At 44.1% G+C, this 144,179-nt stretch overlaps 1 protein-coding gene and 1 pseudogene across 2 annotated transcripts; both read left to right on the top strand.

Annotated features, from left to right (window-relative positions):
* Nucleotides 1–33,561: 33,561 nt before the first annotated feature.
* PLPP3 (phospholipid phosphatase 3) lies at nt 33,562–121,781 on the top strand. 2 transcript variants are annotated; one of them, XM_073593893.1, is made up of 6 exons: nt 33,562–34,307; nt 77,793–77,950; nt 84,526–84,806; nt 88,757–88,814; nt 105,996–106,172; nt 119,797–121,781. In XM_073593893.1, exons 1-6 carry the CDS (start codon nt 34,169–34,171, stop codon nt 119,905–119,907), a joined length of 924 nt encoding a protein of 307 aa, XP_073449994.1. In that variant the 5' UTR covers nt 33,562–34,168; the 3' UTR covers nt 119,908–121,781. The 2 variants fall into 2 exon arrangements, with proteins under 2 accessions (XP_073449994.1, XP_073449993.1); XM_073593892.1 differs by lacking the exon at nt 77,793–77,950 and adding an exon at nt 80,286–80,443 and having other exon boundaries at nt 33,568–34,307.
* On the top strand, nt 48,152–58,630 carry LOC141102418 (histone H2A type 2-B-like; annotated as a pseudogene).
* Nucleotides 121,782–144,179: the final 22,398 nt, after the last annotated feature.

Here is a 144,179-nt window from a genome sequence, read left to right as displayed (position 1 = left end):
TTTGATGCGGAATTCATTATTTCATATAATTCATAACTTTGGACAAATTCGTATGCGTTACTTTCACTAACAGCCAAATTTGAAAGGAAATTTCAATACCTATAATTTAATAGTTAGTAATAGTTATTATTAGTTAGTTATTCTTTAGAGTTTTCAGATTTTCTTTCTTAATTTCGGATTTTCAAATTTTCTAATTTACGAATTGCGATCATAACGATTGACCCGGAAAAAAAAAAATGAATGAAACGAAAACGAACACATTTTTCGGCAGTGCACATGTCTATTATTCGCTGTTGTCTTCCTGCTTCTCCTCCCGGCCAATCAGGAAGCAGGTCCTGAGGCCCAATTGGCCAGGGATTCCTAAGACTCCCAGCCAATCCAGTCTCAGGACCCACTTCCTGTTCAGCCAGGAGGAGAAGCAACGACCCCCGGCTCTTCTCAAGCTTCACAAGCCGGAGCGAGGAGCAGCAGCCCTACCCCAGATACTCGTCATCTGCCTCCTAAGGTAAGGAGGCCTCTGATCGCCACCTTCCTGTCCGTCTCCCACGGGGGATCGCCACCTTCCTGTCCGTCTCCCAAGGGGAGATCGCCGCCTTCCTGTCCGTCGCCCACGGAGGGATCACCACCTTCCTGTCCGTCGCCCACGGAGGGATCACCACCTTCCTGTCCGTCGCCCACGGAGGGATCACCACCTTCCTGTCCGTCTCCCACGGGGGGATCGCCACCTTCCTGTCCGTCTCCCATGGGGGGATTACCGCCTTCCTGTCCGTCTCCCACGGGGGGATTGCCGACTTCCTGTCCGTCTCACATGGGGGGATTGCCGCCTTCCTGTCCATCTCCCACGGAGGGATCACAACCTTCCTGTCCGTCTCCCACGGGGGATCGCCACCTTCCTGTCCGTCTCCCACGGGGGGATTGCCGACTTCCTGTCCGTCTCCTACGGAGGGATTGCCACCTTCCTGTCCGTCTCCCATGGGGGGATTACCACCTTCCTGTCCGTCTCCCATGGGGGGATTGCCGCCTTCCTGTCCATCTCCCACAGGGGGGGGGGATTGCCGCCTTCCTGTCCGTCTCCCATGGGGGGATTGCCGCCTTCCTGTCCGTCTCCCACGGGGGGATTGCCACCTTCCTGTCCGTATCCCATGGGGGGATTGCCGCCTTCCTGTCCGTCTCCCACGGGGGGATTGCCACCTTCCTGTCCGTCTCTAATGGGGAGATCGCCACCTTCCTGTCTGTCTCCCACGGGGGGATTGCCACCTTCCTGTCTGTATCCCATGGGGGGATTGCCGCCTTCCTGTCCGTCTCCCATGGGGGGATTGCCGCCTTCCTGTCCATCTCCCAGAGGGGGATTGCTACCTTCCTGTCCTTCTCCCACAGGGGGGATTGCTACCTTCCTGTCCGTCTCCCACGGGGGGATTGCCGCCTTCCTGTCCATCTCCCACGGAGGGATCGCCACCTTCCTGTCCGTCTCCCATGGGGGTTTGCTGCCTTCCTGTCCAGTGCATTGGGGCATTTTAGTACCCAGGGGTGCCTTAGTGCTTTGGGATGCTTTAGAGCTTTGGAGTGCTTTAATGCATTGGGGTGTCTTAGTGACCTGGGGTGCCCTAGTACATTGGGGTGCTTTAGTGCATTGGGGTGTTTTTGTTTCCTGGGTTGTCTTAATGCATTGGGGTGCCTTAGTGCTTTGGGGTGCTTTAGTGCGCTGGGGTGCCTTAGAGTTTTGGGGTGCTTCAAAGCACTGGGGTGCCTTAGTGCATTGGGGTGTTTTAGTACCCGGGGTGCCTTAGTGCTTTGGGATGCCTTAGAGCTTTGGAGTGCTTTAATGCATTGGGGTGTCTTTGTGGCCTGGGCTGCCTTAGTACATTGGGGTGCTTTAGTGCACTGGGATGCTTTAGTGCATTGGGGTGTTTTTGTTCCCTGGGTTTCCTTAATGCATTGGGGTGCCTTAGCATTTTGCGGTGCTTTAGTGCGCTGGGGTGTCTTAGTGCATTGGGATATTTTAGTTCTCTGGGGTGCTTTAATGCATTGGGGTACATTAGTGCCTTGGGCGCCTTAGTGTGCTGGGGTGCCTTGGTGCATTGGGGTTTCTTAGTGTCCTGAGGTGCCTTTGCCTTAGTGCATTGGGGTGCCTTAGAGTATTGGGGTGCCATAGTGCCATGGGGTGTCTTTGTGTGTAGAAGTGCATTAGTGTCCTGGGGTGCCTACATGCATTGTAGTACCTTATTGACCTGGGTTGCTTTAATGGGATATTTTAGTTCTCTGGGGTGCTTTAATGCATTGGGGTGCATTAGTGCCTTGGGCGCCTTAGTGTGCTGGGGTGCCATGGTGCATTGGGGTTTCTTAGTGTCCTGAGGTGCCTTTGCCTTAGTGCATTGGGGTGCCTTAGAGTATTGGGGTGCCATAGTGCCATGGGGTGTCTTTGTGTGTAGAAGTGCCTTAGTGTCCTGGGGTGCCTACATGCATTGTAGTACCTTATTGACCTGGGTTGCTTTAATTCATTGGGGTTCCTTAGTGTATGGGGGTACCTTATCGCATTGGCATGCCTTAGCTTCTAGGGGGTGCCTCAGTGAACTGGGTTCCCCACTGCACTGGAGTGCCTTAGTGCATTGGGATGTCTTAGTGCCCTGGGGTAAATTAGTATGTGTTGAGAAGCACACCACAACACTAAAGTGTGTTTCAGCCCTCAAGGTTCCCTTTAAAAGCAAAAATAGTTCTATAAAAAGTGCACAAAATCTGCAGTAGAAAAGTTCTGCTGATGCATGAAGTCCATCTCATCTGCATGATATTCACTTTCTTGATGTTTTGAACACATTAAGAGGATTCCACCCAGGACAAAAACAACACATTACACCTCTGTGAACAGGCCGCTAATTGCTCCTAAAGTACCCATGGAGAATTTCCATTCTTCACGGTGAAACTGGGAATTCTCTGTCATCAGGCAGTCCAGTCCTTTCCTCCTCTTCCACATAAAGGCTCATTGTGCCTCCCGAAACTGGCTTTGTGTTGGTGCAACTTCTTTGCCCATTCTGATGGAAATTTCCCAACGTGGACAGCTAAATGCTACAAAATTGTTTTTTTTTTTGTTGGTTATTTTTAAAAAGCTCGTTTTGTACTTTTGTTTTTACTTTTTCTGCTGGGTGTAGAATATGTAAATTTGTAGACTTGGCCAGAGTTTTATACTACCAGTGCAATTTATTATACTACTACCACTGGCTGTTATGCTGGCTAATTTGTAACAATATAAAATATATTTTAGATGAAAGAATTGCATCTTCCTGGAATAATTGCTTTGATCCAAGAAAAAAGAATTTCAACAAAAATACCATCAGATCCATTCATCCTAGTAAAATAATCGAATAAAAATCAACAGGATTTGCTTTTTTCATGTTTGTGTTTATTTTTATTGTGTTTTAGAGATCATTTGAAACAATCAAATTTATAATCAATTGTTTGTCATTTCATATTTGGTCAGCATAACTCATTTGCATTTCAAAATTCTGTTACATTCTTTCATTTTACACAGTTTGGAAGCCATGGTTAAGTCAGTTTAATAAATAGTTAATTTAATAAATAAATGCCATAAATATTAAATTGAATAAATATGAATTAATATATAATAATGTACAGTATAAATAAGCGTAAATATATATATATAAACTCACATTTATTTATACTGTATATTATTATATATTAATTAATATTTTTCAACTTAATATTTATGGCATTTATTTATTAAACAAACTATTTATTAAACTGACGTATCCATTTAATATTTATTACACACACACACACACATATATAAATAAAGACTTTTACATAGAAACATAAATGAGCAACAGTAGAAAAAGACCAAGTGGTCCCTCAGGTGTACTTTTTGTATATACAGTGTCTCACAAAAGTGAGTACACCCCTCACATTTCTGTAAATATTTTATTCTTTCTTTTCATGTGACAACACTGAAGAAATGACAACTTTGCTACAATGTAAAGTAGTGAGTGTACAGCTTGTATAACAGTGTCAATTTGCTGTCCCCTCAAAATAACTCAACACACAGCCATTAATGTCTAAACCGCTGGCAACAAAAGTGAGTACACCCCTAAGTGAAAATGTCCAAGTTGGGCCCAATTAGCCATTTTCCCTCCCCGATGTCATGTGACTCGTTAGTGTTACAAGGTCTCAGGTGTGAATGGGGAGCAGGTGTGTTAAATTTGGTGTTATCGCTCTCACTCTCTCATACTTGTCACTGGAAGTTCAACATGGCACCTCATGGCAAAGAACTCTCTGAACATCTGAAAAAAAGAATTGTTGCTCTACATTAAGGATGAGCTCCGGCGTGTTTGCAAGCTGCACGTGCCGAGCCCGCCAGGAAGTCGGCACTGCACAACGCTAATCACAGGCAGTGAGACATTTCCCAATGTGCGGCTGCAGAGATCGGGAAATGTCTCACTGCCTGTGATTAGCGCAGCGCAGTGCCGACTTCCTGGCGGGCTCGGCACGTGCAGCTTGCGAACACGCCGGAGCTCATCCTTACTCTAAATAAAGATGGCCTAGGCTATAAGAAGATTGCCCAGGCCCTGAAACTGAGCTGCAGACCTGTTATACCATACAGCGGTATAACAGGACAAGTTCCACTCAGAACAGGCCTCGCCATGGTCAACCAAAGAAGTTGAGGTCATGTGCTCAGAGTCATATCCAGAGGTTGTCTTTAGGAAATAGACGTATGAGTGCTGCCAGTATTGCTGCAGAGGTTGAAGGGGTGGGGGGTCAGCCTGTCAGTGCTCAGACCATACGCTGCACACTGCATCAAATTGGTCTGCATGGCCGTCGTCCCAGAAGGAAGCCTCTTCTAAAGATGATGCCCAAGAAAGCCCGTAAACAGTTTGCTGAAGACAAGAAGACTAAGGACACGGATTACTGGAACCATGTCCTGTGGTTTGATGAGACCAAGATAAACTTATTTGGTTCAGATGGTGACAAGCGTGTGTGGCGGCAACCAGGTGAGGAGTACAAAGACAAGTGTGTCTTGTCTACAGTCAAGCATGGTGGTGGGAGTGTCATGGTCTGGGGCTGCATGAGTGCTGCCGGCACTGGGGAGCTACAGTTCATTGAGGGAACCATGAATGCCAACATGTACTGTGACCTACTGAAGAAGAGCATGATCCCCTCCCTTCAGAGACTGGGCCGCAGGGCAGTATTCCAAGATAACGACCCCAAACACACCTCCAAGACAACCACTACCTTGCTAAAGAAGCTGAGGGTAAAGGTGATGGACTGACCAAGCATGTCTCCAGACCTAAACCCTATTGAGCATCTGTGGGGCATCCTCAAATGGAAGGTGGAGGAGCGCAAGGTCTCTAACATCCACCAGCTCTGTGATGTCATCATGGAGGAGGGGAAGAGGACTCCAGTGACAACCTGTGAAGCTCTGGTGACCTCCATGCCCAAGTGGGTTAAAGCAGTGCTGGAAAATAATGGTGGCCACACAAAATATTGACACTTTGGGCCCAATCTGGACATTTTCACTTAGGGGTGTACTCACTTTTGTTGCCAGCGGTTTAGACATTAATGGCTGTGTGTTGAGTTATTTTGAGGGGACAGCAAATTTACACTGTTATACAAGCTGTACACTCACTACTTTACATTGTAGACAAGTGTCATTTCTTCAGTGTTGTCACATGAAAAGATAGAAGAAAAGATTTACAAAAATTTGAGGGGTGTACTCACTTTTGTGAGATACTGTATATGTGTTTTTGGTTGTCTGTGTCCCATTAGAGAGATTTTTCTTCACTTCCAATCTCAAGACAGAATGGGAAGCGAGAGGAGATCTCTCCAAAGTTAGGGAAATCTTCTCTTGTCTCCAGAACAAGTTTTCCTATGGCAAGCTTTTCCCTCTTCTCCTGACCCAGGGACAATTCAAAATTTAAAGTACTCTCTTACATTTAGTGCCAGTGGTAGACGGCACTAATAGGTGGCACTGATGAGGAGGCACTGATGGGCACTGATTGACATCCCTCATGGGCACTGATTGGCATCACTGGTGGGCACTGGCAGGCATTACCAATGGGGCGATCTCCCCTGTGAGGAAAGCCGCTTATCGGCTCTCCTCTCCTTATGCGCTATCACTGTGATCAGATGTGATTGGACACAGCTGATCATATGGTAAAGGGTCTAGGTCACAGGCTCTTTACTGAGATCGGTGATGTCTGAGGGACACACCGAACCACGGATCGCCGTTATGCACGCCCTCCGGGATATTAGCAGATTTAGATGCACTAACAAATTTAAGCCAAGCTCCAGGTAACACTTTATAATCAGTTACAACAAACAGTTATTTTTTCAGTGGTAAATGGTTTGTCTCAAACCTCTGACTGGTACATCTGCAGGGCTGGCTTTTTGTGTTGAAAAATAATAGACTTACTGGCACCAGGTGAAATTTAAAGAAAGCCTAACAAAAAAAAGAAAAAACGTGCAGCCATGACGTCTAAGAATTGGTAATATGCAATATAATAAATGTTTGCTTTTGGGTTTAATACCGCTTTAACTACTTCAGCCCCGGAAGTATTTGCCCCCTTAATGACCAGGCCATTTTTTGGAATACGGCACTGCTTTACTTTAGCTGACAAGTGCGCGGTCGTGCGACGCTGTACCTAAATAAAATTGATGTCCTTTTTCTCCCACAAATAGAGCTTTTTTTTTTGGTGGTTATTGATCACCGGTTTTTATTTTTTGCGCTTTAAACAAAAAAAAAAAAGACCAACATTTTTGAAAAAAAAAAACCAAACCAATTTTTTATTTTCTGCTATAACACACACCCAATAAAAAAATTGAAAAAATCTAATTTCTTTTTCAATTTAGGCCAATTTCTATTCTTCTACATATTTTTGGTAAAAAAAATCCCAATAACTGTATATTGATTGGTTTGTGCAAAAGTTATAGCATCTACAAAATAGGGGATAGATTTATGGCATTTTTTATTATTTTTTAATTTTTTTTTTTTTTACTAGTAATGGCGGTGATCAGCGATTTGTAGCGGGACTGCGACATTGCAGCGGAACAGATTGGACACCTAACTGACATTTTTGACACTTTTTGTTGGGAACCAGTGACATTATTACAGTGATCGGTGCTAAACATAGGCACTGACATTGTACTAATGACACTGGCATGGAAGGGGTTAACATCAGGGGCGATCAAAGGGTTAAATGTGTTCACTCACTGTGTGTTCTAACTGTATGGGGGATGGGCTACCTGGGGCAACACACAGATCCGTCCTCCTGCATAGCAGAAATACAGGATCTGTGTGATCTCCCCTGACAGAACGGAGATCTGCCTTGTTTACTATGGCAGATCCCCGTTCTGCATACCTCCCAACTTTTTGAGATGGGAATGAGGGACACTTATCAGCAAAAGTATGTAGGGGCATAGGACACACCCCCTGCCACGCCCACTTAAAGGACAAGTGTACAAAAAAAAACCAAGATTGATTAAACCCACAAGTTCTTTTTTTTACCACTACTATTCCTTTATATTGGCTTTTGGAATTTACAAATGCAGCAATTTAGAAATCAGATTTAGCGCTGGGAAACACTTTTTTAAAGATAAAAAGTGCATTTTATATACATCTATATAGATCAGACCAAAATGAGGGACAAATGAGGAGAAATGAGGGACAGAGGGACATTGCTCCAAATCAGGGACAGTCCCTCGAAATCAGTGACATTTGGGAGCTGTGCCTTTCTGTCTCTGTGGGGAACGATCCGCCGGACCCGCTGATTGGCTCCCCTGCTGGCCAATGCGTGCCCACAGATCGCCGTGTACGAGCCGACGTACAGCTGCGGTGATTCGCGCAGCCGAGCCAACCTGATGCAGTATAACTGCGGGCGGCTGGTCGGCGAGCTGTTAATGATGACAGTAAAGTGTAAAATATTTGATAATATTTACTGATGTTGTGCGAAGAGTCCCAGACAATCTACAAAGTCAATTACAGGCTGTTTGCAGTGACAATTGTTATAATTTGAACGTAGGTGCAATGTTAGGAAATCTTCTAAATGAGAATTTCCACAGCAAGTCTGCAGATAAAGTGAGGCGTGCCTGTTCCTTTTTGGACACTAGATGGCAGCGTTGAGCCTTGCTAGAAACTCGAATTATAATTTTGCTACAATGTGATTTCTCTTGCAGATGGGAATTGTACAATCTAGTTTATTGAACTCTATATATATTATGCAGTCTTATAAATACTAAGTTTACTGTGTACTTCCTACGTACGTCGGCACCTTTCTTACATAAGGGGAAAATATTTCTGCAAGTGATTATGACTTATTTTATAATGTAATCACTTAGAAATCAATGTCATTCATTATTTTACAAGCTGTTTGCTATTAAACTGTTTTTTTTTTAAATATTTTTTTTACTACCTTCCTTCTATAACTCTGTTTCCCTTGTATTTCTATGTTGTGTCTGTGCCCAGGTTTCATAGCCTGGACTCCTGGTAAGCAGGTAAGTGACAGCGCCCTCTGCATACATACAACATTATATATACACATTATATATACACATTATATATACAGCACCTATATGATTACTAGGTGACCTTTCCATCCCAGGAAACACCCCACCCCTTTCTTAATGTGTAGTGTTGTATAATTAGTAGAATACGTACTTTAGTTGTTTTATTGCACTTGTATTTTTTTTTTTTTTGTTATTAACCGGTTTCCATGTACTGTAATTACGGTGGTTGACATCTGCTCTGCAAACACATCCAACCTGCTATAGGTCGGCCTGCCCCCACCTGCTCTGGTGAACTTCCAGAAATAACTTTACTTGTGTTTATTTATTTTACTAATTTATTATTTTTTAATTTTTTTAATTTCTTTTTATTTTCTCTGTATCGTTCCAGTTTTAGTATATGTCCTGCTGAAGCGAGGACTTACTCATTTATTAAAGCTCAACTCCCGGGGCACAAAAACTTTCAATTAAATATATCCTTTAATAGGCACAAAAGATATAAATCCACTTTGTGTGGGCCAAAAGCCTTTGCAAACCCAGGTATTGCTGTGTAAAAGTAGCAATGACGCAAAGATACAACAAAAAAAGAATTGCTGCCTGTGTGCGTCGAGGAGAAATGTAGGCAGAATGCATAAAAATGATGGGCACTGATAGGCGACATTGATATGTGGCAATGATGGGCACTGATTATCGGCACTGATATGCAGCAATGATGCGCACTGATAGGCGGCACTGATATGCGGCAATGATGGGCACTGATAGGCAGCACTGATATGCGGCAATGATGGGCACTGATAGACGGCACTGATATGCGGCAATGATGGGCACTGATAGACGGCACTGATATGCGGCAATGATGGGCACTGATAGGCGACACTGATATGTAGCACTGATGGGCACTGATAGGCGGCACTGATAGGTGGCAATGATGGGCACTGATAGGCGGCAATGATGGGCACTGATAGACGACACAGATATGTGGCAATGATGGGCACTGATAGGCGGCACTGATGGGCACTGATAGGTGGCACTGATAGGTGGCAATGATGGGCACTGATAGGCGGCATTGATGGGCACTGATAGACGACACTGATATGTGGCAATGATGGGCACTGATAGGCGGCACCGATTGGCACTTATAGGCGGCACTGATATGTGGCAATGATGGACACTGATATGCGGCACTGATGGGCACTGGTAGGCGGGAATGATGGACACTAATTGGCGGCAATGATGGGCATTGATAGGCGCCAATGCTGGGCACTGATATGCGGCAATGATGGGCACTGATAGGTGGCAATGATGGGCCCTGATAAGGCTGCACTGATAGTGGGCACTGATAGGCGGTAATGATAGGCACTGATAGGCGGCAATGATGGGCATTAATAGGTGGCACTGACAGGCATTACTGATAAGGGGGGGGGGGGCACTGATATAAGGGGAACTGTGAACTCATGGGGGTCTCTAAGGGGGGGGGGGTGCTTCTGATCTAATGGTTGATCACCAACCATTCGATCAGTAGTCAGTACCCCCTCTTAGAGACCCCCATGAGCTCACAGTTCCCCTTATATCAGTGCCCCGCCACCTTCCTTAGAGACCTCCAGAGATCAGAGAGACCCCCTCCCCCCTCTTATATCAGCACCCACTGCCCTCTTTAACGGATCCATTCAGATTGCCTTACCAGTGGGACCCGGGAGCTACTGCAACCAAGGAGCTGGGGGGCGGAGCTGGGAGGTGGAGCCACTCTAGGGCTATTTACCTCCCACTACGCAGTGTGAATGGCAAAAAAGCATGTCATTGGTTGCCAGAGCAACCAATGACTGCAAAGGAGATCATGGAGGCGGCGGCAGTGGCAGCGGGGTTGAGAGAGGCACCGGGCGGGGGAGGCAGAGAGGCACAGCCTGGACTGTCCGGGGCGCTACCAGATAGGTGGCAACCCTATCAAAACCGGGGACAGACATGGTCCGGGGACAGTGTCCTTAGTCCAGGGACTGTCCCCGGAAACCGGAGAATCTGGTCACCCTAGTCTACAAGACCCCAAATCTCTCCTTTACCTTTAAAAGCAAAAGATTTTTAAAAAATGGATCTTTTGCTTTTAAAAAAAAAATTGATTGCTTCTGCCCTAGACTGGAAGTGACATCAGGACATTGCTTCGATCCTCCAAGATCATAGAGATGATCTGGTCTCTCTTCACCTCTATGGCCAGCCGCACAAACCATTGAATTGTTTTCTTGGCTCGCTGGTTAAAACGGTAAACCCAAGAAGCACTAGTGACCGGTGGGGGTGGGGGGTGGTGCGGAAGGACACCTCCCACTGCTTCTGAAAGCGATCCAGCGGCTTAGCTGCTCTGACCGCTTTTATGACAAACAAAATTGCAGGCTGAAAAAAAATACTAGAGTTATGGCTCATAGCTATAGCCATAAGCCTGGTAAACCACTTGCAACCTGCAACGTATACAGAAGCAGCCGCTCATTGTGGGCGCACGGGCGCCGCCTCCCCTATCCGGCGCCGGCGCCCTCCCTATCCATTTTTTTCAGGACACCGGGCGCATGAATTCCTATGGCCGGGGTGGGCGGGGGGTGTGTTTTTTTGAAGCACCTGATTAGAGCCAGAGGCTCTAATAGGCTTCAAAATAGGGTGGGCACGGGGCGCAGAGCATTGCGTCTGGAACCCACCCAGGTGTGTTGCAACAGCGAATGAATATTTGCCGTATCCTCCTTCCCGGCCAATCGGGAAGCGGGTCTTATACCTGTCAGCCGACTGGCTGAAAGGACAGGGGATCCTATTGGACGCCTAGGAGGAGGGGAGGAGACGCACGGCGGAAGCGAGGAGGACAAGACATAGGAGCTCGCCGCAGCCTGATGTCCGCCAATGCCCTGATCCCCGATGTGCCCGCCGATTCACCGCCTACCAGATGGGAAAAGTGCAGGTGGACCGTTGGACAGGGGGGGGAGTTTGAGGTGTGACAGGGAGGCGGGGGGTTGTTTGCCGTACCCCCCACCAGCCACCACAGCATGTAAATATATACGTCAGCAAGTGATTATGATACATTGTAGCAATGCATGCATTCTGCACACCATATGGCACATGGCTTGTAATTGTCCTGTTGTATTCACTTTGTGAATTAAGCTTTGCGGTTCTTTGTTGGAGAACGGCATAAAAATAAATACATAAATAAATAAAAATAAAAACTCGCCCCTCCGAACAGTTCGATGATCGCACCAACCCGCAGGTGATGGGCCCCTGACACTCCCAGCTGTACCAATCAGATTCGTCTCCACACCCCCCAACTGCCGCAGCTCATTAATCTACAACTCCCTGTTTTACCTAATCGCTCTTCTAGGTGACGGCCTTTAATTGCCCGGGAAAACAGCCCATCAAAACCTATTTAAGTGCAGAGCAGAGGGAAGTGTTGAGTGATCTCTGAGGCCCGTAATGCTGGGGAACCGCCGCTGTCATGGAAGTCTCACGCTAACTCTGTGAGGCGACGAGCGCCTGTGATAAGGGCGGGTTCCATATATTTGTTTTTTTTTTTCTTATTTTTATAGCTGGAGTACAAATTGCCGGAACCGGGGTGCTCTACTTTTTATGTTTTTTTTTTTTCCCTCCGGGATTTTGTTCCTTTTAAAAAAATCTTATTTTTTATTGTTGTTGCTCTTGCGAGATCCAGACATAAAACCTCTGAAAATTGCAGTTAAAAAATGAGTTTTTCCAGCAATTTTAGTCTGCAATACACAAGTTTGACAAAGCACCGTAGCTGCTGCATGTGTACAGCCCTTGTAATGGTAGAATTGAAGTGGGCAGCCGGGGAGTGGTAAAGGTATGGCTCAGCTGCCTGCTTTTACTGCACCCACCCCCAGCCACCTGTGTCTACCATTCGTTCTCCTGCGTTGTCCTCCTGCCACATGTTGTCTAAGGCTCCATTCACACTAGCGCGTTTTTTGATGCATTTTGCATTTTGCAGAAATGCACGGGAATTTTTTAACATGGGTTCCTATGGAACATGTTCACATCAATGCCTTTTTGTTTCTCTGCATTTTTGGAAAGGGTCGGGGACTTTTTTTCATGCAAAATGCAGCGTTTTGCATGTAATAGAATTCAATGGACAAGCATCAAAAACGCAAGTGCACCGTTTTTGCAGCGTTTTTGCAGCGTTTTTTATGCGTTTTTGCCGTTTTTTTTTTAGACTGTAAAAAAAAAAAAAAAAAAACGCAAAACGCGGCAAAAACGCAGCAAAAACGCTACAAAAACGCTGCTCAAAAACGTGGCAAGCATGAAAAAAAAAACTCCAAAAACGCTCAAAAGCAACATGCATAGGTGTGAATCGAGCCTAAGAGCCCTTGCACACTGGGGCGGTTTGCAGGCGCTATTGCGCTAATAATAGCGCCTGCAAACCGCCCCGAAAGTGCCGCTGCTGTCATCCCAGTGTGCAAGCCCCGAGGGCTTGCACACTGGAGCGATGCGCTGGCAGGACGGTAAAAAAAGTCCTGCCAGCAGCATCTTCGGAGCGGTGAAGGAGCGGTGTGTATACCGCTCCTTTACCGCTCCTGCCCATTGAAATCAATGGGACGGCGCGGCTATACCGCCGGCAATGTGCCTCTGCAGAGGCGCTTTGCGGTGGTATTTAACCCTTTCTCGGCCGCTAGCGGGGGGTAAAACCGCCCCCCCCCGCTAGCGGCCGCATAACGACGGTAAAACGCCGCTAATAATAGCGGCGTTTTACCGCCGACGCCGCCCCCGGCCCCAGTGTGCAAGGGCTCTAAGGCCTGGTTGCAGTTTGCATACTCCAGTTGCATTTTGCGTTTTTCAATACACGTTTTTGATCCATTAAAGTCTATGGAACCAAAAACCAGAAAAAAAAAGCCCCTGGCCCTTTCCATAAAATGCACAGATGTGAACTACATCCATAGGAAACCATAGTAAATGGGCTGTAGTGTGTTTCTGCAAAACTAAAAACGTGCTAAAAAATGCATAGGTGTGAACCAAGACCAGAAGCATCTTTCCAGCACACCTTACTCAGGCATGGTCCATTGTGGACACCTCCCTGGGAAACGCCATGTAGCCTTCACTGGAGTTCCTACAGTATATAGACCAGTGATGGCAAACTTTGGCACCCCAGATGTTTTGGAACTACATTTCCCATGATGCTCCACTACACTGCAGAGTGCATGAGCATCATGGGAAACATGGTTCCAAAACATCTGGGGTGCCAAGGTTCGCCATCACTGCTATAGACAATGGCTGCAAAGAGGCTGCACTGAGATGCAACAAAGGAAGAAAAAAGGTTAAAAACAGCATTTTTAAGAACTTTAATGGCATCCCAGTCTTATGCCCCGTACACACGGTCGGATTTTCCGATGGAAAATGTCCGATCGGAGCGTGTTGTCGGAAATTCCGACCGTGTGTGGGCTCCATCGGACATTTTCCATCGGATTTTCCGACACACAAAGTTGGAGAGCAGGAGATAAAATTTTCCGACAACAAAATCCGTTGTCGGAAATTCCGATCGTGTGTACACAAATCCGACGGACAAAGTGCCACGCATGCTCAGAATAAATAAAGAGATGAAAGCTATTGGCCACTGCCCCGTTTATAGTCCCGACGTACGTGTTTTACGTCACCGCGTTTAGAACGGTCGGATTTTCCGACAACTTTGTGTGACCGTGTGTATGCAAGACAAGTTTGAGCCAACATCCGTCGGAAAAAATCCTAGGATTTTGTTGTCGGAATGTCCGAACAAAGTCCGACCGTGTGTACGCCCTATTAGTCCGTAGGGTTCAATATTGAGTTGGCCCACCCTTTGCAGTTATAACAGCTTCAACTCTTCTGGGAAGGCCGTCCACAAGGTTTAGGAGTGTGTCTATGGGAATGTTTGATCATTCTTCCAGAAGAGCATTTGTGAGGTCAGGCACTGATGTTGGGTGAGAAGGCCTGGCTCGCAGTCTCCGCTCTAATTCATCCCAAAGGTGTTCTATCGGGTTGAGGTCAGGACTCTGTGCAGGCCAGTCAAGTTCCTCCACCCCAAACTCGCTCATCCATGTCTTTATGGACCTTGCTTTGTGCACTGGTGTGCAGTAATATTGGAACAGGAAGGGGCCATCCCCAAACTGCTCCCACAAAGTTGGGGGCATGAAATTGTCCAAAATGTCTTGGTATGCTGACGCCTTAGGAGTTCCCTTCACTGGAACTAAGGGGCCAAGCCCAACACCTGAAAAACAACCCCCACACCATAATCCCCCCTCCACCAAATGATTTGGACCAGTGCACAAAGCAAGGTTCATAAAGACATGGATGAGCAAGTTTGGGGTGGAGGAACTTGACTGGCCTGCACAGAGTCCTGACCTCAACCCGATAGAACACCTTTGGAATGAATTAGATTGCAGACTGTGAGCCAGGCCTTCTCATACAACATCAGTGCCTGACCACACAAATGCTCTTCTGGTAGAACGGTCAAACATTCCCATAGACACACTCCTAAACCTTGTGGACGGCCTTCCCAGAAGAGTTGAAGCTGTTATAGCTGCAAAGGGTGGGCCAACTCAATACTGAACCCTACGGACTAAGGCCGGGTTTTCACTGGTGCGACACGACAGTCATACCACTGTGGATCCGACTTTGCCCTGTGACTTGAAGTCGGACATCCATCTGACGTCAATACCAGGCACTGTGTCTGGTATGAATCTTTAGGGTGAACTCCACGCAAAATTAAAAAAGAAAAACGGCATGGGTTCTCCCTCCAAGAGCATACCAGATCCGGTCAGGTATGGATTTTAAAAGGAACCCCCACGCTGAAAAAACAGCATGGGGTTTCCCCCCCAAATCCATACCAGACCCTTATCCGAGCACGCAGCCCGGCAGGTCAGGAAAGGGGGTGGGGACGAGCGAGCGCTCCCCCCCCCTCCTGAACCGTACCAGGCCGCATGCCCTCCACATGGGGGTGAGTGCTTTGGGGCAGGCGGGGGCCACCCATCTCAAAGCACCTTGTCCCCATGTTGATGAGGACAAGGGACTCTTCCTGACAACCCTGGCCATTGGTTTTTAGGGTCTGCGGGCGTGGAGGCTCATCAGAATCTGGAAGCCCAGCTCCCAAATCCCGGTCCCTTACCCTATGTGAATGAGTATCGGGTACATTGTACCCCTACCCATTCACCTAAAAAAAAGTGTCAAAAATAAAACACAGTACACGGGTTTTTAAAGTAATTTATTAAGGCAGCTCCGGCGTCGCTTCCGATTACTTCTCCCCTCTCCGGCTCTTCTGCCTCCTCCGCTGATGTCTTCTGCCTCTGCCAGTTCTTCTCCCCTCTCAGGGTCTTCTCCGCTCTCTGCTGATGTCTTCTAGCTCTCTCCGGTTCTCCTCCGCTGATGTCTTCTAGCCCTCTCCGGTTCTCCTCCGCTGATGTCTTCTAGCCCTCTCCGGTTCTCCTCCGCTGATGTCTTCTAGCCCTCTCCGGGTTCTTCTCCGCTAATGACTTTTAGCCCTCTCCGGGTTTTTCTCCGCTGATGTTTTCTAGCCCTCCCCGTTTCTTCTCTGCTGATGTCTTTTAGCCCTCTCCAGTTCTTCTCCCTCTGTCCGCTGTCTTCTCCCTCTGTTCTTTTTCCGATGTTGACTCGATGCTCTCTCCCGCTCACTCGCTCGTCCCCACCCCCTTTCCTGACTTGCCGGGCTGTGTGCTCGGATAAGGGTCCGGTATGGATTTTGCAGGGGACCCCACGCCATTTGTTGGCGTGGGGGTTCCCCTCAAATCCATGGCAGACTGAAGGGCCTGGTATAGTCTTGAAGGGGGAACCCATGCCGGTTTTTTTTTTTACATTTGGCGGGGAGTTACCCTTTAAGATCATCAGAGCACAAGCCGCATGCCAAAGTTGGATCACTTAAGACAGTGATCCGACTTCAATGATATTCAATGGGCTGAAGTAGGATCAAAGTCGGACCCAATTAGTGCAGGGAGCATTTTCTCTCCGGTTCTCCTCTGCTGATGTCTTCTAGCCCTCTCTGGTTCTTCTCCGCTGATGTCTTCTAGCTCTCTCCGGTTCTTCTCCCCTGGTGTCTTCTAGCCCTCTCCGGTTCTCCTCCGCTGATGTCTTCTAGCCCTCTCCGGGTTCTTCTCCGCTAATGACTTTTTGCCCTCTCCGGGTTTTTCTCTGCTGATGTTTTCTAGCCCTCTCCGGTTCTTCTCTGCTGATGTCTTCTAGCCCTCCCCGGTTCTTCTCTGCTGATGTCTTTTAGCCCTCTCCAGTTCTTCTCCCTCTGTCCGCTGTCTTCTCCCTCTGTTCTTCTTCCGATGTTGACTCGATGCTCTCTCCCGCTCACTCGCTAGTCCCCACCCCCTTTCCTGACTTGCCGGGCTGTGTGCTCGGATAAGCGTCTGGTATGGATTTTGCAGGGGACCCCACGCCATTTGTTGGTGTGGGGGGTTCCCCTCAAATCCATGGCAGACTGAAGGGCCTGGTATAGTCTTGAAGGGGGAACCCATGCAATTTTTTTTTTTACATTTGGCGGGGAGTTACCCTTCAAGATCATCAGAGCACAAGCCGCATGCCAAAGTTGGATCACTTAAGACAGCGATCCGACTTCAGTGATATTCAATGGGCTGAAGTAGGATCAAAGTCGGACCCAATTAGTGCAGGGAGCATTTTCAAAGTCGGACCGACTGGTGTCGGACCAGTTAAGACGGCTTTCATAGGGAAACATTGATTTTCACACGTCATGTGACATGAGCTCCCAATGTCGGAACGTATGTCGTACCAGTAAAGTTCATGTGCGTGTAAAGGCAGGTGTCCCAATACTTTTGGTAATAGAGTGTGTATTTAAATTGTAGACAATACACAGTGCTTTAGCTCCATAAAATTCACTCTACTTCAGTATAGGAATAAAAGAGACAAAATACACGTGTTCATTGGCTTATATACGTATTACATTCGATATACTGAGAAGGGCTTGATGGTTGATCCCGGCACTTTGAAATTAATACGGGCTGGTTTGGAAGAGGCACCGGGCTGCCCCAGTCCCTTTTTTGGGTGATATTTTTTTTCCCCATGGAAGGTTCAGCGTGTAAAAATAGAATGTGAGTAATCTGATCATCATGGCACTATATCCACAGAACGCTAATCCCGGGAGACGCACATATCCCCGGCCTGGATATAGAGTCATGGCAGAGCACAGAGAGGGGTCATCTACTGGAGAGAACAATTTTACTTCATACCAATTATACAGGTGTGTGTCCTGAGTGCAGAGCTGTACACTGACTAGTGCTTTGGCCATTTCTACCACCTCACTCATCCGTTTAAAATAAGTGAATACAACCTTTTGTCTATATAAGAGTCTAGGCCAATGCTGTTGTGGCCATTACCAATAAAATCAATAACAAATGTTAACTGTGCTAAAAAATAAAGATCGAATTTATATTTTACAGAAAAGAAACGTTTGATTAATATAATGTAGATGGTAAAACCTTAAAAGTAGTGATGTTACAAATACAGTGTTGCCAATGGACAAAGATAATAACAGAAAGAGGAAGTTACACACAAAGAACTAGTGAAATTATTAATAAAGATTATCATTAATGTAAACTGAAGGTATAAACATTGCAGACCTCAAATTTCCATTACACTAGGTAGGCCGGATGGTAGGTGTCCCGGAATAACCTCATATGTGACAGTGTGACACTTTCATGTTCACAGAATTCAGAGTCACTCATACTACAGGAGATGGACAGAGACTACAGACATGGTACAGGAGATGGTCAGAGACTACAGACATAGTACAGGAGATGGTCAGAGACTACAGACATGATACAGGAGATGGTCAGAGACTGCAGACATGATACAGGAGATGGTCAGAGACTACAGACATAGTACAGGAGATGGTCAGAGACTACAGACATGATACAGGAGATGGTCAGAGACTGCAGACATGATACAGGAGATGGTCAGAGACTGCAGACACGATACAGGAGATGGTCAGAGACTGCAGACATACTACAGGAGATGGTCAGAGACTGCAGACATGATACAAGAGATGGTCAGAGACTGCAGACATAGTACAGGAGATGGTCAGAGACTGCAGACATAGTACAGGAGATGGTCAGAGACTGCAGACATTATATAGGAGATGGTCAGAGACTGCAGACATGATACAGGAGATGGTCAGAGACTGCAGACATGATACAGGAGATGGTCAGAGACTGCAGACATGATACAAGAGATGGTCAGAGACTGCAGACATGATACAAGAGATGGTCAGAGACTGCAGACATAATACAGGAGATGGTCAGAGACTGCAGACATAATACAGGAGGTGGTCATAGGCTACAGACATGATACAGGAGATGATCAGACATATGCTTCAGGAGACATTCATAGACTGGAAATACATTACTTTATACTGGTAGACATAACTGCTATTACAGTCCTTCACAGATTGATGTTCTCACATTTGTGCTCCCCACAGACCTCTCCCCACATTGCAGATTTATTTCAACAACATTAATTTTAAAAACAGGAGTAAAGAAAATAGCTTCATTCCCCCATCATAGTCATTGTTGATGGGGTAACGCGTCCTGCAGACAGTAACGGGACAGAGTCGTGCAGTGCCCAGGGCAAGGAACCAGAATTGCACCTCCCACCTCCACTGTTAATACATGCCTTAGAATGGGTGTACCACTCTGCATTTGTTCTTTGCCCACTTGCTGGTCTGCACCCAGGGCAGCCCCTACTGTCCCGCAAAGCTATTGTGTTCTCCCGGGAGGGGTTATCCCTGCCGCCTAGAGAACACAGTAAATTATTGCTAGGGGCTATAGCCACTGGCAATAATCGCATGGAAAATCATCAGACATGCTGGTTGCACCCAAGTTGATCGATCAATCAACTTGAGTTCAATCAGCGTGCCCATTCGTGGTTCAAATCTCAGCCAGTCCTGCTGAACTGGCCAGGGTAAGAACCGTCTATGGCCGGCTTTAATGACACTTATGCCCTGTGCACACGGTCCGATTTTCCTACGGAGAAAGTGCAATTGGATTGTATTGTCGGAAATTCCGATCATGTGTGGGCTCCATCGGACTTTTTCTGTCGGAATTTCGGACACACAATGTTTGAGAGCAGAATGTAGGAGATGCGTACTAGAACTATATCTTGAAGTGTTTAGTAAAGCAGTGCATAGAACAGTGTTGGCCACGTGCACTAAGGCCAGTAGCCAGACGTAAAGGCTTGATCTGACTGATCCAGACCAAAGAAGCAACATTGATGGAGAAGGGAAGAACCAAAAGGAAGAAGGAGGACCTGCTGGAGCCATTCTGTCACTGGGAACAGTCATGATTAGAACAGCCTTTCTTACCTCTATGATAAAGTGGTATCATATTAGAACCTCTGTCAGGGCTTACCTCCCTGTTATGCCGCATACACACGAGCGGAATTTCCATCGGAAAAATCTTGGATGGTTTTTCCGACGGAATTCCGCTCAAGCTTGGCTTGCATACACACGGCCCCACAAAAGTTCGCTGAACTTTCGACCGTCAAGAACCCGGTGACGTACAACACTACGACGAGCCGAGAAAATGAAGTTCAATGCTTCCGAGCATGCCTCAAATTGTTTCCGAGCATGCGTTGAAATTTTGCGCGTCGGAATTGGTACAGACGATCGGAATTTCAGATCGGAACTTTTTCCGACCGAAAAATTGAGAACATGCTCCCAGTCTTTTGCTGGCTGGAATTCCGCCAGCAAAAGTCCAATGGAGCGTACACACGGTCGCATTTTCGGACCAAAAGCTCACATTAGACTTTTGCTGGCGGAATTCCCGCTCATGTGTACGGGGCATTAGGGAGCTTCCCCTTACTTCCTGTGTAGTCACCTGGGCAGGACGTAAAGGAATGTGTCCAATGTGATCAAAAAAGCAAAGAAAAAGCATGCCTACTCTTTAAAAAATAAAAAGTTTGCGCCAGAGGTTCACCCAAGTTGACCTAAGTGGACCTGCATGGGCTTACTGGACGTATCTGCTTGGTGGCCATAGCTACACTTTGCATTCCGAATGTGCTTATTCTAGTTTCTCCAGAAAAAGGGTTAAGATTGCATGATACGGGATGTGATACCTGAGATCGGTGTCTGTAATCGGTGTCTGTATCTTAGTGGGCGTCACAACCGCAAGAATCCAGTGCCATGACAGCTCTGAAGCTCTTCTTCCTCCCAAGCATCATATAATTGTCTTGTTGTTATTGATAGTGGACAGAGATATGGGGGAAGACTTGGCATGTCGTGGAATTCCGCTTACATTTCAGACACGTTTCTACAGGTTGTCTCCGCTCTTCACATTTCTAGGACTGGGGAGAAGACTGGACTGAATGGCGGAATCTATTCAATGACTATTTGTCATAGGGACAAGATGAGTCTTCATTCCAACATAGTAAACGTTCTTTGTTTTCCCATTAATAATGAAAAACATGACGGATCATAACAGTTTCCAGACACAAGGCAGCATCTGGATGTTACGAAACAATGCATTCTGGAGAAAAATGTATTTTCTTCACCCTTTACTCCTAAATATGGACATTTGTGGGGTTTAGCTAATGAACCTCAAATATGCCACCGTTTACCTTCTTCAAGAAGTTGGGGGGCTGGTTTGTCTCTTTCTGCAACTCCCGGGGGGGTTCATCTTGCGCTCACCTGTACATCTCCATAGATTTAGTGGATTGGAGCAAGGCCTGGTCCTCCATAGCCAAATGTTCTTTCAACATGGTCACCATGGAAGTGGCCTATAAGGTTCTCCTCTACTGGGTCCTGGCCTGTATAGCTCATTCAAACCCCTCATATAGTAATTAAATAATTCAGGGGCTGCAACCAATGCGGAGATGAGATCCATATTTGGTGGTCCTGCCCCCATTTGGTGGGCTTCTGGTCAAAAGTCCACAGCCTCCTCTCAATACTATTCTATGTACTCTTCCACAAGGACGCCCGGCATGCACTTCTCCACTGCCCTCTCTCAGGCCTCCTCTCTTACCAGCAGAAGCTGGCCACTTATCGTTTCATTGCCACAATGTGCCATTGCTAGGGCTTGGGTTTACAGAGGTGAAGAGCATTCTGACTGCCCTCATGCTTCATGAGAAAATGACCAGTATACTTCATGACTCCCACGACAAGTTCCTCAAAAAGTGGAACTTATGGCGGACTTATGCTCTCCCCACTCTGCCCCAGGCTAGTTTGGGTTTTCTGGAACACCATCCTGCAGGTTCCGCCTTCTTTCTATGCTTACTTCTGCATTTCTTTTCTTATCCTGTCTGTTTCCTGCCTTCTCCCCCTGTTTAGTTCTGCACCTCTCTTCTTCCTTTCTTATCCTGTCTGTCTCCTGCTTTTTCCCTCCTCACTTCTTCCTCCTGCCTCTCCACCCCTCCCTATCCCCCACTTCCCCTTGGTTTTTGTGGTCCCCCCTTTTTATTTTATTTCTTTACTTCCCTTCCCCTCCACCATGGGATGACAATCCCACCACCTTTGCCTCACTATGTCCTGGACCTCCTTGCCCAGTTACTCATTGTCACTTCTGACACTAGATGCCAGATGTGCTTCTTCTGTATTTACATGTATTTTACTGTTTTGCTCCCCTGAGTGGGACCCTTTTCTTTTTTTGCTCAAGCCTGTATCTTGGTATTGTTTTTCTCAATAAAAATGATTGTACCAGAAAAAGTGAGGACCTGCCATCCTATAGGGAACAATCCTATAGAAGTGTCTATTGTGCCTGAGCAGAGGCGGCTCTCTAATTAGGCAAATTAGGCGGTCGCCTAAGGCCTCGCACTCACAGGGGCCTCGCGGCCGCCTAATTTACCTGTTCTCAATCACTGAAGTTGACGCCGGCGGCTCCGCCTACCCCCACTGGGATTCCGTGGCCCAGGAGCTGACGGGCAAACCGGATACTGCCCGCAGCCCGAGGAATAGCGGCCTCATCACAGAGCGTCCCAGTCCGTGGGGCCTCATTTGTAAGTTTTGCCTAAGGCCTCACAAAGCCTAGAGCCACCTCTGTGCCTGAGCATTACCCCCAAAAAATATTTGCACTTCCTGTACCTAGGTACACCTGTTCTGTAGCCTCTTAGTTGCATATCTGCAGTGTGAAATCATCTAAGGCACTGCTGCCTCGGACTGCTAGTCTCAGGAGGTTTGAAGTAAGATTTGGTGATGTCACTACTGTGCTGTTCTCTGTTCTCCTTGCTGGAGAGGAAACTGTACCTGAGGACCTACAGTGCAAGGATCTCCCTGCTTCTTCTTCTTTCATTATAAGAATCTGTCCAAGCCAAGCAATAAGGGAGGGTTTAGTAAGTAAAGATCTATTGACCTACCTTTCAAAAAACAGAATGGATGTATGCATACGTGGTAGACATAATGCCTGGTGCGTTTCTGGACAGCTTGTAACTCCACAACCCCTACAGCCAACAAAGATTCAGGTGATGGTCATTTTAAATTGGATCCCTAGGGAAGATCCCCTACAGTATAACATGAGTAGAAGATCTGAACACCTCCTACAGGACAGGTAATGGTAATTTTATGTTTGCACCCTAGGGAAGATCACCTACAGTACAAAATGAGGAGAAGATGTGAAGAAATCCTATAGGACAGGTGATGGTCATTTCATGTTTTCAACCCCAGGGAACATCACCTACAGTACAACATGAGTAGAAAATCTGATGACCTCCTACAGGCCAGGTGATGGTCATTTTATGTTTGCACCCTAGGGAAGATCAACTACAGTATGACATGAGTAGAAGATCTGTAGACCTCCTACAGGCCAGGTGATGCCCATTTTTTGTTTGCACCCTAGGAAAGATCACACCTACAACATACCATGAGTAGAAGGTCTGAAGTCCTCCTACTGGACAGGTAATGTCCATTTTATGTTTGCACCATAGAGAAGATCACCTTGAGTATAACATGAGTAGAAGATTTGAAGTCCTCCTACAAGACAGGTGGTGGTTATTTTATGTTGGTACCCTAGAGACAATCACCAGCAGTATAACATAAGTAGAAGATTTGAAGACCTGAGTTTATACATTCTTTCATTCCAGAAATACACATCAATCACAAATACTTGTTGTATTGTTAAGAAATCATTTTAATCCGCTGTGGCTTGTCCTGGCAGCGAGGGCTCTCATTGTTCCCTCACTTTTACTTTTCATATGAGTAAAGCAGAAGTAGGTGAGTCATTTACTCCCGAACAAAACTTGTTTCTACTTCCCAACCTGGCAAGATGGAGGAACCAGAAACACTTAGTAGTGAGCTTCAAATTAAACTCTTCTATCGTACAGGGCTGAGGCACTGCAGCGGCAGTGTGGTACTAAAGGAGTTGATGCAGGACTCTTTATAATGATTAACATGTAATCTACCTCTAGCACTGACCCCTAACCTAATCCTGAACCATTAACCATTGACAGCCATTCTAGTCCCAAAAAAGCCACCAGCCTAACCTTTAGGCTTGGTTCACACATACGGGGGTGGCCAAGCGCGGAGCGCATTCCCGTACATTTTTCACGTGTTCCTCTGTGTTGCGTGTAGGGCAGCCCACTCGTTTCAATGGGCTGCCCAATGCAAGAGAAACATGAAGAAGAAGCCCCTGACTCTGCTGCAACACCATGCAGTTTGATTCATGCCAAAATGTATGCGTTTGCAGATGAGTGGGGTTGCCATTAAGAATCGCACGTTCATGCGTTTGCTAAGTGGCAGCTTTCCCGACGGACTTTTCGACCGGACCGGTCCGACGGACCGAGTCCGGTGGACAATCCGACCGTGTGTGGGCTTCATCGGACCTGCAGCTGACTTTTTCGGTCGAAAATCTGACAGACTTTAGATTTGGAACATGTTTCAAATCTTTCCGACGGACTGGAGTCCGGTAGAAAAGTCCGCTCGTCTGTATGCTAGTCCGACGGACGAAAACCGACGCTAGGGCAGCTATTGGCTACTGGCTATCAATTTCCTTATTTTAGTCCGGTCGTACATCATCACGTACGAATCCGTCGGACTTTGGTGTGATCGTTTGTAGGCAAGTCCGTTCGTTGGGAAAGTCCGTCGGAAGTCCGCCGAAAGTCCGTCGGACCAGTCCGGTCGAAAAGTCCGCTTGTGTGTACGCGGCACAACACAACCTAACAAGCATAACATAACACAACCTATACAGCCCTAAGTTAACATGGGAAATTAACCCTTTACACTTAGCCTAATGCTAACACTTATCCATATCCTTCAATATATTAAAGTATATCTAAAGCCAAGATCCTTTTTTTAAAAAAATTCTGTACAGTGTGGGGAAGGACTCATGGAGACACAACAGGAAGTGAGGGGAAATCTTCTCTCAATTGTTTGCTGGAGCGAGTGGAAGATTTCCTTCACTTTCAGTCCGGGTACAATGCCTGAAGCTGTCACTGTGCCCAGAAGCTGGCCATACACTAGTAGATTTTAATTTAAAAATGTAAGTGTTTGGAATGTTCGTTGGATTTTCTAATGGTTAGAGGGGGTCTAGTCAACGTTCGATATCCACCATAGTGTTAGGACATTTGGAAGGAGCAGCATGGAAACTTTTTCCCAAACTAATTGATTTCCAGCATTCTATGTCATTTTTGTTTGGGGAATTCCATTCATAGCCAAATTGAATGTTAAAAGGAAAGCAAAATTTTGAAGGACTTTCAAACAACGTTCATCAAGTCTCTGATGGCAAAATGGAATGTGCTGATGAGATTTTTTTTTTATACAAACATACAGCTAAATTCCAGGTACGGATTTTATTGCATAGTTTTGTTGGTCCAGCTTGGATCAATGTAAGTGTGCAGTACAGATGGGGCCATCTTTAACGCAGGGCAAAAGGGGCAGCTGCCCCAGGCCCAGTCATTGTTGTGGGACCCAAAGCAGCTTCCCCTTGAGCCTGCACTGCCCACAAATAGTTGATAAGTGGCCCTAGAAAATGTTTGCCCAAGGTCCAATCAATATTAACCACTTCCCTACCTGCCCATAGTAATATGACGTCCGCAGGAGGGATCTCCCATCCTGGGTGGGCGTCATATGACGTCCTGAGCTTCCCGGCTGTCTAGGGGGCGCGCGTGCGCTCCGCCCGTGTCACTCGGGAGCCGGTGTGTGTGCCCGGCGCCCGCGATGTCCGCCGGGCACCCGCGATTTCCCAGTTAACAGAGCAGGACCGTGGATCTGTGAGTGTAAACACACAGATCCACGTCCTGTCAGGGGAGAGGAGACCGATCGTGTGTTCCTAGTACAGAGGGACACCGATTGGTCTCCTCCCCTTGTGAGTCCCCTCCCCCTACATTTAGAATCACTCCCTAGCTAACACATTTAACCCCTTGATCGCCCCCTAGTGTTAACTCCTTCCCTGCCAGTGACATTTGTACAGTAATCAGTGCATTTTCACAGCACTGATCGCTGTATAAATGTGAATGGTCCCAAAATAGTGTCAAAAGTGTCCGATGTATCCGCCGCAATGTCGTAGTCACGATAAAAATTGCAGATCGCCGCCATTACTAGTAAAAAAAAAAAAAAAATGCCATAAAACTATCCCCTATTTTGTCGACAATATAAATTTTGCGCAAACCAATCAATATACGCTTATTGCGATTTTTTTTACCAAAATATGTAGAAGAATACATATCGGCCTAAACTGAGAACTTTTTTTTTTTTTTTTAAATTGGGATATTTATTATAGCAAAAAGTTAAAAATGATTGTGTTTTTTTCAAACTTGACACTCTTCTTTTGTTTATAGCGCAAAAAAACCCCAAAAAAACGCAGAGATGATCAAATACCACCAAAAGAAAGCTCTACTTGTGGGGAAAAAAAAAGATAAAATGTCATTTGAGTACAGTGTTGCATGACCGCGCAATTGTCATTCAAAATGCAACAGCGCTGAAAACTGAAAATTGGCCTGGGCAGGAAGGGGGGTGAAAATGCCCTGTTATTGAAGTGGTTAAAGATGGCCCTGAGTACATATACCATACCCGGCTGATTCCTGTAGAAGCGCTCAATCACTGTACTAGCCACTGCTATTACAATGCTACTACAGTGACCCTTAGGGTTGATTTACTAAAACTAAAGAGTGCAAAATCTGATGCAGCTCTGCATAGAAACCAATCAGCTTCCAAAGCTTTATTGAACAAGCTAAAGTTAGAAGCTGATTGGCTACCATGCAGACCTGCACCAGATTTCGCACTCTTCAGTTTGAGTAAATCAACCCCCATCTGTCTTCCGGGTCCTGTGGTTAGAGGCTACCCTGCTGCATAGCATCCACAGGGGGTCCTTTGCTTGGCACGGGCGCTATTCAGAGAATACCTTGTATTTTTCTCAATGACTTCAAAGCGTTCTCTGATTAGACGAGGTGGAGGGGTGGGTGGCGACATCACAATCCCTACCCTGTTCAATCAGAGAACGTCCATTCCTTTAATGGCGCCTCAGAGGCAAGCCTTTTCTTGTATTCACCATGCAGCAGGGCATCTGCTCAGCACGTGACTTGAAAAAGAATAGGGGTTTACCGTAGTAGCAGCAGCTACTACAGCGATTCCTTGCTTCCATAGGGATCAGCCAGGTATGGAACATGTGTACTTTTACTGGTCAAAGCTGTACCAACGTGGCTATGCAAAAATCCATACCTGGAAATCGTCTTAAAATGATTTATGTAGACTAATTAGTCAAAGAGTTTTCGAAACTGGTGCCTGGCAGGGCTGCTAAATTTTGTCTGGGCTTTATGGGTGGGTTAAACATTTTCAGTAAGAGGAAACTTTAAAATTTCTGCAGATCTGAAGTAAACATTTTGTAGCCAAAAGCAGTGGAGGAATTTGGGTCCTAAGAGGGACACTCTTAACTGTAGGCTCTCCAGGTTGGACCCTGGTTTGTACTGCCCAGGGCAAGCTGACCTTTGTATCTTCTTCACGGCTGGAGGGCTAAGCTCTCCCACCACTGCATTTGATCCTGACCCTATCAGGGCTTGCCATCAGTTTTTTTGGGAAAACAAGTTGGAAGATGATTCTGTGTTTTGCTGAACCACCATATTGGCCCTTCAGGTCAGGTGTAGGGTTACATTGCCGTCAGCAGGACACAGATAGACAGATACAGTCTGATGTCTATCACTCTTCGATCAGCGGCCATCCCAGTCTAGACGGGCCTGGTAAGAGAGGGCGGCCACTGGCTCCGGTGTGATGGAAGTGTGAAAACACTTTAGTCTCAGCCATCTTGACTCTGATGTCACTTAATGGTCCCTCTGCACCAGGATCGGTAAGGCCTATGACGCACTTCCAATGGTAACTCAATCACTAGAGAAGGGGGAACATAAAAGCCATTCACCTCTTTTCATGGCATTGCTTCCTTGTTAGCTGGACCAGTGAGATGTCACTCCCTTGCTGTCAATGGAGAACAACTCTTTTGGAAACAATAGATTTTATTACACCAATGTGGTGTTCCTGGGATGGAATTCAAATGAATGAAATAGGGTCCAAATCTAATGTCATCTCATTTTTGGATAAACTCTAGTGGTCAAATTGTCATTTGTTCCTACCGTCCTCTAGAGCAGGGGTCCCCAAACTTTCCAAAGGGTCAGTTTATTGTTTTTTTATGCTTTAATCTAAGGAGACAATGTATCAGGCTTGGTCGTCAGTGGGAGCAAATAAATTACATAGCACTCATGGTCAGTAGGAGGAGGAATAGTGCCCCATTGTTGGCATCAGTGGGAGGAATGGTTCCCTGTAACAGGTGTTAGTGGAAGAATCAGTTCCACATCTCTGGTGTCAGTGGGAGGTCCAGTACCCCATCATTGGTGTTAGTGGGAGGAATACTGCCCCATCATTGGTGTCTTTGGGAGGAAACATGCCCCATAATTGGTGTCTGTGGGGGAATCAGTTCCCCATCTCTGGTGTCAGTGGAAGGAACAGTACCCCTTCACTGGAGTCAGTGGGGGGAATAGTGTTTCCTATCAGTGGAAGGAATAGTGCCCCAAGGGCCAGAAAAAGGCAAGCAAAGGGTCACATCTGGGCCACGGGCCACAGTTTGGAGACCCCTGCTTTAGAGTAGCGGTCTCCCAACTTTCTAAACAAAGGGCCAGTTTATCGTTCTATATACTTTAGGGGGGCTGGACTGTAGCCAGTGGAAAAGAAAATGCCCCCAGCATCACTGGAAATAGGCAATGTTTCAGCCTTGGTGGTTAGGGGTAATAAATAAATTACATAGCACCTGTGGTCAGTAGGAGGAGGAATAGTACCCCATCATTGGTGTCAGTGAGAGGAATTGTTCCCCATTGTTGGTGTCATTGGGGGGAATAGTGCCCCACCATTGGTGTCAGCGGGAGGAGTAGTGTCCCATCATTGATGTCTGGAATAGTGCCCCATCATTGGTGTTAGTAGGAGGAATTATGCACCACTGTTGGTGTCAATGGAAGGAATGGTCCCTCATCATTGGTGTTGGTTGAAAGAATAGTGCCCAAAGGGCAAGCAAAGGGCCACATGCAGCCTGTGAAGCACACTGCCTGATTCAAATCTAGCCAATCCTTTTTTGCGTTCAACGTCACAGCCACATGCAAGTAAATGTAGCGAGGTTCAACGAGTGCTGTCCTCATTATGCTTCTAGGGAGGTGTGCATTTAGCTTCCCAGCCTCAGAACCAGCATTTGCAAAGGGTGCAAAAGAGGAAAAAGTAATGTGCATCATTTCACTCTGCTCATTCTAGTGTAGAGATCTTATGCCCATGGAGCTCTTCCATAAACTACAATCTCCTAAAATGAAACAAAAGACTCTTCTTTAATAGCCATTGGCTTCCTAGGATGGATTTTTGAGTTCCTTTGCAAAGCACCTGTACCCTAAGACTTTTAAGGAACGTTGCCCAAGCCATAGGTGCTCTCTTATTAAATGGTCAGACTACCTAAAATATTTAAGAAGAAAATGGAGCCTGGTGGGTTGGGTAAGACCCTGTTATTTTCTATTGCTAGGCCACTCCAAATGGGAACTGGTAAGTGCAGGGATAGTGGGAGTCCCTCATAATGGGCACAGTAGGTGTGTAGGCCCAGGAACTCAGCACAGTGGTGGTGGGAGCCCCTCATAATGGGTACAACAGGTGTGCAGATCTGGGAACTCAGCATAAGGATGATGGGAACCTCACACAATGGGCACAACAGGTGTATAGGCACAGAAACTCAATGCAAGGATGGTAGGAAACCCTCACTATGGGCACAGCAGGTGTGCAGAGCCGGGAACTCAGGATGGTGGGAAACTGTCTTAATGGGTGCAAAAGATGTGCAGACCCAGAGACTCAGCACAGGAATGGTGGTGGTGGTGGTGGTTGTGGGGGGGGGGGGGGGGCATCATCATCATCAGCACAGTAGTTGTATAGACCCAGGAACTCAGTAAAGGAATAGTGAGAAACTCATCATAATGGCCACAGATGGTGTTATGGTGGGAAGTTGGAACCCTCCCCCATAATAGTCAGAGCAGGTGTACAGCGCTGAGAACTCCGCAGTGCACAAGTATGGTGGGAACCCCTCATAATGGGCACAGGGGTTGTACAAACCCAGGAACTCAGCACATGGATGGTAGGAACCCCTCATAATGGGGCACAGCAGATGTACAGACCCAGGAACTCAGCACAGGGATGGTAGGAACCCCTCATAATGGGGCACAGCAGATGTACAAACCCAGGAACTCAGCACAGGGATGGTGGGAACCCCTCATAATGGGCACAGCAGGTGTACAGACCTGGGAACTCAGCAGAGGGATGGTGGGAACCCCTCAAATAGGGCACAGCAGGTGTACAGACCCGGGAACTCAGCACAGGGATGGTGGGAACCCCTCATAATGGGCACAGCAGGTGTACAGACCTGGGAACTTAATGCAGAGATCTCTGAGAAATAGAGGACATTTCCAGGTGGTTTAACTCTCCATCATCCACCACACAGCCAAACATCAGTCCTGCCAACCTGTAAGCATTATTGTACAACCTGTATATTCAGTTACTCTCCTGAGTGCAGAAGGAAACAAGAGAACAAAATAAACACCTTCAGTAAGCAGTAAACCTTCTCTATTGTAAGTACCATCACCTGAGGCTGTGGGGCGGGATGTAACTCCTTCCCAACCGACAGGAGCCTTTAGGCCAGGCCCAAGTACAACCTGTGTGTCGCCAGCCAAAGATGCAGCTTCAATTCTGCTGCCCTGACAAATTTCAGCAGATTATGAAATGATGTCTTTGTAGAACAACAAGCACCATCATGCCAACCGAAGATTTATTTTTATTAGTTATAAGATGTTAACATATACGGTACCATTGTACAGGGAACACTGGACCCTTCACATCTTGTTCTCCAGCAGATGCAGAACTACAAGTCCCATGAATGTGTGCTCATCCAGCTACTAGGCTCCTCTGGGTGTACCCTGCACTTCTCTAAAATGGGTCCGGCTTTGAGAAGTATTCAGGTAGCTTATGGGAAGTGAAAACCCATCAAAGCCTGAGAAAGGCCATTGAGAGAAGTACTTTGAAGGCCTGTGGTTTTACACATCAGTGTGATGGCTGCAGCTCACCTCTACGGTGAAGTTAGGTCATCTTCTACACACATCTCAGGTCATTGCTGCAATTTGCTGGGCAGACAATTGCCCCCCGTGTTCGGGGAAGTTTTTTTTTTTTCTTTGTGTGCCCACTAACGAATAACAAAGGCCAGGCAGCGTCAGATGTGAAACTGGGGGTCCCGGTTTCAGTTTGCTACCACTATCTGCATAGAGCCCCTCCCTTTTAGATTGTAAGTTTTCAGGAGCAGGGCCTTCCCAAACCTCTTGTATTGAATTGTATTGTAACTGTACTCTCCCTTTATATTGTAAAGTGCTCTGCAAACTGTTGTTGCTATATAATTACTATTATAATATTTATAATTTCCCTGGGCTGGCACAGGTTTCCTTCTGCAGTCTAGCAGTTGAGGATTGTACCATATTTTAGCCATTGGTTACTGCAGAACGTTTGGAATTTAAGAGGTCTATGCCTAAAAATTTTGCAGTGCACAGACATATTGTTTGCAGTCTGAGTATCTCCTATGAATGTCAGCGCCATCTAATTGCCACTATGCAGCATTTTTCTGAAATACCTCAATAAAAAAAAATTTAAAAATTACGGCCATTAGATGGAGCTGATAATCATAGGAGACAACAGTACAAACAATACAGGGATAATTCATTGTGTCTGCGTGAATATTTAAAGTGGATCTTCACCCTAAAGGTCATATTGAGCTGCCCTGCCACCTTGCTCCTCCCTCTCTTAAAATTTTTTTTTTTTAAAGCGCATGTGCCATAGGGCTCAGGTATCAAAGGAGTCCTGTGGCACTTTTGCACGCACAGAGTCTTTCGGGCATTCGCGCATGCATGGGTGTTTCCCGTGCACGCGCAAAGACTATGACCCAGGGAGGCTGAAAACCTCCCTGTCTTTGTCAGTGCATGGTAAATCATCTGCATGTGCACAGATGTGCTGACAGGCTCTGCACTCATGTTTGGGGGGACTCGGATATGATGGGGGGCCTCTGACATGAAGGGGGTAATCCGATGTGATTGGTGGACCTCTGTTTTGATGGGTAGCCTCTGAGGTGATGGGGGGGGGGCTCTGATGTGATGGGGAGCTTCTGATGTGAAGGGGGACCTCTGATGTGATGGAGGAACCTATGATGTGAAGGGGGACCTCTGATGTGATAAGGGGACCTATGATGCGACGGAAAGCCTCTGATGTGATGGGGGAACTGCTAATGTATTGAGGGACCTCTGATGCGATGGGCGGGGGGGGGGGGACCTATGATGTGATAGGGACCCTCTGATGTGAAGGGATACCTCTGATGTGAAGAGATACCTTTGATGTGAAGGGGTACCTCTGATGTGATGGGGGAACTTCTAATGTAATGAGGGACCTCCGATGTGATGGGGGACCTCTGATGTGATGGGGAGCCTCTGATGTGAAGGGGGACCTCTGATGTGATGTGGGGACTTCTAATGTAATGAGGGACCTCTGATGTGATGGGGGGGACCTCTGATGTTATGGGGGAACTTCTAATGTAATGAGGGACCTCTGATGTGATGGGGGAGATTCTAATGTAATGAGGGACCTCTGATGTGATGGGGGTACCGCTGATGTGATGGAGGAACCTATGATGTGAAGGGGGATCTCTGATGTGATAGGGGGACCTATGATGCGACGGAGAGTCTCTGATGTGATGGGGATCTCTGATGTGATGAGGGAACTGCTAATGTAATGAGGGACCTCCGATGTGATGGGGGACCTCTGATGTGATAGGGAGCCTCTGATGTGAAGGGGGATCTCTGATGTGATGGGGAACTTCGAATAAACCGAGGCACCTCTGATGTGATGGGGGGACCTCTGATGTGATGGGGAGACTGATGTGAAGGGGAGATCTCTGATGTGATGAGGGAACTCCAATTTGATTTGGGGACCTCTGATATGAAGGGGGTCTTCTGATATGAAGTAAATTTTATCAAGGCAGTTGTGTGCATCGTCCCAGGCTCAGGTTTCTCATTGGTAAGTAACATTTAGGTTTTTTTTTACATTTCAGACTGGGGTGCCTCAAGATTTTGCATGTGCTTAAAGGGTGCCGTGACTGAAAAAAAGGTTGAAAAATGCTGCAATAATGCATTGCAATTGTGGGAAAATGAGCCCCTACGAAAAGGTCCTCTCTCAGTAGACCGTCGTTGAACTCAGTCAAGCCCTAAAGCTCCAAATCCATACCTCCCACCTGATCTTTTGCTCTAAGCAGCTGCTAACAAAGCGTTAAAAAACACATTACATGACCCAACCCCAGGCATGCCAGCAAAACATAGTGACAGCTCAGGGACAAGTTTTCACACGCATGGCATCATGTGAATGAGCAGACAAAAACACATTTGCCTTTCTACATCTCCAACATAAGCTTTATTCAGCCTTAAAAAAAACTCCTCCCAGGCCATTCTTCGAGACCTCCTACCTTCTACCTGCAGCCTAGAGGAGGAAAAGGTAAAAGTAAGCCACTCTGGGGGGAAGAGGCGGAGGAGGAGGAGGAGGTGGGGGGGACTATGGTGCCTCTTTAAACTTTTGCAACTTCTTGGAAAAAATTCTGGAGCACTTTTCGAACACTAGAGGCTCCCTCATACTGTTTAGGGTCAGCTTTCTCTCTCTGGAAACAAATGTGCAGTTAATTATCATATGTATAAGTAAGTTTCAGGAAGGGGGCTGTGCTAGCCAAATCCCATCAGAGCCAAGAGCAAGGCAGTTTCTTATAGGGGGTGGAAAGCGGACCCTGAAAATAAAAGTGCAGAAGGAGAGCAGGCAGAGCAGGAGTGCAGACTGAGCTCTCAGCACTTTTATCAGCAGGACTGAGTGAGCCTTTTGTGAACAGAGGCTGGGATCTCTGGGAATAATATCCCCCCCCCTCCTTTCTCTCTCTTTCTCTCTCTGTGCATTCACCAAAAGCCCAGGCAGAAGTGAAATCCCATCCCCAAAGCCGGGATCCTACACCGAAAAAACTTGGATCCACCTCTGGAGCAGGCTCTGTGACTTTATCCAAGACTTGAAATAAGGACTTTGTACCTGGGGAGGAGGGGGGGGGCAAAGTCACAAGCTCCCTGGTCTGCTTGCTGTCATTGACTGTGTGCAAAGCTGGGCAGCCTGGATCTAAAGAAATTTGTCTCCAACTGCAACACCAGCATGCAGAACTACAAATATGACAAGGCGATGCCCCCCGAAAGCAGGAACGGGGGCAGCACCACTTTAAACAACAATAATGGCACTGGGAGCTGCAAGAGGATTTTGCTTATTTTTCTGGATCTGTTCTGCCTTGTTGTAGGTAAGTTAAAAAAAAAAAATTGACAAAAACTTTCTTGGCTTTACAGGAGCCTCCTGGCATTGAGTGGGGTGCAGAGCCCTCATGCACCCTTTTCCTTTGGCATGCTCCTCTTGACAGTCCATAGCTGTTGAGTTTCCCTGCATGCAGAATGACTTAATTCTACAATAACTTTTCCCCTGCACTGTCCCTGGCTGGCTGCAATAAAACAGGGGCTAATGTTACAGTAACTACAAACTTCCCGCAGCAGGCTCTGCTTGAGAAAAGTGATTAGAAAAGTGTTAAAAAGTTTTCTAAAGTTTTGTTACTTTTTTTTTTTTTTTTTTACAAGCATGTCCCTTGCCTAACAGATTGGTGCATAATACATTTGTATATTTAATTTATTTATCTGCTTGAGAAAAACCTATTAGAAAGCGTTAAAAAGTTTTCTAAAGTTTTGTTACTTTTTTTTTTCTTTACAAACATGTCCCAAGAGCCTGGTGCTTGATACACTTGTATATTTAATTCATTTATTCATTTTTTAAGTTTAAAATATAATTACGCGTATAAAAAAAATGATTGAAAAAGTGTTTCAAAGTTTTTACAAGCAAGTGCCTTGCCTAAGAGCCTGGTGCTAGATACATTTGTATATCAAGTGTATTTATTTACATTATGTTCAAAATAAAAGAAAAAGTTATTAGTATGAAAAAGTTTTCTAAAGTTTATTTAGTTTTTGTACACCCATGTGCCTTGCCTAAGAGCTTGGTGCTTCATACATTTGTACTTCTGATTTATTTATTTACTTTATGAGTTCAAAATATAATTATGAGTGTAGATCAGCTTGTCTCAACCAGGGTTCCGTTGAACTTTAGGGTTCCTGCAGAGGTTGCTATGGGTACTTTGAGCTGTGGCTGGTTGACCTCCCATCTGATGGTGCCTCCAAAGTTTCGGGTCCAATGCCACTCTGCAGAGCCAGCAGCATGTCACCAATAGTCTGTTTAGCAGTTTGTAACAATTTCCCTTTGGGATTATTAAAGTATTTCCACTGACCATCAATGTAAGGAGCATTAGGAAATAATCTTAGCAAGGGTTCCCTGAGACCTGAAATCAATTTCATGGGTTCATCCAGAGCAGCAGTTCTTACCAGGGTTCTGTAGAACCTTAGGGTTCCTCCAGAGGTTGCAAGGGGCTACTTGAGCTGTGGCTGGTTGATCTCCCATCTGATGGTGCCTCAAAAGTTTTGGGTCCAGTGACACTCGGCGGAGCCAGCAGCATGGCACCATTAGTCTTTTTAGCTGTTTGTAATGTTGACATTCTTGACCATGAATGTAAGGAGCATTGGGAACTATTCTTAGCAGGTTCCATGAGACCCAAAAATTATCTCATGGGTTCCTTCAGAGCAGCAGTTCTCCCCAGGATTCTGTAGAATCTTAAGGTTCCGCCAGAGGTTGCTAGGGGTTCTTTAAGCTGTGGTGGATTGAACTCCCAGCTAATGATGCCTCCAATGATGACCACCAATGTGAGAATTAATTTTAACAAGGTTTCCCTGAAAATTATTTCAAGGGTTTCTCCAGAGCAGCAGTTCTCAACCAGGGTTCTGCAGAACCTTAAGGTTCCTCCAGAGGTTGCATGGAGTTCCTTAAGCTGTGGCCAATTGACCTTCCAGCTGCCTCCAAAGTTTTGGGTCCACTCGGCAGAGCCAGAAGCAAGACAACATAGATCTTTTTAGTTGTTTGTAAGCTTGACATTCTTTCCACTGGCTGTCAATGTTAGGAGGATTAGGAATCAATCTTAGCAGGGGTTCCCTAAGAGCTGAAATTTATTTCATGGGTTTTTCTGGGGCAAAAAGTTTGAAAAAGGCTGCTGTAAAGACTCTGTTTATTGAAGGCTTCTCTAATGTTGGTGATGACTGATGCAAGTTTTGACTTTTCGCATGTGTCTTTAATTGCTTGAAAAGGGAAAGTTATTAGTGGAAAGTACCTAGCGAGCCCTGATATGGCAGGAAATTATAAAATTTTCCTTGCTGATTGCCAGTTTATGGGATTGTATATGTTATCTGCTCCTGATGCTGTTTACCCTTACCCTGCAGGCACAAATCAGGCTTGAAAGTTTGTGTATGCATCTTTGTATGTTTATATACATATAGAAAGAAGGAAATGCAGAGAGAGCTTTACAGTTGTAACTTTTTTTACATTTGTTATTCATTAATTTTTTGTGTGCAGATTTTTTTTCGATGTACATAAACATCCCAAATACCATTTTTTTCCCTGCCATGTGTTAAGAGCTTTCTGTGGGCAAACCTTAGAAAATTAAGTTGTACAGGCTGTGTGGTCCTAGGGCAGAAGGGGGGGAATTTTGCATGGCTGAGAGGTTCTTAATCCCCTATAGGTTACAGGCTACTCTGCTGAAGCAATGGAAGGAGCTGACAGTTGGATCAATAGTTGCAGGCTTTGGTTTCAGTTGAGAAGCTGCAGTGAACCTCTGTTAGGGTTGTTGGTCTCTTATCAGATCTCTGTGGCTTCAAAGCAAAACTTTGCACTTTTTCACTCTTGTATAGATCTCCCCACATTGTGCAAGGCAGTACCTCCTCCACATGCAGGCAGAATTTTTGTAAAAATAGTCATTGACCCATGTTTTTGAATAACCGACTTGCACCTGCAGCTGTTTCAACTTGACTAAACCCAACCGGGTTGTCAATGTCAGTCTGCACATTGCAAGTCTGCCATACTGTCCATTTCTTTTATGGCCAAATGCCTTATGCGTTATTCATAGCTTTAAAACACTCTGTCACAGCCATCCTACTCCAAAGGTCACGCTTGCAATGTTTATATGAAACACTAGTATGAATTGCTAGATTTTATTGCTAAGCTACAAGGCATTGTGGCAGCGAGAAGCCGAGGGTGATGTGGAGTATTTGGAGTTTGCTTAGGTAACTGAGCAGGTCTCCAAGAAAGAACTGAACTCATAAATCATTACATAATTGACATCTGGTTCGTATTGTTTCGTGCAACTGAGAGTTCTGGGGATTGAGTGGAATTAGGCTCTTTAAACTTAGTTAAGGGTCCGCCTGACGTGCAGTCGAATTTTGGCTCGTGGCCATCCCGTATAGGGCGAGGAAGTCTTGCCTCTGCCAGCACTGGACCATAGGTTGCTGAAATCAATTTTTCAACTTAGAAAGTTTGCAAAAAGTTTGTGTCAAAAAGATCAACTGTGCTGAAAAACAAAAGTCTTGGCATTTGCACAAACGTTGGTTTTGCTGGCCTCGCTGTCAGCTGTTTGGTTTGGCCATGGTGTGTTCACAATCAGATTAGTGTACATCTAGATTAAAGGTGCTGAGTCTGGATAATGCTATCATGTTCTTAAATTCTACAGATAAGATTGTGCTCTTCACTTGGGAGTTGTACACTGTATACTTTCCAAATATAGGATTTAATCCAAAACCGTCCACTAAAACTGCTAGGTAATCTTTAAATGATAATCCAAAGCTTGTTATCAAGCTGGGTATAATGGTTTAAGTTTGATGGGTGGACAATTTTTTTTGCAGCAAATTGATGTTCAGTCTACTAGGGTGTAGAAGAGGGTTGTACCATAGTAGCCATCCATTAATGGAGAAAGTAATGATGCTCTTCATTAGTTAATAAGGGGTTTTACTTGATTACCAAAGGCTTTCTGCAGTCTACTAGGGAGCAATTTGTGCTTATCAATGGTGACAGTTGTCTTAATGTCCCTATGACCAGTTTATCGTTATCCGGTTCCCTCGAAGATGGTTTTACTGTCACTGGATTTTCCCAATGCTCATTTACTGCTGGTAGCTATGAAATAAGATGTTCACATTCTCAACGTGCAAGAGGTATCGAGTGACACCATGCAGGCGCTGTTGGACAATGCCAATGATGTGTTGACTAGTAATGCGTATCCTTAGAAGATATAAAGATCCTGATATCTATTTTCACCTAAGCAGTAACTGCAAAACAGTTATTCATAGCGCCAACATTAAAACTTTATGGGGAAGATTTACTAAAATTGGAGCACTCAGAATCTGGTGAAGCCAAGCAGCTTCTAACTTCAGCTTTTTCAATTAAACTTTGACAATAAAACCTGGAAAATGAATGGCTTCTATGCAGAGCTGCACCAGGTTTTGCATGCTCCAGTTTTAGTAAATCCCCCTCGCTGTGACTAGAGATTATGAAACTTGGCTGTCTCTACCTTTTAACTTCAAACCATAATATTTGGTGTCAAAATGACCCCATTCTAAACTTTAAAGAAAGAGGTGTCAGACTTAATAAGTCTCTTTACGATTCCTTAAGTTGACGTCTGAATTTGCCAACTGGATTTTGGTCTTGGCCAACCCATGCTGGCTCGAAGTCTAGTTCTGACACTTGAGTGTTGTTGAAGCTCCATGGGGTAGTCTTGCTACAGATCACTGGAAAACATTTGGATAGACAACCTTTTGTACTTCTGGTGCCCAGCTGAAATTTTGGAGACTCCTGGGCTTCCTAGGTCAAACTTTTATCACTGTAGTAGACGTGATAGGCTGGATCCGTAAATCAAGATGGGGAGAAACTGGCTGTCATCAAGATGTTTGCTTTGTCAGGGGGTGGTAAGCATTTAATTAGCAAATTCAGCTCTTCATTACTGACAAATTCCTAAGCCTGAAATGGTAGGAGATAATTTTCTTGTCTACAAACTTTGCATTCAGTGCAAAACTCACCCTGTCCACAGACAGCTCATTGACTCAGTCCACTAGGGTGCATAGTCATCATTTGGTTTAACAGTTACCACATACCTTGTATGATACCGGGAAAAAAATGAGCTTATTTACCGGTTATTTAAGGTCACACTGAAGAGCATCATCTGCTCGTCACTTGTCATGTACATAATGATAATTAGTGACATAATTATGATTAGCCTACTTAACTGTCAAGTTTGAATTGATGCAGCTTCAATGGATCGCCTTGACAAAGGATTAATTAGTGAATGTGGTGCATCTTAAAGAGTTTCTACAAGGCAAGACAACATTCGCATTTGCATAACAAGCTGGACATGGAGACAGCTTGGGGTGTCAATTACAAAGAACAGGTATCCTGGTGCAGCGAGACGACCATAGCAGACCAAACAAACATGTCTTCCAAAAAAAAAAAAAAAAAAACATGTTCTATACAGCTGCTTTTCTACGGTGACTTTTTTTCTTATAGAATTGATACACAAATTTAGAAATGATCTTAAAATTGGTGAACAACAGAAAATTGCCTACTCAACGAGTGGACATGGTAATGATTGTGATGTTTGGTTTAAGACTTCTACCAGCTATTTTGTAGCCTGGTAGATAAGAAGGCCCTAAAATACTCAAAAAGTGTGTTCGGTTTTGAGCCGCCTTCAAAGAAAACCTTTTATGATAAGTCTGGCTATACATTATACAATCTTCTTGTACAATGTTCCTTTCGATTTACCAAAACCATATAATATGAGGTCAAACCTAAACACTTTCAATTGTATGCAATCAGGCAGGCCCTTGCACTGTTACTTGTTTTTGAAGGTGCAAAATCCAGGGCCATCTTCCCTTTTCTTAAAGTGTTGGCACGTGCAGCACCACCGGTTTCCATATAATATCTAAACATGTTCTTCCTAAACTCTCATGTGTATTCATAGTACACAGTCCTCCAGAATTGTATAGAATAGTTCTTCCTTTAGCTATGCACTCTCTTTGGATTGGTGAGGACTGTAGCTAAAAGCCCAAAGAGACATTCAGGTGACAATGAGGACTTGATCCCTAAAGCAAAAGTTAATAAGAAACTTTGGGTCGGTTTTGTTTATTTTTTTAAAGTTCTGAATAGTTTAGTGTCTATCTTTGTTTATAACTTTAAGTGGAACTAAACCTGCTGATTGAATGGTTTAAAAAAACAGTTACATTTAAGGCATCCCAGGATCGCTAACTGTCACATTTGCTTGTGCTCTCAACCAAACTGTCAAATCAACCAATGGCTGGTGATCATTGGTGGTCACATGTGCAGAAACATGGCAGTTGCAGATCAAACAGAGACTAAGATGGCATTTAACTTGGCTGAAAAGGATAGGAGAATTTGGTTCCGCGTTAATATTTAATACATGAACAAGGAATCCCAGAGCATTATGGGCTAGCTTAAAGTTCAACTCTGGGAAACTTGAAAATTATCCAATTGTAGTGGGGCTGTGCCCACACTGCAAAGGTTAATTGCTCATTTAGTCTAGGGCAGTGATGGCGAACCTTGGCACCACAGATGTTTTGGAACTACATTTCTCATGATGCTCATGCACTCTGCAATGTAGTTGAGCATCATGGGAAATGTAGTTCCAAAACATTTGGGGTTCTCCATTACTGGTCTAGGGTGTAGGACAGGGGTCTTCAAACTATGGTCCTCCAGTTGTTCAGGAACTACAATCCCCATCATGCTTGTGAATCTCAGAGTTTTACAATGCCTCATGGGATGTGTAGTTCCGCAACAGCTGGAGGGCCGTAGTTTGAAGATCCCTGGTATAGGAGAAGCACTTTTACTTACCTGATTGTCAGTTCCTCCAGCAGATGGCGCTCACATTCCAGCAGTGAACTGTTCCTTGGCATCATTACATCCAATGCAGGCTTATGGACTCTGCATTGCTGTTGATGAAGTCAAGACCTTAGACAGCTATAGAGTAGGGGCGAAGATGGGTAAATGAATCTTCTTTAATAAGTCCACTAGACCGAATTCTAGAGTTTTAGCTACTGAGCACTGTGAACAACAGGTAGCAAGGTGACAGAGGAGAACATTGCAAGTAAGTTTTATTTAACAAGTTTCCTAGAACTAAATGAGTAATTAGCTATTGCAGTGTGGGCACAGCCCCACTACAAGGGTTAATTTTTTTAGCTTCCCAAGGTTGAGCTTTAAGAAAAATCACACCAGAAGTAGCTCACTTTTAGGCACAATGTCCACCATTGAATCCTCTGATAAGGATCTTGTGTGTGAAAATGTCAGCTTTAGCTACTGAGCACTGTAAACAACAGGCAGTATGGAGACAGAGGACAACATGGTAATTACGTGTAAGGGAGAAGATGGGTAGGTAAATCTTCTTTAACAAGTCCCCTAGACCTAAATGAGCACAGGCCTACTGCAAGGATTAATTTTACCAGGGTTCCGCTTTAAGAGAAATCATACCAGAATGATGCCCCCTGTTGAATCCTCTGATAAGGATCTTGTGTGTGTGAATTTCAGCTTTAGCTACTGAGCACTGTAAACAACAGTTAGTAAGAAATCGGAGGATAAAATAGCAAGTATATTTATTTAACAAGTCTCCTAGAACTTAATGAGCAATTAACCCTTGCATTGTAGGCGCAGCACCAGATGCAAGGGATACATTTGCAATTTCCCGGGGTTGAGCTTTAAGAGAACTCACACCAGAAGTAACTTGCTTTCAGGCACAATGTCCTTCACTGAATCCTCTGATGAGGATCTTGTGTGCGCAAATTTCAGCTTTAGCTACCGAGCACTGTGGACAACAGTTAGTAAGAAGACAGAAGATAAAATGGCAAGTACGCTTTATTTAACAAGTCTCCTAGAACTAAATGAGCAATTAACCCTTGCATTGTAGGCGCAGCACCACACGCAAGGGATACATTTCGAATTTCCCGGGGGTTGAGCCTTAAGAGGAATCACACCAGAAGTACCTCCCTTTCAGGCTTAGTCTCTCTCGCTGAGTCTTTGGATGAGCAAATTTCAGCTTTAGCTACTGAGCACAGTTACGAATTTCCCGGGGTTGAGTTTAGGGAGAACTCACACCAGAAGTAACTTGATTTTAGGCACAGTGTCCTTCACTGAATCCTCTGATGAGGATCTTGTGTGTGCAAATTTCAGCTTTAGCTACCGAGCACTGTAGACAACAGTTAGTAAGAAGACAGAGGATAAAATGGCAAGTACGCTTTATTTAACACGTCTCCTAGAACGAAATGAGCAATTAACCCTTGCATTGTAGGCGCAGCACCACATGCAAGGGATACATTTAGAATTTCCCGGGGTTGAGCTTTAAGAGAAATCACACCAGAAGTACCTCCCTTTCAGGCTTTGTGTCTCTCGCTGTGTCCTTGGATGAGGATCTTGGGTGTGCAAATTTTCAGCTTTAGCTACTGAGCACTGTAAACAACAGGTAGTAAGGAGACAGAGATAACATGTGAAAAGGAGCCTAGCTCTGAAGATGCTACCCAAATTAAAACTGCATCATTTTTTCATATATTATTTCATTAAAAATATATATAACAAAACCTTATATAATTCATAAAAAAAAAAAAAAAAAAATAGAAAAAATCAAAAAAATGTATAAAAAAAGCAAAAAAATATTTATTTCTTGGCTATAATCATTTTTAAAAAATGCACAAAACCACTTAACTTTCTCATTGACCACCCTGGAAAATGTCCTGAAAATGCTCTGAAAATGCATCTGAAGCATTTTTGGTCAGTATGGGGTGAGCTTGAGGTTGCGCAGCCTGGTACAGCTATGCACAACCAAGGAGAGGTGGATATAATGGACTCTGGCACCCCGCTCCCCCCCCAGGAACCCCCGTTTGCTCAGCTCTGTGTGTAGGTCCAGGACTTTAGTTGAGGCGGTGAAAGATTGACAGGTGCAAACACTTGTGAGCCATCCAGCGCTGTGCACGCAGCCATGATTAGAGGACTTTCAGAAATGACATTTTCCAGCTAAACATTTTCTTAGATGGTATCACGAAATTAAAGTTGGTCGGAAAATCCTAGGCATTTCACCAATGCGGAGCGGCAGACTGAACTAATTTCACCCACCCAGTTAATAATATTTACAGAAATGTTTCTCTTTTCCTGTCTTAGTGCCGTGGAAGAGGTTTGAGGACCATCTGGAAGAATTTTAGCCTAGCAATGTAGGGCAGTAAGTGCTTAATCCTTTGCGGGGCTGGGAGGAGCCAACATTTTGGAAAGTAGAACTTCAAGTAAAAAAAAACAAAAACTATAACTCTATATTTACTAAGGAAAAAGCTACTTTTTAACCACTACAGCTCTGAAAGATTTACCCCCCATTCATGACCAGGCCAAGCTTTATTCAACCACAAGCAACATACAGGGCCTGCTGATAAGGCAGTACAACTGGTCCTGTTGTACTGGGCCCAGGCCTCATCTGCTAAACGGGGGGGGGGGGGGTCCAGGGTAGCTTTATTGTTCATTTCTGCCTAAAAGAATAAACGGAGATTTGCTAGACCACACCCCCGCTCCTACTTGCTAATCAAGACTTAAATTACATTTCCCTGGGCCCTTATCATGTCAACAGAGGGGCCCAGGAGGTGGGAGCAGAGGAGGGATTTTTTTTTAAATTTGCGGGGCACAGGCGGATAAAGCCAGTAGAGCTCTTCCGCTGCACCCCGGGAGGGGGGGGGGCGTGTCAGGAAGGCTGTACGGGGCAGCATGGTTTCTAACAGCAGCTCTGGCAGCATACAGCACGTCTGCACCTAGGAACGACGCGTTTCACCCTGATGGGCTCAATTCGACGGATCAGGGGTCTTCAAACTATGGCCCTCCAGCTGTTCAGGAACTACAATTCCCATCATGCCTAGTCATGTCTGTGAATGTCATAGTTTCACAATGCCTCATGGGATGTGTAGTTCTGCAACACCTAGAGGGCCCTAGTTTGAAGATCCCTGGTACAGATCATCACGGTGAAACGCGTCACCGGGGGCCAATAACAAGACAGGGGCATGCTATTTGCTGCTACTGGTTAAAGATTTTACAAAGTAGTGACGTCTTCAGAGTGTGTCTTGCAGTCGGTTATAATCTTGTTATTAGGAGCGTGGATGGGCTCCCTTGCCAACACCCGACACAGCCACAGCGGCCACAGCAGCACACGGATGGCTTGGCTCAGATCATCTGAAAATGATGAGCAGCTGGCGGAGTGATTATTACAGTGGAACCTCGGTTTAAGAGTAACTTGGTTTGAGAGCGTTTTGATTTGCGAGCAACTTTTTTCAAAAAAATTCTGACTCGGTTTGTGAGTGTTGTCTCGCAAGACGAGCAGAATTCAACCTAATAGGGCCTGCAGTACTGCATTTGGCCTGACGTGCGGGGGCGTCGGAGCCGAGCAGGAAATACACAGAAATACTCAGTTTCAGAGCCTTTCCGACGTTTGCCGAGGTCAGTTGAAGTGTCCTCGGGCCTTTCCGGCCGTTTCCGAGGCTCTCCGGCGCCCCCCCCACCTCTGGCCGCATGCGGTATTGCATCCCATTGAAGTCAATGCGGAACAAATTATTTTCGTTTCCATTGACTTCAATGGGAAAACTCGCTTTGATATGCGAGTACTTTGGATTCCATACTCCTGGAACTCCTGGAATGGATTATGCTCGTAATCCGAGGTTCAACTGTATTATTATTATTATAATACAGGATTTATATAGCGCCAACAGTTTGCGCATCGCTTTACAACATGAGGGCAGACAGTACAATTACAATACAAAACAATACAGGAGGGATCAGAGGGTCCTGCTCGTTAGAGCTTACAATCTAGAAGGTTGCATACAGACAAGGAGTTGCTGAAATAGACTGGAGGAGATTAGCAGCAAAAAAGGATAAAAAAAAGTAAAAAAAAAAAAAAATAGCCATTATTTTACAATACACAGAGCTTTAGCGAACTAAATGTCATCTAATCAGGGCTCAGATGTTCTGCACCTCGCTGTGGCCATCTGGGTACTCACCATCTGTAAACACAATAAACCAGAGTCAATATATAAGCCGAAGCCAGACCAAAAAAAGGCAGACGGGGGGGCCATTACGGGAGCCTAATGAGCCTAATATGCCGCGCTTTTCTTGTGGTCTGACATCGAAGAGAAATTCAGCCCTTCTTTCCTTCATTTTATAATTTTTTTTTTTGGCTCTTAATTACTTCTTCTTTCTGTGGGGGGAAATCGGATCTTCCTGCTGGTCTGCGGAGGGGGGGTTACGGCCACTGCGCAGACACGCTTGACATGGTCTGGAAACTGACGGTAGTGTGATATATAGAGGGGTTTTTTTTCCATTTTTCCAGAGCTCTGCCACTTGATTCCCTGGAAAAAAAATATAAATGTGCATTAAGAAAAAAAAAAATTCAGGGCGTTCGGCTGACTGCGCAGCTTTGATGTGAACGGCGAAACACGACGCTCTGTACTCGGCCCAAGCGAAAGCTGATTTTTTTTTTTTTATTTTGTGCATATTTCTTAAAATTACCTTCTGGGTGTAACATCTGGGTGTGGCATCTGTAAAATATATTATAATTACACAGTTTGTACATTGTACACTTTTTTTTTTCATTTTAGCTTATCTGAAGCTAACTTAGGATGATGTGGGAAGGGTTGGACCCTCCTGTTTGGTTTTTATTGCTCAGAGGCGTACCAAATTTTATAAAGGAGACCAAAACTGCTTTAATGTTTTGCAAAACAGCCAACACGTTTCAGGGGCAAAACTCAGCGGCGGCCCGTCCATAGAGGGCGCACGGGAGCCGCCTCCCCTATCCATGCGTCTGGCCCCCTGATCTACATATCGGTGTCGCCGGACTATGGATTCCAATTCGGGGGGGGGGGGGGATTTGAAGCACCTGATTAGATAGGCTTCAAAAAAAGGGTGAGCTTCGAGCGCAGAGCATTGCAGTTGTGTGCCCATAGCGAATGATTTTTAGCTACTTTTACACTAAAATTCCTCCCCGCCAATCAGGAGGCGGGTCTGTGAGACCTGTTTACAGACTGGACGAAGCGCCAGGCGATCCTATTGGATGTCCAGCGCTTAGGCAGAAGACACGCGGCGGAGGAAGCTGGAGGAGCGGACACTGGAGCCGCAGCGGACCGCCCGCACTCCAGGACCACAACCCCGCCACACTACCGCACTAGCGGGTAAGTGCCGACGCTGCCCGGGGGCGGGGGGGGTGTTGTTTGTTTGCCGCCACCCCAAAGAAGAACCCACCAGCCATCACTGGCAAAACTCCTCCTTCAGAGCTACAAGATAATTCAAAATATAAAAAATTATAAATAAAAGAAAATCAGGGAATGGATCTTCACAGCGGCAAACTGAGCCTGCAGTGGGAGCGGGTACCTGTTAAAAGCAGGTACCCGCTACCAGAAGGTGGGTGCCAAATGCGGCAGCAGGGGGGGTGGGGGTGGTGGACAAGCTGAGCTTCCCCTTTTGGGTGGAGCTCTACTTTAATAAGCTGAATACATAAAAATATTTTATATATATATATATATAGATATATCTATAGATATAGATATATCTATAGATATATCTATATCTATAGATATATAGATATATATATCTATATATATAGATATATATCTATCTATATATATATATTTTTTTAATTTAATTTTTTTTTTTTACTCTATATTTTGCTAAGTGCTGAAGATTTCCTGTAATGCATAGTTGCATTGAACCTATTTAGTAATTATGTAACATACAATATTTCTTCCTATACTTATTGGCCTTTGAAAGCTGCATTTACGATAAATCTCAGACATCATATTCGTTTAATACAGGAGGGATCAGTAGCTCTCACATCCTATTAATGTAACATTGTGAAAGTGACACCTTTCTCAGAGCATAATGTGCCTCCAGCACAACAATCAATTCAAGTGGATCTATCATCAGATATATTCTTTCATGAGCTTTAACCAGTTAAATAAAGAGAATTATGGTGAAGGTAAAGTGTATCTAAAGTCAGTACTTTTTTAGATACACACACACACACACACACACATATATATATATATATATATATATATATATATATATATATATATACAGTATATGCAGATTAATACACACTATACATTCTATAAATGTAACTATTTTATATATACGGTGTGTGTGTGTGTATCTAAAAAAGTACTGACTTTAGATACACTTTACCTTCACCATAATTCTCTTTATTTAACTGGTTAAAGCTCATGAAAGAATATATCTGATGATAGATCCACTTGAATTGACTGTTGTACTGGAGGAACATATATTTATATTATGTAATGCTGTCATTTCGTATACAAATTATACAAATGAGAGCTTCCGTAAAATAAGCAAATATATATATATGAATCCATTCATCATAGGTATTCTTCTTGAATCTCGGTGATCTTTGTGTATTTCTTCCAGATCTGTGCAGTAATCCAGTGTGAGACTTCCTGTAATAAAGACCGCTCACTGCTGATCTCTCTGCTTGTACAGGGTGACTGGTCTTGTCTCCGCCCCCCTCCTGTAGTTTTTCTGCAGGCAGCCTGTAGTGAGTGGTGCCTGCTGGGGCCCCTCCCACAGCTCCGCTCTCTCTCTCCTTGTGCAGGGTGACTGGTCTGGTCTCCGCCCGCACCTGAAGTTTTCTGCAGGCAGCCTGTAGTGGGTGGTGCCTACTGGGGCCCCTCCCACAGCTCCGCTCTCTCTCCTTGTGCAGGGTGACTGGTCTTGTCTCCGCCCCCTCCTGTAGTTTTCTGCAGGCAGCCTGTAGTGGGTGGAGCCTACTGGGGCCCCTCCCACAGCTCTGCTCTCTCTCTCTCCTTGTGCAGGGTGACTGGTCTGGTCTCCGCCCCCTCCTGTAGTTTTCTGCAGGCAGCCTGTAGTGGGTGGAGCCTACTGGGGCCCCTCCCACAGCTTTGCTCTCTCTCTCCTTGTGCAGGGGGTCTGGTCTTGTCTCCGCCTCCCTACTGAAGTTTTCTGCAGGCAGCCTGTAGTGGGTGGAGCCTGCTGGGGCCCCTCCCACAGCTCTGCTCTCTCTCTCCTTGTGCAGGGGGACTGGTCTTGTCTCCGCCTCCCTACTGAAGTTTTCTGCAGGTAGCCTGTAGTGGGTGGAGCCTGCTGGGGCACAACTCTGCACAGGCTATGCACAGCACAGCGATGATGTCGTTTCTATTTGGCAAAGTCATATCTGGGTTTGCAAAGGTATTTTGTGCACACAAAGGAAATTTACTTTTTGGGTATTGAGGAATTTATTGAACTGAAGGTTTTTGTGTCCGGTGTTCAGCTTTAAAGAAATTATCTCCTGGGCTCTTTGAATACAGCTTGACATTTAGCTGTTTTTTTTTTTTTTTTTTTTTTTTTACTATTGAGGGGAGTATTGGCTTCCTGTCCTCTTTGTATTGTACAGGACTGGAGCTGTTTTTGCTCTCTATTCAATGGCTTTGCTGGCTCTGGTCCAGGAGCGGTGAGGATGCTGCAGGTTTTGTTGTAACAGCTGACAGGAAGTCACAGGAGGACTGCGGCTAAAGCCATTTTCTCCCCAAGTGTTCTCATTTCCCACTTTAAATTCTCATCTTCATTGAAAAATGCAGCTTGTCCACCCCGTTACTTTAAATTTGAAACACTTAAAAGCAGATGTACACCCTAACTGATTGGACATTAGGTTTGCTAAAGCTCTGTGTATCCTAAACAATGGTCATGCCGTACAGTAAAAAGTTTTTCATTACATTTTTAGTGCTGCTGATCTCCTGCAGCCTCTTTACAGCCAGTTCCTGCCTGCATGCACTCCACTAATGGCTGCATGGTATTTCTCGTGATGGGTTTCTTGATGGTGACAACCATGCCTGCGTAATGTGTGTATTCTCTACAGGAAGACCATGTCACCAAGTGACAACGCAGGACCACAACTGGGAGGCAAGGACAAAACCGCGTTACCCTCTAACAGGAAGCGCCTGGACAAAGACCTTCATGGCAGGATCTCCAGGGATTATTTTAATGAAAACTGCTAATTTATTATTGAAAATTACTTTTGAAATAACTTTAAGTGATTGAGACTGGATACACTTAAAGGAACACTTTTTTACATAGTAAGGTGCAGTTAGCTAATCTGCCAGTAAGTGTTTCTGTTCCAGAATAGTGTCTGGTTACAGAAGATAGTGTCATCAGGTGCTAGGACCCCTTTTAGTTAAAGCCCTCCTGTAGTGATATCATGGATGAGTCAGGGCCCAGTTATAAGCCAGGGAGGAGCCCTAGATCAGTTGGGGCATGGAAGCTAAATACCCCATATCTAAGCAGATTAAGCCAGCAATTGTAGGCCCTGGACAGGGCTGGAGGCCGGTTAGAGCTTGCTGTGGACTTTCTGAGCCTTATGGAGGTGGGGACAAGGACGGGTTGCGAAAGGCCTATCAGGCTTGGCTAAGAGTTCCCTAAGTGAGGCTATCCCCCTGAAGAGGTTTACCTATATAGGAGGTGACTGCAGAGATCCCATCCCAGTGAGCACCCCCGGCACAGTGAATGAGCCACTGGTGGCAGCTCCTGGTCACTTTTCAATGATCATGTGATCACTTTAACAGCCAATCACAGTGATCACATGATCAGGAGCCTGCCTACCAGCCTCTGGCATAAAGAACCCCTTAAAGGGATTGGCAGGAGTCAATGTCAAGAGGTCAAAGTGTAATAAAAAGTTGCACAAGCAATCAAGTCCTAATGCTCTAAGTGTGATGCAAAGCCAACACCAAACCATACAATCATGCAGTATAGGGACGCCGCACACTGCCAGCTCAGGATGTACTGATGCATGGAAACAACCTAATCCTCAGCTCTTCCTTGGCCAAGGTCCCTGACATGTTTAGCCCCACCCCAGGGGCTTAATCATAGAGACCCTTTACGATTAAGCCCCACCGGGGGGGGTGAAACACGTTGGGCGTTGCCAAGGAGGTGCCGAGGCTGAGGCCATTTCAATACACCACTAAACCCTAAGCTGGCGGTGTGCGGCGTTCCTATACTGCATGCTTACACTGCTCTCTGGATGGAGCATTTTGGATGCCTGGGCCCCTCTTATACGATGGCTCACCGAACTGGTAACTTAGACACTTAGCGCAGGCGCTGTAAGAGGTTTGAACGAGTCACTGTGAGACCACACCATACAATGTTTCCTGGCGGCCATTCATCAGGTACATTATGTGGCGATGGTCGTGCCATTCACGGCTGATAATAAACAGTTTGGTCTTCTATACTGGAAATCGCCTGAGGGCCGATTGCTCAATCAGTTATCGACAATAAATTGGGGCAGTCATGTCATGTGTCCTCAACGTCGATGACAGCTTTGCCTATAAATACCCAGCTCTAGGGAAGTACAGCCTTTCCAACGTTCCATCCGTCGTCAGACCCTTTGATTGGCCAATCAACAGCCACAGAAGGAGCTTTTTAAAAAAAAAAAAAAAAAAAAAAATCAGAACAATGCTCCTTTTAGCTGTCTGATCTAATTTAGTATCTCTGAAAAGGCAATGCCATATTATGCTATGGCCATTGAAAAGTCCCCGTCAGTGCCAATTCATCCCGCACATCACTCCGCCAGAAGCCGAATGCCAGTCGCTTTTTTCCCACCAATACTCATGAAAAGCCCCCACAATGGACATTGTTGAAAAGGACGTCTCCTTGGCAACGGCAAGTCGTTCGTAAATCTCGGAGCATAATCCACGTGTTTATGTCATAATCCAACTCGCAAACAAGCAACATCTTCATTTGCAGGAGTTAAGTCATTCCAAAAAAAAAAAAAAAAGCTCAAAAAACGTTGAACTTTTTGGAACTACGGAAATCTTGAGTATTTTGAATAAACTCAAATAAAGAAAAAGTAAAAAGTTGATCACTAAAAGGTTACTTTTGGCAAATTAAGTTGCAGTTTTTTTGGTCTACAGGACGTTACCTGAGCCTTTTTTTAGTGAGTTAGTAGCTTAGTGTTCCTCCTTGTAGAGAGCGAGGCAGAAAACGAGACTTGTTTTGTCCCCAAAAATTACAGAGCATCGTTTTATGAGCTCTCGCTAATGGGAGCGTGGAAAAAGCACTTTGCAAGTGAAAGAACAAGTGCATTGTGGGGCAGGCTCAGTATGCCCCTGGCCCATTGTCAAAGCTCTCTATTCAGTTGGAGGCAGCGTTGAATGGGGCTGTGATTAGCATGGGAGACAGTATGTGGGGAGGCTGTGTTCATGAAACTCCTCTATGACAGAAAGACAAAAATCTGTCCTGTATTGTTCTCCACTGCCAAGAGTAGACAAGAAGTGGAACGCTGAAGATATTTATAAAGACCTGCAATGTGGCTCAACAGAGGAGTCCAGCTCAAGTGCTGTTAAAAGGGGATAACATAGCTGTGCTGGAATCACATTGTCTGCTTTGCTCTTGTGTGGTTTTGTTATGTTCCTTTCCAGTTGTATCAAACTTGTCCAGTTGTATCAAAAGTTTTTCAAAAGTAAAACCAACAGTGTTGGGCCATGTATTATGATCGTGTCCAGTGGTCGGCCATGTTAGAGGTGTAGTATTCTATGTATAGAATGTAAATTAACTGTATTATGATGATGTCCAGTGGTGGGTCATGGTGGGGGTGTAGTGTTCTATATATTGAATGTAATAGGACTGTATTATGGTCAATGCCCAGTTTTTGGTCATGTTGGGGCTGTTGCGTTTTGTATTATGATCATGTTCAGTGGTCGGTCATGTTGGAAATGTAGTGTTCCATGTATAGAGTGTAATAGAATTGTATTATGATCTTGTCCAGTGGTGGGTCATGTTGGGTCATGTGGGTCATGTCATGAGGTGTAGTGTTCTATGTATAGATTGTAAACGAATTGAATTATGATCATGTCCAGTGGTGGGTCATGTTGGAGGTGTAGTGTTCTATGTATAGAGTGCCATAGAATTGTATGATGATCATGTCCAGTGATCGGTCGTGTTGGAGGTGTAGTGTTCTATGTATAGAGTGTAATAAAATTATATTATGATCGTGTCCAGTGGTGGGTTGTGTTGTAGATGTAGTGTTCTATGTATAGAGTGTAAAAGAATTGTTTTATGATCATGTCCAGTGGTTGGCCATATTGGAGCTGTAGAGTCCTCCTTCTTTGGATGTTGTTTATTATGTCCTTGTTGAAAGCAACTACTGCTGTTGATTGGTGTGCTATCTGTATAGAGTGTAAGAGGGTTGTATTAGGATAATATCCCATGGTCAGTCATGTTGGAAGTTTAGTGTTCCATGTAATAGAGTGTAATAGAATCGTATTATGATAATTTCCAGTAGTTGGACATGTTGGAGGTGTAATATTCTATGTATAGAGTGTAATATAATTGTATGTTGATCATGTCCAGTGGTTGGTCATGTTGGAGGTGTATTGTTCTACGTAATAGAATTGTATTATGCTCATGTCCAGTGGTTGGACATGTTGGAGGTGTTGTGTTCTATGTATAGAGTATAAAAGAATTGTATTATGATCGTGTCCAGTGGTGGGTCATGTTGTGGAGGTAGTGTTCTATGTATAGAGTGTAATAGAATTGTTTTATGATCATGTCCAGTGGTCGGCCATATTGGAGCTGTAGAGTCCTCCTTCTTTGGATGTTGTTTATTATGTCCTTGTTGAAAGCAACTACTGCTGTTAATTGGTGTGCTATCTGTATAGAGTGTAGTAGGGTTGTATTAGGATCATATCCCATGGTTGGTCATGTTGGAGGTGTAGTGTTCCGTGTAATAGAGTGTAATAGATTCGTATTATGATCATTTCCAGTGGTTGGACATGTTGGAGGTGTAATGTTCTATGTATAGAGTATAATATAATCGTATGTTGATCATGTCCAGTGGTGGGTCATGTTGGAGGTGTAGTGTTCTATATATCAAGTGTAATAAGACTGTACTATGGTCAGTGTCCAGTGGTTGGCCATATTGGAGCTGTAGAGTCCTCCTATTTTGGACGTTGTTTATTATGTCCTTATTGTACTGCTGCTGATTGGTCTACCATTTGTATAGAGTTTAATAGGGTTGTATTAGGATCATATCCCATGGTCAGTCATATTGGAGGTGTAGTGTTCTATGTATAGGTACAGGCTTCTACTCTGATGGTAACACCCTTGACCTTGTATTCTCCTACCTATGCACTCCATGCAACCTCTCCAACAATCCTTTTCCTCTCTCTGATTACCACCTTATTAGTTTCTCTCTCTCCCTGACTAACTTTGTAACATGTCAGGGTGCTAGGTGTTATCCTGGATTCTGAACTCTCCTTTCGGCCCCACATCCAATCCCTTTGCAAAGCTTGCTGCCTCAACCTCTGCAACATCTCCAAACCACATCCTTTTCTAACCAATGAAACTACAAAGCTCCTGATTCACTCCCTGGTTATCTCTTGCCTCGACTACTGCAACTCCCTCCTCATTGGCTTACCTTTAAATAGACTATCCCCCTTTCAGTCCATCATGAATACTGCTGCCAGACTCATCCACCTTACAAACAGTGAGGGGTAGTGTCTGCTACCCCTCTCTGCCGATCCCTCCATTTGACTGCCAATCACCCAACAAATTAAATTCAAAATACTAACAATAACTTACAAAGCCATCCACAACTCTGCCCCCAGCTACATCACTAACCTAGTCTCAAAATACCAACCAAATCGTCCTCTTCATTCCTCCCAAGACCTCCTGCTCTCTAGCTCCCTCATCACCTCCTCCCATATCCGCCTCCAGGACTTCTCCCGAGCCTCGCCCATCCTCTGGTATTCCCTACCCCAATCTGTCAGACTATCTCCAAATCTATCCACTTTTAGGCGATCCCTGAAAGCTTTTCTCTTTAGAGAAACCTATCCTGCCCCCACCTAACAACTGTACTTTAATTTTCTTCATTAGATCATCCCCCACAGTTTTTTTTACCTTTTTGTATCACTTGACCCTCCCTCCTAGGTTGTAAGCTCTAACGAGCAGGGCCCTCTGATTCCTCCTGTATTGAATTGTATTGTAATTGTACTGTCTGTCCTAACATTGTAAAGCGCTGCACAAACTGTTGGCGCTATATAAATCCTGTATGATAATAATGTATAGAGTGTAATAGAATTGTGGTTATGATCATGTCCAGTGGTCAGTCATGTTGAAGGTGTAGTTTTCTATATATTTAGTGTTATAAGACTGTACTATGGTCAATGTCCAGTGGTTGGCCATGTTGGAGCTGTAGCGTCCCTCTCCTTCAGGCATTGTTTATTATGTCCTTGTTGAAGGCAACTACTTGGTCTACAATCTGTCCATTTCAGATGTTCTTCAAAGTTTAATACCTTATAACTCCAGCACTGTTCCTGATTTGAAGCCAAAGGAAAATCTTTTTTTTTTTCTTCAGTGACTAGATTAATCTTCAGTTTGAACTCTAAACCAAACAACCATTTGAAAGTGCAAGAAGTGACTTTATCCTCCAAAGCAGTTGGAGAACTTTCTTTGAACCTGCCGTGGGTTGTTAATCCTTCTTTGTTTATCTTGAAAGTTTTTTTTCTCTTTTATTTCCGTCCAATGGAACGGGTGCCTTGAAACGCTCCAACTTCCAAGATTTCGAAGCCCATTATGAACCGCAAAACTGCTGGCACAGCCCAGAGCAGTTCAAACTTTTCACCAGCAGAAAACTTTGGGGTTCAAGTTCAGGATACGGAGAGTTGAAAGCCCTCTGGGCACAAACAATGAGGCTTTTCAGGAGGACGGGAGCAGGGAGCTGGCTGGAAGTCAAAGTGATTTCTTAGAGGAGTATCCTCAGAAGGTGCAGAAACCCGGCAGTGTACAGTTTCTTCATGCAGAGACAAGATTTTTTGGGGGGGATCTCGAGTGTGTGTGTCTTTGGTTTGACCTTCTTTCGGTGGAAAATCTTCAAATGTTTCTTTGTGTTTTTGTTTTTTTGGGTTTAAATAGTTGGGCTTGGGTTTTGCCAAATTTTTTCCTGAATTGATCATAAAGTACTACTACAGGGCTTGTGTATAAATCATTAAAATCCACTTATACAAGGTGAAAACATGAGTTTTCTGCAAAATATGAGCGGAAAATAAATTTAGTTTTTTTTTTTTTTACTCAATATTTTATTGCAGTTTCCAAGTCTTTTTCAGCCATGACTTCTGTTTCAAGCTGAACTCCAGCCTTACCTTAAGCCACAGTGTAGATTTGGAGACAAACTCGCTTCCTGGCTAGAAGACGTCCATCATCATCTAGCCCTTTACTCCCCAGCTGTACTGTTCCTGGTCCACCCCATTCATTCATTGGATTTCAGTTCTTTCATTTATAGTGGATATGCTTCATGTGTGCGCATTGCCTAAGGTGGTCTACAAAAATGGAAAAAAAAAAGTTTCTTATCTTAAATGCTCACAGGAAAGCCTTACGTTGAGCCTATTTAAAGTTCATTGTTGTTCTTGGGTTTTGATACGCTTTAATTTAGGATGCAATTCGGAATTTTGCCAACAGTTGGGAAACCCCGGTAACCTGCCAACAGGATATCTAAAGCAAGAAGGTCAATTCTCAGAGATAATGGCCATAGTCAACCAATGGTCAGAGTCAACTGAGCCACCTTGTTTAATCTCCCATTGGGCAAGAACACATCTCTAGACTGTTTCAATGTATTACATTGTTGTTCTTGGGTTTGGATACACTTCAATTTAGAAAGCAGCCTCGAGTTTTTCCAACAGTTTGAAAACCCCCGGTGATATGGCAAAGCCCCATAATTGATTTGCTAAACAGGATATCTAAGCATATAGAAAAGTTCTCCGAGATAATGTGAGTCACCTATTTCCAGTTGGCCAAAATCACATCTCTAGACTGTTGCAATGTATTACTTGTTACATTGTTGTTCTTGGGTTTAGATACACTTCAATTTAGGATGCAGTCTGGAGTTTTGCCAACAGTTGGGAAAACCTGGAGAGCTGGTGACACCCCCACATTTAAAGAGGATATGTACAGCAAGTAGGTAAATGCTCCGAGATAATGGTCGTAGTCGAGTCACCTAAGCCACCTTATTTAATTTCCAGTTGGCCAAGAACACATCTATAGGCAGTTGCAATGTATTACACTGTTGTTTTTGGGTTTAGATACACTTCAATCTAGGATGCACTCGGCAGTTTTGCCAACAGTTGGGAAACCCCGGCGACAAGGCAAAGCCCCGTAATTGATTTTCTAAACAGGATATCTAGGCCTATAGCTAGGTTCTCCGAGATAATGGTCGTGCTTGAGTCACCTGAGCCACTTTATTTATTTTACAATTGGCTAAGTACACATCTCTAGACCGTTAAGTCACAATGTGTTACATTGTTGTGCTTGGGTTTAGACACACTTTTAATTAGGATGCAGTCTGATATTTTGCAAACAGTTGGGAAACCCCGGTGAAAGGGCAAAGCCCCATGAATTATTTTCTAAACGGGATATCTTAGGCAAGTAGGTACGTTCTCCAAGATAATGGCTGTCCTTAAGTCACCTTGTTTAATTTCCCATTGACCAAGAACACATCTCTAGGCTGGTGAGCTACAATGTTAATCTTGGGTTTAGATACACTTCGATTTAGGATGCATGCTGGAGTTTTGTCAACAGTTTGGAAACCCTGTAACACGGCAAACCCTCATTGATTTTCTAAACAGGATATCTAGGCATCCAGATAAGTTCTTTGAGATAATGGTCATGCTTTAGTCACCTGAGTCACCTTGTTTCATTTCCCATTGGCTGAGAACCAGGTGTGTCCTCATATTAATAAATTGTAGCTGGAAGTTAATGAAAATGAGATCCATACATAACAATGAGGAGCCCGTAAACATGGAAATACTATGTAAATACAGCGTTCTAGCTTGTTAATAATCCAGTTAATGAGTGATGGAATTGGTTGCTCTTGCAGCATGAAATCACGTATTTTTTAAATATATGATTCTAGCTCCCGAGCATTGGCGGGGGCAGGGTATAATACAACCTATATTAAATACATAGCAATGAACAAAGATTTTCCCAACCGTTTTAACTGCTATCCGTGTTTTTTTCCCCCTTGGACTTCCAGATCTCTGCTGTGTTTTGGGTACTATTCTATAAAAATAATCCTTAATGTGTTAATGATATAACTTATACAAAGGCTATAAAAGCAGTTTTGCAATATAAAGTCCATCTAAATCCATTTTTTTTGCTTAGTTTTGGATAGTGTAGGAAATTATTAAGGTTGAACTCCAGTCTTCCTTTCAGTCTTGCACAGTAGTACAGGCTCCTTTCCTGTATTAAAAAGGCTTACTCTGCTTTCACTGCACACTGTGGGATTATCACAATGTGCATTAGAAGCTGCCGCAAGTCAGATTAATTTTCTAGGCTGAGGGCACCCAGTATCATCTAGCACTTTTCTGTTTTATGATTGTTTGCAAACAGTAGTTAAAGGAAATCACGTTGGGAACTGGTAGACAAGGAGGCAAAGCTCTAGCTAAGGCCAAGACCCAATTGCCCCAGACTGGTCTGCAGTTCCCAGTCGGTCATGCTCACCATCTGCTCAGGAAGGGTAACTATGGAGAGTAGGTCGGTGCCGGAACTCTCATCTATCTGGCCTCCGTCTTCAAGTATCTCAAAGATGAAATCTTCAAACTGACCAGCAATGCCGGCAACGGGACCCGCATCATCACCCAACACTTCCAACTGGCTGTACGCAACAACGAGAAGCTAAACAAGCTGCTCAGTGGTGTCACTATCGCCTAGGGAGGAATCCTGCCCAACATCCAGGCCATGCTGCTGCCCAAGAAGGCCAAGAGCCACAAGCCTATCAAGGCCAAGTAAACCAGATCCATTTATTTCTTCCCTTCCATTCTTTGCTTTTTAGTTCCTTCAATCATGGATACCCAGCATCATATCTGGCTGTTACCTTTCTCTTACATCATGGCAAAGCCTGGTAAATGTGGCTGCATCAAATTATTAAAGATCAATTTATTGGCCTTTCCGACCATAGGGGAGAGTCAATGTCTCCTTGATAGAAATAGCAGCTCTGATTTGAGTTTTGGCCTGGAGTTACTGTTTAATCTCTTGGTCTGTGTACTTTGCATTTGGTAACATCTTCCGGGCTGTATTGTGGCTATGGTGATCTCTGGTGATATTATGTCTATACTGCTGCATTTTTCTCACCAGAATCTACTCAGAAGACAATGGAGGAGCAATCTGTCAGCACAGGGCTATCAGTGGCTGCGGCTTTCCACCCAGATAGCGGTTCCAACTCTCGTGCAGCTCTCAGGCGTTTAATGATTAGCTGGTGCCGGCTAAAGACGGTGAGATGATAAACATGAAGAGGCTGGAAAGGGTTCACTTGGAGAGGAAAACAACTCATTATAAATTGTGGGCTGTATTCACACATCACCAAGAATACTCCACAGTCTGTAAATGAAGGGATTATCTGGATGGAAAGTAAAGCAAAGCACACTTGTAAGCCATTTATAAATGATATATAGCGTGGCTGCTGCTAGCCTTTGGTACTGGATAGGCTACATTCTCAGTGATGTCACCGGTCTCTAGTGAATGGATATTCTTCATTCTCAGTGATGTCACCGGTCTCTAGTAAATGGATAGGCTGCATTCTCAGTGATGTCACCGGTCTCTAGTAAATGGATAGGCTGCATTCTTAGTGATGTCACCGGTCTCTAGTGAATGGATAGGCTACATTCTCAGTGATGTCACCGGTCTCTAGTGAATGGATTGGCTGCATTCTTTGTGATGTCACCGGTCTCTAGTGAATGGATAGGCTGGTTTCTCAGTGATGTCACCAGTCTCTAGTAAATTAATAGGCTGCATTCTCAGTGATGTCACCTGTCTCCAGTGAACAGATAGGCTGCATTCTCGGTGATGTCACCAGTCTCTAGTGAATGGATAGGCTGCATTCTCAGTGATGTCACTGGTCTCTAGTGAATGGATAGGCTGCATTCTCAGTGATGTCACCGGTCTCTAGTGAATGGATAGGCTGCATTCTCAGTGATGTCACCGGTCTCTAGTGAATGGATAGGCTGCATTCTCAGTGATGTCACCAGTCTCTAGTGAATGGATAGGCTGCATTCTCAGTGATGTCAATGGTCTCTTTGAATAAGATGCCCATAAATCTGCTTTGTTTATTTACATTATGTAGACCCTATCTGGGGTTTAGAGGTGTTGTTATCCACATCATAAACTTGCTGGCTGTGTGTAATTTTCCCACCATCACTGTTTTAGTGTACCTCCTCACCGACCTCCAGCACACAATAGAAAATAAGTGCCTGTGGCTACAACTGTGCATCCTTCCAACCTGTTGCCCTGTAATTGTGTAATTACACAGTGACAACAAACAGTTGGCCACAACCAGATTCTAACTGTGCAGATTAAATCCTGAGATCAGGCTGATTGTGGTCCTCGCCCACCCTTGCCTGAGCCAGTCATTCTTTTATAATTGCAGACCTCTTCCCTCAGGATGAGCTCCTGTGGGATTCTGCTCCCTCCTTGGAAGATTTGAAGAGCACTTGTCTTGTTGTGCAGTGAACTTATTAAAAACCAACACATCTCCTGGTTAGCAAAGATTTAACTGGCTGCTTAATTAGGGCTTTTCAGAAGGGGCCCCTTTGACTCATGCGTTTGCTGTGCATGGTTATTCATAAGGCGAAAAAAGACATCACTGAATGTGCCTTATGTGCTTTGAAGGAGAGACCTACGCAAAGGCATGGCCATGGCATTGAAGGAGGCGGGAGGGGCATACTTGAAGTAGAGATTTGCATACTGAGCACGCTTGGATCTGGGGGCTACACAATCTGGCGGTATGCATAGACTCTCTATTGTGTGTTGGATCATTATTTTTAAACTGTCCTGGAGCTCGATTGATTGTTAACTACTACTTTTTTGAAAAAATAAAATACTTGTTTTTACCTAAACTTCAGCAATCATTGTATCTCAGTGTTGCAGATCACCTGCAGCCTCTTTGAGCCACTTCATGTCTACGTGCACTCTAGGCTCTTGTCCCAGCCTTGCTGATATGCCAGCCATGCTATTAAAATTTGCACATCGTAGAGCTGAAAGATTTTTTTCCCTAAATCCCATTTGCATCACATACTGTAGAACAGCCAAGTCTTAATTTCTACGTGCTCCATAACAAAGACATCTGAGCTAGCAATCTTTCTCATAAAGGGGAAATAGAGAGGAAAGGGAAAGCTTCCTTTTTACCTTCTTCCTTCTAAAACAAAAACACTCTTAGCCATAGGCATGAAAGCTGTATGTCTGTAGATGCATGACTTTGTTCAGGGAATATCTCAAAAATCCTAGTTGGCTTTGTGTTACAGAGTCTCCTGGCATGAATGTGTAGAAGAGATTAGTTCTGAGTCTTTCTTTACATCTTCAGAAAAAGTTTCTTTGTTGTATTAAAACACTATTACTTACATCTGGGTAGGTTGCAGTAGACCATTGATATGGTCTGTAACCTGACCTGGGGAATATGTCTGCCTTGATGGTGGTCACACTCAATGCATTGGGAGAACCAAACCCTCATTCCTCTGGGAGAACCTTGTTTGGGATGCTTGATGAAACTGTTGTAAACCATAGGTAGGGTCTGCAACCTAACCTGGAGAATATGTCCGTCTTGATGGTGGTCACACTTAATGCATTGGGAGAACCAAACCTTTGTCCCTCTGGGTGGAACTTTATATGAAATGGTTGGTGAAAATGTCAATAAATCATTAGTATGGTCTGCAACTTGACCTGGAAATAATGTCTGTATTGATGGTGGACACACTCAATACATTGAGAGAATCAAACCAGAATCAAATTATCTCAAAAATCCCAGTTGGCTTTGTGTTGCAGAGTCAGTTGGCACTCCGGAGGTTTCACATCTTTCGAAAAAGTTAATTTATTGTATTAAAACACTATTACTCACATATAGGTAGGTTGCAGTATACGGTTGGTATGGTCTGCAATATGACCTGGAGAACATATCTGTCTTCGCGTAGACCTTTGCCCTTGATGGCGGTATATTCAATGCATTGGGAGAACCAAACCTTCTTTTCCCGGTGAACTTTATGTGAGATGGTTGATGAGATTGTCAGGAAAGTATCTCAAAAATCCCAGTTGGCTTTGTGTTGCAGAGGTGCCTGGCATTAATGTATTTTTTGTGCAGGTGTGAAATCTCTTGATTAATCTCTTCCATATGTTAATGCCAAGTGCCTCCGCAACACAAAGCCAGCTGGAATTTTTGAGATACTTCAACCCTCCATTATAGAGAGCACCCAACGAAACGAAAATTTGATTCCCCGAATTCAATAGGTGCCACTTCTTTCAAGACGAGAAATTTTTCAGGTCCGGTTGCAGAAATGCAGATCTTACCAATGGTTTACTGACAACTTCATCAACCATCCCATACAAGGTATACCCAGAGGGACGAAGGTTTGCTTCTCCCAATGCATTGACTGCAAACCCCATCAGATATACAGTATTCTTCAGAGCAGGTTGAAGACCTTACCAATGTTTTACTGACAATTTCATCAACCATTCCATATAGGTTCCACCCAGAAGGATGTAGGTTTGATTCTCCCAATGCATTAAGTGTGGCCACCATCAATACAGACATATTCTCCAGGTTAGGTTGCAGACCCTACCAATGATTTACGATAGTTTCATCAACCAGAGGGATGAAAGTTTGGTTTTCTCAATGCAATGAGTGCAATCCCCATCAAGACAGAGATACAGTATTCTTCAGAATAGGTTGCAGACCTTACCAATGGTTTACTGACATATTCATCAACCATTCCATATAAGGTCCACCCAGTAGGACGAAGGTTTAGTTCTTGAATATGGCCGTCATCAAGAATAAACATCTGCATGGACATAGATACTCTATATTCTCCACAAGCTTAAGGGTGCAGACCATACCAAGGGTTACTGCAACCTACCCAGAAAGGAATAATCTGTGCTTCTTCCACCAACATATTCCTAACTTTGACTACCTCCAAGAGGTAAAACTGCACTATATTGGGCCCTCCTGTCTTCTCTAAATTCTCAATTTTTTTCCAAGAGTGGACAACCAACATGCAGTAGATTTATGACATGTTTCTTAGTCTACAAAACACTGTTTGGTCTATCAATCTTTTTTATCAGTCTTTTTTTCACTAGAAATGAACAGATTGTAGGGTGTTTTGGTATTTGCAATGAATGCTTTTTTTTTTTGTACTTTGGCATGCAGTTTAACCTCTTTGCTCCCGGTGAGGTTGCTGCAGATTACTGCAGGATTTAGAATGGGGAGTGAAGACAATGCTTCCTTCATAGCTGGCCCTTTGTCTCCCAGAGACTGAGGGAGCGGTGAATGAAGGTCAGCGGCCGAGCCACCAGGGTAGTGAAATTTGTCCCGTGGGAATTGAAAGGATCCCCTTGTCACCATGTGATCCTCCCAAACCTGCGTGCCACAGCACAAAGGCGGGGGATTTGGTACGGCGGGATTCCTATTCAGGCTAGGTGATTGAGCAGATGTAAGCATAATTATGGAAGCCTTGAATACCTCCACTATTGCAGAATGCTTTGGATGGCCCTCACGTTGTGTGCCGATCCCTGGCACCGCCAGTTCACTTGTCATCCGTTGAAAAAGTCATGGGGGAGTTGGAAAAAAAAAATTGCAGTTTTGGATTGATGGCTTGTTTTAGAGGACAGTATAACCATACAGGCTATGGTGAGAAGGGACTAAAGGAATCAAAAAGCCCTCCAACTGAATCAGTGCAGAGGACAGTAAAGCCTTCTTAGAACAGATGGAATTCACATGTCTCATTCCATCACATATCCTACTCTATAGAAGCCATGGCTTCCATATGCTGCACTGATGATGGCCAAAAAGCCTGAAACAGCTGTATGCAGTTTGGAATAAATGGCTCTATAGTATTAGGCTAGATTTGTATTATACACCACCGGTTCTGGATGTGCATCTGGCTGGTGGGGCAAAAATGAATGATTTGCATGACTTCGTCTCCTGTTGCTATCAAGCATGAAAACAAAGAAAGATGCCAGGACATAGCTAAGCTAATGCCTTTGAGGATGGCACATTAGTCATGGTCTCAGCAATGGTCTTGTGGAGGAACAAGGCATTTAGAGATGATCCCACTGTTGAAAAAAGAAGTCAGAACTCCTGAAATACTTGGAAACCTCTGCTTTGAGATCCCATGAGGGCCGGTCACGCGCAGTGCTATCTTAATAGCATCATGGGCCCCTGGGCAAAGTAATGCCCTGGGGCCCCTACAAGCCTGCATCAGGTGGCCCCATCACAGTGTCCCCTTACATCAGGTGTCCCCATTACAGCACCCCAATACATCAGGTGTCCCCATCACAGTGCCCATATTCATCAGGTTCCCCAATTGCAGCGTATCCTTAGATCAGATATCTCCATCCATCAGGTGTCCCCATCACAGTGTCCCCATCCATCAGGTATCCCCATCGCATTGCCCCCTTACATCAGGTGTCCCCATCCATCAGGTGTACCCATCACAGTACCCCCTTACATCAGGTGTCCCCACCACAGTGTCCCCATCCATCAGGTGTCCCCATCACAGTGCCCCCTAAATCAGGTGTCCCCATCACAGTGCCCCCTTACATCAGGTGTCCCAATCACAGTTCCCCTCATACATCAGTTTTCCCCATCACAGTGTCCCCATACATGAGGTGTCTCCATCAGAGTTCCCCCTTTCATTAGCTGTCCTCATCATACTGCCCCATACATCAGAGTTGTGCCCCCCCCCCCCCTTCCCCCTTGTACTCACAGATCACAAATGCTGTTCCCACCTGCAATGAAGGCAGCTCCTCCTTCCTCTCCCTGCCGAGACTGAGGTGGGTTCTCAGTCTCAGTTGCGCCTCTCTTCCACCCCCTGCAGGAGGGAGGGGAAAGCTGAATCCTTTCTCCAGCAGAAGCCAGCCGCTGCTCCTTCTGACAGGAGTGACATTGCAGCTACTCCTGTCAAAGAGGAGCAGAAGAAGCATTCAAATCTCTAGTGTGCCCCCCAAACTCAGCACGCGACAACCCCTTCCATCCCGCCCTGATCATTGGGCCCCCATGCACCTGGGGCTCCAGGCAGTGCCTAGTGTGCACTTAGACGGTCCTGGTCACGTGACCAAATGCCGAGGCATCTGCTGCTGATTGGTCATGCCAGTTTTTGCAGCCAAGGTAAGCACCTTGCTCTGAGTGTGCAAGGTGTGCAATGTATCTAAACCATAGGTGTGCGCAGCCTAATGCATTAGGGTGTGCACCCTTAAGCTGAAACATACAAGCATGTGTATGTATCAACATATATATGACCACGGCACATTGATCTCCCTGCTGGCACAGTGAAAGAGAAAAGGATAAACATTTCTCTTATGGCAGAGCCGGTAAGAGGGAGATCTTTCCCATGTCCTGTTGCTACACAGAACGATAACACTAATGCGCATGGGGGGATTAGGGTGTGCCTGGGCACACCCGGCACACCCTGTGCGCACGCCTATGATCTAAACCCAAAAACACAAAGGTTTGGGAAACCTTTGTACGTCCCTATGTAGACTTATTATAGGTTGTAATATATCCTGCCCCCAATAACGTTGGTGAGAAATGCCCGGAAGCTGGAAATATATATTAGGAAATTAGGTGATTTCATACTGCAAGAGCAACCACTTCACCGAGTCCTTCTATCACCCATTAACTGCGTTATTAACAAACCGGACCCTGAATTTGCATAGTGTTTCCATATTCACAGGCTCCTCATTGTTGTGCATGGATCTCATTTTCATTAACTCCCAGCTAGAAGTTATTAATACACACCTGTCGTCGGCTAATTGGAAAATAAACAAAGTGACTCAGGTGACTAAAGTACGACCCTTATCTCGGAGCATTGACCTACTTCAGGTATCCTGTTTAGATGATGGAGCTTTGCCAGGTCACGGGAGGGGGTTTCCCATTAAAAATTCAAGACTTCTTCCTCAAAATAAAAGAGTTAACTGAAAGAGTATCTAAACCCAAGAACAATCATGTATTATACTGCAGCTTACCAGTCCTTAGATGTGGTGGCTGCATTAGTTTTCTTTTTTTATGGTTTTCCCGTCTTTTATTTTCACCTGATGATCCTGCTAGTAACGCACTTCCTGTTCTAGGGTGACAACACTCTCTCACAGCATTGTACGTATCAAGCGTTGTCACCCTAGGACAGGAAGTGTGTTAGGACTGCAGAACTCCTTCCCCGCTCTTTATCACTGTAACATGGAGGGGGGGGGGGGTGTTTGGTAGTTCAGAGAGGAGAACTTGGTAGGGCTGATAACACTGCTTGTGATAGGACTGCAGAGTGCACAGGACCGTACTGGATTTTGGATAGGATCAACAAGTGTCAAACCAATGTAACAAAATGCTTTTGATCAGGGCTGTCTTAATGCATGGGCACTCCTGGGCACTGCCTAGGGGCACGAGGGGCACGAGGGCCCCATGATAATCTTGCATTATGTATTTTCCAACTGTTCCGGGACAGTTATGCTTTTTACTAAGCTGTTCCAGGATGGCTTTGTCCCGGGCAACATTCTGGAACCTGTACCGTGCCCTCCTGATCACAATATTGTGCCCACCTGATCACCATGTACTATGCCCCTCTGATCCCCCCTAGTACAGTGCCATCCTGATCCCCGCCGTACTGTGCCCCTCTGATCCCCCATGTACTGTGCCCTCCTGATCACAATATTGTGCCCTCCTGATCACAATATTGTGCCCACCTGATCCCCCTAGTGCTGTGCCCTCCTGATCACAATATTGTGCCCACCTGATCCCCACGTACTGTGCCCCTCTGATCTCCCTAGTACTGTGCCCTCCTGATCACAATATTGTGCCCTCCTGATCACAATATTGTGCCCTCCTGATTCCCACTTACTGTGCCCCTCTGATCCCCCCTAGTACTGTGCCCTCCTGACGTTCCTGTATTGTGCCCTCCTGATCACAATATTGTGCCCACCTGATCCCCCTAGTGCTGTGCCCTCCTGATCACAATATTGTGCTCATCTGATCCCCACGTACTGTGCCCCTCTGATCCCTCCTAGTACTGTGCCCTCCTGACCTTCCTGTATTGTGCCCTCCTGATCCCAATATTGTGCCCACTTGATCACCATGTACTATGCCCCTCTGATCCCCCTAGTACAGTGCCCTCCTGATCCCCCCATACTGTGGTACTGTGCCCCTCTGATCCCCCCTAGTACAGTGCCCTCCTGATCCCCCCGTACTGTGGTACTGTGCCCCTCTGATCCCCCCTAGTACTGTGCCCTCCTGACCTTCCTGTACTGTGCCCTCCTGATCCCAATATTGTGCCCTCCTGATCCCCCAGTACTGTGCCCCTCTGATCCCCCCTAGTACTGTGCCTTTGTGTGTTGATTAGTCTTTGATTCATGGCATGTTTTCTTATTGTTTAAAATTGATTTTATTGAAATACTAATGAATATACAGTATGTTTAATTTTATAAACTATTTTATTTTAATTTAATTTATAAACTATTTTATAAACGAATATTTTAATTTTATAAACTGTTTATACTTGTATTCTTGGGATATGCATAGCTTTGTAGCCCCTAAGGGCCCATTCACACTCTCCGCACTCTGAAACGTATAGTTTTAGCATGTGACTAGTGTGAATGGGCCAAAAGTTTGAAATAAATGGGCTGCCAATGCACCTAAACGTCTTGGACATGCCACAAAATTTTCGGGATGCTTGGGTTTGCTATTGGCAGCCCAATGTATCATTGTCTCCTGTGGGTGGTGTCCGTTGTGTGCTGACGGTGGGCACTCTTAATTTTTTTATTTATTTTTTATATGCCCCCCAACCCTACAGTATATACCCCCCATCCCTACAGAAAATGCCCCATCCTTACAGTAAATGCCCCATCCCTACAGTATATGTCCCTCATCCCTACAGTAAATGCCCCAACCTTACAGTAAATGCCCCATCCTTACAGCAAATGCCCCATCCCTACAGTATATGTCCCTCATCCCTACAGTAAATGCCCCAACCTTACAGTAAATGCCCCATCCTTACAGCAAATGCCCCATCCCTACAGTATATGCCCCTCATCCCTACAGTAAATGCCCCAACCTTACAGTAAATGCCCCATCCTTACAGTAAATGCCCCATCCCTACAGTATATGCCCCTCATCCCTACAGTAAATGCCCCAACCTTACAGTAAATGCCCCATCCTTACAGTAAATGCCCCATCCCTACAGTATATGCCCCTCATCCTTACAGTAAATGCCCCATCCCTACAGTAAATGCCCCATCCTTACAGTAAATGCCCCATCCCTACAGTATATGCCCCTCATCCCTACAGTAAACCATTGCACCCAGGGCAGCTGACCCTTCCCCCCCACCCCTTGCCCTGGCCCTGATTGGCAGCCCAATGTATCATTTTAGCATGTGGGTTGATGGCTGTTATGTGGCAGTGGTGGGGCACTAGGTAAACTCTTTTCTTCCAAACTCTATTGAAATGCCCCGTAGCCGAGCCGTGGCGACTTGGAGACTTCCGGTCAGCTCCGACGGGGTGCAGAAAAATGCAGACATGCCACTTTTTTTTTTTTTTTTAGACTTCTCCAAGAATGATAAAACACTTATCAAAGCTTCAGTTCTCCGACAAGACTTCCGATCATTAACAAAGAGGCGTCTTTTATTAATCAAAATCATTTTTTTCACCCCCCCAATTTCCAGTCTCGGATATTGGACTCGGAAATCCCTTTAAAAAGAAACTTTCTCTTCCCTGTAAAGCGATTAGTAAACTTTTTTTTTTTTTTTCCCCATCAGAATGGCCGATTTCCTCTTTTCCTTCCCTTTAAACTGCGGCGGTTGTGGCCCTTATGTCTCATTACATATTCGTACACTTGTGCTGTTTGTGCAGGTGGCAGCTGCCGGCGCTGGAGAGACCTTTCCACATATACAATAAGAACATTGAGGAGACTTGGCCGCCTCCCCTCCGGCCTGTGTATAGGAGATACATAAATCCAGACGTTTTACTGTCCCATCCTGAGATTCGGGTTTAATCGGATATCGCATTAAACAGTCATTCATTGAAACGCCACTTGTAGCACATAAAACCTGCGTTTACTATGATTGGCTTTTACGAGGGTCGGCCCATATTGCCGGGTTAGGGTTGCGGAAATCGACTATTAAAAAAAAAAAAAAGCCTGCTACAATACGATCCTGTCCTTCATTTCGGCTAATGAGTGTCGTGGCTTAAAGGGGTGACTTCAGGCAAACAGCTAAATACACAAATGAAAAACGATTTGTACTTCTGTCCATCCAGCTCTGAGATTTACACGGTTCTGCCATACAGCACAGCCCTGTCTGATTTTTTTTTTCAGGTTCAGGTCTTGCTCCTTCCCCAGTTATTGACTGTATAGTGAAGGAGCAGACTCATCTCTCCACCACTCTACTCTCTCCTCCTATCCGCGTGTCCCCTGTTAGCATATTTACACTGGGAGGAGAGTAATGGGGCGTACACGCGGTCGGACTTTTCGACCGGACTGGTCTGACGGACGCCGACGGACCAAATCCGGCGGACAATCCAATCGTGTGTGGGCTTCACCGGACCTTCAGCGGACCTGTCCAGCCGCAAATCTGACGGACTTTAGATTTGGAACATGCTTCAAATCTTTACGTCGGAACTCCGCCGGACCCAGAAATCAGCTCGTCTGTATGCTAGTCCTATGGACAAAACCCACGCTGGGGCAGCTATTGGCTACTGGCTATCAACTTCCTTGTTTTAGTCCGGTGTACGTCATCACTTACGAATCCATCGGACTTTGGTGTGATCATGTGTAGGCAAGTCTGTTCGTTAGAAAGTCCGATGAAAGTCCGTCAGGCAGGCTGTTTTACTTTTGTAGCTGAAAAGTCTGACCGTGTGTACACAGCATTAGAGGAAGGAGCAGAGTCCTCCAGCAGAGAAGAGTATTTCAGGAGAAGAGAGTTATAGAGGAAGGAGAAGAGTCCTCCAGCAATGCAGAGAATTTCAGGAGAGGAGAGTTAGATAGAGGAAGGAGATAATAAAAAAAAACTTTAAAAAAAAAAGAGGAAGGAGAAGATTCCTCCAGCAGAGCAGAGTATTTCAGGGGAGGAGAGTAGAGCAAGAAGAAGAGTTCTCCAGTAAGGCAGAGTATTTCAGGAAAGGAGACTTAGAGGAAGGAGAAAATAAAAAAAATAAAAATAAAAAAAAGAGGAAGGAGCAGAGTCCTCCAGCAGAGCAGAGTATGTCAGGAGAGGAGAGTTATATAGAGGAAGGAGAAGAGTCCTCCAGCAGAGCAGAGTATTTCAGGAGAGGAGAGTTATAGAGGAAGGAGTAGAGTCCACCAGCAGAGCAGATTATTTCAGGAGAGGAGAGCAGAGGAAAGAGAAGAGTCCTCCAGCATTGCAGAGTATTTCAGAAGAGGAGAGCAGAGGAAGGAGAAGAGTCCTCCAGCAGAGCAGAGTATTTCAGGAGAGGAGAGTAGAGGAAGGAGCAGAGTCCTCCAGCAGAGCAGAGTATTTCAGGAGAGGGGAGTAGAGGAAGGCGAAGAGTCTTCCAGCAGAGCAGAGTATTTCAGGAGAGGAGAGTTATAGAGGAAGGAGCAGAGTCCTCCAGCAGAGCAGAGTATTTCAATAGAGGAGAGCAGAGGAAGGAGAAGAGTCCTCCAGCAGAGTATTTCAGGAGAGGAGAGCAGAGGAAGGAGAAGAGTCCTCCAGCAGAGTATTTCAGGAGAGGAGAGCAGAGGAAGGAGAAGAGTCCTCCAGCAGAGTATTTCAGGAGAGGAGAGCAGAGGAAGGAGAAGAGTCCTCCAGCAGAGTATTTCAGGAGAGGAGAGCAGAGGAAGGAGAAGAGTCCTCCAGCAGAGCAGAGTATTTCAGGAGAGGAGAGCAGAGGAAGGAGAAGAGTCCTCCAGCAGAGTATTTCAGGAGAGGAGAGTAGAGGAAGGAGAAGAGTCCTCCAGCAGAGAAGAGTATTTCAGGAGAGGAGTGTTATGGGGCGTACACACGGTCGGACTTTTCAGCTACAAAAGTCCGACAGCCTGTCCGACAGACTTTCGAAGGACTTTCGACGGACTTGCGGCGGACTTTCTAACGAACGGACTTGCCTACACACGACCACACAAAAGTCCGTCGAATTCTTACTTGATGACGTACACCGGACTAAAATAAGGAAGTTGATAGCCAGTAGCCAATAGCTGCCCTAGCGTGGGTTTTTGTCCGTCAGACTAGCACACAGACGAGCGGATTTTTCGACCGGACTCGAGTCCGTCGGAAAGATTTGAAGCATGTTTCAAATCTAAAGTCGGATTTGAGGCTGAAAAAGTCCGTTGAAAGTCCGGAGAAGCCCACACACGATCGGATTACCAGCCAGCTTTAGTCCGTCAGCGTCCGTTGGACTTTTGTAGACGAAAAGTCCGACCGTGTGTACGCGGCATTAGAGTTGGAGAAGTACAGTTGGCCACTAATGGTTTAATACGGTTTAAAAAGTTCTCTTTTCACAGAATTTTATAAAATACTTTGGAGAATTTTTCCATATTATTTACTTTTAAAGAGGATTGGCACGTTTGGGAGCCAAGACAATTAGGGATGAGAAAACACACTTTCCCAGGAATAATGCCTCTTCCCGTGAATTGCGCAAACACGGGGCCGCCGAATATAAATATATGAAGGCATTAATGGGGCCCACAAATCACTTTTTTTTTTTTTTTCCTTATACTAACGTGTTACCGCTGTTTTATAACACAGGCAGGGTGGTAGGCGAGCAGAGACGGGCGCAGAATGCACATCAATGCTGGTGTGTACACAGGAATCATTTCTCCATTAAACGTCGCGGCTTCAAAGGGGAGAATGAGACATTTTAGGTCCAGCCACTTTGGCCGTGCGCCAGTCTCAATAATCCGCCCGTATATTACAAACCAAAGGCAGGTTTACACCAACCCCAAGACCGGTAGCGCTGAGCTGCTTAAAATAGCACCCTGTGTCACACGCGTAAAAATCATAATATTTACAGAGCCGGCCCAGCTCCAGTATCACATACCAGGCTATCGCGCCTCTGTAATCTTTATTTTTTTTATTTTTTTTTTTTTTCCCCCTTTTTTTAGCCACTGGCCGGGTTCCCAAACTTGCCTCCAAATATTAAGGTGAAGTTTCCAAGCCCTGCCCCCGCTCGTGCGGCTCTCTAATGCGAAGATTAGCCCAAAATGAGCTTACAGCACCGTGGATGGGGATTCTTTGGCAGCCGTTGTGGCGTTCTGTGACGCTCACCTTTCCTAGAGAATCACACCTAAAAAATGTTTTTTTGATGGCTGGCATGTGGAAGGGTTTGAATCCCTGTCTTATTTTTATTGCTTTGGAAAGTGGATTATTATCGTTGAAGGCCCTGAGCCTTTTTAAAAAAAATTTTTATATTACATTATTATTATTAATATTATTTATTTAGTATTATTAATATATTTAGTTATTATAAATATATATTGTGATATATGTATAATATATATCTAAAATATATGTATAATATATATATAAAATATACGTATAATATATATCTAAAATATATGTATAATATATATATCTAAAGTATGCGTGTAATATATATATCTAAAATATACGTATAATATATATCTAAAATATATGTAAAAATATATATCTAAAATATATGTATAATATATATATCTAAAATATGCGTATAATATATATATCTAAAATATACGTATAATATATATCTAAAATATATGTATAATATATATCTAAAATATACGTATAATATATATCTAAAATATATGTATAATATATATATCTAAAATATATGTATAATATATATCTAAAATATACGTATAATATATATCTAAAATATATGTATAATATATATATCTAAAATATGCGTATAATATATATATCTAAAATATACGTATAATATATATCTAAAATATATGTATAATATATATCTAAAATATACGTATAATATATATCTAAAATATATGTATAATATATATATCTAAAATATATGTATAATATATATCTAAAATATACGTATAATATATATCTAAAATATATGTATAATATATATATCTAAAATATACGTATAATATATATATCTAAAATATACGTATAATATATATCTAAAATATATGTATAATATATATCTAAAATATATGTATAATATATATATATATATATATATATATATATATATATATATATATATATATATATATATATATATAATATATGTAAAATATATTAATTATATGAATAAAAATAATAATAAAATAATTATCCAAATCCATACCAGATCTGAAAATGTAAAAAAAAAAAAAAAAAAGGCGTGGGGTCCTCCCCAAAATCCATACCAGATATAACCTTATCCGAGCATACAGCCTGGCAGGACAGGAACAGGAGGGGACGAGCGAGCACCTCCCCCACCCCAACGCATCTTGTCCCCATGTTGATGAAAAAAAAAAAAAAAAAAGCTCCGCCCGGGCAGCGGCGGATCGGGCAGTGGCAGGCACTTCGGGCAGTGGTGAGGTTCAGGCATTGGTGGCATAAGGTTGTAGCTAAACTTTGCTTTCCAGTGTTACATTGTTACATAGTTAGTCTGGTTGAAAAAAGATACAAGTCTATCTAGTTCAACCAAAAAAAGGGAGAAAAAAAAATCCTCAAAAAAAAAAAAAAAAATCTTACAATCTCACTGTATATACACAATCCTATACCCACAGTTGATCCAGAGGAGGGCAAACCCCCCCCCCCCCCAGCAAAGCACAGTGTGTGTTATAGAGATGCCATTTAATTCCCCTCCCCCACACTGCAGGTGACCTGTCTCCAGGCCGGCGTTCCTGGGCACGCCATCAGGGCACAATAATGCGCAGACTGGCATCCAACTGACATTTTCCTGGTTACGGTTAAGAGGTCTCTGAGGTTTCTCCGTACCGGATTAAACACATCCCATTTGGACCACAAAGTTGACTGGGCAAAACCCAAACTACTATGTCACCGCTCAAAAAAAAAAAAAAAAAAAAAATCCCGAAAAGAACGTAGGAAACCAGGCGGGCGTGGCGTGCAGTAACTAAAATAAAGTCTTTTTATTTGTTATTCTGTCAGCTGCCCTGTAAATTCATTTTTTAAGCATGAGACCATATTTTCTGAGCCTGAAATGATTCAGTTTTTTGTTATCTCTACCCTGCCTGTGACCTCAAACCTGCTGCAAGGAGTGAGAGGCTCTCTAGTCTGAAACATGAGACTATCAGTGCTTCACTTTGCTTCAGTTAGCCCCAGCAAGAGATGAGCGGGGGTGGCGGGAGTGACCTGCAACTTTTCTATACCATATACTAAACCCCGGACTCTGCATTCACTATATCTGCCCCCCCCCCCCCCCCCCCCAGTACACAGAGCATGGAAATATAATTATTTTAGTAAATATAACTGCTTAAATGCCTTTTCTCATCAGCAGTATATAGCAGTCTTATGACTTCTATCCGTGTCTAGTTAAAGCTTGTAGGAGGAGTTTTCATTCTCCTCTGACTGTCCTATGAGGTCGCAGGACCCCTGATCCTCTGTAATGGAGAGTGCTGATTGGCCTTGTGCTGATCACATGCACTCTACCAAGAAAGAAAAATAAAAAAAAAACCTCTAACAATACACACCAAACTGAGCATGTGCAGAGCGCCCCCCCCCCCCCCCCAAGTCTCTGTACTATCAGGAGGTGGATTAGGGACAGTGGAAGAAGGGGAGGATCAGAGAAGACAGGATCAAACAGCCTTTTTACACAATGCAGAGGATTAACCCCTTAGGTTCCACAGTGAGTATAACAAGCATGCTTAACTGCATATACAGACTGATTTTACTGTTGTGGGTTTCGTAACAGTTTAAATATCTTTGCTACCATTTGCATCCAAAATCCAAAATTTATCTTACATACATTTATTACCCCCCTTCATGACCAGGCCATTTTTTGCTATTTAGCACTGCACTACTTTAACTGGTAATTGCGCGATCATGCAACACTGTACCCAAATGAAATTTAGATAATTTTTACACAAATAGAGCTTTCTTTTGTGGTATTTGATCACCCCTGAGTTTGTTTTTTTTTTTTTGTTTTTTTTTTTTTTTGTGATATAAGTGAAAAAAGACCAAAAATGTACATACAGTCACCAGTGCAGTACAGCCTCATCATATAACTGGTGTGGTGGTGATCAGAGACACTGACTGGTGACAGCATGCTAAAAAAAAAATATATATATATTTTTATTCAATATTTGAAATATTTTTTTTTTTTTTAAATGTCACAATTTTTTTACATACTGTCACAAGTGCAGTACAGCGTCATCATATGACTAATGTGGCAGTGATCAGGGGCACTAACTGGTGACAGCATGTTAATAAAAGAAAAACTAAAAACAATTTTTATTTAATATTTAAATTTTTTTTTTAAATGTTCAAAATGTTTTTACATACAGTCACCAGTGCAGTACAGCATCATCTTATGGCGGTGATCAGGGACACTGACGGGTGACAGCATGTTAAAACAAAACAAAACAAATAATAAATAAAAACTATTTTTTAAATATTTTTTTATTCAATATTTTTAATGTTTTAAAAAAAAAAAAAAAAAAATTCCCAATTCTTTTTACATACTGTCACACGTGTAGTACAGCGTCATCATATGACTGGTGTGGTGGTGCTCAGGGACACTGACTGGTGACAGTACTGTACGTCTTTAAAAAAATTAAAAAAATTATTAGTTACTTTTTTTGTACATATTTTTATCAGAGTAGTTCAGTGCCATAGTAATACTGTACTACTCCGAGGGGGGTGATCAGAGATTTTTTTTTTTTTTTTTTTACACTTTGTTTGCTGTTGCAATGAAGAGGTTAAATCTCTGTTGTCTTGTACCATATGTCTGACAGATCCTCCATGTGCGAGCCATTTGTACAATAGCCTGGATACAAAGTCATGGCAGGGCTGGTGGGGCCACGTATCCAGACCCCTGCTCAGCTGTTTTCATCGGCGTACGCGACGCGATTGGTTGGATCTCATCAAGTTTTATCAGTCTGCATTGCTGGTCCTCATTACCGGCTTGGCCCAGCTTGTTCTACAAATGCTCAACTCCCAGCAAACTCTTGGCACGCCGAGCTGAACCTTTGGGCCAAGTTGGCCAAGTCGCGGGATGTTTAGGTAGTGAAATAAGACCAGAGCTTCTATAGTTTATATCACAAGAGAAAAAAAAAAAAAGAGATTCTCTCTTCAACAAAACTGTGTTTTGGTCTCCTGCAGCTTCACTGCTCCTGACCGTGCGCTCATGCTAAAGAATAGGGCGGTATTTATGTAGTGCTTTTGAAATCTAGTAGAGTGAGCGATCGTTATAGGTATGGAAGAAAGATATCGGTGATTTATTGCAATCAGCTTGTACATAGGGGGAACAAATGGCTTCCTATGGCGTATCAATGAATTGCACCCCTTTGGAATATTGTGCCGCCTTTAGCAAATAAATTCTAATAAAATTCAAATAAAGTCTGGAGCAATCTTATCCCAACCCTTTCACCGCAGAAGAACCCGTCAAATATATTCCAGGTCTCAAGAAACCTCTGATAAAGTTCATAGTGCCATCAGAAGGTTGTAGTAATAATAAAAACAATCATCATCAATCATGAAATATATAAAGAATACAATGTACCTAGGCTTCACTCAAAGCTGAATCTTCTTTTATTCATGCACCCCTCGTACTATAGAGTAGCCCTCCACTTTTATTGGCCATGAGTGGAGAAGGGGCCCCCTGTACTTTGGTGGCCTTGGTAGTGCATCCCTACATTGGTAGTCATTAGGAAATAGACTCCTTTATATTGGTGGCCAGAGGTAGGAAGAATGCTCCTTACATTGGTGGTCAGTGGGAAGAATGTTCCTTACATTGGTGATCAGTGAGAAGAATGTTCCTTACATTGGTGATCAGTGGGAAGAATGTTCCTTACATTGGTGATCAGTGAGAAGAATGTCCCTTACATTGGTGACCAGTGGGAAGAATGTTCCTTACATTGATGATCAGTGAGAAGAATGTCCCTTACATTGGTGATCAGTGGGAAGAATGTCCCTTACATTGGTGGTCAGTGGGAAGAATATTCCTTACATTGGTGATCAGTGGGAAGAATGTTCCTTATATTGGTGATGAGTGAGAAGAATGCCCCTTACATTGGTGATCAGTGAGAAGAATGCCCCTTACATTGGTGATCAGTGAGAAGAATGTTCCTTACATTGGTGATCAGTGAGAAGAATGTTCCTTACATTGGTGATCAGTGAGAAGAATGCCCCTTACATTGGTGATCAGTGAGAAGAATGTTCCTTACATTGGTGATCAGTGGGAAGAATGTCCCTTACATTGGTGGTCAGTGGGAAGAATGTTCCTTACATTGGTGATCAGTGAGAAGAATGTTCCTTACATTGGTGGTCAGTGGGAAGAATGTTCCTTACATTGGTGATCAGTGGGAAGAATGTTCCTTACATTGGTGGTCAATTGGAAGAATGATCTTTACATTGGTGGTCAGTGGGAAAAATGCGCCTTACATTGGTGGTCAGTGGGAAGAATACTCCTTACATTGGTGGTCAGTGGGAAGAATGCTCCTTACATTGGTGGTCAATTGGAAGAATGTCCTTTACACTGGTGATGCTCCAGCCAAAATTCATCCTGCATGTTTTGTGGTTCTACTGTAAATCTTTGTGTTGTTATTATTGTTATACATATTGTTGTTGTTGTTTTAATTATTATTGTGATATTTATGATTGCATGTAAATGTAAACATTATTTTTATTTGAAAAAGTTTGTCTTTTTGTCAGGTGTCCCCATTTCTTGCAGATTTTACTGTGGGCGCATTTATATCTATGTGCACACATTATTGGGTGGTACTTTCTGCACCGACGCTGGTTGCAGTACATGCGTTTATGCCTGTGCCTGTCCATTTCTTATGGGTCCTTAACATGCGCCAATGTGGCAAAAAAATAGAACATGACCGGTACCTTTGTTTGCTGTGTTGGTGTGTGCTGGGGTTCCATTTGAATTTAATTACGTCACCCCTAAAATGCATGTCTGCAGCATGTGTCAACGCACAAGGTAACATACATGTGTAGGTGTGAATGGGCCTATTTTTTAACGCGCGTTGAGGTTCTTCGGCATCCCATTCATTGTAAATGGGCTGCCTCATGGAAACTGTCTCAATGCATTATTTCACTTAGCGGAAGGAATCTTTTGAGTCATCAATGGCTTCTTATGTTCCTCAGAGGTTCCGGCAGCAAATTCTCTGCAGCTTGGTTCCCAGCTCCGCCCACTTGCCTTACTCGTATTGTAACTCATGCAGTTATATTTCCTGCAACAGGAAAAGCTCTGCTTTGACCAGGATCCTGTAAGGAAGTTGAGGTTTTCGGGGCTCAGGATAAAAGTGTTGTGTCGTCCACTCACACTTAGATAAAATAGTTGAAAAGATGATCAGCCAGCAACCTGAAGTCATCCAGTTATGAAGAGATTTATTTGCTACTGGGTTATATGGAATAAATATTCTTACGCGTTTCAGCCATAAGGCCTTAGTCATAGGCTATGACTAAGGCCTTATGGCCGAAACATGTAGGCGTATTTAACCTGTAACAAATAAATATCTTTGCAACTGTTCATCTTTTCAACTATTACATTTCACCACCGGCATACCTGAGGAATATTAGAAGCCATTGTGCGACTAGGGCTGTCGGCCACTACCCAATTATCCATCATGGGCGGACTGACCCTTTAATTGTCACTGACCGTCAATGTGTGGGAAGCGCATTGTAAATTGTGACCTCTTTGCCTTTGTCCTGACAGCCTGTGCCCCAGCGGTGGTGACGAACTGCACCTCCCTTATCCCGGCCTACCAGAGGGGCTTTTTCTGCAGTGATGGGAGCATAAGACATGAGCTTAAGAGAAGCACCATACCGGTCCGACTGCTCCTTCCAGTTGGGGTTTTGGTGGCTTTGGTTACTGTAAGTGACAAGCGCAGTGGCACGGTAGCCTCGTCTGGGCCCACGCAACTATCTGAAGGTGGCGCTAACATCCTCAGTCGCCTGCAGACTGCAGGGAGGTGGAGCCGAGCTGGCCATATGGGTAACAACCTGATCGAGCAATCTCTTTGCCAAAAATAATGTAGCACAAGGGCCTATCTAAACATCCCATTTAAATTACGTTCAGGTTAGACCGGCCCCTCATGCTACAAATGAAAGGGGATTATACAATCAGGTTGTAAAATGTGTGGCCAGCTTTAAAGAGGAACTCGGCTTTAGAAGATCTATTGCACGAAGACAATTAAAGTGTCTCCATTCTAGATTTGGATGGAGCGTGAAAGGGTTTTTATTGCTGTCTGGGTCCCCACTGGTGGAATTTACTCTTTATGTTTGTTAACAGGACACATAGTGATGGGAAATACAGTCACCAGTAAAGGAAGTGAGGGTAAATCTTTCAATGGGGACATCTGCTCCAGTAACCGCTATGTCATGGATGGCCAGATCTGTGTGGCTACACTCAGGAAACTGGAGGTGCAGGGAGCAGATGGGAAGTGGGAATAAAACTGGAAAAAAGGACAAGGCAGCAGGGTACAGGTTACAAGGCAGGAACAAGATCAGGATAAATAGCAACACGATCTGGCAGCAGCAGAACACTGGAGAAAGGGGGACTAACAGAGAAGGACCTAAATACCCTCCCAGCAGCCAGCATCAGGTGGCAAGTGATTACTGGGATCTGCTGGTTGCTGGGAGACACCAACTGATGGACACTGGAATTACAACCCTCCAGGGAACCACGGTGCCGCTGGCAGGTGATCCAGGTCCCCTCAATTCCTATTATGTCTCCAGGACATAATAGGTGTGTTGGTAGAGTGCTGATATAGAATATTAGGAATAGGAAATAGGAAATTTTCAAGGAAGCTCTATCTTTAGAGGTCCACAGAGTCATCTAAGTAGCGTGGAGAGAGTGAGAGTGCCAAGATTATATTGTAGGTCCAGTAAACCATTAATGACAGGAGGCTACAAGAAAATTCAACATGTTTCGGCGGGCCTCAATCCCCCCCTTTCATCAGGGTTTGGATGCGGCTAGTAAATGCACTCACAGCCTTACAGATTGCTGCCTGACCAGTGAGACCCTAATGAAATTAATTCTATTCTTTATTTGACAACTTCCTGTCCACTACTCTCCTTATTTACTATCAGTATCCAGACCCTGGTGAAGGGGGTCTTGGGTTGGTCATGGTCAGACCATGTGTCCAGTAGTCTTCTTATTTACTATCAGCATCCAGACCTTGGTGAAGGGGGTCTTGGGTTGGTCATGGTCAGACCATGTTTCCAAAATGTGTCTGGTCCTGACAAGGCCCTGCCTCTAAATATGTTGGGACTGCCCATCATATCCATTTTACTGGGTTTGTCCAACCTAAGCCCCCGAAATATGTTGGATTTTGCTTTTGACCTCCTGTCTTGCAAAATAGTGCTCTCACTTTCTCCACACTTCTCTATCTCCAGGACAGGAAGTGAAGGGGAACCTTACCAGTGGGAGAAAGACAGCAAAAAATTATAATAAGAAAATAAGAAAAAAATACCTTTTAGGATTTCTAGCCCTTTTTTATTCTATCCAAAACAACAAAAAGGTTTTGCTTGTAGATACACTTTAAAAAAAAAAAAAATTAAAGGCAAAACATTTTTTTTCATTTTGGATAAAGTAAAGGAGGGTTATAATCCCTGTCCGCTTTTTTTTTTTTTTTGCCTCCATAGTCACATTGGACAGATTTCCCTGCACTTCCTGTCCCATAGCCAACACAGGAAATGAGAGGAAATCCCTCCAAAGTGAGCAAATCCCTGGGTGGGTCACCAGAACTACTGTCCCCATAGGAAGATTTCCCCTCTATTCCTGTTCTGAGGAGAACCCAAAATTTGGGATTTTCTTTCACTTTCCTTTTCAGTGGTAATGGGCACCAGGACAAATATCGAGGGTGAATCTCAATAACAAGGTCACAGACAGCAATAAAAACCTGACGTGGGTTCTACTCCCTCTCCACTCTATCCAAAAACGAAAAAAGTTTTGCCTATAGTTATACTTTAAGTCCTTTTTGTGGGCAGCAAGCACATAGAAAAATGATTTGAGATTTAGAAAATGGGAGTCTTGCTTCTTAGGAAGTTCTATGACGACAGTTATGGACCAGAGTTCCTCTTTGACCAGATGTTGCGCTGGCCCAGACGGCGCGTGCGGTTGCGCTACCTTGTTGCGTGTAATGTTTCTTCAGCATCATCACATTGACGATCTCTTTGTTTTGTCTCTCTCTTGCTCTTTCGCTAGCTGCCCTGCCTTTCCTGATAATTGAATCTAATCAAATCCGGCCGTATGAACGGGGGTTTTACTGTGACGATGAAAGCATCAAGTACCCCATCAAACCGGGAGAGACAATTAATGATGCTGTGCTATCTGCTGTGGGCATTTTAATTTCCGTCCTCGCTGTAAGTGTGTTAAGCTTCCAATCAATACAAATCCTTCTCTTCTGTCTTCTTTTGCCTTTTATAGGATATTCTATCCATTCCGACTGCAAGAGGGGACCTGCTGGGGCAGAAAACAAGAAGCTTTTTTTAATGGTGCCACTACAAAAAAGAAACTTACTGCAGCTTAGCAGTCCATAGTTACCAACATTATGTTCCCATATCCCAGGATACTGATAACTCCACCCGTATTCCAGATGGGGAAGTCCCAAATGTTCTCATTTTACAGGGTGGTCCCACCCATCGCTGGCTCTAAATATGTAGGGACTGCCCATCATGTCCACTTTATGGGTTGGTTTATCCTAGACCCCACCTCTAAATATGCTGATACGGCCCATCACGCCCACTTTTTGGGTTGGTCATGGCCAGACCCTGCTTGCAAAATGTGCCCTGCCTCTAACTACGTTGGGACCACCCATCGTGTCAACTTTGCAGATGGCCTCCACCTAGACACTGCATCTAAATATGTAGGGGCCGCCCATCATATCCATTTTACGGGTTCGTTTAACTTAGACCCCACCTCTAAATATGTGGGGACTGCCCATCACACCCACTTTTTGAGTTGGTCATGGACCGACCCTGCTTCCAAAATGTGCCCTGCCTCAGAATATGTTGCGACCATCTATCGTGTCCACTTTATGAGGTTGGCTCCACCTAGACACTGCCTCGGAATATAGAGGGACCGCCCATTATATACATTTTACAGGCTCGTCCAGCTTAGACTCCACCTCTAATTATGCAGGGAATGCCCATCACACCCAGTTTGCGGGTTAGTCATGGCCAGATCCTGCTTCGAAATTGTGCCCTGCCTCTAAATATGTTGGGGCCACCCATCGTGTCCACTTTACAGGATGGCTCCACCTAGACCTTTTCTCTAAATATGTAGGGACCGCCCATCATATCCATTTTACAGGTTGGTCCAACTTAAACCCCATCTCTAAATATGCGGGGACAGCTCATCACATCTACTTTTTTCGTTGGTCATGGCCAAACCCTGCTTTTAAAATGTGCCCACTTTACAGTCTGGTCCCGACCAGACCTTCCTCTAAATATGCAGGGACCACCCATCATATCCACTTTACAGGTTGGTTCAATCTAGACCTTGCATCTAAATATGTGGGGACCACCCAAAAGGTGCCCAATTTACAGTCTAGTCCCAACCAGACCCTGCCTCTAAATATGTGAGGACCATTTATCATGACCACTTTGTGAGTTGGACCTACCTAGACCCTAACTCTAAATATGTTGGAAGTTGGAAGCCCTAACTAGACCTTGGCTCTAAATATGTAGGGGCCGCCAATCATGTCCACTTTATGGCTTGGTCCAGCCTAGATTCAAACTCGAAATATGTGGGGACTGCCCATCGCACCAACTTTTTGGCTTGGGCATGACCCACTTTACAGGGTGGTCCCACCCAGGCCTTGCCTTTAAATATGTAGGGACCGCCAATCATATCCACTTTACAGGTTGGTCCAGCCTAAACCCCCTCTTTTATATATGCATCCCCTTTTTCTTAATCTAAGAAGTAGGGTGAGGACAGTTAATGACCTCTTTTTGATGGTGGGGCTCTCCATGGAGGTCCTAACCCTTCTCTAATTTTTAGAAAACTAAAGAAAAAAGTTTTGTTTATAAAAAATGCATTGTAAAAATAATAATAAATATGAAAAAAATAATAATAATAGACATAACAATGATAACATTTTATTATTATTAATAATAATAATAATAATAATACTGTAGTAATAATAAGAATAAAATGAAAATAAATACAAAAAATAAATAGGAAGCTGTAAAAAAAACGTTTTGTATATAGAAAATAAGTTATAAAAATAATAATAATAATAATATCTCATATAAGATAATATTAGGACACAGATGTCTAAGTATGACTGTATTAATTAAATAATTAAGTCATATTTTATGCTTTATGAATTTCAAATGCACACTCAGAGTGAGTAAAATTCATGAGTTTTTTAAATTCCCCCGAAGCTCATTTAGTCATGTGTAAAAATCAGCCATTTGAACTTCAATGAACATTAATACAGAAATACTTTAAATAGCTAACTTCTTGCCCTGGTCCAGTAGTGATGGGAAATAAGATACGATATTGTACTTAAAATTGTTCCCAATTACGCCCCCCATCACTAATGCCATGTGTGAGAGGTCAGGTTGCTCCTTGTTGTTGAACACAAGAGGTACGGCTGTTATTTGGTCCATGTTTTCCTTGCAAAATGGAAACACACCTCAGTGGTTAATTGGCAGAGACTTAATTCCCCAATTTACAAGTTGCTACATCTGGTCCATCCCTGGGACCACCAACAGAGCCGGTGTCAGATAGAGAGGGAAGATGGGGACTGACAGATAAACAAATAAAGGAGGATGACCATCCTCCAGGCTTGACTTCCCCCAAAAAACAACAGTTTTTGTTTCTCTCAGCGATGGTCATGGTACCGCAGAGTATGGTGTTCTCACAGATTCTGTCCCCAGGAAAAATTAGTATACAGGTCTGTATTGTTTTTTTTTTTCGGTTTGGGCATGTATAATTTTATAAAGACAGACCAATTGCCTTCCTTCTTCTGGAATGGAGCCATTTTCTCATAACTCTACAAGCCACAATTATAGATCTTTGTGGCTGTAGCTTACACACTGTGGCACCGGTGCAAGTAAACATTGAGTAAAATGTTTCACATTCCCATATCAAGTGAAAAAAAAAAAAAAAAGTCCCTAAAATTTTCAGCCTGTAGCATTAAATGGGATCCATAGTATACTGGAGATCATTACTTTGTAGCAAGGCATAAGAAAAACTGAGTTTTCATTTATTTAAAATTTCTAAGAAAAATCAGTAGTGTTTGGAAAAATGTGGCAAATTATCAGAAAGGTCAATGGGGAAGCAACATCCCCCAATTAGACAATTTTTTTTTTTAAAGCAAGAAAAAAACAAAACATGAAAAAAAATAAATTAATTAAAAAAAAACGAAAATAAAAATAAAATAAAAAATAAAAAATAAAGCACAGTGCACAAAAAACAAATACCCTTTAAAAAATGGAAAAAAACCCCCACAAATACAAAGAACACTATGGGGCCATTTACACCTTTTCAGCACGGTGCATTAGTGCGTTGGCACCCTAATAGACTAAAGCCACCCAGCTCCAATGCACATACATTACAATGCACCACAATGTACGGTAAAGCTTTAATATGCATTTTTGGTGTGATGTGTTGCCAAAAATGGTGCATGTCCATTTTTTGACGTTTTGATTTGTTACCAGTCCATTCATTTGAATAGGCTGCCCAATGGAACACACGTTAACGTGTAAAAGAGGCACCAGGACACCAATGTGAATTCTCCTCTCTCAGCAATGTTACATCAACTGCACAACATTTATTGGATCTTGTTTTTTTCCTGGCAGGGCCCCACTTTTGTCCCTTGCAAATGGTTCTTCCCAACCTTTTCACCATCTATATTCTAAGCTTTTATGCTGTACATGTTACATGTTGTAGTGTTTCCTTCTCACATATTTTCTTAAAGTGTGCTTGGGGCTTTCACAAAGTCTAGCCAGCCATTCTGGGGGGCCTTCACATAGACTAGCCAGCCATACTGGGGGCCTTCACATAGACTAGCCAGCCATACTGGGGGCCTTCACATAGGCCAGCCATACTGGGGGCTTTCACATAGTTTAGACATCCATACTGGGGGCCTTCAAATAGACTAGTCAGCCATACTGGAGGCTTTAACATAGACTAGCCAGCCATACTGGGGGACTTCACATAGACTAGCCAGCCATACTTGGGGCCTTCACGTAGACTAGCCAGCCATACTAGGGGCCTTCAGAATCCCTAGATACCAGTCAGTTGAGCCAGTGTTGTCACCAGTATATAGTCAATTGATTTTAAGCCTAAGGTTCCAATTGACATACTGGCATTGGAAAGGAAACAAAATGGCGGGTTAAATTTGTGTATGCAACAGGTACACTTTAAGCTCACCATGTTTGTGTCTGTTGGGTTGCATTGCGCCCATAACCCACACCGCTCATTGTTTTTACAGATCATAGTCGGAGAGTTCTTCCGCATCTACTACTTGAAGGAGAGGTCCTATTCCTTCATCCAGAATCCATACGTGGCTGCCTTGTACAAGCAGGTCGGCTGTTTTATCTTTGGATGCGCCATCAGTCAGTCCTTCACAGACATTGCCAAGGTGTCCATTGGCCGCTTGAGACCCCACTTCCTGGCGGTCTGTAATCCGGATTTTACAAAGATCAACTGTTCCTTGGGATACATTCAAGAATACACATGTACAGGCCTACCGAATAAAGTCATGGAAGCAAGGTAGGATCTCTAAAATATTAATATTTTTTAGTATTCAACTGTATAAAGAAAACTTAAGTGGAAAAAGGACTAAAGGACTAGTTTTATAAAGAATGGGAGGGGAGTGGGGTAACGTGGAACCTGTTGATGGGGCTTTGAGGAAACTCCACCAGCCATTCTCAACTTTTTTACTCCAGGGGAACGCTTGAAATAATTGTCAGGTCTCGGGGAATCCCTGCTAGAATTAAATAATAAAATAAAAATTAAACCTACTGAACTCATACTGGTTCCACGGCACTCTAACCTTTTCTATATTTATCATATTGAGAAAACACAGAAAGTGCTGAACGTAAACCCTTAAAGCCCAACTCTGGGCAGAAAAAAGTTTCCCCATGCTGTCCGGCTGTGTCTGCACTGCACGGGTCAACTGCTCTTTTTTGTCTAGGGCAGAAGTCTTCAAACTTTCAACACAAATGGTCAGTTTACTGCCTTCAGACTTTAAGGGAGGGCCAGACTGTGGCCAATGGGGGTAGAAAATGCCCTGGCATCGATAGGAGTAAACAATGCCATAGGCTTGATGGTCAGTGGGATTAAAAAAATTGCATTGTTAGTGTCAGTGGGAGGAATAGTGCCCCATCTTTGGTGTCAGTGGGAGGAATAGTGCTCTATCATTGGTGTTAGTGGAAGGAATAGTGCTCTATCTTTGGTGTTAGTGGAAGGAATAGTTCCCCCTTTACTGGTATTTAAGAGAGGAATAGTGACCCATCATTGGTATTTATGGGAGGAATAGTGCCCCAACATTTTTGTCAGTGGGAGGGATAGTGTTCCATCTTTGGTGTCAGTGAGAGGAATAGTGCACCATAATTGGTATCCATGGGAGGAATAAAGCCCCATCATTGGTATCCATGGAAGGAATAGTGCTCCTGTCATTGCTACCAGTGAGAGGAATAGTGGCCCCATCATTAGTATCCATGGATGGACAAGTGCCCCCATCATTGGTATCCATGGGAGGAATAGTGTCCCATCTTAGGTGTCAGTGGGGGGAATAGTGCACCATACTTGGTATCCATGGGAGGAATAGTGTTACATCTTTGGTGTCACTGGAAGTAATAGTCCCCCAAGGGCCGGATAAAGGCAAGCAAGGGCCACACCCAGCCCACGGGAAGCAGTTTAGAGACCTCTGGTCTAGGTGATTGGAGAAAGCTTATACTTACCCGATCCTCAGCTCCACCTGCAAACGGCGCCCCCCATGATCCAGCGGTGGACTTATCCTGACGTCCTTATGTCCAGAGCAGGTCTATGGGCGTGATGACATGAGGAACAGGCCACTGCACAAGACCGCTAGACAGCGGGGGCAGGGGTTGAGGGCAAGAGCAACCGGTCTTGTGCAGGGAGGATCAGAGGATTAGGTAAGTATAACTCTGTTCTCCAATCCCCGAGACAAAAACGAGCCGTTGACCCCTGCACTGCGAGGCACAGCTCCACTTGCCCGGAGTTGGGCTTTAATTTTTACAATATCCTAGGAGAGCATGTGCAATCTCTGAAACGCGTCAGATAAAATGGACCTTTAAATCAGATTTCCACCTATGGTTTTTATTACAACACTGGACTTATCAGCCTCTCCTACAGCTCCCCTTCCCTATCTTGTAGTTTTTCCCACTGTCATCGATGCACGGCCGCCCCCGCACCAGTGCAAAGTCCATGCATGTAGATTGATTTATGAACTGATAAGGAGTGAGTCAGTAGCTATCCGATTTCTGACATTTCGAATTCTTCATATGGAGCACATAGAGTGAGCAGGCATGGAGATGGGGTGGGATAAGACAAGACTTGCCCATTTTCTTTTCCTATTTGCTTCACTTTGATGCCTGATTCATACTGAGCAACACATCTGAAATTCATCCTTGCAACACAAAGTGTTTTGCAATTATGTATCATATGGATGACGGCCAAGTATGCTCTTATCTCTTATCTCTCTCACAGGCGTCATAGGTCCCAATAGCAGAATTTTGATGGGCCCCAATGGTGACCTCTCTACTGTCCTTCATGTTATCGTAATGTCCAGTCTATGTCTGTTCCAAGGACAGGTAGCAGGAGAGCTGTCAGTATAGTCAGTCCACTACTGGGGACAAGAGACGAGGACAGACGTTGTCAAGAAGAGGGGCAACAAAATAAACTTTACCATTAAATTTCTAGCCAACTTCTCCGTCCTCAGTAGCTCACCGGTTATTTTCAGTATTTCAGATCTGAGGGCTGTTAAAACCTCTTGGTGCCCGCCGAACGCATATATGCGGCCTCATAGTATGTGAGCCTTCATGCCCAAGCAGCCTTGTGTAAACCCACTTACCGTGCGCTCCCGACCACGATCCCATCACGGTAGCAGCGCGGTTACCGGAAAGCTCCCGATGCATACTAGCAATCTGGAGCTTTCCGATCATGTGGCCACTGTGAAAGCCAATCACAGCTGTCACATGACCCCGGTGGGAAGGGGGTTAAAGGGAAGTTCCGTTTTTTTTTTTCTTTTTAAAGAATCATACTTACCTAAGTGGATGCAGTATCGGTCCCCGTAGAGGTGCACGATTAATCATATATGTGGATAGGACTAATTGGATGGGAAAAACGAGGTTCAGGTCCACATCCCTTGTACAACATGTAAAAGAAAAGTTCCTCAAAAGACGGGACTTTAAAGGACCATCAACACTCAGAAGAAAAGTATATAGTAAAAAATAAAATTTTTATTCATTTAACATCATATCATAAAACACATAATGACATTGAGACATAGAGTTACAGCATATAAAAGAGGATGGAAGAGGCCCAAACCAACTGCCAACTAGACAGATAAAATCCAACGCGTGTCGACATGTAAAGCAAGGGTCTTCTTCAGGGGGTAAAAAGGGAGAGGGTTGAAAGGCTTCCATAAAAATACAAACAATCTATAAAGTTGATGCAAAATATAATAATTATATATACATGTAACACCATGCAAATACATACAACAGTTCAATCATTTATAGAAATATATGTATTATGTTATTATCAAAGGCTGACCTCATGCGTTTGACACTATTATAAACTGCAACGTGCATAATCGTTAAAGAATCGTTAAAGAATCGAAATCACGATCTTAACCACTTCAGACCCGGAAGGATTTGCCCCCTTAATGACCAGGCCATTTTTTCTGCGATACGGCACTGCGTCGCTTTAACGGACAATTGCGCGGTCCTGCAACGCTGTACCCAAACAAAATTGACGTGCTTTTTTTCCCTTTTGGTGGTATTTGATCACCTCTGCGGTTTTTATTTTTTGCGCTATAAGCAAAGAGCGACTATTTTGAAAAATATAATTTTTTTTTTTACTTTTTGCTATAATACATAACCCCAAAAAATATATAAAAAAAATGTATTCATCAGTTTAGGCTGATATGTATTCTTCTACATATTTTTGGTAAAAAAAAAAAAAATCGCAATAAGCATATATTGATTGGTTTGCGCAAAAGTTATAGCGTCTACAAAATAGGGGATAGATTTATGGCATTTTTATTATTTTTTTACTAGTAATGGCGGCGATCTGCGTTTTTTTTTAGCGGGCCTGCGACAGTGCGGCGGACAGATCGGACATTTTTGACGTTTTTTGGGGACCGGTGACATTTATACAGCGATCAGTGCTATAAATAGCCAAAAAACGCCTTAACATTGGCGACAGTCCTGAATCCTTGCCCTGGGTGCTAGATGAACCTATCTCGGTACTGTGCACCACTGTACTTACCGGCATCCCTCCCTGTCCCTACCTTGGCATTTCATTTTCATTGGGTTTCACTGATGCATGGCAGACTCCTCCTCGTTGCAAAGTCCATGTGTGTCGATTGATTTATGAGCTGATAAGGAGTGAGTCAGTTGTTTTATCAAACATATGATGAAGGTCTATTCGATTGTCATGTTTTATTTTTTGTTTAACTTTCCTTTTTTTAGGAAGTCGTTCTTCTCCGGTCACGCCTCCTTCTCCATGTACACCATGCTGTACCTGGTGGTAAGTTCTGTTTATTTAAATATAAGTCAATATTTACGGCTTTAACTCTTTCTCTCAGTTGTGTGTTCATTGAGAAAACGATCCTTTTTTTTTTTTTTTTTACACAGAATAGGGCTATTATAAATCAATTATTAAAGTGTTACCAAACCCCGGACCCTGCATTCACTATATCTGATCTCCCACAGTACACAGAACATGGAAATGACATTATTTTAGTAACTATAAACTGCTAAATACCTTTTCTCATCAGCAGTATATAGCAGTCTTGTGATTTTTCTATCAGTGTCTGGTTAAAGCTTGTAGGAGGAGTTTTCACCCCTCCCCTTTATTGTCATATGAGGCTGCAGGACCCCTTAAAGGGGACAGTGCTGATTGGCCGTCTGCTGATCACATGCACTTTCTCTAGAAGAAAAAAAAAAACTCTCTAGCAATACACACCAAACTGAGCATGTGCGAGGGCCCCCCAAGACTACGTTCTATCCAGAGATGGATTGGGGACAGTGGAAGTAGGGGAGGATGAGAGAAGACAGGTTCAAAAAGCCTTTTTACACAATGTGGAGGATTAAGGGCGTAACTACGGGGGTCAAAATTGCGACCCGACCCCATGCTGCAGGGGGGCCTGTGCGGCTCCCCTGTACACCTGGATAGGAGGGGCGGGATCAGCACCGATCACTAACTTTGTTCATTCACAACTGAAGCCTAGTGAACTGTGTTTACTAGGCTTCGGTTTGTGAACGAAAGGGAAGCCTCTGTACAGAGCTATTCCTGTCCATTCATTCTGTGCAGCTGAGGCTGCAGAGATGGAGATGGAAGGCTGTGTCCCTAATCTTCTTTCTCTGTCTCTGTTTAGACCCCTCTGATATTTCAGCAAAGCCCCCCCAACAGGTATCCTAAAAAAAAAAAAAAAAAAAAAAAAAAAAAATAAAGGTAAAAAATATTACAAACATAAAATAACAAAAATAAAAAACTACCGACACCAGTGGCGGAACTATCAGGGTCACAAAGGTCTCACTTGTGGGCGGGCCCAGCAGACTGGGAGGGAAGGGCCTCGTCTGAGGGTCGGGGGGGGGCCTTCACGGCTTCTTGCATATTCTAGTTACGCCTCTGACCCCTTAGGTTCCACAGTGAGTATAACAGTCATGCTTTACTGCATATACGTACAGACTGATTTTACTGTTGTGGGTTTTTAATAACACTTTAAATAAATTGGCCGTGTGGCCGATTTGCCTTACCCGCTGCAGGTGTCTCAAGGCGCATTTCCTTCCCGGGGCGGGGGGAGAGCGGGACCCTCTTACGGTGCATCTGCAGGCAGTTACAGTCCTTCTCTGTAAAAAAAAATAAATTTAGCCAACTAAGCTCCTTTAAACATCTCCGTCCCCCCCCCCCTCGGGGGTGCGTGCGCGCTGTTTTTTGTAGTCTTCCTTCCTCCAGCTCTCCGAACACGGGAGCTCGCCTCCTCCTGGCCATCAATGAAGGTTTTGTATCGGGCGGCTTAACAAAAAAAAAAAAAACGAAAAAAAAAAAAAAAACGACTTCCCTTTTCCTCTAAAGAGCCGGTGACATTTTAATTGAAAGTTCTATTTTTAGGACTTTTTTTTTTTTTAAGTTAGTTATAAGAAAAATCTACAGACGCGCGCACGTTGCCAGCGAACTCACATTTAAAGCTGAAGTTTAATCTGCCTTCGCCGTTCCCCCCCCCCCCCCAGTTTTTTTTTTTTTGCACATTTTTTTTACATGTTATCACACGTGGTGCCCAGGGCAGCCCATTCACTTGAATCGTGCACGAAAAAAAAAAAAAAAAACGCCCTTTTTTTAGTTGCGGAGCGTCGGGGCGTTTTTTTCAGTGTGCATTTTTGACAAATGCGCGTCTGCTACCTGCGCTCGGGACGGCGTTAACCATTTAAAGCGGCAATTGCAGCACGTTTGAGAAGCGCACATTTTTTTTTTTTTTTTGCGTGTTTTTGTTTAGGGAACGCGCAGGTGTGAACGCAGCCCGAAGGACAGCGCGTTTCTCTGCATGTCTGGGGAGCGTGTGATTGTGCGCACATTCCCGACATGTACAGTTCTGAGCCCAACTGTAAAGTGGTTGTAAACCTCAGACATGAAATATGAACAAAGCACATCACCCTACAGTCCAGAGCACAACGGCTGCATTCACATCTGAGCGTAGCGTCTTTGAGCGCTTTTCCGACGTTTTTGCGCATATTTTTTCTGGTGTTTTTGGCACGTTTGTATTTGCAGCATTTTTGGGCTTTGGCGTTATCATTAGGGTAAGGTGTTCGAGTTCAGTTTAGGTTAGGGTTAGGATTAGGAGTTGGGGTTAGGGTTATTTATTTTTATTTTATTTTTTTTTTGTTATTTAATTTTATTTATTATTATTATACAAATAATAATAAATGAATAAATAAATGTAAAATAAATACACAAATAAATAAAAATCATAAATAAAAAAATAAATAAATTCAATAAAGTAATACAAAGTAATAATAAATAAATAATTAACCCTTAACTTACCATTTCCCCTTAAAAAATAAAATAATAATAACTAACTAAACACCCTAACCCTAACACAAAAAATATTATTATTATTATTATTAATAATGTATTTTTTGTTTGAGTTTGGGTGTTGTTATTATTATTATTATTATTAATAATATTGTATTTAATATTTTTTAAGGTTAGAGGTTAATTATTATTTATTAATGTATTAGTACATATTATTCATTTATTTCACTTATTTATGATGATTTTTAGTTATTTGATGATTTTTGTTATTTTACATTTATTTATCCATGTATTATTACTATTTATTTTTAACTTTTTTTTTCATCTCTGTGTATCACCTGATGCCAGTCACTGCACTGGGTATATGGGAAGGGTTTACAACCAACTTTAAAGTGGGACGTGGATGGAACGATCTTGGAGTTGTTCTGTGGTTCCTCTTGGATACAATGTTTCCATATTGGAGATCTCTATAAGAGTCGTGTTCTTCCAACCGGTGGAGATCAGAATTGTAGCCAATCACCGGCCGAGTGTTTGCCAGCATCTCTCCCTGAGTTGGCAGGCCATGTGTGAATCTGGAAGGGATATGGCTTGCTGAACCAGTCCGACCCAGAACCAGCCTTGCTCCGCCCCGGGAACCATCGTCACTCCGCCCCGGGAACCATCGTCACTCCGCCCCGGGAACCATCGTCACTCCGCCCGCCAGACAGGAGCATGATAAAGAATTCACAGAGCTGCCACCTCCATTCATCATATTATAAAGAGAAATGATAACGTAGGCCGGCCATGACACCTCACCGCCTGGGGGGGGGGGGGGGGGGGGTCATTTGTCATGTGACGTTTTGCTTGCTTGCTGTCTCATATTTTTTATAGTATAATCTATTGTATTTTTAGATACTTTGTATACTTACTTGCTCTTGGTAGGCCAGACAGTGCAATCAGCTTCCTTGCTGAACAAGCAGGTAGATCCCATTTGTTGTAGGATGACGCCTTCCACTGGTTCCAGAAAACATCTCGGCGATTATCTGCTTGAAGCTTGAGACTCAAAAAACGCCGGAGGAGGAAAAAAAAAAAAATCAACGATTCTCTATGGAGACGGTTCACATCTCCACTCCAAAGTCGCCTGAAGCTCAAACAGGTTCTGGAGCTTTTTTTTTTTTTTTTGTGCCGCTCGAATTGGACAGATTTGGCCGTTTTTTACGCTTTTTTTTGTCGTTTGAATCAGGCAGATTTGGGCGTTTTTGTCGCGTTTTATTGTCGCTCGCGTCGGGCAGATTTGGGCACTTTTGGTGCGTTTTTTTGACGCTCGAATCAGGCAGATTTGGGCGTTTTTGGCGCTTTTTTCGTCACTCGAATCGGGTAGATTTGGGAGTTTTTGGCGCTTTTTTTTGTCGCTCGAATCGGGCATTTTTGGGCGTTTTTGGCGCTTTTTTTGTCACTCGAATCGGGCAGATTTGAGCGTTTTTGTCGCGTTTTTTTGTCGCTGGAAATGGACAGATTTGGGCAATTTTTCATCGCTCAAATCGGGCAGATTTTGGAGTTTTTGGCGCATTTTTTGTGCCTCAAATTGGCCAGATTTGAGCGCTTTTTGGTGCGTTTCTATTCCCATAGAAATGAACGGAAATGTGTTTTTGCATGATTTTCTGATCAAATGAAAAAAAAACTTAAAATAGTAATAATATATGAATAAATAAATGTAAAATAAATACACAAATAAGTAAAAATCATCATAAATAAGTAAAATAAATGAATAATATGTAATAATACATTAGTAAATAATAATTAACCTTAAAAAAAATATTAAATATATTATGACAGTGGGGACAGGAGGAGTACTGGATGCGGGTGCTGAGATGTTTTCTGGACAGCACCCTGCCGGCCCCTCCCAACACCCACAATCTGCCTGCATTGCATAGAGAAGCACAGAGACCCAGTGATATCTAAAATAAGATATTTAATGAAAATGATTAGGTTTTAATTAAAAATGTAATTGGCATCTTGATAAAGTGAGAGGGGGGGGGGAGGGGGGGAGGGGTACCGGAAAGGGCAAAATATCAGCAGATTTAACTTCAGCAGACCAAATGGGAGCAAATAAGAAGAAGCCGATTGGTGGGATTTGCACTCGTTTCCAGCAATATAGAAGCTGGAGGATTTCCAGTTAATCATTATGCAGAGAGTGTGAGATAAGAGGAGCGGCAGAGTGCAGTCACAGGGTGTTTGTACTCAGTAAACAGTAAAATAGTAAAAACGCCACCCACATGTTGTAGAAGACAAATATACAGAAATGAGGATCCCCCCGCCCCCCCCCCCCCCAGGGGATAAATCCACCTATAATACTGAGCCGCTCACATCACACACATATACTGTATATATTATTATTATATCTCTCTATAGGAGGTGGGTGTGTACAGGACGGGGTGATAAGGACCTCTGGCACATTGCGCACTTCATAGTACAGATTATCCTTTCCGAGATATGAGGAGAGCGTTGAACCCGACAATTATATTGACACCACACATGACTCACATTTCCGAGAAGCCAATCGGCCTAAAGCTGAATTCCAGATATGGATATTATTACATATCTATATTGTTCCAGCTTGGGCCAATGTAACTATATATATATACAGACAAATCAAAAAAAATAGGGACTTTAAAGGTGCAAATAAACACATAATATTTAAAAAAAAATCATCACTTATTATAAATCATTCAAATTCATTCTATAAAACATTTTTTTCCACAGATACATATATCTCATTGAATAAAAGTGATGCTTCCACTCGACATGTTTCGCTGATTATTTACGCAGCTTCCTCAGGAGTGCCTGCATCACTCTGTAGATCGTAGCAGGTATTGTTTAATAGGTCTCAACATTAAGTTGACACAACACATAGAGACGATCCGGGCAGCAAGCAAGGCAGCCATAGAGAGGGTACAAAGTCCAAGACGGAATCTTAGGTTCCTAGATGAGCCAGGGGAGCAGGTAGAGAATGTACCGTATATACTCGAGTATAAGCCGAGCCGAATAGAAGCCGAGGCACCTAATTATTGTGCTGAAAGTGTCCCCCCTCGGCTTATACTCCAGTCAAGCACTTTTCTGCAGCAGAGAATGACATTTTCCGAACCGAATTTTGGGGCCCCCGTATATCGGGGGCCACTTGGTGCTAGGAACCCCAAATTTGGTGTGCAAACCCAGTGGAACTACAACATACCCAAAGCCGGGGTTCCTTGCGCCAAGTGGCCCCGAGATACGGGGCCCCAAAGTCGGTTCGGAAAATGTCATTCTCTGCTGCAGATAAGTGCTTGACATTTTCCAAACTGACTTTGGGGCCCCGTATCTCGGGGTCACTTAGTGCTAGGAACTTTGGCTATGTTGTAGTGCTAGTTCCACTGGGTTTGCACACCAAATTTGGGGTTCCTAGCACCAAGTGGCCCCGAGGTACGGGGCCCCAAAGTCGGTCAACTGTGTCCATCTGCAGCAATGTCTTTTTCGGGAGCCTTTAGAGACCCCAAATTTTGGCTGCAGCTAGGGGGGCATCTAGGAACCCTTAACTACCGAGTTTGAAGTTCGGGGGACCTATGGCTGCAAATGGGCACAGTGAGGCTGCAAATGGGCACAGTGAGGCTGCAAATGGGCACAGTGAGGCTGCAAATGGGCATTGTTGACCCTCTTTTCCACGTACAGAAGCTGCGCATTTCTCACCCTAGGCTTATACTCGAGTCAGTAAGTTTTCCCAGTTTTTTGTGGTAAAATTAGGGCCTCTGCTTATACTCGAGTATATACAGTATTTAAATTTTTACTTTTACTTTACTGCTACTCCACTATTACACTGCTCCTACATCACTACTACACTGTTAATACAACATTACTACACCACTACTACACCACTACTACTACAACACTACTACACTACTATTACCCCACTACTACACTGCAACTATTACAAAACGACTGCACTGCTGTCACATCACTATTACACCCCTACTACACCGCTACTCCATTGATCTTCACTCGCTTTGGGGTCCCACGCTGAGCGTCTGCCCTGCTGAATTGTGAACACAGGAAATCAGCCCCCTTCACCGTCCATTCACAGAGCAAAGACAGGTCCTCTTTGAGATGTTGAGAAGCTGCAGTCTGTGGTGTTGAGTCGATCAACCCGGCCCCAGGACGGCGGGGGGTTAACAGAGTAATGGCTGTCGGCATCAGACGGTTCCCCCCCCTTCCCAGAGTACTGTCCCCCATCAGCAGCAGCTGGGTGGAATTATTGTGCCGCCACTATTCAGGTGTTTCATTTCCCCCCATCTCTGCCCCGTCTCCCTCATGAGGTGCGGCCGCCATGATACTCGAGGTCTGACCCGCTTTTCAAAGGCTTTGCGTCGTGATATTCGACTTTCACAGATATTGAGGAATTTATTGCTGCACCTTGATATATGGCAGGGTTCTCTGACTTGCGGAGTGGCGGGAGGGGTGCTCCTGTATCTAATATATAGGCCTTGTTAGGGTGCAGATGGAAAACCTGGGGGCTTATCCAGGAGTAGGTGCTAAGAGAGCGGGGGCCAAGGAGCCCCATCATTTTCTGCTGATGACGGTGGAGCGAACTTTGCATGATTTTGGCAGATGTGCTTCCTAAGGCTTTTGTATCACTTTGGGCAAGTGTTATCCTTGTGAAGTCGGTTGGGTGCTGCAAAGCAGGATGAGCCAATAAGGTGCCCTCGTATATATTTGTAATAATTTTTTTTTTATTAAAAGCAAAGTTTTTCAAATATGAATGGTTATCTTCTATACACCCAGGTCCCTTGCCGAACATTCCTGGGTCAGTTGCATCACCTTGTGATGCACCTTGAGGTCACCCTGTCACAGTCAACCCTGGTGGAGACCACAAGGACATGTTTACTTGTAGCCTCCACTGGAAGCCCATGAGACAGAGTTACAACTCAGGAGAACAGTTGGGAAACCAGGACAGAGCATTGTCACCTTGACGCAGTCAGCCCTAGTGGAGACCACAAGGACATATTCACTTGTTGCCTCCACTGGAAGCCCCTGAAACCGGATGACAACTCAGGAGAACAGTTGGGAAACCAGGATAGACCATTGTCACCTTGTCACAGTCAACCCTGGTGGAGACCACAAGGACATATTCACTTGTAGCCTCCACTGGAAGTCCCTGAAACAGGATGACAACTCAGGAGAACAGTTGGGAAACCAGGACAGAGCATTGTCACCTTGGCGCAGTCAACCGTGGTGAAGTCCACAAGGACATGTTCACTTTTTGTCTCCACTGGAAGCCCCTGAGACTGGGTGACAACTCAAGAGCACAGTTAGGAAACCAGGACAGATGGTTGTCACCCAGTTAGAGGAAGTGACTGAACAAGGACCTTCATGGCAGGATCATCAGGCTTAATAGGGAACCTTCACCCTAAAGGTGATGTTGTGCCGTTCTGCCTCCTCCCTCTTTTACAAATGGACAATTTTTTATTTATTTTTTTAGCATGGTACTTTATTTCTCACCTAGGCAAGAAGTTCTCTCCACCCTCTGCGTGTGATCAGATGTGCTACAGGGTTTAGGTCCTGAAAGAGCTTTGTGGCACAAGTCAGTTTTCCCAATGCAGCACCCATGGGCATATCTGTGCATGCACCATAATGGTGGCACCCAAGATGGGTGGGGTGGGGTTGGGGTAGGCAGACTGAAGTTCCGCATGAATTTTAATGAAAACTGCAGATCTAAAAAGGTTGAAAATTACTTTTTAAGTGCTGTTAAAACCTTTTTCCGGTACAATTTTCCTTTAGATTTACAAAAACCATATACTTTGAGATCAGACCTAAACACTTTCAATTTGTATGCAATCCGTCAGGCCCCTACACTACATGGTTGAAGGTAAATCTAAATGAAATTGAATAAGAAAGTTGTATAATATACAGTATGTCTAGCTTTAGATTTTAGTGAATGGGTTTAGGTCCTGGTCATTGGATGGGATGATCTTCTGACCCCTTATTGATCCATCCCCTGAGATCAGAGTCTGGCCATCTCCTTTATCTCCATCTTGGATAAGGAAAGGATGAATGGATGCTGGGGGTCTCCAAACAGATCAGATAACCCCTATCACCAACCCCGGTGATGGCTATCTCGGTGGCATTGTTTTCCTACGGCAGTTGATAGGGTCAGCACACTGACAGAGGTCCCTGTGTGGTCTGTTTATGAATGGCCCCAGACGCCGGCCCATCACAGGGTCCCCATAGCCAATTTCCATTGGTCGCCGAGGTGTATGGAGAGGTCAGCAAGACCTGGCCGGGTGATAAGGGTGACTACGGCTAAACAATGGCACAATCACTCTTCCTGCTCATCTGAGTTTGTTCTGAAACCTGAAACTTGGTTTACAACAATGGAAATTCCTATGTTAAAGCGTTTCATACCAGAGGAACTCTTCAGTCTATTCACGGCTCATTTTTTGGGGATTTTGCAGATTTATTTAAGCAAAATCCAATGATGGGCAATTCTGTATTGTGCAAGAAGATTGCAGTAAAGCCGCTTCCCTAAATGAAAGCCAAAATAAACTAAAAATAAAGGATTTTAAAAAAATGCAAGTAGGTGCAGCTCTTTAGGCCCCATTCACACTTTGGGGGTTATTTACGAAAGGCAAATCCACTTTGCACTGCGAGTGCACTTGGAAGTGCAGTCACTCTAAATCTGAGGAGTAGTTCTGAAAAGAGTGGAAGTTCTGCTGATTTTATCATCCAATCATGTACAAGCTAAAATGCTGTTTTTTTATTTTCCTTGCGTGTCCCCCTCGGATCTACAGTGACTTTACTTCCAAGTGCACTTTCGGTGCAAAGTGGATTTGCCTTTAGTAAATAACCCCCTTTGTGTAGCAGGAACTCATGTTCCCGCTCGCGATTTTGCATCGACGGCTTTCCCCGACTGGGGTTGACTTACTAAAAGCAAATAGACTGTGCACTTTTGAAAGTGCAGTTGCACTCTGCAAGGTTCAGTTGCTTCAGAGCTCCGTATATGATGGAGAGCTCTGCTGACTTGGATGGTGGAAGTCAGCAGAGCTCTCCGTTATTTACTAAGCTCTGGAGCAACTGAACCTTGCAGAGTGCAACTGCACTTTCAAAAGTGCACAGTCTATTTGCCTTTAGTAAATCAACCCCAATGCCTCAGCAGGAGGGATTTCCCTGTCAGTACTGTCTGTGTTGATGGGGGAATCATGTGAATTTCTTTCCTGCAACCCGTGGTTGCAGGAAAGAAATTTGCACCGTCTATGGCCTGCCTAAGTCATAGCCAGTCCATGCACACAGTTGCGTGCAACTTCTAATCAGCTTAAAAAAAAAACTGCATCCAAAATCTTGCATATGGATTATATTTAAATCTTTATCCATATAAACATTTGTGCTTACATGCATTATTATTATTATTATTATTATTATACAGGATTTAAAAAGTGCCAACTGTTTGCTGTTGGACAAGGATGCTAGATGTCAGCAGTTACCTGCACCCTAGCAAATAGGGTGCATTTGCGCTGTAAGCATGCAACGTTGGGCCCCATTCACACCTTTCCACTTTGGGAAATGCATGCAGAAATGCGCGTTCCTGGAATGGGTTGCCTCATGCTGTCATGCGTTTAAATGCTCAAAAAAAAAAAAAAAAGCGTGAAAACGCAGTGGGCTAGATTTCCTAAATCTGGAGCACTCAGAATCTGTTGCAGCCGTGCATGGTAGCCAATCAGCTTCTAACTTCAGCTTGTTCAATTAAGCTTTGGAAATAAAACCTGGAAGCTGTTCGGTTTCTATGCTGAGCTGCACCAGATTCTGCAATCTCCAGCTTTAGTGTCGATGTGAACGGGGCCATTGTACAAACATTACATGCATACAATGTACTGAGAAGATTTTAGGTAGAATGATACGCCCATGTGCATGACCCCCAGCCAACGCTCAAGTTCGCAGTTGACAGCTGAATCTCTCTCTTTGTTTTGGTCGGTGAAAATATTGTTCCTTCGCATCATGTCATTTGTTATAAACATCTTGCAAAGCTCTCTAAATATTTATTTCATGTACCAGCTCTTGGCTAAGACTTTGTTTCCTTTGTGTTTATGTTGTATAACAATACATTGTTGTAAATAATTACATGTATCTGCAAAGTTACATCGTTACATAGTAGCATAGGATGAAAAAAAGGCCATCTAGTTTAACAAATATAAAACCCTTTTTTTTTTTTTTTCTCCATAAGCTGGATGAACTTTTCCTTACACCTAGGATCATCATTAGTGCCCAAAACGTCATAAATTAAGATAGCTTGACACAAAAGGATGCATCTCTTCCTAGGTCAGAGGGCGACTGCGGGATGTGAAAGATTTTGTCACTTGACGTCAACACGCCACAAGCGACATTAGTCCTGGGTATAATAGTAGGAAGGCAAAGATGCCGATCTTGCAGGAAAAATCGGAAAAGGCGAGAGTCTGAGAGTGTAAACACATACAGGACACAGATCGCCTATTAAACGGGGCAGTTGGTTCCTGAAAAAAACAAAATAATGACTATTCTCACAATTCATCAACTGGTTTTATATAAGTTTCCGGTGAGGATACATGTTTTATCTCGTAGTCGTTAGTCAACTGGAATACTTCAGCTACTGGACTATGTTCAACGCAACTTTATTGGAAGAAGCTAATGGAGTTGTGAAATGTCCCCAACATTACAGATCAAGTCAAGTTGGATGTTAATAACTAACTACTACTAGATTGACCATGACCTGGATAAATTAGAACCTTCACAGACATACGTATTGTGCAATGTAAATAAAAAAGCAACTAAAAAAGACATAGTAATTGGAAATGTTCAGGGGCTTGTCCCAAGACTTTCACAATTTCAAGGTTTATACCTCAAATCTCATGTTGAGCACGTTTTCTTGAGTGGTTCACCCTTCCTGTTTGACCTGGTGGCCACTTATTAGTGAGAGTTAGAGGAAAATCCAACATTTTGATTTGTGACTAGAACACAAGTATGGGGGAAATCTTCCAATTGTTGGCACATTCCGGTGACTAAGTAGGGATTGCCCCTCACTTTGGAGAGATTTCCTTTTGATTCCTTTTGTATCTCCAGGGAGAAGGACAATCTCTCCACTGGGAAAATTATCAGGTTCTCTACTCAAGATTAAATGAAAAAAAGAAAAGTTTGGCTTTAGATATACTTTTTGCTACGGAATTCTTATCCAACCTAGACTTGGAAACACACCCTGAATCAATCTTTCTCATCCTTTGCAATGCAGAGAAACCCTTGAAATAACTTCAGGGAACCCCTGCTAAAATTGGTGTGATGGGCAGTGGAAAGAATGCTCCTTACACTTGTGATGATTGGGAAAAATTCCCCTCTTACAGATCGCTAAAAAGATCAATGGTGTTAATGGGAACTTATCTGAGAGGCAGAAATTGCTTATTGCTCAAGGAACCCCTAGCAACCTCTGGAGGAACCCTGGTTGAGAAACCCTGTCCTAGATGGATATGCTACCAATGCACCTCTGGCGAAGACTACCTCTTACCATCCTCTTTTCCTAACTCACTCCTAACCATCCCTCATTCCCTCTCGTACCTCATACAGCTTAACCACATAGCAATTCCTACTACCCCTTCTTCCCTTTGGATTTTTCTTCACTGTCACCCCCTTTCCAACTTAGAATAACAAAAAGTTCTTGGAACCACCAAAGATCCCCTAAAGCTTCTTACCAAAAAAATGCATTTAACCTGCTCCAAATCCCAGTACTGAAACCCTTACTTCAGCCAAAGATCAATGGTGTTAATGGGAACGTATATGAGAGGCAGACATTGCTTATTGCTCAAGGAACCCCTAGAAACCCCTGGAGGTACCCTGGGCTTCCATGGAACCCTGGTCGAGAAACCCTGCCCTAGATGGATATGCTACCAATGCACCTCTGGCGAAGACTACCTCTTACCATCCTCTTTTCCTAACTCACTCCTAACCATCCCTCATTCCCTCTCTTATCTCATACAGCTTAACCACATAACAATTCCTACTACCCCTTCTTCCCTTTGGATTTTTCTTCACTGTCACCCCCTTTCCAACTTAGAATAACAAAAAGTTCTTGGAACCACCAAAGATCCCCTAAAGCTTCTTACCAAAAAAATGCATATAACCTGCTCCAAAATCCCAGTACTGAAACCCTACTTCAGCCATTCTCAACCAGGGTTTTTGTGGAACCCTAAGGTTCCTCCAGAGGTTGCTAGGGGTTCCTTGAGCTGTGGAAGATTGACCTATCATTTGATGGTGCCTTTATTGTTCCAAGAACATTGCCACTTGGCAATGCCAGTAGCATGACTCCATTCATCATTTTAGTTGTGGCATTCTGACCACCAATGCAGGGCGTACATTCTTTAACTTTTGGCCCCCCCCAATGCATTGGTTTTGGTAAGGGTTCCCCGAAACCTGAAAATTATTGTAGGGGTTCCTCTGGGGTAAAAAGGTTGGGAAAGTCTGCCCTACATCTTATACTCAACATTCTGTGTTGTTTTCCCCTTTTGATACTTATTTGTGACTACAATGTATCTTACAACCCCTAATATACAAAGCATTGAAAAAAAAAAGATACATTTAATCAATAAACAAAATGGAATCCCCTTGTATAGCCTAAACCATTTCTGTAAATATGAAAGAAAGACATTGGACATTCATTTGCTCCCTCCCTCCCTCCCTATCTTCAGCTGGTTTTCCCCTTATATACATGTTTTTATCATCAGCAATATGCATTTCATGTTTATTATTGATTGATTGGTAAATACATTTTGTACATTTTGTACTACCACTGCCTTTCGTCCATTCAAAGTCCCATTTTTCTGAGGAATCTTGTTCTTTAAACATAAGCCGGGATGGGACGCGTAGGCAGCTCAGTCAGTTAGATGGGGCAAAGCTTATTATTATTATGAAAGAAAGAAGACATAGAAGAAGTAGGAAAAAAGTAAGGTAGAGATAAAATGATATTAACAATGATAACGATTATTAACAAAGGTAAAATATATATAGACTGGCAATGAGAATCCAGAATCTTTAAACAAGTTCTATTCAACAAACATTGCTCAGCTGTATTTGTCTATTGCTAAGTACAGTGTATACATGTTTCTTATAGGAATAAACTGTACATAGATACTGTTTACTCTAGTCTTTAGAGCTATAATAACCAGTGAGCCATTCCCATTAAACAATGTTCAGTTATTTTTGGCACATTATGCCATCAGAGGGTACCGCCCAATTCCCTGCCCCGTGGACGCCCCTCATCTACGAGTGTCAGAAACTGATTATTTCTCATCAGAATGGCTCTTTGTGCTTTGTGCACGTGTTTCCGGGTGTACAGGAGACAATATAAAAATATACAAGTGACCTCAGGGCTGTGCGGCGAGGTCCAGGCCTCAGGCTTCCTTCCTATAGGAAGGGTGTGAAATGTCAGTGAGGCCTGACAACCGCCTGTCCTGCACAGCAAGGTTTTCTCTTCCACAGGCTGCTGTGATTCCCAGGATCCTACTATCCCACTTTCCTGTATTTTTTCTACACCTTTTGTTCCAAATGGTTCCCACAGAAACCTATGGAGAGGGATGAGGCCGCAGTATAGGCTGGAATAACGGCGAGCAAACAATGGACAATACTTTTTTTTCTTTGGCTCTTTATTGTACTCACAGCTTCTTCAATTGGTTTTGATTTTTATGGTTCTGTCAAGTGCTGAAGGTCTGGCTCAGGGACTTTAGCTAAACCCATTGCAATTGTTCTTCTTGGGTTCTTGCACCCCAAAATGGTACCTGGAAGCCACGTAATCAGCTCATAACACAAGAGCTCTTGGCGGTGGTATATTTCTTGGACGGGGCGGCAAACAATGCACCTCTGCCCCCCCCCCAGTGGGTTGGTCGGTCAGGTCACACACCCCCCCCAGTCAGTTACCATCCCCGCACTTCCCCCATCTATGGCGCGGGCAGTGCTTTGCTCCGGGTGACAGGCAGTGGCTTCCCCTGCGTCTTGGCAGTTTTGTCTTCCTCCTCGGCATCACAGCGGCCATGCGTCTCCTCCCTCCTCCTCCTATGGGATCGCTTCTCCTATCGGCCAATCGGGAAACAGGTCAGCTATGCACACCAAGCCCACCCTTTTTTGAAGCCTATTAGAGCCTCTGGCTCTAATCATGTGCTTCAAACCCCCCCTCATTGGAATCCATCTCCAACTGCTGGGAACGGCACTCATCTCAGCATGTAGTGAAGGAGAGGTCCCTCAAGCCGCTCATCACTGCCAATCCTCTAATGGAGAAGTGTGTGGCAGTCTCAGCTTGGGCTCCGGCCAGGCCACACCCCCAATGTGTTTCGCTCCACCCACCGAAGCTCGGTCATGATTAAGCCCTGGTGGGCAGAGCGAAAATTCATTAGGGGCATGGCCTGGCAGAAGCCCAGGCTGAGACTGCCACATACTTCTCCATTAGTGGATTTGCAGTGATGTGTTCATCGGCTTGAGGGACTTCCCAGGAAGAGGGAGATTTCTGGTGCCCCAAAATGCATTGGATCCATTTGATCTTAAACTGGAGAAAAATTTGTATCTGGACTATTAACTTGTGGTATGGCGCAATCTCAGATTCTCTTGGCAACATCTGAAACCAAGGAAATTGTGGACATTCTTTGGCGTGTAGAAGCTTCAAGTCCAGAATCAGGAAACCTTGTTCAAACAAAACTTCAACACTATTGTATAGAAATACCTGTAGGACAATTTTGGGGTTCCAGCGCTACTTAGCCATTCTTTTAAATAACACCCTAGGTCAGTGGTCCGTGGGCCAGATGTGGCCCTTTGCTTGCCTTTATCTGGCCCTTGGGGCGTATTCCTTTCGATGATACGAGACACTATTCTGCCAACTGACACCAACAATGGTCCACCATTTCTCCCACTGAGACCAACAATGGTCCACCATTTCTCCCACTGACACCAACAATGGTCCACCATTTCTCCCACTGAGACCAACAATGGTCCACCATTTCTCCCACTGAGACCAACAATGGTCCACCATTTCTCCCACTGACACCAACAATGGTCCACCATTTCTCCCACTGAGACCAACAATGGTCCACCATTTCTCCCACTGAGACCAACAATGGTCCACCATTTCTCCCACTGACACCAACAATGGTCCACCATTTCTCCCACTGACACCAACAATGGTCCACCATTTCTCCCACTGACACCAACAATGGTCCATCATTTCTCCCACTGAGACCAACAATGGTCCACCATTTCTCCCACTGACACCAACAATGGTCCACCATTTCTCCCACTGACACCAACAATGGGGCACTATTCCTCCCAATGATACCAACAACGGGGTACTATTCCTCTCACTACTATCAAATGTGGTGATGCTTACTGCCATTGATACCAGGAAAATTTCCACTTCCGCTGGCCACAGTCCAGCCCCCCAAAAGTCTGAAGGACAATAAACTGGCCCTTTGTCTAGAAAATTTGGGGAACCCTGCTCTAGGTGACCCAGTTCTCTTTACTTATTGCTCAGATTTGATATAAAATTGGTCACTGAAAGTCTCCTAAAGACTGCAGGCTTTACGGTAGTTTTTCTGGCCTGCAGATTTACAAGATGCTATCAAGTTCAGGGACGGCTCCCCTGACTTCCGCCTGGCCGACAACTCCTAAACAGACTTCCAGCCAGTAAATGTAATTTTAGCTAAATTAGGATCCCTGCCTGTGTAGGCGTCAGCGTGTAAAGGAAGACTTAACGCCTCTCTATAGAAATAACATGCTGGCAAAAAATAGAAACGTCAGACTTCATGGAAAGGATCCATTTTTGAGAGGCATTTGTTCTATGTATTTGCCAATTAGCTGAAGGAAAACAAAAGGGGAGATAAGGATAAATAATATCTTTCCTGCCTTTGTGCCTAATTGGGATCTGCCGCCTTGTATTAAACAAGAATAAAAAGAGGTGCCAATGAACAGCGCCCCTAGTGGAGAGAATGTTATGCAGCTAGCAGTTTGCTTGGCTTTACTATCTAATAAATATATATTTTGTCCTAAAGAAGACGAGTTCGATCCTTGTGGAAATGTCAAAATAAAACTTCTTCACTGTGTGTTCACCTTTCAAGGCTTTATTGCTTTATTTTTGAATATATATATATCATTATTGTATATACATTGAATATACAGTAAAACCTTGGATTGCAAGCATAATTTGTTCCGGAAACATACTTGTAATCCAAAGCACGTGTATATCAAAGCGAATGTCCCCATAAGAAATAATGGAAACTCAGATGATTCGTTCCACAACCATTTATTCATAAGTCCTTCAGTTTATAGTCCATATAAAAAGATTATAGCAATATGACCAGGTTGTGTAACCATAAAATGTCCATCTACAAATGGAAGCCTCCACAAGGGGATTAGAAGCAAAATCCAGCAGGAGCTCCAGAGTATAAAAGAGAAGAGAGGAGCCTCTAAGTGTAGTAATATGTTGCTAAATGTTGTACCTTCATTAAATGTAACCGTATTGCTACACTTAGAGGCGCCTCTCTTCTCTTTTATACTCAGTTGTGACATGACGCTACTCGTATATCAAGTCAAAATGTATTAAAAAATGTTGCTTGTCTTGCAAAATGCTCTCAAACCAAGGCTTTACTGTAACAGAAAAATCTCCTTTCATTTCAGTTTTACCTCCAGTCGCGGTTTACGTGGCGAGGAGCCCGCCTTCTGCGCCCGCTCCTGCAGTTCACGCTGCTGATGATGGCGTTCTACACGGGGCTGTCCCGGGTCTCGGACCACAAGCACCATCCCTCGGACGTGCTGGCAGGATTCGTACAGGGAGCGCTGGTGGCGTACTGCATAGTAAGTACTGCTTCAGACAGGAAATGAATCGGTCAGGACTGAAATTCCCATAAATACGAGAGCATGAAAGAATTCTGGCCTGTATCTAATGAGGGGAATCAGTGAGCTGTGACCCGGAGGTCTGAGACATAACCAGGCCTTTCTATTAATGCTTCGTCTTATAAAGTGTGATTGTGCTGAGGAGAGGCCGGAGTTGGCTTTCATCGGGAATTTCGCTGGTCAGCGGGACTCTCATGAAAGGGGGTTTGTTTTACTGCAATGGGGATTGAACATGTTGGTGGAGGGCTTTGTTGTATGTAGAGGTGAATGACAGCGAGCTGCACCATACTCTAAGCTGGAGGACTCTACTCCTTCATCTATAACTCTCCTCTCCTGAAATACTCTTCTCTGCTGGACGACTCTGCTCCTTCGTCTATCTAACTCTGATCTCCTGAAATACTCTGCACTGCTGGAGGACTCTGCTCCTTCCTCTATAACTCTCCTCTACTGAAATACTCTGCACTGCTGGAGGACTCTGCTCCTTCCTCTATAACTCTCCTCTACTGAAATACTCTGCTGGAGGACACTGCTCCTTCCTCTATAACTCTCCTCTACTGAAATACTCTGCATTGCTGGAGGACTCTGCTCCTTCCTCTAGTTCTCCTCTCCTAAAATACTCTGCTGGAGGACACTGCTCCTTCCTCTAGCTCTCCTCTCCTAAAATACTCTGCTGGAGGACTCTGCTCCTTCCTCTATAACTCTCCTCTACTGAAATACTCTGCATTGCTGGAGGACTCTGCTCCTTCCTCTAGCTCTCCTCTCCTAAAATACTCTGCTGGAGGACACTGCTCCTTCCTCTAGCTCTCCTCTCCTAAAATACTCTGCTGGAGGACTCTGCTCCTTCCTCTATCTACTCTCCTCTCCTGAAATCCTATGCTCTGCTGGAGGACTCTGCTTCTTACTCTGTCTAACTCTCCTCTCCTGAAATACTCTGCTCTGCTGGAGGACTCCGATCCTCCCTCTATAACTCTCCTCTCCTAAAATACTCTGCTGGATGACTCTGCTGCTTTCTCTATCTACTCTCCTCTCCTCTCCTGAAATACTCTGCTCTGCTGGAGGACTCTGTTCCTTCCTTTAACTCCCCTCTCCTAAAATACTCTGCTGGAGGACTCTGCTCCTTCCTCTATAACTCTCCTCTCCTAAAATACTCTGCTGGAGGACTCTGCTCCTTACTCTGTCTAACACTCCTCTCCTGAAATACTCTGCTCTGCTGGAGGACTCTGATCCTCCCTCTTTAACTCTCCTCTTCTAAAATACTCTGCTGGATGACTCTGCTGCTTCCGCTATCTACTCTCCTCTCCTATCCTGAAATACTCTGCTCTGCTGGAGGACTCTGCTCCTTCCTCTACCTAACTCTCCTCTCCTGAAATACTGCCGGAGGACTCCATCTAAGTTGGAAGACATGTATGTAATTGTGACAAGTGTTGGCAATGAATGTAAAGGCTGCAGATTCCATCTTTATTGGTCACATTATCTCTCTTCCATACACTGGAGAGAATTGTTCCCACCGCCCAGATGTCATGTGACCAAGAATGACTTTTTTTTATTTTTTACCAGTGCATATGGCCAACCAGATGGTTCAGCCATTACCACATGGATCCGGTTACCTCGCCTGCTTGACATAATGCAATGATCAGCTGTCTGCTAGGATGAGTGTGTGGAAACTTTAACAATGTAACAAATTATACAAACACAATTTAACAAATCATACAAATACAATGTAACAAATTATACAAACACAACGTAACAAATCATACAAATACAATGTAACAAATCATACAAACACAATGTAACAAATCATACAAATACAATGTAACAAATTATACAAACACAACGTAACAAATCATCCAAATACAATGTAACAAATCATACAAACACAATGTAACAAATCATACAAATACAATGTAACAAATCATACAAATACAAAGTAACAAATCATACAAATACAATGTAACAAATCATCCAAATACAATGTAAAAAAATCATAATTGTCATAAAATATGAACACAACAAATATAAACAATGATCTACATTCCTTAAATCCAAGTCTCGACGGTCCGTTCCTTAGGAGGTGAAGGTTTTCCCGGCGCAGACGCTTTGCTCGCCACCCTGGGAATCACCACCAGCTTGTTTTCATTGGAAAAACCCTCTTGATTCGAGATTTGCGCAAATCAGTTTACCATGATTGCAGCTTAGAGCCACTTTTCTTGTTCTCATGCAATTTGCACGGCTTGCAGCGGGGACCAGACGGCCGTCTCTGGAAACCCAACCCAGACATGTGTTCTCTCTTAATTCGGGAACCTCGTGGAAAAACCAAATGGCTAATCAAGCCGCGCCTACAGTATTATCTGAAACTGCGGCCAGAAGTCACCAAAAGAATAACACACAGAAGAATGCCAAAGATTACATGATATTATCTGAGAATGTTTAGTGTCAAGGTTACAGAGGGCCTGTCAGTAAGCCAAACAAATGAATGCCGTGCCACAGTGTACAGCTACAAAGAAATCCATCTTTTAATGTTAAACAGCCAACCTTGATCCCCGGTGACTTTGCCTAGGCTGCGATGATGCCCTCAGTCTGCTGCAGGCAGGAGGAAGCATTTCCTCAGTCTAGCACCCCCTAGTGATCACATAGACTGTACTGTACTTTTTTACATTGAAAAGTCATCCTTGATACCCGGTGACTTTGCCTAGGCTGCGATGATTCCATTAGTCTGCTGCAGGCAGGAGGAAGCATTTCCTCAGTCTCCCCTCCCCTAGTGATCACTCAGACTGTACACTGTACTGTGCCTTTTATCATTGAAAAGTCATCCTTGATAACCAGTGACTTTCCCTAGGCTGCGAAGATGCCATCGGTCTTGAAGCACTTGCTCAGTCCCCTCTCCAACAATGATCACTCAGATTGTAAAGTGTAACTTTGTAGCTAATGACAATATACAACAGTATTATTAAAAGAAACTCAATTTTTAATCATTAAAAAGCCATTTTTGATAACCAGTGACTTTGCCTAGGCTGCGATGATGCCATCAGTTTTCTGCAGGCAGTAGGAAGCATTTCCTCAGTCCTCTCTCCCCCATGGATCACTTAGACCAGGGGTAGGCAACCGGTAGCCCTCCAGCTGTTGTGGAACTACAGTTTGAGTTTGATTTTTGCATAACTCCTCCCAAGAGCCGGCCCACTGCTTGCATCAGGACTGAGAGCTCTGTAGTTTGATATTTGCATAACTCCTCCCAAGAGCCGGCCCACTGCTTGTATCAGGACTGAGAGCTCTGGAGAGGAGTGATGAAGCAGGGATCTGTGATGTTCGCAGGAAGCTCTGTACAGCCCACTGCCAGCCCCTCCCTCCAGCCATGATCTGCCTGCATTGCATAGAGGACCACAGAAACCCAGTAATGACATCACTGGGGCTAAAATAAGGTAGATAAGGCATCTTCTACCCTAGGAGCCATCAATCTAAGGTCCTGACTTCATCAAGACCAACACAGGGTCTATAGGCTTGCATTGGATGTGATGATGCCAAAAAACGGTCCACCATGAGCGCCATCTGCTGGAGGAGCGAAGTATCAGATAAGTTAAAGTACTTTTACTTTCCCCTAGACCAGCGGTCTCCAAACTGCGGCCCTGGGGCCTAATGTGTACCCTTTATCTGGCCCTTGAGGTACCATTCTATCCACTGACACCAACAATGGGGCACTATTCCTCCCACTGACTCCAATGATGGGGCACTATTCCTCCAAATTACCTCAACATTGGGGCATAATTCCTGTCGCTGATACCAACACTGAGCCACTATTCCTCCCACTGACACCAATAGGGCACTATTCTCCCCACTGACACCAACAATGGGGTATAATTCCTCCCACTGACACCAACAATGGGGCATAATTCCTCCCATTGATACCAATGATGGGGCACTATTCCTCCCACTGACACCAACAATGGGGCACTATTCCTCCCACTGACTCCCAACGATTGGGCAGAATTCTTTCCTTTGACACCAATGATGGAGCACTATTTCTTCAAATGACACCAACAATGGGGCAAAATTCTTGTCACTGACACCAACACTGAACCAGTATTCCTCCCACTGACACCAACAATGGGGCACTATTCCTCCCACTGATACCAACAATGGGGCATAATTCCTCCCATTGACACCAATGATAGGACACTATTTCTCCCACTGGATGTCAAGGCATTGTCTACTCCCACTGGCCATGGGCCGGCCCCCCTAAAGTCTGGCCCTTTGTTTGGAAGGTTTGGAGACCCCCTGCCCCAGACTAAACAAGCAGACAACCCTTGAAGTGCAGGCGCAGCCCCATTTCATATTTCCCAGATTTGGGCTTTAATTATAATAAACGTTGTTATCAGCAGCTTGAGAAATTGGTGTCCCTTTAACAGCAACTAATATTTTCCATGATTCAGTTCCATACTGACAGCTGCTTAAAAAACAGGCGGTAAATTGAGCGTGACCCCTGTGTGTCTGAGTACTGACACGTTATTGTTGAGGGTGAGCTGCCGCAGCGCCTGCGGAGGGCCAGTGTGTGTGTATCAGGACGGCTGGTGTCATGCCACAGATATGAGCGGAGCAGAGGGGGTCACACACACAAGAACAGAACACAATGCGGGATGATGTCATTCTTCCATCACATCCATGCCCTCTGCCTTTCCTGGCGCTGCGTCATCCTAGACCGCACAACATACGGCGGCGGTTTGTGCCGCCATGACATCACCTTTTATTTCAGAGGAAGTGGACATCATCCTCACCACAATTACTAAGCAGGATATGACTGCGAGTTGATACAAATACTACGGAATCATGTAAGGCAACAATGGAAAGAGCGCTGGTGGGGTGTCGATTTCCATTCATTCGTGGATTTCTATTCATGTGGTTTGTGGTCGGCTGTTCTGGGCTACCAAGCTTTGTCCGCTCGTTGCCCCGGGCGAATAACCTCTGCCTGTCCTCCACAGAGGGCTTAGGGATCAGCTGGGTCCGTATTAAAATCATTTCATAAGTATGCTGAGCATGGGGGCCCAAAACCTTTGTGTATGATGGCATCCCTATATTGAGTAATCCCTCTGAAGCTGGAGGTTGGCCAGCTATGGTGTTGGGCGGCCATGTGCCAAAGCAGTTCCATTGGTATGATGGCATCCCTTAAAATGAGTGTCTGTTTGCAACTGACCCTTGTTGTTGGGTTAAATGGAGAGCCATAGAGCGACTACAGGTGCCAGGGTGTGACAGTGCATGCTGGGGCTTGTAGTCCCTCTGAAGCTGGAGGTCAGTAAGCTATGGTGTTGGGCGGCCATGCGCCAAAGCAGTACCATTGGTATGATGGCATCCCTTTAAATGAGTGTCTGTTTGCGAATGATTCTTCTTGTTGGGTTAAATGGAGAGCCATACAGAAACTACGGGTGCCAGGGTGTGACAGTGCATGTTGGGGCTTGTAGTCCCTCTGAAGCTGGAGGTCAGTAAGCTATGGTGTTGGGCGGACATGTGCCAAAGCAGTACCATTGGTATGATGGCTTCCTTTTAAATGAGTGTCTGTTTGCGAATGATTCTTGTTGTTGGGTTCAATTGAGAGCCATAGAGCAACTATAGGTGCCAGGGTGTGACAGTGCATGTTGGGGCTTGTAGTCCCTCTGAAGCTGGAGGTTGGCCCATCCATGGTGTTGGGCGGCCATGCGCCGGTACGATGACATCCTTTTAAATGAGTGTGTGCAAATGACTTTTGTTGGGTTAAATGGACAGCCATAGACCAACTACAGCTGCCAGGGTATGACAGTGCATGCTGGGGCTTGTAGTCCCTCTGAAGCTGGAGGTCAGTAAGCTACAGTCTTGGCACCATGCGCCAATGCAGTACCATTGGTATGATGGCATCCCTTTAAATGAGTGTCTGTTTGCGAATGATTCTTGTTGTTGGGTTAAATGGAGAGCCATAGAGCAACTACAGGTACCATGGTATGACAGTGCATGCTGGGGCTTGTAGTCCCTCTGAAGCTGGAGGTCAGCCAGCTATGGTGTTTGATGGCCACGTGCCAAAGCAGTACCATTGCTATTATGGCATCCCTTTAAGGCTAGGTTCACACTGCTGCAGTGCGAATTTAGCGCGATTTTGATCCGATTGCGTTGCAAATTTGCATTGCGAATTCTTTGTGTGTTCTTGCGATTCTACTGCAAATTTTGCAATCTATGGAGCTGAATTCGCATCGCACACGGATCAAACTCGGACAGGACCCTTTTTTTTACGCAGGTTAAACTCGCAACGCATTGATGTGAACAGCACTCATGGAAAACAATGTTATTAAAATGACTTGCGAATTTGAGCGATCGCAGCGGCTCAAATTCGCAATAAAATTCGCAGCAGTGTGAACCTAGCCTCAATGAGTGTCTGTTTGCAAATTACTCGTTTGTTGTTGGGTTAAATGGAGAGCCATAGAGTGACTACAGGTGCCAGGGTGTGATAGTGCATGCTGGGGCTTGTAGTCCCTCCAAAGCTGAAGGTAAGCCAGCTACTACGTTGGGTAGCCATGTGCCGAGGCGGTACCATTGGTACAATGGCATCCCGTTTAATGAGTGTGCGCGAACGACTCTTGTTGCTGGGTGAAATGGAGAGCCATAAAGCAATGACAGATGGCAGGGTGTGGCAGTGCATGCTGGGGGTTGTAGTTCCTCTTAAGCTGGAAGTTGGCTAGCTACTGTGTTGGGTGGCCATGTGCTGAGGTGGTACCATTGGTACGATGGCTGGTAGTCCCTCTGAAGCTGGAGGTCTGCCAGCTGCGGTGTTGGGTGGCCGTGTGCTGCGGCCATACCTTCAGTACGATAGTATCGTTTTTAGTGAGTGTGTGCAAGCGATTCATGTTGCTGGGTTAAATGGCTAGCCATAGAGCAACTACAGGTGCCAGGGTGTGACAGTGCATGCTGGGGGTTGTAGTTCCTCTTAAGCTGGAAGTTGGCTAGCTACTGTGTTGGGTGGCCATGCGCTGGTACCATTGGTACGATGGCATCCCTTTTAATGAGTGTTTGTGTGCAAATTATTCATGTTGTTGGGTTAAATGGGGAGCCATAGAGCAACTACAGGTGCCAGGGCGTGACAAAGCATGCTGGGGCTTGTAGCTCCTCTGAAGCTGGAGGTCAGTCAGCTGCGGTGTTGGGTGGCCGTGCGCCAAGGCGGTAACATTGGTACCATGCCATCCCTTTTAATGAGTTTTTGATGCGTTTTGCCTTTTTTTTTTTTTGGCTAACATGAACATATGAGAGTTCTGTTCATGGAGTGCAATTTTGATGTGACTTTCATGCTATTTGCGTGCTAGAGAGTGTAAAGTCACATGAAAGTCACACTTCATGAACAGAACTGTCAAACTTTCCTATTGGCCAAAAAAGAAAATATGCAAACTGCATAAAAAACGCTTAAAAAAAATACGTGATCAAAAACGCACTGCAAAAACGCATCAACCGCAACCTGCAAAGATGTGAACCCAGCCTTAGTGCATTGGGGTGCCTTTGAAAATGAATAGCACCACAACGCACATAATATGCATTACTGCACTTTATTGCAACACAACGATATAAATAGGACGTAATACATTGTGGCTGATATAAAAAAAAGACAAAATATTCATTTTGAACCTTTAATGGCGGAATGTAACACATTGGCCCGTTTCACCTCTAAAATATGTAAAGCAGCAGAAGAGATGTAAAAAAAAAAAAAAAAAAAAAATCACCGGTGTTTGACAGATCAGCGACCCAATAATGAGTGCACATTCCTAGCCCAAATCTGCAGTTTATTTTCTGGGTGGGGATCTCATTTTTCAGGAAATGGACCAAACCCAAAAAAAAAAAAAAATCGTTTCCCTCCTTCTTCTGCCATTCCACCATTCATGGTGTGACCCAGATGAGGCTGAGGACTATTTAGCAGCATATCCCGGCCCAGCAGAGGTTGGATTTCACGGGAGCTGCCAGTGTTTGTCTAACCTCCAGCCATAGCCAAACACGGCCCAGCTGCAGAGAGGAGGCAAAGGGCAGACTATTAGTAACTTAACAATTTCAGGCCTGTCACTCCGAAATACCAGGTGAACCTTAAAAGGGATTTCTTGAGAGGCGCCTCTGTCTTCCCTGCATACCTTAATTGTTTCAGCCTGTAAACGAAATGACTGAATCAACTGCTGGAGCTCCAGGATTTCCACGCTTCCTCGGCAAAGATACATTTCCAAAAGGACAGTGAGGCATAGGACCCAGAATTTATCCTTCATTGGTCTGATAGATATATATTACAGCACATTGATTGCTGCAGCCTATCCATTCACTAGAGACCGGTGACATCACTGAGAATGCAGCCTATCCATTCACTAGAGATTGATGACATCACTGGGAATGCAGCCTATCCATTTACTAGAGACCGGTGACATCACTGAGAATGCAGCCTATCCATTCACTAGAGACTGGTGACATCACTGGGAATGCAGCCTATCCATTTACTAGAGACCGGTGACATCACTGAGAATGCAGCCTATCTATTGGCTAGAGACCAATGACATCACTGAGAATGCAGCCTATCTATTGGCTAGAGACCAGTGACATCACTGAGAATGCAGCCTATCCATTCACCAGAGACCAATGACATCACTGAGAATGCAGCCTATCCATTGGCTAGAGACTGGTGACATCACTGAGAATGCAGCCTATCCATTGGCTAGAGACCGATGACATCACTGAGAATCCAGCCTATCCATTCACAAGAGACCGGTGACATCACTGAGAATGCAGCCTATCCATTCACAAGAGACCGGTGACATCACTGAGAATGCAGCCTATCCATTCACTAGAGACCGATGACATCACTGAGAATGCAGCCTATCCATTCACTAGAGACCGGTGACATCACTGAGAATGCAGCCTATCTATTCACTAGAGACCTGTGACATCACTGAGAATGCAGCCTATCCATTCACTAGAGACCGGTGACATCACTGAGAATGCAGCCTATCCATTCACTAGAGACCGGTGACATCACTGAGAATGCAGCCTATCCATTCACTAGAGATCGGTGACATCACTGAGAATGCAGCCTATCCATTCACTAGAGACCGATGACATCACTGAGAATGCAGCCTATCCATTCACTAGAGACCTGTGACATCACTGAGAATGCAGCCTATCCATTCACAAGAGACCGGTGACATCACTGAGAATGCAGCCTATTCATTCACTAGAGATCGGTGACATCACTGAGAATGCAGCCTATCCATTCACTAGAGACCGGTGACATCACTGAGAATGCAGCCTATCCATTCACTAGAGACCTGTGACATCACTGAGAATGCAGCCTATCCATTCACAAGAGACCGGTGACATCACTGAGAATGCAGCCTATCCATTCACTAGAGACCTGTGACATCACTGAGAATGCAGCCTATCCATTCACTAGAGACCGGTGACATCACTGAGAATGCAGCCTATCCATTCACTAGAGATCGGTGACATCACTGAGAATGCAGCCTATCCATTCACTAGAGATCGGTGACATCACTGAGAATGCAGCCTATCCATTCACTAGAGACCGATGACATCACTGAGAATGCAGCCTATCCATTCACTAGAGACCTGTGACATCACTGAGAATGCAGCCTATCCATTCACTAGAGATCGGTGACATCATTGAGAATGCAGCCTATCCATTCACTAGAGACCGGTGACATCACTGAGAATGCAGCCTATCCATTAGCTAGAGACTGGTGACATCACTGAGAATGCAGCCTATCCATTCGCTAGAGACTGGTGACATCATTGAGAATGCAGCCTATCCATTCACTAGAGACCGGTGACATCACTGAGAATGCAGCCTATCCATTCACTAGAGACTGGTGACATCACTGAGAATGCAGCCTATCCATTAGCTAGAGACTGGTGACATCACTGAGAATGCAGCCTATCCATTCACTAGAGAGCATTGACATGATTTCCAGGATTTCCACGCTTCCTCGGCAAAGATACATTTCCAAAAGGACAGTGAGGCATAGGACCCAGAATTTATCCTTCATTGGTCTGATAGATATATATTACAGCACATTGATTGCTGCAGCCTATCCATTCACTAGAGACCGGTGACATCACTGAGAATGCAGCCTATCCATTCACTAGAGACTAGTGACATCACTGAGAATGCAGCCTATCCATTCACTAGAGACCGGTGACATCACTGAGAATGAAGTCTATCCATTCACTAGAGACTAGTGACATCACTGAGAATGCAGCCTATCCATTCACTAGAGAGCATTGACATGAGAAAATAAATAGGGGCCGCTGATATTATATACTAATAATGCAGAGCTTATGACGGGTTAATTAATCAGTGATCTGAATGTGAAATGACTAGTTGCATTGTAGGAAATATAAGAATTTATTCAGTAAAGCAATGCACAGAGCAAAGGGTTAATTGCAAAATACAGTGACCACAGCAACCAATCAGAATCCGTCTTCAACTCGTCGGAACTTGATAAAGCAAATTCCGATTAGCTGCTGTTGGTTACAGTCTTTTTTCTGTGTTGGATCTTTTGGAATAAAGTTGATCACGCGGCCATGTGTTTTTCATAATATTTACTGGAATATAATGAGAACGTAAATCCAGCCATAAATAAAGCCTAAGAAAACACAAAGTCTCATAAAACTCCCCCGAACAAAAAAAAGTCATAAAGTCAGTGTTATAGATGACCCCGGAGGGATGTGTGGCCCCCCGCTGTGCGCTGTCCCCAGCTGACACTGCGAGTTGTCGGGAGTCGCAGGAAATTAGGTGGAGGTGGCTGGAAAGTTGACGGCTCACACTCCGATTCCGCTGCAGCCGTATCTCTCAGCCCCCGATATGTAAAAGTCGTCTATTTCACATCCTGCTGACGGATCTCTTTATTGGGTACTCAGGAAATCGCGGCCAAATATCTCTCTTCCTACCATTGCTGTGAACCTTTTGTGTCGGCAGGGATGAATGCTGAAGAATAGCAAAATGTAATCGTAGTGGAAGCTTCGGCTTCATTCTGGAAGTGCTCAGCAGGCAGGGGCTCTGGGACTACAAATCCCAGCAAGAAGTCACCACCCGTTCCATTAAAGATAGGAGAACCACAGCTAATCTAAGGCTGGCCATACATTATACAATTGTCTTGTACAACTTTCTTTTAGATTTACCAAAACCATACAATATGAGCTCAAGTAATAGATTAGGGGACACTATAATATCTGGCACCTCTTCCCTATTGAATTAATAGTAGCAGCAACAGGATGATTGAGATTATAGTGGTGCCCATAATTGAGAAAGATTCAAATAATATAACAATAGAAAATGTATTCGTAAAATAACAACATATATTGGGTTCAATAAAAAAAATAAAAAATCAGAGTATAATACAAATTACACTGAGTCACCGGTATCCATATATAGAAGGTGATCAGTGCTTGATCTTATATCCCAACATGTTTCGCCAACATTGGCTTATTCAGGGGATTTATAACGACCACAAATGCTCTTAAAGCTATATTAGGAAAAAGATCACATGAATATTTATTGATTTATGTGATCTTTTTCCTAACATAGCTTTAAGAGAACTGGTGGTCCTTAGAACTTCCCTGAAGAAGCCAATATGGGTGAAACATGTTACATGGTTAGTAAGGTTGAATAAAGAACACCAGTCCATCCAGTTCAACCTGAGTGATTGTGGGTGCGTGTCTACAATTGTCTCTATCTCTGTACATTGTGTGTCATTAAGATGCTCATCTATTATATTATTATATATATTTAGGGTACCCATATAGTGCCGTCAATTTATGCAGCGCTCCACACATACATTGCACACTCACATCGGTCCCTACCCTCAAGGAGCCCACAATCCAAGGTCCCCAACTCACATTCTTATACTAGGGGCCAATTTCGGACAGAAGCCAATTAACCTACCAGCATGTCTTTGGAATGTGGGAGGAAACCGGAGTACCCGGAGGAAACCCACGCAGGCACAGGGAGAGCATGCAAACTCCAGGCAGGTAGTTTACAAATCGCCTCTTCACCGCCTGTCAAATGCCTCTGTCGAATCCCCCCTCCTACCACAAATCCAGTCTCCCCTTTGTATCCCCAGTACAATTACCCCCCTCCCTCCCTGAAACTTACAGACCTAAAATGCTACCCGGGCGGGAACTCACCATGCGGCGTCCACCCCCACCCCCCCTCCTTTATTTAGCAAAAGGTCCTTCCCTAGCGTAGTTCACAGCAGCCCTTCCTGCCCACCCCTTGTCCTGGCCCTGCCCTCCTATTATCTTCTCAGGACAGGTTTACTTTGAAAAGTGAGACCACCAAGCCCACTAAGACTTTTACCATGAGTATTAGTCTTCTTTAAGAGGAGGACCTGCACCGAATTATCTCAGGTTCTCCATCCCTTCCAAAAGACAAATTCCGTGGTTGGAATTATGACAGCCACATTCTGCTGGAAGCGGGACAAGGCAGAATTTTCGGTTCGCGGAGGGATTGTTGTGGGACCTCCATCCAGTACATCTCTGCGCTGGAGCAGTGAGCTACGCGTCTCCAATTACAACACACCAAATTCCACCCAATTCTAAAGTTTCAGTGCCGGGTGAAAATCGCCTCTCACCTTCTTTGAGGCTGTCTAGGTTTCTAAACAAATTTTTTTTTAATGTTACTCGATACCAATTCAGTCAAAGCATATTGCGAGTTCTCAATTTTCCGTACGTTATTTGGCACTCATAGAAAAAAAAAAAATGAAAATATGTGCATTTCTTTAGACTTTAAAAAGCCTCAGATCCAATCGTTGTCAAAAGTTTGTAGAATTCACCTCCGTAACATCTCTTAAATTCGCCCCTTTTTAACAAAAAAAACCCACCAAGCTCCTCATTCACTCCCTTGTTATCTCTCGCCTTGACTATTGTAACTCCCTTCTCATTGGCCTGCCTCTCCATAGGCTCCTCCCCTCTTCAGTCTACCATGAATGCTGCTGCCAGACTTATCCACCTTACCAACCGCTCAGTGTCTGCCAACCCTCTCCTCCAATCCCTACACTGGCTCCCAATCACCCAGCCAATTAAATTCAAAATAGTAACCACAACATACAAAGCCATTCACAACTCTGCCCCGAGCTACATCACCAATCTTGTCTCCAAATATCACCCAAACCGTCCTCTCCGCTCTTCTCAAGACCTCCTACTCTCAAAGCTCTCTCGTCTCCTCCTCCCATGCTCGTCTCCAGGATTTCTCCAGAGCCTCTCCCATCCTCTGGAACTCGCTACCTCCACCGGTCCGGCTATCCCCTACTCTTGCTACCTTCAGGCGATCCCTGAAAACTCATCTCTTCAGGAAAGCCTATCATGTCTCCAACTAATCTCCTACCACTTCCACCAGCTCATTCCCCACAGTTATAACCTTTTGTACCACCTGCCCCACCCTGTTAGATTGTGAGTTCTTCTGAGCAGGGCCCTCTTAATCCTATTGTATTGTATTGTATTATAACTGTATTGTCTCTCTTTTATATTGTAAAGTGCTGCGTAAACTGTTAATATTCTTGGTTGACCAAATTGTATTTTTTTTCTTATCTTCCAGGTCTTTTTCGTCTCGGACCTTTTCAAGCCATCAAAGAAGAGCTGCCCACCACCCCCTGTAAAGAAGGATACTCTGTCACCTGTGGACATTATCGACAGAAATATTGTATAAAGAACCACAAAGAGAAAAAAAAAAAAAAAGATCGTGAACATAACTTCTGACGGTGAATTCAACTACCTGCTGCTTTCAAATCTCATCAGACAGTAGAATGTAGGGAAAGACTGTATACCCAACCAAAAAAAAAAAAAAGAAAAAAAGAAAAAAAAAAAAAAAGATGCAAAAAAAAAAAAAAAAAGAGTAACACATCTTTTTTTTGTCTGCTATGAGGCCTTTTCGATTGCAATGGTGCATAAACGTGGGTGATTACCGACTAACAGAAAGCCAAGCAACGGCGGAGCATGGAGTTGGAATTCCGGATGTAGAACCGATCATTATCTGTTCATGTTTTAATGAACAATTATCCTGTTCATAAATGAACACTAAACTTTTCTTTTTTTTTTTTTCTTTTTTTTTTGTTTTTTTTTAAAAAAAGGGAGTCAACTAGATCTACTTGGTTCTTAGAGAAGCCCACAAGTAACGATAGCACTAAGAATTTTTTTTTTTTTTTTTAAAGTAGATATAGCACTGACCATTGGGCCCAGGTCCCGAGAGTCACTGTGTCTGTTGTATCTGTGTGGTGTTCGAGAGAGGTTGACAACACCAGAGGGATCTCTGTGTGCAAAAAATCTGTACATACCTATATATAAGAAAAAAAAAAATTTGCATAATTCACCAGTAATTAAAAAAAAAAAAAAAAAAAATCAGACATTCACACTAAGGATGGCCGGTTTGGCACCCTTTCTTCTGTGTATCCTACTTGAGGCCACCAGAAAGAAAAAACAAAGACTTTGCCGAAAATTGCCCAACGCAGCCCTTGTTCAAAGTTCTCTTGTGCATGGAGAAGATTCCCGTTGGAAGACTGTCAAGAGTTCTGTGTCTTGCTTGAGACTTTTTTTTTTTTTAAGCACTAGTAACTTTGGGGTGGATACCCAACGTTCGATATTTCATAGCAAGTTTCAAGAGGTACCGCCGGACGGTCCTCACTCAAAATCCCAACTCATTCTGTCCAGTTGCCAATTTTTCGTCTGGAGCGAAGGTCCTTAAAGCCATTGCATTTCACACACTTAGCATTAGAAGTCTACAGAAAAAAAAAAAAAAACTCTTGGGCCTAGGTAGCAAGGCCACCATTGTGGAATAACGAGCAGCAATCTACCATAATGCAAACAACTACGACCTTCGTCGGGTTAGACCAGTCGGACTAATGACGGTGCGCTGTGGGTTACGGCACTTTAGCGCGCAAAAGTTCCAAGCGTTCAGTCCATTGGAGGCAAGAGAAAGAAAAATCTGAGGCATTCAAAAAAAAAAAACCTGTGAAAAGGTTACACCGAAAGGGATATTATTAACAAATAAATATATGAATCTCTCATTTGCACATCCATACTACATAAGCATCCGTCCTATCATTTCAACTATAGCAAGCTATGATTTTTTTTTATATTATATATTATATAAATAATGTATAAAACATTAAAAATTAACAATGTAAAATATTATTTCTGAAAAAAAAAAACCTATGTTTAGATATATCCACTATGATCAATAACTGTGTCTTTACCTGTGTCCTTTTTTTTTGCTGCTTTTAATTAAAAAGCAACAAAATTTTAATTTTTGTATAGTCAACTAAAATATTTTTAGATCTGTGGTAGTAATTTCACTATTAATAAACTACAACTAGAGGCAATTGTGTATAAAAAAAAAAAAATGAAATAAATTGTCAGTATTTTTGTATTGTTTCATATTGTAAAGAGAAAAAAAAAAACAAAAAACAAAAAAAAGAAAGAATATTATTCAGATACTTTTGTAGAATACAAAAATCAAACGTTTTTTTGCAGAAACGGCTGTACAAAAATGCTTTTTAAATAAAAAAAGCTCATAACGGTTCAGTATTATTTTGTGTTTTTTATGTATTGGCGTATGCTTTGGGTGACTTATATTCCAAACCGGTCTGCCTCAGACCCCCTGCAATAAGTAAAGTAAAGCTGCCTAATATGCTATTAGAATTTCATTGTAAATTGTTTGTTTTAAGAACGTTTGTTCAATTTTGTAATCATTAATGGGGTCAAATCATTTAAGCATTTATTTTTAAGTTAATTCGAGATTTCAAAGGAGCAAAATGAAATTTTTTTTCCCTGGAAAGGACAAATTTCTAAAAAATGTATGTGGTTTTCGTTCAGGAAAGTCCATTTGTTCCAAAAATTTGCCGTAGAATGTAATGAGATTTGTAAATATTTTTTCACAAATTTTCTACATATTTTGTGTTGAAAAAAAATACTAGTTTATAGCCAACCTAAAGCAGAACTTTACCAAAATCAACCTAATAAAAAATGATGTTCTTTAGCAAGGAACAGACAATCCACATTAACCGCTTGCAGACCGTCTACCGCAGATGTACTGTGGCAGAGTGGCCCCGTTGCGCTGGATCACGTATATGTACGTGATCCATTATTTCTGGGTAGGGGGTCACCACCCCGGCTTTGGTATCGTTCGCTACAGCACAAGCCGATCAGCGGGTCCCGGGCCAATGACTTATGGATGGAACCTGCTGATCAACTGAGCATATGATAGAAGAGAGCCCTGTGTTGGTAAACAACACAGAACTCTCTGCAGTCAGCAGCGACGCACCTTTTCTTTTCTCCCTGCGAAGCCGGGTGTAAAAACTGACACATCGCTCTGTAAGAACAGAACACACATTACACAATGTTAGACACACAGTTAACCCTTTAATTGCCCCTAAATATGAACCCCTTTCCCAGCTAGTGTCATTAGCACAGTGACAGTGTATATTATTAGCACTGATCACTGTATTAGTGTCACTGGTGATGTCAGTGGCAGTTAGTCAGTTCCTCCCAGGGTCAGATTGTCTGCCGCAGGATCGCAGTCCCACTATAAGTCGCTGATCATCATTACTAGTATAACAAAAAAAAATTGATAAAAAATCCAGTATACAGTATCTCACAAAAGTAAGTACACCCCTCACATTTTTGTAAATATTTTCTTCTATCTTTTCATGTGACAACACTGAAGAAATGACACTTTGCTACAATGTAAAGTAGTGAGTGTACAGCTTGTATAACAGTGTAAATTTGCTGTCCCCTCAAAATAACTTAACACACAGCCATTAATGTCTAAACCCCTGGTAACAAAAGTGAGTACATCCCTAAGTGAAAATGTCCAAATTGGGTCCAATTAGCCATCTTCCCTCCCTGATGTCATGTGACTCATTAGTGTTACAAGGTCTCAGGTGTGAATGGGGAGCAGGTGTGTTAAATTTGGTGTTATCGCTTTCACTCTCTCATACTGGTCACTGGAAGTTCAACATGGCACCTCATGGCAAAGAACTCTCTAAAATCTGAAAAAAGAATCGTTGCTCTACATAAAGATGGCCTAGACTATAAGAAGATTGCCAAGACCCTGAAACTGAGCTGCAGCACGATGGCCAAGACCATACAGCAGTTTAACAGGACAGGTTCTACTCAGAACAGGCCTCATCATGGTCCACCAAAGAAGTTGAGGTCACGTGCTCAGCGTCATATCCAGAGGTTGTCTTTGGGAAATAGACGTATGAGTGCTGCCAGCATTGCTGCAGAGGTTGAAGGGGTGGGGGGTCAGCCTGTCAGTGCTCAGACCATACGCCGCACACTGCATCAAATTGGTCTGCATGGCTGTTGTCCCAGAAGGAAGCCTCTTCTAAAGATGATGCACAAGAAAGCCTGAAAACAGTTTGCTGAAGACAAGCAGACTAAGGACATGGATTACTGGAACCATGTCCTGTGGTCTGATGAGACCAAGATAAATTTATTTGGTTCAGATGGTGACAAGCGTGTGTGGCGGCAACCAGGTGAGGAGTACAAAGACAAGTGTGTCTTGCCTACAGTCAAGCATGGTGGTGGGAGTGTCGTGGTCTGGGGCTACATGAGTGCTGCTGGCACTGGGGAGCTACAGATCATTGAGGGAACCATGAATGCCAACATGTACTGTGATATACTGAAGCAGAGCATGATCCCCTCCCTTCAGAGACTGGGCCGCAGGGCAGTATTCCAACATGATAACGACCCCATACACTCCTCCAAGATGACCACTGCCTCGCTAAAGAAGCTGAGGGTAAAGGTGAAGGACTGGCCAAGCATGTCTCCAGACCTAAACCCTATTGAGCATCTGTGGGGCATCCTCAGACAGAAGGTGGAGGAGCGCAAGGTCTCTAACATCCACCAGCTCTGTGATGTCATCATGGAGGAGGGGAAGAGGACTGTGAAGCTCTGGTGACCTCCATGCCCAAGAGGGTTAAGGCAGTGTTGGAAAAAAATGGTGGCCACACAAAATATTGACACTTTGGGCCCAATTTGGAGATTTTCACTTAGGGGTGTACTCACTTTTGTTGCCAGCGGTTTAGACATTAATGGCTGTGTGTTGAGTTATTTTGAGGGGACAGCAAATTTACACTGTTATACAAGCTGTACACTCACTACTTTACATTGTAGCAAAGTGTCATTTCTTCAGTGTTGTCACATGAAAAGATTTAAGAAAATATTTAAGGGGTGTACTCACTTTTGTGAGATATTGTATATCCCATAGTTTGTAGACGCCATAACTTTCATACAAACCAATCAATACACACTTATTGGGATTTTATTTTTTTTTTTTTTACCAAAGACATGTAGCATAATACATTTTGGCCAAAATTTTTAAATAAATTTGAATTTTTTATTTTTTTTGTTAATATAATAAAAAATAAACCCAGTGGTGATCAAATACCACCAAAGGAAAGCTCTATTTGTATTAAAAAAATTATATAAATTTAATTTGGGTACAACGCTGCATGACTGCGTACTTACTCAATTTCCCCCCAGTGTCAGTCAGTGTCAGATTGACCGCCGCACTATCACAGTCCTGCTGTAAGTCGTTGATCACCACCATTACCAGTATAAAGAAAAAAAAAAGAATAAAAATTCCAGTATAGATCCCTTCATTTTTGTAGACACTATAACTTTCATGCAAACCAATTAACTGGGATTTATTTTACCAAATACATGTAGCAGGATACATTTTTGGCCAAAATTTATGAAGAAATTCGATTTTTTTTTGGTCATTTTTGTTCATATAATAAAAAATAAAAAAACCTAGTGGTGGTCAAATACCACCCAAGAGAAAGCTCTATTTGTATTAAAAAAAATGATATAAATTTCATTATTCAGTTTCCTCTGAATTATTCATTATTCAGTTTCCTCGCAATTATTCAGTTTCCTCCCAGTGTCAGTTAGTGTCAGATTGCCTGCCACACTATCACAGTCCCACTATAAGTCGCTGTTTACCATTACTAGTATATATATATATATAAAAAAAAAAATGAATAAAAACTCCAGTATATATCCCATCATTTGTAGATGCTATAACTTTGTCGCAAACCAATCAAAATACACTTATTGGGATTTTCTTTACCAAAGACATGTAGCAGAATACATCTTGGTCTAAATTTTTTAAAGAAATTAGATTTTTTAGGCCTTTTTTTGTTAATATAATAAAAAAATAAAAAACCCAGTGGTGATCAAATACCACCCAAAGAAAGCTCTATTTCTATTAAAAAAAATTATATAAATTTCATTTGGGTACAGCGTTGCATGACAGCGCAATTACCAGTTACAGTAGCACAGTGCTGAATAGCAAAAAATGGCCTGGTGGGGGGGGGGGGGTAAAATCTTCCGGAACTAGAGCTGGAGTGGTTAATAATTATATTACCAAAATTAGTCTGTGCTGTAAATTGCATCCTGCGTTGCTCCTGTTTCTTCTTGCTGGAAGCTGCCATTTTTGCTGAAGCCCAGAACCCCCGAGCAGCAGTAAATCTTTGGGCTGTCAGCATGTAGGCTGGCAGCATGCAATCAGACAGCAACCCTCCTGAGGAATGTGCATTCCTCCTGTCCTCCAGTCTCTCTGCAGGGTGGTTGTGATAGCGCCACCTCCTGTGTAGGAAGATCATACTACACCAGCCTACAAGCAGATCAACCCTTAATGGCTCTGATTTTCGGCACTGTGCTGAGAATAGAGAACAATTGAGGCCATGCATTACTGGATTTTAAACAGTATAGGCATTTATTTTGAATGCTTTACATCGCTATACCTGAAAAAGGGGCCAGCATGAAGTAATCTATCAAGACTTCATTTTCTGACTAAAGTCCCACTTTAAGGTAGTAGGCAGAGTGCAAAGAATGATTGACATAAAATCAGATTTGTGATCTAGAGATCAAACAGTGTCATATTTTATGGTCCAGAACAATTCAAACACTATTAGAAGATCTTTAGCTTTGCTGGGGAAAATGCTGCTGCAGGCCCTTCCAATACTGTTTGAAGTCTCGATACCTGGTCATGTGACTTCTGCTTAGAAGAAGAAAGTTCAGATTGGCTGATTCTCCCATTCAGCAGCAATCAGGTGATCCAGAGCTGCAGCTAGCAGGAGGAAGGAGGTCCTGATTTATCTATATAGATCTTTATATCACCAGAGGGGTCACCAGCAGGAGGAAGGAGGTCCTGATTCCTCTATATAGATCTTTATATCACTAGAGGGGTCACCAGCAGGAGGAAGGAGGTCCTGATTCCTCTATATAGAGCTTTATATCACTAGAGGGATCACCAGCAGGAGGAAGGAGGTCCTGATTCCTCTATATAGAGCTTTATATCACTAGAGGGATCACCAGCAGGAGGAAGGAGGTCCTGATTCCTCTATATAGATCTTTATATCACTAGAGGGGTCACCAGCAGGAGGAAGGAGGTCCTGATTCCTCTATATAGATCTTTATATCACTAGAGGGGTCACCAACAGGAGGAAGGAGGTCCTGATTCCTCTATATAGATCTTTATAGCATTTGAGGGGTCACCAGCAGGGGGAAGGAGGTCCTGATTCCTCTATATAGATCTTTATATCACTAGCAGAATCAGCAGAAGGAAAAATTAGGTCCTGATTACTCTAGAAAAATCTTTATATCACAAGAAGGATCACCAGCTGGAGAAAGGTAGTCTTCATTCCTCTATATAGACCTTTACATTACTAGAGGGATCACCAGCAGGAGAAAGGAGGTCCTCATTCCTCTATATAGATCTTTATATCACTAGAGGGATCACTAGCAGGAGGAAGGTTGTCTTGATTCCTCTGTATAGCTCTTTAGTTATTACTAGAAGGATCACCAGCTGGAGGAAGGAGGTCTTGATTACCCTATATATACATCTTTAGTTATCACTAGAGGGATCACCAGCAGGAGGAAGTTGATCCTGATTCCTCTATATAGATCTTGTCATCACTAGAGGGGTCACCAGCAAGAGAAAGGAGGTCCTAATTCCTCTATATAGTTCTGAAGCCCTCAATTACAAAAAGATTTTGATAAACCCCTCTAGTGATATAAAGATCTATATAGAGGAATCAGGACCTCCTTTCTCCTGCTGGTGACCCCTCTAGTGATATAAAGATCTATATAGAGGAATCAGGACCTCCTTTCTCCTGCTGGTGACCCCTCTAGTGATATAAAGATCTATATAGAGGAATCAGGACCTCCTTTCTCCTGCTGGTGACCCCTCTAGTGATATAAAGATCTATATAGAGGAATCAGGACCTCCTTCCTCCTGCTGGTGACCCCTCTAGTGATATAAAGATCTACAGTGAATATACAAAGTCTACACACCCCTGTTAAAATGTCAGGTTTCTGTGATGTAAAAAAATGAGAGAAAGATAAATAATTTCAGAATTTTTTCCACCTTTAATGTGACCTATAAACTGTACAACTCAGTTGATCAACAAACTGAAATGTTTTTAGGTGGAGGGAAGTAAAAATAAAAATATAAAATAATATGGTTGCATAAGTGTGGACATCCTTACACTAATTTTATTACAGCACTCAGTCTTTTTGGGTACGAGTCTATGAGCATGGCACATCTTGACTTGGCATTATTTGCCCACTCATTTAAGTTGCAAAAACACTCCAAATTTGTCAGATTGCAAGGGCATCTCCTGTGCACAGCCCACTTCAGATCACCCCACAGCTTTTCAATGGGATTCAGGTCTTGGCTCTGGCTGGGCCATTTCAAAACGTTAATCTTCTTCTAGTGAAGCCATTCCTTTGTTGAATTGGATGTATGCTTGAAGGCTAAGTTCCCCTTCATGTTCAGCTTTGTAGCAGAAGTCTGAAGGTTTTGTGCCAATATTGACTGGTATTTGGAACTGTACATAATTCCTTCTACTTTGACTAATCCCAGTGACGGCCCGTCAATAGGGGGCGCAGCCCCCCCCCCCCAAAGCTATCAATCAAATAAAAAAAAAAGTTCCTTTAATTGACTTGTACAGTGAGGCTGCATTTGACGGGCACAGTGAGGCTGCATTTGATGGGCGCAGTGAGGCTGCATTTGATGGGCACAGTGAGGCTGCAATTGACGGGCACAGTGAGGCTGCAATTGACAGGCACAGTGAGGCTGCAATTGATGGGCACAGTGAGGCTGCATTTGATGGGCACAGTGAGGCTGCAATTGATGGGCACAGTGAGGCTGCATTTGATGGGCACAGTTAGGCATCTGATGGGCACAGTGAGGCTGCAATTGACTTGCACAGTGAAGCTGCAATTGGTGTGCACAGTGAGGCTGCATTTAATGGGCACAGTGAGGCTGCATTTGACAGGCACAGTGAGGCTACATTTGATGTGCACAGTGAGGCTGCAATTGAATGGCACAGTGAGGCTACATTTGATGTGCACAGTGAGGCTGCAATTGAATGGCACAGTGAGGCTGCGATTGAATGGCACAGTGAGGCTGCATTTGATGGGCACAGTGGGGCATTTGATGGGCACAGTGAGGCTGCATTTGACTTGCACTGTCAGGCTGCAATTGATGGGCACGGTGAGACTGCCATTGACGGGCACAGTGATGCTGCATATGATGGGCATAGTTTTATCTATCAGTAATGATACATAATCACCTGATAAATGGCTATTTACCACCATGCATTACTAACAGTTTCATTTTTCACATTGTATGCGCCCCCCCCCCCCCCAAAAAAAAATTTGAGCACCAGCTGCCCACTGACTAAGGCTCCTGTTCAAGCTGAAGAAAAACAGCCCCAAAGCATGATGCTGCCACCACCATGCTTCACGGTGGGTGTGGTGTGCTTTTGGTGATGTGCAGTGTTTTTTTGCTCCAAACATATCGTTTGGAATTATAGCCAAAAAAGTTCATCAGACCAGTTTTCATCAGACCAGAACATATTTTCCCACATGCTTTTGGGAGACTTCAGATGTGTTTTTGCAAAATTTATCTGGGCTTGGATGTTTTTCTTATGAAGAATACAGGAGATTGTTGTCACATGTACCACATAGCCGGTAGTTGCCAGATATTCCCGCAGCTCCTTTAATGTTGCTGTAGGCCTCTTGGCAGCCTCCCTGACCAGTTTTCTTCTTGTCTTTTCATCAATTTTGGAGGGACGTCCAGTCCTTGTTAATGTCACTGTTGTGCCATATTTTCTCCACTTGATGATGACCGTCTTCACTGTGTTCCATGGTATACATATCTAATGCCTTGGAAATTTTTTTGTACCCTTCTCCTGACTGATACCTTTTAACAATGAGATCCCTCTGATGCTTTGGAAGCTCTCTGCGGACAATGGCTTTGGCTGTAGGATGCGACTAAGAAAATGTCAGGAAAGACCTACTAGAACAGCTGAACTTTATTTGGGGTTAATCAGAGGAACTTTAAATGATGACAGGTGTGTACTGACTTCTATTTACCACAAGTTTGAATGTGATTGCTTAATTGTGAATACAGCTACATCCCCAGTTATAAGAGGATGTGCACACGTACGCAACCACATTATTTTAGTTTTTTATTTTTATTTCTCCTCCCTAAAATATTTCAGTTTGTTTTTCAACTGAGTTGTACAGTTTATAGGTCACATTAAAGGTGGGAAAAGTTATGAAATGTTTTAGCTTTGTCTCATTTTTTTTTTATAGAAACCACAAATCACAGAAATCTGACATTTTAACAGGGGGGTGTAGACTTTTTATATCCACTGTATATAGAGGAATCAGGACCTCCTTCCTTCTGCTGGTGACCCCTCTAGTGATATAAAGATCTATATAGAGGAATCAGGTCCTCCTTCCTCCTGCTGGTGACCCCTCTAGTGATATAAAGATCTATATAGAGGAATCAGGACCTCCTTCCTTCTGCTGGTGATCCCTCTAGTGATATAAAGATCTATATAGAGGAATCAGGACCTCCTTCCTCCTGCTGGTGACCCCTCTAGTGATATAAAGATCTATATAGAGGAATCAGGACCTCCTTCCTCCTGCTGGTGACCCCTCTAGTGATATAAAGGTCTCTATAGAGGAATCAGGTCCTCCTTCCTCCTGCCGGTGATCCCTCTAGTGATATAAAGGTCTCTATAGAGGAATCAGGACCTCCTTCCTCCTGTTGGTGATCCCTCTAGTGATATAAAGATCTGTATAGAGAAATCAGGACCCCCTTCCTTTTGGTGGTGCCCCTCTAGTGATATAAAGATCTATATAGAGGAATCAGGACCTCCTTCCTCCTGCTGGTGACCCCTCTAGTGATATAAAGATCTATATAGAGGAATCAGGACCGCCTTCCTCCTGCCGGTGATCCCTCTAGTGATATAAAGATCTATATAGAGGAATCAGGACCCCCTTCCTCCTGCTGGTGATCCCTCTAGTGATATAAAGATCTCTATAGAGGAATCAGGACCTCCTTCCTCCTGCTGGTGCCCCTCTAGTGATATAAAGATCTATATAGAGGAATCAGGACCGCCTTCCTCCTGCCGGTGATCCCTCTAGTGATAAATGTAAATCTATATAAAGAAACTTTGCATTAAGTGGACTTGAACTAAAAATGAGGAGTTGCTATCTGATTGGGGACATCTAGAAATGTTAATTGAACTTAAGCTGTTGTTTAAAAAAAAGAAATCTAACTTTTTTCATAATTTTTTTCAGAAAAATAGCAGTTCACCTCCTGTGCCTAGGCACTCATGTTTTGAAGTCTCACAGCTGTATATCCACAGTGTGAGATCATCCAAGGCACCAGATTTTGAGTTGTCTCTCTTGTGCTGCACACTCTTCTCCTTGCTGGAGAGTAAGCTGTACCTGCAGTGGAAGGATCTTGCTGCTTTTGCTTCATTTATTCTGTGGTTCTGTGCTTTCTCCTGCTGAGGCTGCTTCATCAGTACCCCACCAGTCATGGCAGACCATAGACAGACCACAGGCAATAATGGTAACTGAAGTCTTTGCATTTTAGGCAGTTTCCATAGTCCAGGTCCTCTTTAAAACACTTTTGTTTCACTCTAATAGATCAATAAAGGGGGGGTGGGGTGGGGGAAGTAATATTTTCTTGCTCCCGTCCTGTTCTCCTTGTTTCAGACCCGTCTGCCACCTCCCCGCTGTACCCTTGTAAAAACACTCTCTATTGTCGAGCGCGTTTTGTCTGGCTCCCCTTTTAGCCATCACTTTACAAATCATTCACGAGGTCCTCCAAGGTCTCACATTATGGGACCCCCTGAGGGCAGCTACAGAGCAGAGAGGGGCCAGCAGACCCCCTGACTTCTCCGCCTTCGACCTCAAGGGTAACCTCATTACCCGGCTCCTTACTAATTCCAATATTCATTCGCACTCAATATAATCAGGGGGAACAATTCCATACTCCTTGTAAAAGGTTCTGGCTTACACATGAAAGCCATAAAAACATTGTAAGTGCCAATATAATGGGTCATTGCAAGCTCTATTTTTTAGGATGCATTTCGGGTTTGACCTGTAAAGAGTACCTGTGGTCACAGCTTCGTTTTCTGGATAACTTGGCTTTTATATACTGTAGTATCCCAGGAGTGGCAGTTTTGGGTACATTTACTTTAGTATTAAAGTGATATTAAAGACAATTTTTTTTTAAAGTAATAAACATGTTACACTTACCTGTTCTGTGTAAAGGTATTGCACAGAGCAGTCCCGATCCTCCTCTGCTCGGGTCCCCCCCCCCCCCCGCTGGCACTCCTAGCCCCTCCCTCCTGACGAGTGCCCCTAATAGCAAACAGCTTACTCTGGGCGGCACCCAAGCAGGCATGCTCCCGAGCCGCTGCTCTGCGTGTCCATTCACACACAGAGTCACGGCTCAACCCCGCCTCCTCTCTCTCCTCATTGGCTCACTGGCTGTGATTGACAGCAGTGGGAGCCAATGGCTAGGGCTTTTGTCTCAGCCAATGAGGAGGGAGAGTTCCTGGAGAGCCCAGCCCCTAATAGCAAACAGCTTACTCTGGGGGGCACCCAAGCAGGCATGCACCCGAGCCGCTGCTCTGCCTGTCCATTCACACACAGAGCCACGGCTCAACCCCGCCTCCTCTCTCTCCTCATTGGCTCACTGGCTATGATTGACAGCATTGGGAGCCAATGGCTAGGGCTTCTGTCTCAGCCAATGGGGAGGGAGAATTCCTGGAGAGCCCCTAATAGCAAACAGCTTACTCTGGGAGGGCACCCAAGCAGGCATGCACCCGAGCTGCGGCTCTGCCTGTCCATTCACACACAGAGCGATACGGCTCATCCCCGCCTCCTCTCTCTCCTCATTGGCTCACTGGCTGTGATTGACAGCAGTGGGAGCCAATGGCTAGGGCTTCTGTCTCAGCCAATGAGGAGGGAGAGTTCCCGGAGAACCAAGGCTCTCATGCATATGGCTGAATCGTGACGCTGCTCAGGTTTATAATGAAGTCCACAGCCCTCGTGTCGCATGAAAGTCTGACCGAAGTCTCTGCGACTTGATGTCACACAGATAAGAATGGTACTAATTGAAAAAACATGGGGTGCAACTTGTCATGTGACTTTGGGGTCCAAAGCCGCAGGGCGAGTCGCACAAATGTGAATGGGGCCTAAGGGTTTTTGTTTGCTTCGTTTTCGAGGTGTTCAGACATCTTGTGGCAGCAGCTGGGATTACTCACGTTTCCTTCTAAGTAGCATTTATTTGCGTTTACTACCCTTTTAACCACTTACAGACTGGAAGAATTACCCCCTCAATGACCAGGCCATTTTTTGCGATACGGCACTGCGTTACTTTACCTGACAATTCCGCGGTCGTGCGACGTTGTATCCAAACAAAATTGATGTCATTGTTTTCCCACAAATAGAGTTTCCTTTTGGTGGTATTTGATCACCTCGGCGTTTTTTATTATTTGCGCTATAAACAAAAAAAGAGGGACAATTAAAAAAAAAAAAAAAAAATTCACTTTTTGCTATAATAAATATCCCAAATTAAAAAAAAAAAAATTCTTCATCAGTGTAGGCCAATATGTATTCTTCTACATATTTTTGGTAAAAAAAAAAAAAAAAATTGCAATAAGCGTAAATTAATTGGTTTACGCAAAAGTTATAGCGTCTACAAAATAGGGGAAAAGATTTATGGCATTTTTATAATTTTTTTTTTTTTTTTGCTAGTAATGGCGGTTATCACGATTTTTAGCGGGACTGCGACATTGCGGCGGACATGTCAGACATTTTTGACACTTTTTTGGGACCATTCACATTTATACAGGAATCAGTGCTATAAAAATGCACTGATTACTGTATAAATGGCACTGGCAGGGAAGGGGTTAACACTAGGGGGCGATCAAGGGGTTAAATGTGTTCCCTGGGAGGTGTTTCTAACTGTGGGGGGACTGACTGAAGGAGGAGAGAGATCGCTGTTCTTGATCACTAGGTACAGCTGATCTCTCTCCTCCCCTGTCAGAATGAGGATCTGTCTGTTTACACTGACAGATCCCCGTTCTGGCTCTCTTTCCCCCGTGATCGCTGGTGGCCAGTGGACATCGCAGGCCGCCGGCCATGCGCAAAGGGTCCCCCGCCATGCAGAGCGCGCTCCTGCTCTGGCTCTTAGGGGAGCCGACATACACCTACGGCAATTTGCGGGAACAAGCCGACCTACCGGTATAAAATGATGGCAGCTGGTTGGCAAGTGGTTGTAAACCTCAGACAAGAAATATGAACAAAGCATATCCCTCTATAGTGTGTACTTGTTTCATTCCAGAGCACTAAGTGTCCTTTCTGTCTGCTACCTCCTTCCTCAGCTATCAGCATGAATCACTTCTCACAAGTTTTCCTGACACCAAGAGAAATATGGTGACAGGGGAGGGACTTCCAGCTGATTGCCAGCCTCAGCTCTGTTCTTGTATGCTGTGTGGAGGGGGGGGGGTGCCCCTTCCCTCCAATCAGCTCTCAACTCTCCTCAGTGAGCTCAGCAGTGTGTAACGTCAGCTCTCTCCACCCTCTGTTTTCTGACAGCTCAGACAAGCTTTATAAATTCTGGATTTTGATGTAGAAAAGAGGAGACTGCAGATAAACAGGTACAACTTATGTAGAAGGATTTGTTTCATATCTGTTTATCACGTGAGGAAGGTCACTTGGTAAGTGTATGGGTTTACAACCACTTTAAGCACTTCCCACTGGAAAAGCAACACTTCCATGGACATTTATCCAGCTTCCTTGAAGCTATTTCCCCCCTCCAAAAGCACAAGAAAAACCATGTAATAAAGTCCATAGGCACGTTAATGAGCATCGCTTCATTCCTCATAATCAAGACACATGGGAACAAGCCCTCAAAGTGAAAGTCAGATGGTGGAACTACAAGTCTCAGCATGGCCTGTCACTGGAATGCTGACATGTAGAGCCCCCCCCGGGTGTGTTCCTACAATTCTCACGGCCCTCTTATGATTCTTGTCACAAGCCAAGTCCTGACCTGAATGATTTACACCTGTGAGGACGGGAGGGAGTTTTTCCCCTGCAAGATCAGACAAGCCACAATTTTATGGAAATCTCCCTACAACCTGAATATCTACAATCTGTGCACTCTGCAAGTGTACCATGCAAGAGAACCGGGTCAGGCAGTGGCAGCTGGAGCTCAACATTTTTGGGGGGTGCAAACAAACTGAGAAATACTGAAAAACTGAAAAACAAAAACCATCAATTGCAGCCACTGTGCGATCAAATGCAGCCACTGTGCTCATCAAATGCAGCCACTGTGCCCATCAATTGCAGCCACTGTGCGATCAAATGCAGCCACTGTGCTCATCAAATGCAGCCACTGTGCCCATCAATTGCAGCCACTGTGTGATCAAATGCAGCCACTGTGCCCCATCAAATGCAGCCACTGTGCCCATCAATTGCAGCCACTGTGCGATCAAATGCAGCCACTGTGCCCATCAAATGCAGCCACTGTGCCCCATCAAATGCAGCCACTGTGCCCATCAATTGCAGCCACTGTGCGATCAAATGCAGCCACTGTGCCCCATCAAATGCAGCCACTGTGCCTGTCAAATGCAGCCACTGTGCCCATCAAATGCAGCCACGGTGTGCATCGAATGCAGCCACTGTGCCCATCAAATGCAGCCACTGTGCCCGTCAAATGCAGCCACTGTGCCCATCAAATGCAGCCACTGTGCGATCAAATGCAGCCACTGTGCCCATCAAATGCAGCCACTGTGCCCATCAAATGCAGCCACTGTGCCCGTCAAATGCAGCCACTGTGCCCATCAAATGCAGCCACTGTGCCCATCAAATGCAGCCACGGTGTGCATCAAATGCAGCCACTGTGCCCATCAAATGCAGCCACGGTGTGCATCAAATGCAGCCACTGTGCCTGTCAAATGCAGCCACTGTGCCCGTCAAATGCAGCCACTGTGCCCGTCAAATGCAGCCACTGTGCCCGTCAAATGCAGCCACTGTGCCCATCAAATGCAGCCACTGTGCCCGTCAAATGCAGCCACTGTGCCCATCAAATGCAGCCACTGTGCCCATCAAATGCAGCCACGGTGTGCATCGAATGCAGCCACTGTGCCCATCAAATGCAGCCTCCATGTCCGTCAAATGCAGCCTCTGTGGTATCTACCAACACAGGGGAAGTTAAGGTAGATTCAAAAGAATCAGGTGGCCATGGCTAGACACCCCTGGACTAAGTCCCAGGGAACCGGTGATGTCCAGAATCCTGCAACACCAGCTGTAACATATAAGTGCATATGTGGACTGGAAGGTCGTGATGACAAGATAAATGTAAAGGGCACTAAGATGACCACGAAATGTAAATATAACCATATGCTAATGCATTGCTTGTACATTGGAAATTGTCTAAACTTGTTCAACAAACACTTTGATTAAAAAAAAAAAAAAATTATAAGGCAAGCTGTACCGCACACATAGCTGTGAATGGGCCCCTAAGTTTGAAGACGGAGATTTCAGCCTCTATTCGTAACCAAGGACTGTCCCCTGAGCCCGCTTACATGCGAAAATTTTCATCCTGGACTGGAGCGCGCCTTTAAACATATTTATAGAGTGTGGCGATATCCTGCGGGGTCCAGGTAGGGTGAGTGTTAGAGCTGGGACTTGGCAGCGCCAGCAGCGTCCCACACACATTGCTGCTGGCAGGGCCCCAGCACAGGGCTCCTCGTTATGTTCCCAAGTTGTATTTTGCTATTGACGTGAGTGCGACGAGATTCCGTGAAGAAAAAAAAAAAAAAAAAACGCTCGCTCAGATCTTCTTCTCGGGAAATGCTGAGTCACGGTATTGCTCAATCCGCCCCCCCCCACCCCAAAAAAAAAAAAAAATTCAGATATCGCAGAACAAATAAAGAGCCTGACCACAATCCGCACAGCGGACAGGCTACTGCTGGCTCTCAGCTATGGGGGGGGTAAAAAGTCACAGCAGGACCGGCGCCCACTGGGGGGTTCCGTCTTGTGTCTGAAATGTTGTAATATTGAGGTACGAGGTGCTGCCTGAAGGTTTCCTTTCCCCACAAATATAAATGATCTGGACTAAGGAGCTCCATTTATTCAGCACTGTATAGCAAACCGTTTAGTTTGGCTGCAAAAAAAAAAAGGAACTGAACTCCGGCCAAAACTTTTTTTTATTCTTTTTTTTTCCAGTTTTGGATGGAGAGTGAAAGGGGTTAAAATCTTCGGCTTTTTTATTGCCTGGGAAAGTGAATGAATGGCTATAGAGTCTTGCAGCTACTTGGTTTCTTTTATATGTTTATTTTTTCATTATTGTTACGTTATTGTAAAATACTCCGTGCTGGCAGGATGTAGGAGAGTCAGACCGCTGCTCCCACATATAAGGCGTGTGCAGAACCAAAGAACTGGGTTTCGTTTTGTTATTTCAACTATTTCGTTTAGTTAAATCCCTTAAATTAGTTGAATCAATTTTCGGAATTCGTTTTGACTAGTTTCGTTTTTGAATTTCATTCAATTTTTCGGAATTCGGTCGAATTTAATTCAATTTGACTGAATTTGGAATATTCGAATCGCAATTCGAATTCAAATCCAGCATTCGCATCCAAATTTATTCTATTTGAAATTTAAATTTCAGAAGACTGTTGTATTCTTTCTATTTTATTCTATTCTATTGTTTTTTCTATTCAATTATTTCCTATTCTATTCTCTTATTTTCTATTCTATTCTAATCTATTCTATTTGAATTTGTATTTATTCTATTTAAAATTTGAATTTCAGAAGATGGTTATAGTCTATATTCTATTTTATTCTTTTCTGTTTTTTTATACTCTATTATTTTCTATTCTTTTTTTTTTTTCTTTTTTTTTTTTTCAATTCCATCTTTTTATTTTATATTCTATTCTATATTCTATAGACACGAATGCCAGACTCGGCCCCACCCTCCGGCGCTCGTGCCATTGGATTTGATTGACAGCAGCGGGAGCCAATGGCTGCGCTGCTATCAATCTATCCAATCAAGAGGCGGAACTCCGGCCAAAAGAGAGAGAGAGGGAGAGAGGAACGTCGGGGACGCGCCGACAGAAATTCGGGGCTTAGGTAAGTAAAATGGGGGGGGCTGGGGGGCCGGTCACTGCCAGGAGTTTTTTTTCACCTTAATGTTTCTTTGTTTCATTTTCTGAAGCCCTGATGAAGGGGCAGCATTACAGCCCCTGAAACATGTTGGCTCCATAAACAGTTGTCATTGGAATAAACTTGTATTTGGACTTGAATGTCCAAATATATCCAAACAATATTACAGTTGGGATCCACCCACATGCCTGGCCGGCAGCTGACCCAGCCTCTCAGTGCTCCCACACACTCCACAGCCTGGCACTCCAGTGAGTGCTGGAGGGGCAGAAGAGATCGCCAGTGACTGGGAGGTTTGGCATCCTTGTCTTGGGTGCCGGAGGACCTTGCCCCTCCACTGTTTGTGTCAGATATTTGAGTAGACAGCCAAGGAACTGCTCAGGCATCAGGGTTTGCATGATTGTGTCATCTCTGAGCTGGCATCTCATTTCTAGAAGTAGATGGTAACCCTGGATGAAGCCTGAAGAAAGGTGGCTCCGTCCTTCTGGAGAGAAAAGCAGGTGAAGGCACTGTCTGGGTGAGTACTGTGATCTCTGTGAGAATAAATACCTAGAAAATGTTTCCCTTATGGATTGCTGAGCATGCTGCTCATGAAAAATATATCAGACACTTGGTCTACTTTCCTCATCCTCTCCACTGAGGCCCTCAATGCCTCATATACACACCTATACCAGGCCGTTTTTTAAAATTCGGTGTTAAAATCGGAACTGAATGCAAGTTTAGAAGAACCGAACTGCAGACAGACATGTGACTTTTAGAACACCTTCCTTCAGTTTTCAGTTAGAAGTTGGAAGGGTTGGCCAAAACTCGTTCTCAGCACCAGGAAACCGAGCTAAAGGCCACCAACCTTTCCTGAGCCACATATAGGGCCTTATCAATACCCGAAAGGCCATGAGGTCTCCTTGACCGAGATCCCAGAGTCTCCATATCAATTTCTATCTAAAGAGTCTTACTTCTCCAGTTTCATCCCCCAATGGTGTAAGAAAAATGACCAAAAAATGCTGCGTTATTGCATACAGTGTAGACGACGGGACCGCCTCATGGAAAGGATTTTGGCCATGAATTCCAAGCTCTGTATTCTCATCCTAATCCTCCATCCCTCACCCTTGATACATAAAAGAGATCTGTCTGGTTTTCCAGCCAGACGACATATCTGTTGTGATGTAAGACAGACGTAACTGGCGGCCGAGGCGTCCTCTGTACGGCTGTGCCAAGGTTACCCAGACTGGTGTCAGAGAGGAAGATTGCTCTGTTTTCCATGAGAACAATTCCCAGACTACACTGATGTCAGTTCAAGGATGTTATGGCAAACGCCAAACAGTAATGCAGAATAAGTAGAAGCGTTGTCTCATCCTTGTTTTAAAGAGACCCCAGTCATTGGCCATTGGTGAAGCCTTATTATCCATTGCGCTGAACTGGAGGAATAATCCAATTCAACTTGTTGCTAATCTTAAAGTAGAGAGGTGGCCAGGCTGTGGACTATTTACATATGTGTAAGAAGCAGTATATATGCTTTAAAATAAGCCCTCACTGACCTTTGTGGCTACAGGTACTGTGGAACAATTCATCCCTAAAGTTCACAAGAGAGCCAGTAAAGTCAGGTCTCAGCACTCGGCTCTCTCCCTCGTCTTGTGCACCAGCTCTGGCACTATTCCTCAAACTGGTACCAACAACGGGGCATTATTCCTCCCACTGACAACAACAATGGGGTACTTTTTCTCCTACTGACACCAATAATGGGGCACTGTTTTTCCCACTGACACCAGTGATGGAGTCATAGGCGTGCGCACAGGGTGTGCCAGGTGTGCCTGGGCACACCCTAATCATGCTGTGCTGCACAGATTCCCCCAGCTGTTTGGCTGCAGAAGAAGGGACTGGGGAATCTCCGTCTTAAAAGTGAGATATCGGGGGTCTGTTTAGACCTCTGATTTCAAACCAAAGCCCCCACAATGGACCTCCTAAAAAATTGTATAATAATAATAATAATAATATATTATTAAATAAAATTGTAAAAAATAGAAAACATTTTTAAAAAAAGTTATAAAAAAAGAAATAAAAAAAAAATATAAATAAAAAATAAAAAATATAAATAATTAAAAAAAAATAATAAAATATTTAAAAAAAAAAAAATAATAAATATATATTTAGACCTCTGATATCTAACCAAAGCCCCCCCCAATGGAGCTCCTAAAAAATTGTGTAATAATAATAATATATTAATAAATAAAATTGTAAAAAATAGAACCATTTTTAAAAAAAAGTTATGATAAAAGAGAAATAAAAAAATATAAATAAAAAATAAAAAATATAAATAATAAAAAAAATTAAAAATGTTTTTTTATAAAAATAATAAATAAATAAATATATATATATATATATATATATATATATATATATATATATATATATATATACACACATACACACACACACACACACACATGTGTTTGAGCTTTGGGTGCACACCCTAATGCCATGGTCTGCGCATGCCTATGGATGGAGTACTATTCTCCCCACTGACATCAAGGATGGGCTACTATTCCTCCTACTGACACCAATGTTGGGGCACCAATTCTCAAACTGACAACAACAATGGGGTAGTATTTCTCCCACTGACACCAACAACGGGGTACTTTTTCTCCTACTAACACCAATGATGGGGTACTATTCTTCCCATTGACACCAATGATGTGCTACTATTCCTCCTACTAATACCAATGATGGGACACTGTTCCTCCCATCAATACCAATGACAGAGCACCATTCCTCAAACTGGCACCAACAATGGGGTAGTATTTCCCCACTGACACCAACGACAAGGTGCTTTTTCCCCTACTGACACTAATGATGGGGCACTATTCTTCCCGCTGACATTAAGGATGGGCTACTATTCCTTTTGCTAATACCAATGATGGGGCACTATTCCTCAAACTGGCATCAACAATGGGGTATTATTTCTCCCACTGACACCAACAATGGGGCACTATTCCTCCCACTCACACCAACAACGATGTACCTTTCTTTCTATTACGGACGCCAGTGATGTGGTACTATTTTTCCCACTGACACCAATGATGGAGTACTATTCTTCCCACTGACATCAAGGATGAGCTACTATTCCTCCTAGGAATACCAATGATGGGACACTGTTCCTCCCATCGATATCAATGACAGGGCACCATTCCTCAAACTGGCACCAACAATGGGGTAGTATTTCCCTCAATGACACCAACGACAGGGTACTTTTTCCCCTACTGACACCAATGATGGGGCACTATTCTTCTCACTGACATTAAGGATGGGCTACTTTTGCTCCTACTAATACCAATGATGGTACACTATTTCTCCCACTGACATCAATGATGGGGCACCATTCCTCAAGCTGGCACCAACAATGGGGTAGTATTCCTCCCATTGACACCAACGAGGGGGTACTTTGTCTCCTACTGACACTAATAATGGGGTACTATTCTTCCCAGTGACATCAATGATAGAGCACTATTCCTCAAACTGGCAACAACAATGGGATAGTATTTCTCCCACTAACACCCACTTTTCCTCCCACTGAAACCAACGAGGGGGTACAATTCCTCTTACTGACATCAACACAAAGGCACTATTCCTTTCACTGACAATAAGTTTGGGACACTATTCCACCGACTGACTGACTATGACATGGCACTATTTCTCCCACTAACACAAATGATGGAGCAAAGCTTCTCCCACTAGGACCAATGATGGGTTACATGCTTCCTATATATCGGGAAGCTCCAGGTCTTTGCTGCTACAATGAAGCGGGGAGCACGTCATGGCTATGCACGCCTCAGCAGTCTATTAACCCCTTATTCTAGCCCCTCCCTCAGGCGGTTCCCAGGCATGGGCGTCCGCAGAATTTTTTTCGGGGGGGGGGCATCATTTTAGGGTCACCCATGCGCCGCCCCTTTTCGACAATGTCATTATCACATTGTCATGGTCAGGGACTGCAGGCGTAGTACAGTCCCTAGGGTAAGTAATGGATAATGGCCGACAGGCCCTCTTACCAGACCCAGCGAAACTACAGCAGTAATCCCTCCGGCTGGTCAGTAGTGTAGCATGTCTGTACCCCGGCAGTGGCTCAGTCTTTCTCTCTGGTGGCGCTGGGTAGCATGGCTCTCTCTCTGGCACTGGGTAGCGTGGCTCTCTCTGGTGGCGCTGGGTAGCGTGACTCTCTCTGGTGGCGCTGGGTAGCGTGACTCTCTCTCCAACACTGGGTAGCGTGGCTCTCTCTCTGGCACTGGGTAGCATGGCTGTCTCTGGTGGCACTGGGTAGCGTGTCTCTCTCTGGCACTGGGTAGCGTGGCTCTCTCTCTGGCGCTGGGTAGCATGGTTCTCTCTCTGGTGGTGCTGGTAGCGTGGCTCTCTGGTTGCGCTGGGTAGCGTGGCTCTCTCTGGTGGCGCTGGGTAGTGTGGCTCTCTCTCTGGTGGCGCTGGGTAGTGTGGCTCTCTCTCTGGTGGCGCTGGGTAGTGTGGCTCTCTCTCTGGTGGCGCTGGGCAGCGTGGCTCTCTCTGGTGGCGCTGGGTAGTGTGGCTCTCTCTGGTGGCGCTGGGTAGTGTGGCTCTCTCTCTGGTGACACTGGGCAGCGTGGCTCTCTCTCTGGCTTCCGCCCAGCACACGCCTCTTTCTTTGTCCTGTAGCACTCACTCCCTCAGCTTTTTTTCCAGGCTGCAGTCTCTCAATGTCTTTCTTGATCGAGTTGTAGCCTCCTCCCTGTGGAAAATGGGGCCCCCAATCTTTGGGACTACATGTCCCATGATGCTCTCCTCTCCTAGTCTCCTTTGATTGGCCCTCAGTTATGGAAAATGGGGAAGGAACGGATCGGGTGGGAAGCTGGGTGGGGAACCTGGTGGGAGCCGCCATCTCTTCTCCCTGACAGGAGAAGGGGGGGTGGGGGAGGGGCGAGAGGGGGAAACCTCTGGCAGCCCGCAGCTCGCCTCTCTCCAGATACAGTGCCGCTGAGTTCTCTGCTGGACTGAGCAGAGAAAAGAGCCCGCAATCACACTACACTGATGGGGGGCTTGACAGCACCTGGATGGTGTCACCCCGCTGGCTGCCCGCACCCCCATAGGGACGCCACTGTACTAAATGTGCTGATCCGATCCCTGATTCCGGGGGGGGGGGGCACTTGACCCCCCCCTGCCCCTACCTGCAGACACCCATGTTCCAAGGTATGATCATACGTGTTTAGCAGAATGAATAGACCGGAGCTCTGTACACCCTTCCGGACCCCAATACTGAGATTCCACCAAGAATAATAGAAGTTCTGCTCGATATGGCGAGTCCAGATACTGAAGCCCGGGCCAGCTCTGGGAGAGGTCACCGTTCCCGCTTATAAATGTTTTATAGACCAGCAGCTGAAAAAGTAAAGAAAGCGCCACGCTGCAAGCTTGGAAGCCGAGTCTAACAATGAGTCCAAAAATGGCAAAATAGTTCGGGAAATGGAGCTTCTAAATCTCAGAAAAATAAAAGTGTTGATTGATTCTGATGATTATATAAAAATGAGCAGACAAATGCCCAGGAATATAGACACATATCTGGATATTGATAGATAGTTGTCTCACATTCACAGAAATGATAGAACTGAACAACTAACAAATTATTACCTGAATGCAGAGTCTAGTGATACACAGAAGGGCAGTCATATTTACTCATTACATAGGCAGAGTCTGCTTCCTACTACACCGTGATTGTACTTTACTGCTCTGCCTAACAATGCTGACAGAGTTAGTTGATGTATCAAGGTTGATTTACTCAAGCAGAGCTCTCCAAACCTTCTAAACAAGGGACCAGTTTACTATCCTTCAGGCTTTAGGGTGACCAGTGGGAGTAAACAATGCCAAATTCTTGGTATTGGTGGAAGGAACAGTGCCCCATCAATGGTGTCAGTGGGAGGAATAGTTCCCCATTCTTGGTATCAGTGGGAGGCAAAGTGCCCCATCGTTGGTGTCAGCGGAAGGAATAATGCCACATTAATAGTGTCAGTAGGAGGAATAGTGTCCCATCAATGGTGTGTCAGGGCTGCGCTCAGCCCTTCCTTCTCTGAGCTGGCTGCTCAGCTGTCGGCTAATTGCCAGCTCCGATCTCTTCACAGTTACTCAGCTGTTGATGATATCCTGCTTGTCAGTCCTGCCTACTTAAGCCGTCCAGTCCAGAGGATCTCTGCCTTCGCCTTGGTCAACATCACAGAAACTATCTCCTGTGATCCTGTTCAAGACTTGCTTTGCTGACAACCCTTCTGGCTCCAGATCCTGCTTGCTGTTCCACTACATTGATCCCTGACTTCTGACTATCCATTCCGGTTACTGAACTTTGGCTATGTTTTGAGTATGCTTGTTCTTTTTACTTTTATTATTAAACAAGTGTGATTTAACTGTACTTCTGTTTCGGTCTGA

The sequence above is a fragment of the Aquarana catesbeiana genome, linkage group LG07, assembly GCF_042186555.1.
Source record: "Aquarana catesbeiana isolate 2022-GZ linkage group LG07, ASM4218655v1, whole genome shotgun sequence".
Lineage (NCBI taxonomy): Eukaryota > Metazoa > Chordata > Amphibia > Anura > Ranidae > Aquarana > Aquarana catesbeiana.
The sequence above is the reverse complement of the archived record's forward strand: the minus strand, read 5'-3'. Positions and strand labels throughout refer to the sequence as shown.

Excerpts from the sequence above, each read along its gene's own strand:
- PLPP3 (XM_073593893.1), top strand. The coding sequence starts at position 34,169 with ATGCAGAACTACAAATATGACAAGGCGATGCCCCCCGAAAGCAGGAAC. Across the intron at positions 34,308-77,792 it reads TCTGTTCTGCCTTGTTGTAG|CCTGTGCCCCAGCGGTGGTG; the intron begins GTAAGTTAAAAA and ends TTGTCCTGACAG. Across the intron at positions 77,951-84,525 it reads TTTTGGTGGCTTTGGTTACT|ATCATAGTCGGAGAGTTCTT; the intron begins GTAAGTGACAAG and ends TTGTTTTTACAG.